We start from the raw sequence: 102,853 nt of genomic DNA, 5'->3' as shown, positions 1-102,853 counted from the left end.
GCGTTTCTGTGTTTTTCTTTTGTATGCCAGGACAACCCTATGGCTTTATTTGATTTCCATCCAGTGACCTATTTTTGTAGGCCATTAATTGAATTTCAATATAGAAGGCACTGGGAAATGTGAAACGTGTTGACATCTCCATGAATTCATTTCATGAGTAAACAGCCACACCCGGAAAGATTTATTTCAGTGTGTTCATAATAGTTCTAGTAGTAATAATAATTATAATAGAGAGGTAAAAGATTAAAAACATGAAAAATACAATCTCTCTTCTACAGTTGTGGAAATAATTTTAGACCACCCTTGTTTTCTTCAATTTCTTTTTCATTGTATTTCTTGATACCACTATGAGTATATTACCTGAAGAATACAACAAAAAATGCAGCTGATTACATAATACTTTGTCCTATTTGACATGTTTAAGCTTAATTGTATTCCCAGGGTATATAAAATCCATTTCATGTCATAAGCAGCACTGCACATGCAAAGGCCTAGAGTGATTTCCTGCTTACATTCAGACCGTAGCACAACTCAAAAATTGTTAGTTCCCACATAATGCCTAAAACAAAAGAATTATGTGAAGCCACAAAGGCAGCCATCTTGGCACGGCTGGCAATTGGCATGAGTGAGCGACTGTTAGCCAAAAAACTGAAGATCTCCGACTGAGCTGTTCATTACACCAAGAAAAAACAAGCCCAACATGGTACTACCAAATTGCTTGCTGGTCGCAGCAGGAGCGTCTTTCTACCCCACAAGATGACCGTGCACTCATCTGTTCCAGTGTCAGAAATCGTTGTGAGACCTCCAGGGACCTTAAAAATGAGTGAGCACTGTCTAGAAACGTGACCTGTTTGGCAAGGACTGTTTGAAACTGACTTGTTGAAGCTGGTCTGAAGTCACACAGGGCACGGAAGAAGATCTTCATCAACGAAAGGCAGAGGAAAGCCGGTTACTCTTTGCTGGGATCACAAGGATTGGGCTGTTAGTGATTGGACTAAGGTTCTCTTCAGTGATTAATCCAATTTTCCGTTGATGTCCACTCCAGCCAACTTACTGGTTAGGAGGAAGCCTGGAGAAGCTACAAATCAGATTGTTGGCCTCCATAGTAAAACATGGGGGTGGATCAGTGACGATCTGAGGTTGTTTCAGTATGGGTGGAACAGGGCAAATGGAATTGTGTGAAGGGTGAATGAACCAGGTCATGTACAGGGCTACTCTTGAAAACAGTCTTCTTCTATCAGCTGGAAAACTCTGGATTTTCCAACAAGACAATGCACTTTGCAACATGGTAAGGTCAGTTAAAGCCTGGATGGAGAACCAGAACATTGGAACCATGCCAGATCTAAATCCATTTGAAATCCTGTGGAAAATCATCAAATGCAAAATGTGGAGCCACAAGCCAAAAAAAAAAAGCAAAATAGTTTGAATTTGTGCAACAGGAATGGGCTGCTATGACAGTAGAACAATGTCAGAAGCTGGTGGAGAGCAAGCCAAGACGCATGACTGCAGTCATCAAAAACAATGGTTATGAATCAAGTACTAGCGCCTGTGTGGATCATGTGACTAAACCAGACAAAAAAGAGAAAACATTCAATGCTTAAAAGCACTTTTTTTGGCAGTGCAATGCCAAAGCTATTGATGTAAGAACTGAAGTGATTTTGGCTATTATCAAGACAACCATGGAAAATGGCTTGATATCAGCTCTTAAACTCATATGAGCTATTTTTGTTGATATCATTATATTTGTCCAAACAAATGTACCTTTAGTGGTGCCAGGCATAAAAATGAACAAGACATTAAAGAAAACAAGGGTGGTTTAATCATTTTTCCATGACTGTATATAAGTAACAGCCTAATGTTTGTTCTTTGTATTTTCAGGTCAGAAATAGGAGATAACGGCGTAAACATAAGTTTAAAATTTAGACTTACAAAAAGCACCATTTTTTTTAGCTCAAAGAGTTATTTGTATGGATATACTGTACAGTAGTTCACATATACCCCGGTGTTAGCATTGTGTCCCTTTTATACATCACATATGGTAGGTCTGTTATCTGTTCATAACATTTTTGTGTCATTTGTACTTCCTCTACCTGACCATATTTTACAGGTCTCATATTGTGCTCCTTTTTCAGCCAAGTAACGAAAGTCTTCAGAATGTGTCTTTCCATTTTCTAAGCTGAAAATACCACAGAAATCCTTCCTTTTTACAATGAGAGTACAAGCCCTGTTCTAAATTGGCTGTTTTGGTATTTGTAGCTTTAAATACAGCTGATCTGCGGCTGTCCTGGCTCCTTTCCAGAAGAACACTCTGCGTCTGTTACTGACAGCGCAAAGGAATAGCAGAACAAATTGTCTTCATAGTCTTATAGCTTTTATTTTACATGTTCGAGTTTCTTCGAAGACATATGAAACACACTACACATGAATTTTCCCCATATGGGGCCTTTAAAGGAATCCTTGCTGTTAAGTCGGTGGTTCGAAACACAGTTGGAGCTTCAGTATCAACGAATGAATTTAATTATTGATTCTCAATACTTGATAGGATTTCACAAACCAAAAGCTTTTGAGTAATATATTCCTACTGTAATTATGCAGAGATGACACTGAACAAGTCTTTACATAGGACTAACCAATGCCTGTTTACAACCTAAATTGATTCAACATAGAACATGTAAAAAGTTACCAATCCGGAACCAGTGGTCTTTTTAAGAAACATATATTTAACATTTCATGAAAATCATAATGTATTTCATATATTATACACATTATGTATTGCCATCGTACACATGGATCAAAATATTACCAGACATTATTTTAATTAATCCTTTTCATAAATAAATTCCTAAACAGTTTTCCCATTTTAAAGTATTTCACTAACATATGCACCAAAAAATAGCAAAACTATCAACGTAACATGAACTATAAATCTGTACTTTAGGTTTCTTTTCGCATCCTTACGACACACCCGGATGTTGATATAGAAACAACAGACCATCTTTTCTTTCACTGTGGGACAGTACAAAAGTTTTGGGAAGATTTACAGAAATGGATAAAAGAAATATTTCCTTCATCACCATCCTGTTTTTCAAGAGATGATATAACATTTGGTATTCTGTTAAATAACAAAAAAGAAGAACTCTGTATTAATGTGATTTTATGTATAGCTAAATTCTGTATTCACAAAAGTAAATGTCAGAAATGCTCACCCAGCTGTTCCTTTTTCAAAAATGAACTTAAATTGTATTTAAAATCATTGAAATGTATGAAAGGTCCTAAAGCCATGAAACTATTTTCTTATATAGGTGATATCCCACTGGACTCAAGTCAACAACAAAATGACTCCCTTTGAACTACAAACTGTATTTATTGTTCTGGACTCATACCCTTGCACAATTTGTTGCACTATTGTTTTTTTTTGTCTAATTATTGTTTACCTACTTTATTTTATTACCTCTTGACTTTGTTCCCATTTTAAGAGCTTTTCATATTTTTCTTTCCAAAGCCATGTTTGTTAAATTGTACAATGTTGTGTATTGTTAATAAAAAACAAAACAAAAACGAAGGCACACCCGGATGCTACGACTCTTCCGGGGTGCGTTCGTTTTATCAACACACGTCGCGCTGCCATTAGTTTGTCTCTGGATTCTTGAGAACTCCGCACGATTGGTTTAGCCCAGGTCCTAAAACGAGCGCACTCTCGTATCCATTGCTCTCATAACATTTGTAAAGGACATGTAAGAAGTCCATGCTTGCGCTTGTTCTCGAAAGGTTACCTCAAGAGTTTGCAGACAGTTTGTCGAGCCACAGCTTGTACATCCCTGCTCGTCAGCATGTTCAATAGAAGTAAAACCGTAAGAGATTTGTTGAATTTTGTCCCCGGGAAACGTCGTCTCGGGGCATACAGGTTCCTGCCTATCTTTTTCTGCATTGGTGGAGTCATGGAGTGGATCATGATCAACGTGAGGATAGGACATGAGACTTTCTGTAAGTGTGAACCGATAATTAAGCGCCTCTTCCGTAGAAAATGAAACGTGACGACATTTGCTTAAGCTAGCATGATGTGGGCACCGTTAGCCTGTCGCTACCTGAAATGGCCGTTGAGAGCACTTAGCTAACAAAAAACAAACTTTTAAATGTTATTCTGGCTCACTAAAATTGAATACAGAACTAACTATCCGTCTGAAAATCTCCCTCACTTAATGTCAAACGTTTCTACTAAGCAGAATGCTTATTTTTTAGTATAACGTGTCTACCACGAGTTTACAGCGAGGGCACCCTCGAAGGCAGAGCTTGAGTATAAATCTGGGAGTCACAACGCCTCCTCTGACCTTCCAGCAGTCTTTTCTTTTTTTCCCCTCTTTCTCACTGCTGCCACCAGAAAATATGGGAAATCAGACAACTTTTTATAGCATTTAAACCGTAAGGATCAGACTTCATGTTATTTACACACGTGGACAAAATTGTTGGTACCCCTCAGTTAAAGAAGGAAAAACCCACAATTCTCACTGAAATCACTTGAAACTCACAAAAGTAACAATAAATAAAAATTTATTGAAAATTAAATGATCAAAATCAGCCATCACTTTTGAATTGTTGATTAACATAATTATTTAAAAAAAACAAACTAATGAAATAGGGCTGGACAAAAATGATGGTACCCATAACTTAATATTTTGTTGCACAACCTTTTGAGGCAATCACTGCAATTAAACGATTTCTGTATTTGTCAATGAGCGTTCTGCAGCTGTCAACAGGTATTTTGGCCCACTCCTCATGAGCAAACAGCTCCAGTTGTCTCAGGTTTGATGGGTGTCTTCTCCAAATGGCATGTTTCAGCTCCTTCCACATATGTTCAATGGGATTCAGATCTGGGCTCATAGAAGGCCACTTTAGAATAGTCCAACGCTTTTCTCTCAGCCATTCTTGGGTGTTTTTGGCTGTGTGTTTTGGATCGTTGTCCTGTTGGAAGACCCATGACCTGCGACTGAGACCAAGCTTTCTGACACTAGGCAGCACATTTCTCTCCAGAATGCCTTGATAGTCTTCAGATTTCATCTTACCTTGCACACTTTCAAGACACCCTGTGCCAGATGCAGCAAAGCAGCCCCAAAACATTACTGAGCCTCCTCCATGTTTCACCGTAGAGACAGTGTTCTTTTCTTCGTATGCTTGGTTTTTGAGTCTATGAACATAGAGTTGATGTGCCTTACCAAAAAGCTCCAGTTTGGTCTCATCTGTCCAAAGGACATTCTCCCAGAAGCTTTGTGGCTTGTCAACATGCATTTTTGCAAATTCCAGTCTCGCTTTTTTATGAGTTTTTTTCAGCAGTGGTGTCCTCCTTGGTCGTCTCCCATGAAGTCCACTTTGGCTCAAACAACGACGAATGGTGCGATCTGACACTGATGTACCTTGGCCTTGGAGTTCACCTTTAATTTCTTTGGAGGTTGCTCTGGGCTCTTTGGATACAATTCCAACGATCCGTCTCTTCAATTTGTCATCAATTTTCCTCTTGCGGCCACGTCCAGGGAGGTTGGCTACTGTCCCGTGGGTCTTGAACTTCTGAATAATATGAGCCACTGTTGTCACAGGAACTTCAAGCTGTTTAGAGATGGTCTTATAGCCTTTACCTTTAAGATGTTTGTCTATAATTTTTTTTCGGATGTCCTGGGACAATTCTCTCCTTCGCTTTCTGTTGTCCATGTTCAGTGTGGTACACACCTTTTCACCAAACAGCAGGGTGACTACTTGTCTCCCTTTAAATAGGCAGACTGACTGATTATGAGTTTGGAAACACCTGTGATGTCAATTAAATGACACACCTGAGTTAATCATGTCACTCTGGTCGAATAGTTTTCAATCTTTTATAGAGGTACCATCATTTTTGTCCAGGCCTGTTTCATTACGGTAGTTTGTTTTTTTATATAATTATGTTAATCAACAATTCAAAAGTAATGGCTGTTTTTGATTATTTAATTTTCAATAAATTTTTATTTATTGTTACTTTTGTGAGTTTCAAGTGATTTCAGTGAGAATTGTGGGTTTTTCCTTCTTTAACTGAGGGGTACCAACAATTTTGTCCACGTGTGTACATCTGCAACCATACAGTACACCTTTCAATAATTGTAATATTGCTCTGTTGACAAGTAGTGTTTCCATTTCAGAGAAATCAAAATTCAGTACTTTTGAAAGGCCATATTAAAAAATATCGAGAATGCAAATACACCTGTGATGCACAAGTTAGAAAACCTGTGATTGCTGAAATGAAATTCAGTTTTGCAATTGAATTGCCAGAAGAAATGTAAAATCTGCCTATGAGACGTCACAAAGATGCAAGATACCAACTAAGCCAATGAAAATAAGTTGAAATACAGCTGCAGCAGTGATCAGGAGGATGATAGTGCCACTCATCCTAGCTACCACCCTCCTAAAATGACTCCACAGAAAGTGCGCTGCTTTCACAGTGTACCTCTGAAAAACAGATGGGCAAGTACTTTAGACTTGGCAGAGAGGTTATCAGTGGGAATTGGAGTCTTTTTCTCTGCTCAGAGTGTTTAAAAAAATGCACCAACCTAAATGGATTGCGTTTGAGAAAAGAGCAGATGAATAAATTTGTCTCTGAAGAATGGCAGAACATCTCTCCAAATATTTAAGCAACACTGGTCTCAGACCTGCCCAGGAGAATTGAGTCTGTCATTAAAAATTCAAAAAATACAGATTTGAGTCTCCGTAATGAAAGGACTATTCACTTTGGTTGCATTGAGTTCCTGTAAATATATTTATTCTAATTTTAAGTACACAACTATATTCTTAAAATATTGCAGACAGAAGCCCTTATTATGTAGAATATTCTCTTTTAACTGTTTAATAATTCTGTATATTGTGAGATATATTAATATGTTTGAGAGCAGCAATTTTGGTTATCAATATTTAGAACTTTTTGGAATAGCTAATTATATGTCCCGAACAACTTAAAATCCAATCATTTTAAGTGTAATTTTGAGATATACTGAAGAAGGTCAGCGATCTTCACATTTCAGAGACTTGAGTCACGCTTAATAAATACCTTTTTTAAAAAGAATACTTCTGTCAACAGAATGTTTGCTATTTGGTTAAGAAATATTTAACTCACTAATTGTTGGAGCTATAGCTATTATCGTATATCACTGGATTTTATTTTCAGATGGATTCCTGGAGCTAATTTTAACCCCTTTATGTATTACTGTTGAATAATATAAGCAATATATCACACCTTAGAAACTCATTTACATGTAAATTCTGAATCTTTAAAGTAACTGTAAAAATTCCCTCTGAAAAAGCAGAAGTATCATAGTTACATAAAAAGAAACTACTCAAGTACTTGAATAAATGTACTTTAAGGCAGTGTCTCTCACAATATAGTTTCTGCATTGATATGTCTGTAGCTGTACCTGGAAAGAGTAGACTGTTTAAAAGACTGGGGATAAAAGGACCCTTGAGTGTTTCTCGTCTCACTGAACCCATTCCCGTTATTCCAGATGGGAAAGAGTTCAAAATCCTCTTGTGTTAAAAAAAGAAAAAAAAAAACAACCCACCCTGCACATTTTGTCCCATAAAATTCTGAGGCCATTTAGGGATACAGAGAGATGTTTTTCTCTACAGAGAACAGAAACGTTCCTTTTTCCAACATTACCCAACTTGAAAGCACTCTCCTGTTACTTTACATTTGTTGTGGCATTTTACACACTTACAAAAAATAATTAATAGATGGGGTTTTTTTTCCAAGGCAGACATTTTGACTCACCAGAAAAGAAAAAAAAACACTGGTGAAACTAGTTTTGTTAATGATGGCTCCGTTCTGTTTAATTTCTCAATGAGCCACCAGCACATTGGAGCTGGCTCACCTGACTGGTATGCAGCCAATATCACATTTCATGTGTTTTTCTACTGTAGGGAGCCAAAATGTCTGCTGAGGAAAAGGTCTGTTTTGCGTACTCGGTCACTTTCACTCTGACGGCTTGCGGTGACACTTGAACAGAGCCATTGTTATATTAAGTAGTAACACCTGTGGGTTTTTCTACTATGAAATATGAAACTGAATGCTGTGAGAAAGGGCTGTCATAAATAAAAGATAAGTGCCAAGCTTTAACCACCCAGAATATATTTTCAGTAGTCCGCCATATGTACCACTGCAGCTCTAACTGGAACCACGTTTCGGTCTTTTGAAACTATTTTTTCTTTCTAGATGATGTCTACCGAAGAAAAAGATCAGAGCGGGAGCACCAGCAGAAGATAGCAGATGGTTTGATAGTCCTTAAAGAGCCTGCAGCCAAGTGAAAGAAGGTGGGCTTCAATGTGGACTGCACATGTGTCATCTAAGGACACATTGTTGGACTCTCACCATCCCTTACTGGGTTACAGCGACTGTGTCACAACTATGGACATTATTAAGGAATCAGAAGTGAAAAGCTGATGGAGAAATCACATCCAGCATGCAGGTTTTATTGTTTATATGGTCTTCAGTTAAGGAAACAATAGCAAAACTGCAACGATAATACAACTGTCACAGCAGTATCACAACAATGGTCTCATCTCTTCGTGATAATCGACGTCTCACTAGTGATTTGACAGTGAGTTTGTGCATTGCATAGTACCTGCTAAGACAAAGCCAGATCAGTCACGTCGTGTCTAAAAGACAAAAATGCATTTGTGTTGAGGGACAGTTTGAAAGATTTTGCATAGATGTGTTAAATACAGGCAGATATTGCTGTTAAGATACAAAAAACAAACACCATTTCTTCCTTTTGCTGAAATATTTATATGATTTCATTTTAATTATGAGAAGTATTTAATTGATTTATTGAGTATATAAAATGTGTCTTAAGAACTTAATTGTGCATTATTTATTATTATTATTTTGTTTATTTAAGCTATCTGCATCTTTGCCCTGCACTTACTCAGTTTGCACAGAACTTCCCCGCGAGGTCTACCCCAGTTGAAAGCGTGCTGTTTTGCATTTCAGTTGTACCAGCCGATAGGCAGGGACTGCAGGCAGATGAAGCTGTTGGGATGCTGCGACAGCTTCAGGGGGTTCCCATCCAGTCTCACCTCGTCCATGTTGGTGCGGATGTAGTGGCTGGAGTTACCTTTGCAGAATGTCTCATCTGTTATTGTTGAGATCTTGTTGTTCTGCAGGAGACAGAAAGAACACATTATTGGCCTGTCGTGTAACTACTGCTGGAAGACGGAAAACATCTGATTGTTTCTTCAGGGCTTCTCTGTGAGTGAATTACAGGTGGACTTACATGCAGGTGCACAACATGAAGAGACTCCGGAAGGTGGGGCACTGCTGTCAGTTCATTGTTTCCAAGGTAAAGATACGCCAGTCTTGTGAGTTTCTGCAACAATACAGTATCCCTACTTGACATATAAGATGTGCGCAACAGCATGCAGCAAGATCATTTCAAGATCAGGTAACAGGAGAGCAGTGGACTAGCAGGCCAACTTACTTTAAAAGCAGTTGCCTTTACACCCTGGGTTTTCAGCTTGTTGAAATTGGCATTGAAAGACATTAACTTGTTGGGCAGCACAGGCAGTTTGGTCAGTCTGTTTTCTGCAAGAGTGAGCTCCTCCAGGTTGGGCAGTTTTGAAAAAGCTCCATCGTCTATCTCAGCGATGAGATTCCCCGTTAGGTCGATTCTCCGTAATGTAGCTACATGATAAAAACAAACAGAGCTTAAAGGTGAATTCATTGCAGAGCAGAATGATTGGAATATTATAGTGGATTTTCTTTACCCATGTCTGCAAAGTCTTTATTTTTTATTTTGGTGATTTTGTTGAAACGTGCATAGAGGTACGCTGTTTCTTTTGGCAGCGATGGGACGACTGACAAGTCTGGGGAAACCTCCTCACAGTAAACAGATCCACTCAGGCAGACGCACAGTAGACATGTCGGCAGCTCTGAAAAGACCGCATTGTCTGTTCATCAGACTGTTTTGACAGAAACAGGTTTTCCTCATTTATCTTTGGAATAAGTCAACTAAACGGTCTCGGCAGTGTGACTGTGCAGCACAAAATGCGCCACACTTCGTTTAGATGAGGACACTTGATCGGCCCCATTATTACATAATGTGGGCTTTAGCTACATTCACAAAAATGTGGAAGAATGCTTCAGCAAGTGTTGCATAATCAGCTTTTAACCAGTTGTCGAAAACTATTTATCTGTTTAAAAAAAACAACAACTTACCCTCGGCTTTCGGAGATACTTCTGGGTCCGTGCCTGAGTCTTCAGATAAACCATAGTCAGGAATGTTTACAACCTCCTTCTAGAAAAAGAAGAAAATGTCACCTTAGCTGCTCTTTTCCTCTCAACTTAGACTACTATGCATCATTTTCACCCATTTAGCAAGAAAGTGTTTCAACCCCAAAAAGATGTCCTTACTTTAGGTTTTCTTGCCGGAGAAGACAGTATCCATGGGATCATAACAGAGGTGAAAATTAAAATCCTTAATTGCATCATGGTTTCTCGGTTGCTGGTGAGAGAAGAGAGGTCTGTCTGCGAGGCTGCGATTGGAGGTGCATGTGAGCAGGAAAATTTTCCATCCAGTTTTTATTAAGCTGCCAGTGTATTGCTGAGTAAGAAAAGGAACTTTAACTCAATATGTGCTGAGTATGTGTTGCACTAAGTGGTCCTACTGACTCTTTATGATGCAGCATTTACTATTTGTTAAACAGAACATGTTAATGGTGAGTAGAACATATCAGAGGGGAAACTTGATGATTTAAATATTAGTTGTCAGTAAATCACAAAGTAAACCTATTAGATGCTGCTTTTAAATTTCACCCTCACTGACAGAAGAATGTTGTTGCTGGAATAAAAAGGTAGTGCTCACTTCCTGTTATTATTGGAAAAAATGAAATGATTTATAATGTAGCACAGAATGGAAAAGAGAAAACTATTTGAAATATGTTCTTTTTTCAGTCAAAATACTGAAGTCACTACCAACTGAACAGCGGTTTATGGACTTTTGGAGAGGAGTCTTTCTGAAGAAACATGTTTTTGAAGGTAGCAGGGTTATTTTGCTTGTTTGTAGAAGTCCCCTTCTGCTAAAAATGTGCTTTGATCAGTGTTACTTCTATTGAACATGTTTGACTTTAATGTAGTTAGATTTTAGGAAAAGATTTTCAGTTCCCCTGGTGAAAATCAAGTTGTTTTTTGTTCTTTTTTACTTTTTAAAAGCTCCATATGGTGTTTTTTGTATGCTGGAAGACGTGTGAAATGAACAATCAAAGCCACAGCTGAGCATTTCTAGCTTAAAGCTGAGACACTTGTTCAGACAGGCAGGGTTTCATATGTAATAAACTTCACATCAGCTTGCCTGGTGGGATTCCTGTATCATGAGTCTTCTTCAGAATCAGTTTGTGAGCAGAGTAGCTTCATAATGTTTAAGCAGGACTGTAGGTGAGCTGGTGTGACTGAGTTGGGACTTATGGGTAAAGAGTAAGACAGGAACATCATGCAGGCAGAGGTGTAGAGGAACATTCAAGCCATTTCATGCAGGAAGGAATTATAAAAAAAAAAAAACATTCATATAAAGAAGTGAGATTTTTAGGGTTTAATTGATGACTGGACACCTGCAAGCAGGACTGATAGGAGTTCTGTTCTAAATAGGCAGCTTACATAACTGTGATGTGGAAACTTGAAGCCTGCTTTCCATGTAGACTGATAAGAAACTTTTAATGAAGTCTTATTGTATCTGGATGTCAAACTTTTAAAATGAAAAATACTTGCACATCAATGGATTTTTCAGTGAAGCAGGAGGCGTAATTATCACTTCAAGATTTTCTATCTAGGTAGTCGAACTTATATCATTATGCAATAAGCCGTCACAAGCCACTGACAGCTGAGGTGAATATCATTAATTGTTATGTTACAAAATGATGTTTTCTAGGGTCCTGGCATTTATGTGGATCTTACTTTGACACATACCACTGACCTAAGCACTGTTACAGAGCAAGTACACCCCACCATGATAAGGTACTAATGGAAGCGACCACCATGTGCCATTTGTGGGAAAAAGCTGACTGAAGAACCCGCTTCAAACCTCACCTGCGTCCAGTCATGGATGCTTGGCCTGGAGCTTCAGACCTGCACTTCAGACTTGTTCTTCTCCCCACCTATTGACCTGCATGATTTGACCACCACCGAGTTTCCTCCTCCAACCATACAATAGCAGTCGCCACATCGGGGACCTAAATTTGCAGACAACCTCACAGTCAGAGCATCTGTGATTTAATGTGAGCAGCTCGTCTTAGGGTCTCCTGTGTCTTTGTTTTTTGTGTATATATGGGTCTTCTGTTACCGGCTGTATAACTAAGGTAGAAGTTACTTCTGTGATGTGTGCTCCGAGACGTTTGTTTAGTTTTGCACTCATTTATCACTTGTTTTTGTTAGTCACATGGGTGTTGCTATTGTGTCTTGAAGTTCGACTGGGGAGTTTAATTTTGTTTTATCACCGTTTCTTTTGTTAATTTTGTCACCAAGCCATAAATTGCATAACTAAAGCAGGAACATTCTGTTTTTGTTATTGTGCCAGTTGACCCTAGACAGCTGGGTCATAACACTTGACAGTTCACTGAAAAAAGGATACAAATGCCATCTCTGCATTGATTTATTACAGATGAGACACTTAAATCACTTTTCTCAAGACATCATGTTGTGATCATGTCTTGCAGAGGAGGTATATTTGTATAACTTTTTTCCCCATATGCTTCATGTCAGGGGAATTTGAGACTAAATAAGGGCTGTGTGTGTTGTCTTTTACCTGTTTGGCCTCTCAGCTCCCTAGAACCCAATCTGATGAAGCACCGACTGATCCATGGAGGCTCCAAAAACACAGGATCCAAAGTCTCTGCTGCCAGCGTTCCAGTGCCAGACACCACAGAAACATCCCAGAAGTCTGTGTCCTGTTGGGTAGCCCTAAGTTAGACCTACACAATGTTAGGCAGTATATGTCTTTAACATACCTGGATCTTAAAGAAGTTTGTCATTGATGAGTCCTTGTGCTTTACTCTGAGAACATATTTCCATTTTTCTGAGTTATAATGAACATTTCCACAGCCAAGCGGCAGGACAGAGAGCATATTTGTGTGCACTAACACACGTTTTCTATCAAATTAATTTTGTTTCTCAAATCTTAATTGAATACAAGGGCTTCTTTTAACAGACATAGATTATCATGTCATATATTTGGTGTACCTAAGTTGCACTTGGATAACATACATGCTTCTTCTCTGCAGAGGAATAATAGTGCTATTACTATTATCACTACACTGCATACCGTAAAATGGAAATTTGAAAAACTGTCAGAAATGGATAAAAGATTGGTTGATGAACAGAAATTGACTTGCATTTTATGCTTGATTGCAAATTAAATATGAGTTTTGGATTGTTGTTCAAACAAATCCAACATTTTAATGATTGTTAGTTGCAGCCCTAATGTATGTGATCAGGCAAATGTCAAACATGAACACAGCAGGATGATGTCAGCAGATTTTTGGTCTACTGTTCTTTTTCAGTTTCTTGTGCTGCAGGCAGATTTACTGCTTACAGAAATGTGTAACAATGTGTTGCACAATGAACTGCTGAAGTGCCCTTGAACAAAACACTAACCTTGACCCTTGACCTTGATGTGCAGGATGAAAAGCGAAAGTAGCAGTAATACACATAAGCTGTCCCAACCTAAAAACCGTATTCTTCTGTAATATATTTAATTGATGAAGTCATCTCTGAAGTGAAATCAGATTTGCCAGAAGGTGCTGTTGAACTCAGTGTTTAAGAGATGTTTGGATAATGTTCACATTGTCTGATGCAGCCACAGACTGGAGTGATAAGGAAAGAGCGAGTGGCCACGTAAATATGCAGTGTTTGATTTAATTAAGATTTGATTAAATTAAAGTAAAAATCAATCTAAATGAATTGCCTGAACCATAAGATAAAACGCTATATTGTGGCAGTAGCGATACGGCCCGTTTAAATGCGCCCGATTTATGAAAGGGCGTTTTAAGCAAATACTGAAAGTATTTTTGAAAAACTCTATTTTAAGTTTGTCTACATAAATGTTCTTTCGAGCAGCGGCTGCATTACGTAAGGCAGATGTGTGGAGGGAAAAGAGGAAACAGAAGTGCCAGTGTAGCGGAAGTGGTACTGCCCTGAACGATACGCTGAACGAGACGGAGGACGGAGGCTGAATCGTCCAGAGAGAAAAAAAAGGAGGATTAAAAGTCACCAATATTGTAAGTGTAATAACCTCGCGCGTATGAATATCGCACGATAATACTAGATTTTCATTCGTAGCTCAGTGTTAGACGGGCTGTGTTATCGTGTCCGGTTGAATCCTGTTGCGAAGCCATCGTAACGGACCAACCTAACGGGTTTGTGAAAGGCTAGCGGAGCTCGCACGCTAGCACAAGCTGCTAGCATTAGCCGCTAGCCTGCGAGCTAAGCGACGGTCGGATTCCATGACACTTTGTTCTAACGGGCTCTGCAGCCTGGGCGGGCCGTGGTACAGCTGTTGAAAATGAATTAAACCCAGAAATAATCCACTGCAATACAAGATTACGTGTGCTGATAATTACATAAAACGACGTATGTTATTTGCCAACGCCATAACCGTGTTATTTTAATGAAAGTCGGCTGTCGCTTTTGCTGGCCTGGCAGTTCCCGTTGTGTAGCGGTAATGGTACATTAGACGTACATTAGCCTCTCACACTCGCTTTGCGCTATCACGAATACGACAGATTAGCACATTCAACGCAACCTTAATCCAGTTAGATCACATACTGAAATTGAATAGAAGCAAATTTTGAATATGTTCAGTCGCATTTATGAAGGCAATCGGAACATCAATTAGCAAAAGCCCGCTAGCGCTGCTAGCAACGTTAGGGGAGGGCATTAAAGCCTGACCCGGGAAGGCTTTGGCTGATGTAGCTAGTGTCGGTTGTAACAACGTTAAACGAGCCAATGAAACGGCCGTGCGTGCTAAATTGTAAATTGTAGTCGCTGCTAAGACTGTTGACAAATTAAATTCACCCCATTTAGGCCATAGTAGGTTGATACGGTAAGGACGAAGCAGGGTTGGAAAACACTATCGGCTAGCTGGCAGCTAACCTTAGCAAGTGATGTCTATGGTTGACCCACTTGCCAAGGGGCCCAGTTCACAGAGCTTATCCTCACTTTCCATTGAATCCAGTGGCTTCCTTGCTTAAAAGACTTGGTCTACCAAAGCAATATAAAGCAAGTTCATGTGAATTCAATGTATACTGAAATATCTGGTGAATGGATAGTGTACTAACTACTGTGAAACAGTATTCTTTGTTTGCTATTGACTATAAATTATTACTTCTCATGCTGTATCTTCTCCCCCAGTCTAGAAAATGGATAAGAACGACCTGGTACAGAAGGCCAAGCTTGCTGAGCAGGCTGAGCGCTATGATGACATGGCTGCAGCCATGAAGTCGGTGACAGAGCAAGGCACTGAGCTGTCAAATGAGGAGCGCAACCTTCTCTCTGTTGCCTACAAGAATGTGGTAGGAGCACGCCGTTCATCCTGGCGAGTCATCTCCAGCATTGAGCAGAAGACTGAGGGCAATGACAAAAAACAGCAGATGGCACGTGAATACCGGGAGAAGATAGAATGTGAGCTGCAGGAAATCTGCAATGATGTGCTCGTAAGGCTTTCCTCTTTCTTTGGTGCTTAAAAACAGTCTTAAACCATACACCTGTACAGACAGTGAATGTGTGTTGTTTATCAAGGTTATCAGAAAACTGAAAAAGAAATTACTTATTATTTTCAGAAACTACTGGACGAGTATCTCATTGCCAATGCAAGTGCTCCTGAAAGCAAGGTGTTCTATCTGAAAATGAAAGGAGACTATTTTAGATACCTGTCCGAAGTTGCATCTGGGGACAGTAAGAAAGGTAAGTGAGAACATGAGATGCATCATAACTGTGCTATTTGACAGTGTTTTATTTAATATTTATACAGCATTTCATCAAGTAATAAAATATAACCTGAATTCCTTGGATGCGATTAGCTTACAAAGTATTATTACCAAGCAAATTTTTTTTGTAGCGGGAAAATAGCTATTAAGTGCCATTGTGTTTCTTGCAAAGCAGCTGTGTTTTAATATGTAAAACAAACACATCCACTGATTCTTCAGACTGCAGGCCATTTGCACAACACCAAATTAGCTGCAAACAAACTTTGCACTTAGCTAAGAGAGTATGTAAACCCTGAAGAATTAATTGCTTCCCTCAGGACTTAGTGAAGTAAAAAAAAATAACGAAAAGGATAACGAATACTGGACCTTTTCTTGGCAGGCCACACAAACATGATTCAAAACTAATACAGATTTTGCTCCATGTCTGATTGATTTGTAATGAGCAACTGTTTTCAAAACACTTCCAACATTTTGATTGAGGTGAAAATACAATATTTTTATGTTTGTTTTGCTGCCCCCAAGTGCCCAGAATCACTTAATACTGTTTTAAAATGCTAAGTGATGTTTTTTTCCCTTCTCTTGTGCCTACACAGGTACAGTGGACAACTCCCAGCAAGCGTACCAGGAAGCTTTTGACATTAGCAAGGGGGAGATGCAGCCAACACACCCTATCAGGCTTGGCCTGGCTCTCAACTTCTCAGTCTTCTATTATGAAATCCTCAACAACCCGGACAAGGCCTGCAGCCTGGCTAAGACGGTATGAACTAAAGCCTAAAGGCATAACTGTTAAGCATTCTACAAGTGATTTTTAGAGATTTAAAGACATCATGTAATAGTTTTGAGCATTTATTTAATCTTAATTGCTATCTAACTGTGTTTAGGTAGCGCTGATGAAGTGTTTATCAACTTGAGTATTTGTTCTTCAGGCATTTGATGAAGCCATCGCTGAACTTGACACTTTGAACGAGGATTCTTACAAAGACAGCACCCTGATCATGCAACTACTAAGGGACAACCTGACTGTGAGTGCCGAGCTGCACATTGTTTGACCTCTGACTGATCCCGATGTGTTAATTCACAGGAGGTTCTAACATCTTTTTTTCTTTCTCTTTTCCCAGCTGTGGACATCAGAAAACCAGGCAGATGAGGGAGAGGGTGGAGACGGGGAAAACTAATGGAATTGCACTGTTAATCCACCTACACTCTTATCTTAAACACAGACAGCTTATATACATCCCCCTCCACTCCATCAGCCCCTCCCACTTCTGTATGACAAGCAGCCTGAATTGCTCCTGACCAACTAGTTTACCCCTCTCAGTTCACTGTGAGGTGACAGGGTAATTTTGAGTTGTTAGCAGATTCAGTCACTTTGTGGAAACATGTTGTATTGATTAGTGAGTCCATGTTGCTGTTGTTTTTGTCGGCTTTGTGTGTAGGTCTGTATGTAGTGAGCGAGCAAGTGTGAATGGATGTGAAAGATTGTGCGTATGGTCTGGGGGGGGAGGGGGGTGTTGTGAAATCTAATCGTCCTTCCAAATTCCCTTGTCCCAGCTAGTTTGTTGTGCATTTTTCATCCCTTTTTTTGTTACTTTTCTTATTTGTGATTCCTCATGATATTTACAGGTTTTATTGTATGGTAATTAAACTGGCAGTTGATTTCCACCAAACACTGTGATGGTAGGCGTTCCATTTGCTTCACAACCCCGAAACAGTTTTTTTTTTTTTTTTTTTTGTGTGTGTGTGTGTTTGAATTTCCAGACACGTACAATCCTGTATTCAACTAACTGCAATTCTGCTGTGGGCTCATACAGAAAGGAGGCAGGCTGTATTGTGACACTGACATCTTGGTGTAATGCTCCTCAACCATGTTCACAAATTCACAGTTTTAAAGTTCGAAGGGACCCCTTAAATTGTCATGTTAGATTTGTTCAGACATAAGACATTCCACATTATTAGGCTTCTGGAAAGGCAGTGCTCCTTTTTGCTTTTTTTTTTTTTTTTTTTTTAACTAAGTATGGATTGTCATTGTAGTTTTACTCACTGTTCTGGTGCTGCTTGATCTCCGTACAATGAAAATTGTATGTGCGTAAATGTGGTTCCATGTATTTTGCAAGATTGACTATCATCTGTATGTAAAACCTAAAGTAACCTTTTATTGATGTTAATTGAAAATGTCTTACCACACTGTATCAACCCTGCTTGCAAAATATTCCTCTTAAAAGCGGTTGTTTTCTCCAAGAAGTTTTTCGTGCCTGGCTTTCTCTCGCAGCCTCCATTTCATTTAGTTGGCAGCATCTGCTTGTTGTTTAAAATCTTAAAGAGAACGAGTTAATACCACAAAAAAAAAAATCTTGACCTCAGTTTTTTGTGTGTTTTTTTTTTTTTTTTTTTTTTTTTGTCTAGGTGCATCTCTCTGCTGTTAAAGATAGTTGGTGTGGCTTATCACCTTAAAAAATCAAATCAGGTCTACTTTGATGGTGCAATTTGGAGAAGCCCATTTCATCACTTTGGAAAGAAGCTCAGTGTCACAATACCATGTATCACCACTACATTCCACATTATTGTAGTTGAAGACACCATTCCACATTATAGCTGACGGTCTGTTTACTCTGACAATGCTCCAATGAATTGAAATCTTATGTTTTGAAAAAAAAATCATGTCAGTTTATTATTATGCTTGATGAAAATGCAGTTAGTGAATGTGGAACGAAGCCTGTCTGTATATCAGGTATCTACTTGCTTTGTTTTTACTGACAAGTCTTATGGCTAAAATTTGCTTCTGTAACAGTCTATTACCCAGTGCACACACGTGGTTGTGAAAATTTAGAATAGCTATAAAAAGCAGTGACGAAATGGAGATAAACAATGGTTGGTGTAATTCTAGCTTTGTGTTTATGTATCTTAAAACCATTCTAGTTTCACTATACATGTAAGAAATAGGAAAGTGTCAAAGACCATTCAGTGAAATAAAGTTTCGTTTAAGATAACAAATTACGTCTCTATTTCTGTTCACAACGAGAATTTTAACCTGAAATGTGGCAAGAAATTTAATTCGCAAAGAGAATAAAATCAAGATTTGGCGACAAGGTGTGGGTGGGCTGTGATTTCACTCTGTATAGATGTCTTTACCTGCTTGTTTAACAGCAGTGGTCACATTAACTAGCCGTTAGCATTTGATATGCTAATGTGGACTATTTTTCATCACGGAGTGTGGCGTTCTTGCATCCTCCGCGCCCTCATTGCTTAATTGAAACAATGCTGCGCGGAGGAGACGTGCAGGTGTTCCACGGCGATAATTAAACCAAAACAACGTCCCGCTGCGTGGAAAGTTGCTAGCAAACTGCTGAAGTGCAAATATCAAGTCCAACGGCGTCACTATAAAAGTAAGTTTGTTTAATTAAAACGACGCCTGTAGCATAAATGTAGTTGTTTCATGCGTAGCAGTCAGTGGCGATGTGTAGTGCATAAGTAAGAGATGCAAGTTTAGCTAATTAGCCAACTAGCTAATGTGTTTGGTAAGAGTCAATATTTCTTGAAAACTCAATTTTGAACCGTTATTCCAACTTTATGGGTTCATCAAAAACTATTCAATAGTTGGCTAATTGATGAAACTTTAATAACTGAAATGTTGTCAAATTTAGGTTGGGGATTTTTTTTTAACTTTGCACGTTTGGTATCTTTTGGCTGTGTGTATTTCAGGTGTTTTGATTTATCTGCCGGATGAACAGGCCCCTGCAATGGCTCTATATTAAGATCCACTTTAACCACACTGACATCCAGTTGCCAATTTGTTACGAATACTATAAAAAATAAATAAAATTATATGTATTGTATTATATGTATTGTATTATATGTGTGTGTGTATATATATATATATATATATATATATATTTTTTTTTTAAGGATTAAATACTGTATATAATCCAGCGCCTTCTATAATTATTGGCACCTCTGGTTAAGATGTGTTCTTTAGCTACTAATGAATTCATTTTTCCTAAATGATCTAGGACCACATTGAAAAAAAGAGGGAAATCCAGCCTTTAATTCAAGTGCATTTATTCAGTGGGGGAAAAAAATCACACATTAAGAAATAATTCTTTTGCATCAAAGCATGTGTGCCACAATTATTAGCACCCCTGATGTTAATGCTTTGTACAACCCCCTTTTGCCAAAAAAAACCAAAAAAAAAAACAGCACCTAATCTTCTCCTATAACACATTTGTCAACAATTTTCAGTGTGATAGTATGCTTCTGCAATTAATATGGAATTTATTTTAAGGCTTTCAGCACATCTTAACCAGGGGTGCCAATAATTATGGAGAGTAGGTTCAAATATAGTGATGGATTAAATTTAATAAGTGTAACTTGACAGTCACACATACAGTGTGTAAAAAATAACAAATTGAAAAACATTAAATTGCTGTTTATAAAAAATGTGTGTATATATATATATATATATATGTATATATATATACTTATTGTACACTTTAGGTCTGTGTTTTGTTTGTTTGCTTTTTTTAACAAGTCAACATGCACATTAATATTCAGTGGACTGCCACTACTTTTGAATTCTCCAGCAACGACACACAAAATATTTTATTACCTATAGTCCATTTAGCAAAATAGGGGAAATCTTTAAAAACAAACACAAAACAAGCAATAAAATGTTCAAAATATAATAAAGTAAATGAATAATAAATAGATATATATTGAAATACCGCTTATGCATTATTTGAGTGAAACAGTCCTTCACAAATGGCATACGTGAGGTCCACTTGCTATACAAATGCATGTATATAGAGTCAGAAGGATGCACATGCATTTTAGAGATACCAAATTTTTTGCTTGTAGTTTTATTAACTCAGGAGAACGTTCAATACAACTGTCATGCAATACAGGTGGCAGTTGCTCCAGTTCTGTAGCATTATATTTACAGATGTTTTTTTTACTGCTCTTTTCTCTCATCCAACACACTGTCTTTTTATTCATTGATTTATTTTTTTTGAGTAAAATGCCAAACTTCTCAAATATGATTAATCTATTCATGTAGAAAATCATTGGCAGATTATGAAAATAAGTATTGGAGAATTATTTATTTTACTTTAGAGAGGGCTTCAGAAATTACTTCAGAAACAGAGCCAAATTAACAGCTACAGAAACGCAAAGCGATACTTACGGCTGCTTTTCTTGAACCAGCTTTTACCCAGGATGAACAGCGGTGGACCGACCTATCCTCTGGCTTCTTTGTATGTCGGGGACTTGCACCCTGATGTTACAGAAGCCATGCTTTATCAAAAGTTTTCTCCTGCTGGACCCATTATTTCAATCCGTGTGTGCCGTGACATCATCACCCGCAGATCTCTGGGATACGCCTACATAAACTTCCAGCAACCAGCTGATGGTACAGTACACACTGTGACCAAAGCCCCTTCAGTTGTAACTTAAATTGAAGACTTTACTATGGCACTTTAACAAGTCACTGTACTAGTTCGTGTCCTCAAGTTTTCTTGGTGTGCAGTTATGATTCTACTACTTGGCCAATTCTCTAGAATATATTCTAATTCACTGGAATAGCCACTCTTGGTCTATGACTGTTTCCGACAATTACAGAAATACAATTTTTGATGAGCGTAAGTGCTAAGCTGTAATTTTTTTTAATGTGATGCAGACGAGGATACTCTCTTTAGAATTTGCAAATTGGAAAATAGACACCAGACTGTGATTTGTAGAGTCCTTAAAAGTGTTGTGCTGCTTTGTGACAGAGAAAATAAAAACTTTTTTATTTTAAAAGATTTTTTTTTCTTAAATAAGGATTTCTGAATTTTGTTTTAGCGGAGTGCGCCCTGGATACGATGAACTATGACCTCATCAAAGGTCGGCCAATTCGAATAATGTGGTCTCAGCGTGACCCAGGACTCAGGAAATCTGGCGTGGGTAACATCTTTATCAAGAACATGGATGAGTCCATTGACAACAAGGCGCTTTATGATACCTTCTCAACCTTTGGCAATATTTTGTCCTGCAAGGTAAGTGACCATCTTTTGATTATTGCATGCTTAGTGTAGCTCCCTGATCTTAAACAGCAGTTTGCACACAAGCTGTTGATTCAATGAATATACATTTTGCATGATTTAAATCCTTTGTAGGTTGTTTGTGATGAAAAAGGATCCAAAGGCTACGGGTTTGTTCACTTTGAGACTCAGGAGGCTGCAAACCGGGCCATTGAAACCATGAATGGGATGCTGCTTAATGATAAGAAAGTGTGAGTGAACTAAATATTTTGATTTGATCAATTTAGTTTTCAAATGGTGACAAAAATGCAATCTAAACAATAAGCTCAGACAAAGAGTAGAGCAGAATATGTGTGTTAAGTGTGTAAACTGTTCACAAATGCTGAAGGCTGTATTCAAGACATCACAGACTTGATGACTATTCCGTGTGTTTTGTTGTTGTTTTTTTGCTCAGTGAAGTGTCAGGTAAATGGTTGAAACCTGGCATTGTCAACTCAGAGGCCACTTTCCTGGGGGAAACATGTCAGGGCCAGCCTAGGTCAGTGAATAAGTAGGATGTGTGTCTAGGTTTGTTGTCTTTGTGTGTACTTTGAGTATCAGGTGACAGTGTTGCATAAAGTAAGACATTTAAAAATATCAAATCTGTACTGTGTAGATTTTTTTTCTTTTATTCCTAATGAATGCAGAAATCAAGATTTGCTTCCTGTCAGATGTTGTTTTCTGGTCCAATCAATGTTTTGTGAAGTATTTAGTGGTTTTAAAAATGCAATAAATTTGTTATACATTTAAAAAATGCATGTTATGTCTTAACATTTTGTTTAACCCTGTGTTTTAGACTTCTGTCCGCATTGATTGCTGCATTTTCAAAGCTGTGTGCTGAAACCAAACATATATATTCTAATATTATGGACACGAAGCATTGTCGCTAAATTCCTTTAATCCCTTAAGTTGTTCTTCCCCTGCTTCACGGGTTCGATTCTGTCTGCAGTTTTGTTGGCCACTTCAAATCGCGCAAGGAGAGAGAGATGGAGTCTGGCTCCAAAGCTGCCAAGTTCACCAACGTCTACATCAAAAACTTTGGTGAGGACTGCACTGATGAGACACTCAAGGACATCTTTTCAGCATTTGGTAAGAACACTTCACTATGCATTCTTTTTGTCTTGTTTTTAAATTTATCTCTACGATTGGTGGCAGAACAGTCAGTTATGGGATAATCACTTTGCATATCACGGTCTGGTTTGTGCTGCCAGGGAGGACGCTGAGTGTGCGCGTGATGAAGGATGAGAAGGGTCGTTCTCGAGGATTCGGCTTTGTAAACTATGGCAACCATGAAGACGCTCAGAAGGTAATTTGTGCATCAGGTTCAGTTTGATTACACTGATGTTCAGGTCGAACTGCAGCTTTGTTAGTGCTTTACCATTGCATGGCCTTAGAACATTGTCTCAATAGTACCATCTTGATTTTAGTTTCAAGATTGTTCAGAAATGTTTGAATTACCTTTTAATTGTCAGAGTAATGCGTTTTTTTTCCTGCGAAGATGACACGCTGATTAGAGCTGCAAGGATTAATCATAGTTGTCAATGATGAAATTAATCTACAACTCTCTGAAGGTTGATTAGCAGGGCTCTAAGCTAACTTTTCTGCCTGGCGGCACAGAGAGACTTTGCTGCACCAGTGCATGATTTGGTCGCATGTCCCCACCCCTTTTTTAGTACATGTCTTCATCAACTTTTTATGCCTTATTTGCATACCTTACTTACTAGCAAGATTGACAAAACTGCTCTGTGTGTTATCAGACAAGCAGCAACAAACCTGTAAAAAGCAAGACAGGATAAAGAATTGCAAGATTGATTTGTAAAATAACATAAATATAAAGTACTAAATCCATTAAGAGCAACCAAAAGCCGTGAAAACATGAAGGTATTTTTCTGAAAAATTTCAAATCAGTCTAATGAATATCATGCATGAATGCGATTACAGTAAGCTTTAACTTGAGCACTCAAAAGTGACCAAATAGTCATATTTTTCTTTACTTCTCTGTGGCAATATAGCGAATATCTTTGGTTCGTGGACAAACAAAGACATTTGAGGATGACATCTCAGGCTTTGTAAATCTCAGATTACCATAATTCAGCTGTTTGACATTTTATAGACCAAACAATTAATTGATCAACTGTAAAAATATTCTGCACTGGAATCAACAATGAAAGAATCATTAATTGCTGCCCCCATGTTGGTGCTTCTAACCCTTGGTCTTTCAGGCAGTCGATCAAATGAACGGAAAGGAGGTCGATGGGAAAATCCTCTACGTAGGTCGAGCTCAGAAGCGTCAGGAGCGTCAGGATGAGCTGAAACGCAAATTTGACCAGATCAAACAGGACCGCAACCAGCGCTACCAGGTGCTGCTGCGTTGTATTGACACGGGCATCGCAATCTAGAAACTTTTTAATCACTTCTTGTTAATCATCTTGCATTTGCCTTTTTTTGGAGTTAAGAGATATATGTTTGGGATTAGACTTAAAGTTTTGCAGTGTTCTCAAAGGGAGGCCCTTAGATGTTTTATTAGACATAAATGTTTATTATAGAAGATGGGCTTTGCATAACAGTAATGTCAAGTGGCTATGTCTGTTGGAAAACCCTGACCTCATCTTATTCAATATTGTCATTATCTGTAATATGAACTGATAAATACAATCTTTCTGGGAGCCGCTGGGGGGATTATTGGTGACTGAGAAAGGCTGATAGCCAATATTTGGAACCAATATACATTTGGTGTAATGCTTAAACAGCATGTGATAGCAGAAAACCTGTCATTCATGACTAGACTTCTTGATTAATAAGGGTGACTACAACTGAATTTGTAAAACAAGAATAGGAGTGATTAAATTAGGACGCTCTCCTCTGTTTATGTGGAATCGACTGAGATTGATCAGTTTGTCTCCTGCAGTTACGACTGCTGGTCTTCTGTTTCCCTAATTTTTCCATTGTTCTATCATCTTTATTGTCCTCTGAGGTCCAGATCTTAAAGCATTACTAATTATTATTTTACAGACTGTGGCTGCTGTCCAACTCAGCTGTTAGCATAGCCTTAGCCAGTGTGAGAATTGCTAATTTCCTGGTTTATAGCAACGGCTTGTTTTTTGTTCAGTTTTTGCAGTCTGTGCTTGACAGACATTTCTGAGCCTACAGTGTCTTGAGACGTGTGTTTAATTTATCAATAATCGGCCAGTAAAAATACCAATTATCAGAAAAACACTAAACATCAGCCACAGTAATCCTCCAGGCGGATAATCAGTGCATCTCTAGCAGTTACAGTTCCATGTCTATAAAAGTAATTTCAGAATAAAACAAAAGTGGCGTATTGACATGTTCATATGTTGAATATTCGCTGAGAATCTCTGTGAACCACCCAGTGGATAATATGAGCAGAAAGGTACCTATGTGAACACTGATTGCAAAAGACAACATTATCAATCGGGTATGATCGCTGGTGAAGGTGTGGTCAGTGGCTGTTTCAGATCATGATCCTGCCTGTATTTTATAGTTGTTGTTTTTTTGACTGTGCAGGATCCAATTTTGAGCTAGACAGTAGATCTGTAAGTTGAAGCCTTCAGTAACTAATGTAATCAGTAGTATTTTCCAGCATTGTTCTTTAGAATTGAGTTGTTGACTTTTGTTGTTCCTTCTAACTTGGCAGTTTGCTGTGCAACCTTATTAATAGTATCAGTATGGCTAAACAGGAGGATATTCTATGCAGAGGAGGCTATAATTTATATTGACATGTCTGTGTAAGTCTAGTACAGGAAGAGCCCATAATGGATCCAGGTGGCTTGTGCTTGTAACTGTAACAGGAATTTCTGGGACGTTCCAACCATAAAATGATACGTCTCAATGCAGCAACACGTCCCCTGTGAGGCCAACAGGGGATGATCATCTTGTATCTTTGTTTTGACAAAAACAAGTACAGAAATCCATTGACACTCTGAGAAAGCCATATTTGATACATTAAATAGACATAGCTGAGCATAGTGTATATCCGTCTGTATGATTACAGCAATAAATTGAACAATTTCCCAAAAACATCAGTCAGATTGACTCTGTTGTGTTCGGCTGATTGGCTGGCAAGTCCAGGATTTTCAACAGATGACAAAATCAGGGACATAACCTGGGAACACAAAGCACCGCACCTCGAGAGTGGACACTATCTGGTCCTTGATGTTATTTCACTGTTTTGTGCTTTGATCAAATGTGGAGAATTTTCCACGTCTCGATCCTGAAACAGTTGCAACCCTCAACTCACACTATTGTTACTTTTTTATTTCTAATTTTTTTCGTATTCATTTTTGACTATCTTCAGCAGTTTCCGTATTCCGTTCTGTATTGTATTAGATGCTGTAGGTTTTAAATGATCAGCCAGGTTTTTTTTTTTTTTTTTGTTTATGCTGAAAAGCTTGACAAACATTCAGTGTTTGGGAGGCATGAACTTAGCATTTCTTGCTCTTTCTGATTTCAGGGTGTGAATCTGTATGTGAAGAACCTGGACGACACCATAGATAATGAGACACTCCGGAAGGAGTTTTCCCCTTATGGCACCATCACCAGTGCCAAGGTAACGCCATGGTCCATTTTCTTTAAAAAGCCCATATTATGCTTTTTGTGTTTTTTTTTTTTTATTGTGTGTTTAGTTTTTGTGTTCTTACAAAGCTCAAAGGCTGTTATTCTCTCCCACAGAAAATACTGCTACTCAATTGTTTGAAACGCCTCATTTAAGGTCCAGGTTTTTCTTTTGTTATTTATTAACTCCACGTAACACTTTTGCGTAATGCTCCCTCGCAGCTTTTTTGGTCCTCAAAGAATGAGCAGCTTCAACACAGTCAGGGTTCTCACCAGGATTTTTTTACAGCGTAACGACAGGTCCTCCCGCATGCGCAAAAGCCTTCATTAAATCTCGCGAGCGGCCGGACCAGATGTCAGCCAATAAGTGTCACGCAGATGCTCCAAATGCTCGTGATTTAGGTCACTATTCACCATACATGGCATCACGGAAACAACCGAGACATGCTAATTGTAACCCCGAGATTGGAAGCGACTCTTAATTTTAGACGGGAACGGGTCAATCGACAGGAAAGTACGGCTGAGGTGGGGAGACATAAATTACCCTAGATAGGCACCCAGTCGATAAAAACAAACGCACATGGTGTTATCTGTCAAAATAACAGCATAGCAGCCCTAATCACAGCGTAATCTTTTAAACTGACAGCGTAACGGGCCGTTACGCTGAAATGCGCTGGCGAGAACCCTGACAGTTCACGTTTATTTGCTTGCTAAAACACTTCTGCCACATGCCTGTCTTTCTCTATACGGATAGACCTGGTTTATGGTAGATAGCTGATGTTACCATGCTTTTGTTGAGCCAGCTGACCAACTACAGGAGACTGTAGTTTTCCGGTATGGGATCTTTAAACATACGGGGACTAAATGGAGCCTTTCAAAAAGCTAATGTGTTTTTTAACACTAATCAGAGTTGATATATTCTGGTAGACTCCAAAAATAAAATTGTGAACATATTATGGGCAGTGACAAACTTTATGAAGTCCATTTCTTTTGTGTATGTGTTTAAATAAATGCATATATCTACCTATGAATTTTTGACACAACTGGGAAGTATCACTATGTCAGAGTGTAGCTCCGCTGAGAGCTCCCACATATCAAATGAAGATATTCACCGAACCAGAAAGACACGGAGACTGTAACTTTTTACTTGCAAGGGTAACAGCACAGTGTAACAAGACACATTAGTGCGAGCTACAAAGACTGCTCCCATACGAAGTTTATTTTATACACAAGCAGAAACGAAAACATAGCATAAGATAAGAAATAGCTCGAGTTACACAAGGGGGTGTGCTAAGCTGTAAGAGTGGAAATATACTGACTAGAGGAGCAAGATGTGTGTGTGTGGGTATGTAATGAAGATTATTCTATAAAGACACTATATACAATCAGTTAATGCCCTAGGGCTTGATTATGATAAATATATTCTCAAATTCAACTCTAACACACTACATGAAAGCCTGACCAATATGATGTAAAGCAAATTTTGCACACTAAACAGCAACTTTCAAGTATGAAAGTCTCTGAACCTCAATATGATTTAAAAGTGGTTGTTAAATGCTGATAGTTGTCATAGTAAATTATTGTTGCACTACTCAAATAACTCAATCATGTATTTTCATAAACACTGCTGAATAATCACTGTGGAAACGGCAATATTAGAATAAGATTGTGCTGAAATCAGACAACCACTAGAAAAAAATGACAGCTGGTCTTTTAAACAGCTTTCTTGTGCAATCTTCTGATTCTTTTCCTGATTGAAGTCAGCTCAGGACTCACCACTGGCACTCATGAACGTGAGCTTCTTTCCTTCCTGTAGGTGATGACAGATGGCACCCAAAGCAAAGGCTTTGGCTTTGTCTGTTTCTCTTCTGCCGAAGAAGCAACAAAAGCAGTAACTGAAATGAACGGGAGAATTGTAGCAAGCAAGCCGCTGTATGTGGCTTTGGCTCAGCGGAGAGAGGAGCGCAAAGCAATTCTTACTAACAAGTACCTGCAGAGGCTTGCTACGATGAGATCTATGCCCAGTCCCATTATCGACTCATTCCATCAGTCTGCATACTACATCACTGTCCCACAGGTATGGATGCTAGAACAGTGACAGTAGAGAGGGGATGTGATTAATCTTTTTCTTGATTTTCAGCTCGATTGACACGTAAAGTGTGATATCATTCCTAACTAGTGTGTGAAAAGTATAAAAATATATTCAGTCTGCTACATCCTGACGTACTTCAATGTGCTGCACAATGAACGTATTATATTGCAATGATGCACGCAGACTACATTTCTATTTTGGTGTAGTTCCCAAACAGAACTTGATTTCAGCAAACCAAGCAATGTGGCGTTCAGCTTCCATTATAAGGCATCGAAATGTGTCGGCTATGATGTTTGAATAAGCACCGTGGTTGTGTTTCCATAAAAGTTACTTTTAACACAACATAAGTCTAAACTGCAGACTGTCACATTAACAAGCAGGCACAGACAGGCGAGGTACTTGGATTTGTGTGTTGAAGGCTTTTTCCACATTGCAGCACAAATACTAATCTAAAAACATCGCAGGCAGACAGTTTTTGAGTCAACATCAAAAACTTCTTTCTCATTCACCTTCCTCGACAATTTCACATTTTTTGCAAACTGTCCAGAAAATCTTACTTCACTGAGATAAAAACAGTCTGCAACATGTAAGAATAATGAAACACACCATTAATAATTAATGTGATCCAGAATTTGATACTTTGAAGCGAATTTCTTGCTTCCATCTGTTACTATGAATTTTTCCTCTGAGTTTATTTACCACGTGCAGCATCAGACAGGATATGCAAAATGTGCAGTTCAATGTAATGCAGATTAAAATTCTACTTTTCTTGCAGCCTCCTGCTCGCTCCTTCTACAACCACAGCGCTGTCAGCAACTTGAGACCAGCCCCTCGCTGGACAGGACAACCACCGAGACCGCAGGGTGAGCAGATAAATTCTGTAATTCTATAGAGTGTCCCAAAAAAATTGACGTCATTAAAGATGTCCATATTGGAGTGACTACATGGTCAGGAGAAATGATACTTAATAGGATTTATTCTACAAATTTCAAATGAAAAATTCTGGGGGATGGTAATTTTAAAATGTTCCAAAGTTATTACAGATGCTCAGTGTGTGCGCCGCTTGTGACGCGGCACACATCAGGTCGGTAGTGGAGTTCCTGCCACACTCGCTGCAGCATGTCGTGTGTAACATTCTCCAGAGCCTCAGTGATTCTGTTCTTGAGTTCCTCTACACATAGTGGTGGGATATAGACCAGTCCCTTCACGTAGCCCCACAGCAAGAAATCGCACAGTGTTAGGTCAGGGGACGTTTCAATAGCACGTTGTCTCCATCATCACCACGTCCAATCCATGTCACTTCTGTAAGCAAAAGGAGCAAACAAATTTTCAACAAATTATTAGATGATGAAATGATGTCAGTTTTTTTTTTTTTTTTTTTGGGACACCCTGTATATGTATATTTTTTTACTACATAATTCTATATATGTTTATTCATAGTTTTGATGCCTTCAGTAAGAATCTACAATGAAAATAGTCATGAAAATAAAGAAAAACATTAAATGAGAATGTGTGTCCAAGCTTTTGACTGGTAGTGTTTATACCCAGAATGTAACAGACACACGTGTCATATTCTCAGTTGAATATACTCTTAAGTACTCTAAGTATGTAAGCATGTACTGTCAGTAAATACATCTGGGACATACGCGTGTATATCTATAATATAAATGTTTTTGTGTTTTTAGGCCCTTACTCACCCCAGTTTTCAGGTGGTTCTGTTCTACGACGTGGATCAGCCACCATCACTACAGTCAGACAGGCTTCCACTCAGGCACCACGTGTCATAACCTCCACACAAAAGACAAGTAACTACCTGAACTATAACAACCATCTAAAATGTGCTATATACACCTGATAGCACCTGACAGAAATGACATCTGTCTTTAGACAACATAGGCACTCAGACCGTAGGAGGGCGAACTGACATGCCTGCTGAGCACAGGAGCGGCCAGTACAAGTATTACTCTGCAGTGAGAAACCCTCAGCAGGTTGTTCCTGTACCCCCACCGATGACGAGACTACAGGTACTACTGTCTGTGTTGTATCATTTCATATTTATAATGCACACCCAGAACCAAAAAAAGGTGTACAAATGGCCAAGTGTAAGCATATAAACCTTGATAACATTGACTAGACCCTACATGAACACAAACAAGACAGTTCATCCCAAAACACTCTGAGGGCGTCTGTGGGGTGCAGTTGACCAAATATTGAATGTCACTCCTGTGGTGCATTTACTCATTTAAAGAAGCAGCTCTTTAATGATGGTATGAATTTTAAGACAAATTTGACCTCCTAGTGTAGATAAGAAATCTACCTAAGAAGCTGACTTGTAACCATCACACTGGAAGGAACTATGAATATGAGGCCCACATTAGAAAGCAGAATAACCGACAAAATGACTGTTTTTGTACGATAGTTGTGATACTTTTCTTCAAGCTGACTTGGATCTAAGCAGCATGTTTTATGTTTTCTGTGTATCAGTGGTTATCTCAAAGCAAATTTATTGTTTAAGATAACATTTTCAGACAATTGGTGTCATTGCTCGATGTCCTCAGGTTGGTCCTGCGCCCGTCGTGGAGCCACCAGCTCATGTTCAAGGACCAGAGCCGCTCACTGCCTTGATGCTCGCTGCAGCTCCACTCTCAGATCAGAAACAGCTTCTTGGTGTGGAATGCCTAACGTTTCCTAATGGTTTTTTTCCCCCCTTTTATGCACGTTGAAGGCGCTCTTGTGCGTTTGTCGTCACTTCTGTGTCTCTGTTGTGGCACACAGGGGAGCGTTTGTACCCGCTGATTCATTCCCTCCACCCAAACCTGGCTGGAAAAATCACTGGGATGCTGTTGGAGATCGACAACTCCGAACTGCTGCACTTGCTGGAGTCGCCTGAGTCCCTGAGCTCAAAGGTATAGTTCTGACCATTTTTCTTGTGGCTGATTAAATATCTAAACTGTGGACTGTGCATACAGAGTGCACCTAAATCAGTCCAGATGTGAAGGCAAATTATGGCAGACATAGATGCTGTTATCTTCAACCTCATTTTCAAACAGAGTCCTTGCTGTAGTGACCATTAGCAGAACACGCTGAGCTGTTATTCCATCCGTCTTTGTGGTTACAGTCTGTGGTCTGAACCTAAAGTCCAGAAGAATTGGTGCTGTCTCATGTGTTTTCATTATGTCCTGAAATGTTGTAAATGTCAAACCTTCTCTTTAACAAACATTAAGCTGTTTAGTTCACTAGTTCATTACCACTGCTTGTCTCGCAAACACCTGCTTGAGTCAGCTTATAATTTCTGGATTATGGAAAGATTTTACTGATCACCTCTGCTGATGTTTCTGACTCTTATATGAGGAGGTTCTATGTACAACTTCAGGTGTTGATAATGTCCAGAGAGTTTTTTGATCATATTCTGCACTATTGCACAGTTTTTATTTGGTCCTGCTATTTCATGTGTGCTTTTAGTTTGTCCCATTTCATGCACACAATGATACAATGGATAAAGCTGAAAATTGTAATCTGAACTTTTTAATCATGGATAAATATGACATTTTGTTTTAACCTTTTGAACCCCAAATCCCACCAGCAGACATCTTTAGAAAATTTCCAAAATGACACCATTTATCAGAGCCAGAAACTGTAGCAACAGAAAGAATCATGTCATTTTCGATTTTGTGGCAGAGAATTAACCAAATACAAGTTTAATGTCACGATTTTAAAATTTTTAATCACTATTTACACTAACTGGATTCTGCAAAAATTCATGTAGATTTAGAAAAAAAAGGATTACCTTGTACTGTCTTATTGTGTTTTTCCATTAGCACCTACTTGGCTTGACTCTACTCGGTTTGTGAGGTTTTCCATTAGAACGTAGTACCTGGTATCAGGTACTATTTTAGTACCTACTCGGCCAGGGTTCCAAGTAAGGTGAGTCAAGCAGATAATGTGACGTCTAAAGAGTGCAGGCCACTGATTGGACAGGGAGTGACGACACAAAAGAGCAACTCCTTCACGAAAACTGAACTCGCCATTTTAAAAACAACAACAAAAAACTGGCAACAGCGACGGTGCGTATTGCTCTTCACGGAACAGGGATCTGACAAACAGCCATAGACCGAGCAGAAGGTTTGCCATCGGCCCGATGTCCTCCATTGTTGTATGTCGCACACAAATGACATTAAGAGACTTCCGGGCCGCCGTGCTATGACTCCACCCACGATGAGGTGAAAAACGTATTGTAATGGAAAACGACCTAAACCGAGTCGAGCCGAGTAGGTGCCAGTGGAAAAGCGCCTTTATTGTTCTGGTAAATAGATTTCGTTTACCTTTTGGGGGTGGACTGTTTCCCTGTTTTAAGCCGTTTACTGGCTGTTGCCTCACATTTATTAATAATGAGACTGCTGATAGGAAGTCATTCCATTCTCTCTTCTCACTTTTGGTCAGGTGGACGAGGCAATCGCTGTCCTACAAGCTCACCAGGTGAAGCAATGTTCTACTAAGAAGTGAGGAGAACCTTCAGGTCAGCAACAGCTTCTCTGCTGAAACACTTTTCTTTATCAGTGAATGGCTTCTTAGTGCACTGTTACATTTGCAACATGCAGTTTTAAGGTTTACAATTACTGTTTGCTTGAAGTGTGTCTGTTCCATTACTGGCATTATTGCTCATTTTGACTTAAGTGGCAGGTTTGAAACTTTACCTGTAGGGCTTTTTTGCCCTCTGATGGCAACTGAGCACACACTTAACCCTGTCATTTTTTTTTCCAGATGTTATGGACTTTCTGGAGGAGGGAAAACGTTACAAAGTGTAAAATTTTGGAAGAAAAAAAGATGGAGAAAGGAAAGGTTCTGTGTGGATTATATGGATAAGAGATTTATGAAGAAAGCTGTTATGTTGTTGCAATACCTTTTGTTAGATAAAGTTTCCAGTACATGCATTAAAACGGTCTTGTGTCATTTGTTAGTATCAAACACAGAAGTGCTATGATCTAGTCTGGGTTTAAGGTTGTCCTTCACACCTTTCTGTCTCATCCCCTCCTCCTCAGTATGCATGTTAGGAACTGAGACATCCTTTTGTTATGATGTACTAAGATCAATTTGTGTTTCACGGGCCAGAGGAGGCTGAAATTAGTGAAATGAGCTGAACCTATTGTGTCACCTGGCAAAGAACGTGTCCTACAGTGAATCATGAATCTGTAATGAACTCATTACTGCCTCATGACATAGAAAGAAGGCACCCTCTAGTCCCTAAAAGTTGGTTGTGGTTGGTGTTTCTTCAGTGAGCTCATTCCACACTCCGAAGCCAGCTTATTTTAGCTGAAGAAGTTATCTCTTTTTTTCTGTTTTACATGACTAACTGATTGGTTTGGCGAATACGTTAACTGCTTGTCATGATGACAATACAACCAATTCTGGATTACGGCGACACAATTTACAAAATGACCCCAAGTACCATGCTAAAAAAATTGGAGACTCTTTATCTATCTGCCATCCACTTTGCCTCAAACACACCCTTCCACACTCTCCACTGCAGTCTCTATAAATAGGTGAGTTTAAGTCGATTCTTGGCAAGACACCTCCCTGCCTGTCTTCTCTTCTTCACCTCAGCCATAATTCATATCTCACTAAGTCTAGTGAATACATCTAGCTCATCATCTCCAATGCTTCTGTTTTTGGGAGCAACTCCTTTCGCTTTGCAAAACACTCTCAAACTTTCAGCTTTGACTCCACTCGCCACCTTCAAGCTTAAACGCCAATAGACTGTAGTTGACTGTTGGTCCTGTGGATCACTTCAGACCTTACTTACAGTGGAGGACAATAATTTTCAAACACCCCATACATTTGCATGTATATTGCATTAAGAATCACTCTTAGGTCTTCAAGTGTAATTTCTTTTAGTAAAATCACAGCCAAAACACTAAACAAATCTGGAAAAACCCTTTAAAAACTTAAAATTGAGTATTGAGTCATTTTTAAGTAGAATTTGTATTTGTTTTTTCTTGTATACAATAAACAAAAAATATATATGTAATTTGTGTGTCTAATGCAGCCACACCTTTTGAAACAGATTTTTCCACAAATATCTCATATTTGAAATTGTGTAAAATTTTAAGGTGGAACCCTCAGCTCCAAGACTTTCCAAAGCCTCAAGACTTTGATTCTTTTCACTGAATAGTAAAGTTTGATCGATGCCTTCAACTACTAGTAGACTTTATCTGGAAAGCAGTTTTCTAAAATGAGTTCTTAGTAAATCTGTCCACAGTCAAACCAAGAACACAGAAATAGGAGATGTTTGAAGAAACAACTTGAGGTTTTCATTATATCATATTTTGGTTGAAAAAATGTTTCATTTCATATTTTGTCCATTCAATATAATTTAATTGTATTTAGATGTTTTTTCTTTTGAAAATTGCTTCAATTGCCTTTTTAATGTAATTTTTCTTTAATCTTTTTTCTGTCAAGATTTTAACCCCAACCTTAGAAATGAAACAAACCCTTAAATCACAATCATGAGTTAGTCAGTTAATTAATTCAACTTTATTTAGCACCTTTCACACAGATGACAAAACTATGATTAAAACTCAAAAATATATTAAAAAATGATTTAACATTGTAATAAAATATGTTGGGGATGGAGGGAGTTTATTCAAGTCTTCTTGGGCTCACACAGTAAATCATTTAAAATAGAAACTTGATATTCAGTCTAAAGAAACTGCAGAGCAACAGAAGAACCAACAATATCTCCCGTTTTCTCCTTTAATGAGTCAACTCTTCTTATGCTTTCAGACCAAAGAACTACAGACTCTTCACAATCTGCTCAGACTCTTCTTACAGGACCTCAACACACGGGTCAAGGTTTCCTTCTCATTTCTACTCCGAAGCTCACCTTCTCAAACTGCTGACAAATGTTTCTGCTGCTCTAAAGTGTGGTCTCCAGAACTTCCTAAAAACTCTAAGTCTCTTCTGCTGCAGGTTGCTTTGTAGAACTGTTCCAGAAAACCTCACTAAACCACATGGAGGGGCCTCAAGATAGTCGTCCAAATGAAACCGTTCAAAAGCCAAACTAGCACAACCCAAACACTAAAGTCTCCTGCAGCCTACCAGAGAATCTCTTTAAACAGAGAATCAGGACAGGAACTCTTACCTTCTGGACAACCAACATTGGTTCACAAACAAGAATACAGAATGTGTCTGACCAAAAACCTCTAAAGACTCACTACAGCCAAGATAAAGACACAACTCAGCTGCACCAAATCCACTAATCACTGCACACATTAGCACCATGTGCTAACTGTGGCTAAAGAACCACATTTACCAAGACAACTATCCAGTACAAAGCCCTAAAACACACCAAGAAACACATTAAAGAGGATTTTATTGCTGAAAGCTGCAAACCAACGCCTAAAGAACAAATTAAAGCAACAGAGCCAAACCCGGTTCAGTGAAGAGAAGCAGAGGAAATGTTTGACTGCAGACATAAAGCAGGAAGACATTGAGCTGCTCAGGTGTTCCTGATAACACCAAGCAGCCACCTGGACAGCCAATAGGAACACAGCTTATTGGAAGTCCCGAGGGCTGGCTTAGTGAAGTAAATTTAGTTTAAAGTTGAAGCAGAAAGTTAACAAAGAAAGTTGAAAACCATCTTCTGATAGCTTAAATCTCTGAGTTTTCACACAAAGAATGCCTAAACATGTCAAACTGGTTTCATAGTAGAACGTTCACTGTAAAAACGTCATAGTATGGTGTGTTGCTCAAAAAACATTCGAACCCAGCTGTCTAGGGTCGCTGAGGAGCAACACACAAACAGGACAAACACTGGTTTCCAGGGGGTTAGGCAGCTATTTATTTTAAAGAGTAAGTTTACAACATGTGAGCAGAAAAATCACAAAGTCTGTCTTTACTTTAGCTGAAAATATTAGTTTTTGTCTTCACTAAACTTTTCAGGATCCCAGGCCCAGGCTGGGATTTGAACCGGGGATCTTCTTGCTGCAAGGCAATAGTGCTAACCACCACTCCACTCTGGAACCCTGTGCTAAACCATCCATTCTCTATACACCGCTTTATCGTCACTAGGGTGCCAGAGCCTATCCCAGCTGACTCAGGAGAAGGCAGGGGACACCCTGGACAAGTCACCAGTCTGTCGCAGGGCTACATATACAGACAAAGAATCACACTCACATTCATACCTACGGGCAATTTAGAGTTATCAATCAACCTCAGCATATTTTTGGACTGTGGGAGGAAGCCGGAGTGCCTGGAGAAAACCCACGCATGCACAGGGAGAACATGCAAACTCCATGCAGAAAGATCCCGGGCTCAGGCTGGGACTCTAACCAGGGATCTTCTCGCTGCTAGGTGAATGTGCTAACCACTTACTCCACTGTGCTAAACCGTTACTTTATTTCCATCCCATATGACCTGCAACACAAGAACATCTGCTCACTGTGAAAGATTATTGAGACCAGCTTTTTGTGATTTCTATGCAGAACACTGATGTTTGCTGAGCTGTGCACTATTAAATGACTTGAGAATATGGAATATTGCTGCTGTTTATTATTGTTCTCCAGTTTATTGTTAAATATATAGTGTTGCTTATTGCATTTTATTGTTTGATTTAAGAATATAGAGTATTGTTGCTGTTTATTATTGCTCACAGGTTTACTATTAAATGTATACAGTGGTGCTTACTGTATATTGTTGTATTTTAAAATTTACATTACTGCAAAGAACATTTCAGATTTTACCACAGATCAAGGGTACAGATTGTTGTTCACTGTGTATTGGGTAGTACTCATTTTGATTTAGACTGATTAGCATACAGAACCCTATGATGTTTATAGTATACAGCTGAGAACTAGTTGCTAAAAGTACAGAATATTATTTATTTTAGGTGTGATATTTGTCAGTATTGTAAACATTCCAAGAAGTGGGAATTGACAGGGTTGTATATAGTGCTGTTCTTGCACAATATTTGTCACTTAATTGCCCTCAGGATACAGTCGTTGAGCTTACCAGTTTTACATAACAGGCAGATGTTGCAGCTCATGATGTTGAAATTCATATAAACAATGAAACAAGTCCATCATAATTTGAATGTTAACAGTCCAAAATGAAAAGATCATAGACAGCTTTCCTACTGGGTTAGAGTCAAAATAAAAACATGAAAATACTTTGTAAAAGCGAGAGGTCGGTTGCAGCTTTCATTTTTTCTTACAACTTTTCGATACCCCCCTGTGCCCCCCCACTAAAATGAATCTGGATTCGCCCCTGGAGCACAGGCGTGTGTGATGTGTTTATACCAGATTGCGTGTAAATTACTCTTTTAAAGGTCAGTTCATCAATTTTAGCAAGCCTTTGTTTTGCTCATCTTAAATAAGTTTCCTCCAGGCTTTTATTTTGAAGGCGTATTTTGAATGCTGTGGGCTTTTATTTTGTAACAATATCAGCGGCACTGGAAATGTTTCTCTAAGAGGTTTCTCGACGTGACGAGACGAAGATGCCATGCCAGCAGCCATATCTGACAATGGGAACTCCCAAACAAAGCCGTGGATCCACATTATAAACTGCATCACTGCCAAAATGTAATCACTCGGTCGTTGTGTCATTTCTGACTTTCCCTGAAAGTTTCATCCAAATCCGTTCGTTTGATTTTGATTGTTTCACACAGAGATTCACAGACAAATGTATGCCGATCATCACAAAACTGCCGTTCCTTGGCGGAATAATAAGTGGCAATACAGAAACATGGGGTCGAATGCTGTAATTAAGACTTTAATCACAGATTCATTTTAAATTAAACTTTGGATTGACCAACTACTTGAATGGTAACAAAAACCAAATCATTTGTCAAATTTTCCAAGTTTATTGAGAGCCTTCATACAAAAATGAAATTATGGCTGTATAAAGTTACAAAGGATTATTGTTGACATTGATATACTTTTGGCATTTAAGGCCTATTAACTCAACACACTTTGTAACTCTTTGCAATTTGTTTTAAATCTAAAACTGTTGATTTAAACAAGCAGATAAAGACAGAAATATTTAAAAACATACAGACCAATAGATACCTGCAGATTACTCCTTGGTGGTAGTTTACAACACAAACCCACAAAATTTGAAAAGCAACTAAAAAAAACAACCCTAACTTTCAATGGTGAATGCAAACTTGAGGCCACTTTTATTACACACAGCCAACTAATTTCAATGCGACTGTTTCAATGACATTTTCATGAATGCAAACAAATGTATTTACACTGACTTTCATAAGCATGTCGCAGACTATCGACGTGCCGGCATTAGAAGCTGCTTTGCTGTTACTGAATCAGGGAAAAGATTGTGGTAGGTTGGTAAAGGAACGTAGGCAGCTGTTATCATTTTTCCTGAAAGGGAAAGAAGGAAAAAGGTCAAAGCACAGTCAAGAAATTATCAGTTCAAAACAATGACAGCAAAAAGATAAATCCTCACATTTGAAAAAGAGCTAAATTTCTGGCAAAATTTTAATTTCATCCACGAATCAGCACAGCTTCACATTACATACCTGCAAACCAGCGTCCATGAAGTGCATTTACTGTGGCCATCGCTGCTGGTATTGAGGGACACTTCACGTACACATTTCCCTGTCAGGAGCAGAGGATAGGTTTCAACTTTTACTGTTATATTTGAAAAATCCTGTAACGCACAATCTAGTTATCTTCCAAACAAATTCAGTGGGCGCCTGTTTGTCTTTTTATGTATTCTGAGTAAACAGACTCGTGAATATGAAGACTAAACTTACTTGAGCAGAGTTCTTATCAACATAGATGTGAACGATTCCTCCGTGTTTGTTGCACTCTTCAATCACGTCATCTTGGATTTCAGAGGCCCAGCTTGGATCGTTTTCTCTGTAAACACATTCAGCCAGATTAAAATTCCATTATTCCTTCAATAAAATGTTTTAACAGGACAGGTTCACAATTACAAGCATGCCTGAATGTACGCTGGAAGGTTTCTTTGTTGCTGTCATCGCTGATTCCATTCATTCTGGCTTGCCTTCTTAAAACAATGTCATTAAAGCAGAGGACAAAGTCCAACGTCCTCCACTGAACTCTGGGACACAATTTCTCAATAATCCAATTTAATTTTGTCCCCCATCACTTACACTGAAAGGGATTTCTACACAGCCATCAACTGACATTTTTACTTCAGCCTAATCAAAACTGTAAATCAGAGTGTAAATAAAGGCCTCATAACAATGAGTCGGTAACACTAATGATACAAAATGTGTTTTAAAAACTGCCAACACAGCTCTCAATTTTAATGCTACTATCACTTTAATCATAGTGCTACTTGGCAGCTTCTTCAGTAAATGTGCCATGTTTGGCATCCTTTGAAAAATAGCAGCAGTTGTGTCTCTGCAATGCATACGGTCTGGTTCCAGTACGAGGGCGAAAAGGGTTAAGACAAAATTGGAATAAATGTGAACCTATCCACATGATAATATCCTTACGCTTGTGGGTTGAACAGGTTGGACAGCTGGAGGCAGTGCGTGGCCAGCGGCTGCGATGGCAGGTTCAAAGCTTGGCTTGGAGCGGGAGCTGGAACTGGAGAAACAAACACAATGGTCACTTGAATTTTCTAAAAGAAAACCACACAAAATGCTTTTCTATCATCTTGGTTCCAACCTGCAGGAGCAGCAATGTTCCCGAAAGGTATGGACCCAGTCATCTGTAGAGCCTGCTGAGCAGCAGGAGGAATCTTCAGACCAGTTCCTGCAGAGGGATAAAAAACAAACAAAAAAACAGATAATGATCATTTTGCCCAAAGTTAATATAAGATACTAAATATAACTGACAGAGACTAACATTCAACAATACAGTGTGGAAGTTTTTCCTATTTGTGCCCCAGCAGTTTGAAAAATGGGAAAACGTTAAGAGTTGCCAGGTTTGCATAACAAGACTGTCTTCGATAGGTAAATGGTGGGCTCTGCCTTTTCTCTGCTTTGTGTTTGTGTTGGGCAACACTTTCTTGGTCTCTGTGTTGATGCAAAGATTCAATTGAGTGACAACTCTTTCTCAAAACAGCATCTTTAAAAATACGACACACCAGAGTGTTTAGACACTTTGATGCAGCAGTTAAATACATTTGGCAAACCAGCAACAGTCATTTTTCTGGTTTCAGTCAAATATGTGTGCCAGTGATTTTGCTCAAAATACTTGGCAGGAGAGATGTTTGGAATGAGCCCTCCGTGACAAAATTACAGCTGCTTTTTTAAATGTTTCTTTTTCCAGGGAGTTTTTGTGTCGCTGCCGATACAAAAATGTTTTAACAAACCTTCTGCTAGTCGAGCCATAAGCTGCAGACGTCCTGTGGTGCCGAGGTCGATACCGGTTCTCTCAAGCTCGTCATTATCCAGGAACGAGCTGGCTGTCGATGAGTCTGAGCGTTCTGTAACATGCCCCACCTTCATTGGACGGCCAGCGAGCTCAAAGCCATTCAGTTGCTCCAGTGCCTTTTTTGCACACTCTGCATCTGCAAACTTCAGAAAAACAAACTGTTAGAGAGTGAACCTAGTGCTAAACAAACTGTCAAAGAAATACGAAAGCTGCTTTTACCGATATGAAGCCATATCCTTTGGATCGTCCAGTTTCACTGTCCATCATGAGCTGGATTCCTTCAATCTTTGGAAACAAAACAAACCAGATAAGGAACTGCCTCCTTACAAATATAAAATGGAATTATTTGTACATTTTTGTCCTGACCTTCCCAAACGGCTCAAAGATCCCTCGAAGCATTTCTTCAGTGATGTTGAAGTGCAGCGACCCCACATACAGCCGCATCGGACCTGAACTGCCCTTCTGTAGGTTGTTGGCAGCAGCGGCTGCTCTGTTTTTCTCTGCCTATAATTATTAAATGTGGATTATTAGCAACTATAATGCAGACATATCATTTCTCCCAACCCACCGTGACAAACGTTACATGAGTAATGTTACTATTTTTTACTCAACTGCACTTTGAACTGTATTTTTATAGACAGAAACATTTCACTACAGACTGAACACTGACTGGCAGTCTGTTAAATGGTCGCTGTGAAGCATGGCTGCTGTCTATTAATACGTTCAGTCACACTGAGCGGAACTAATCCTCGTGCACTATATTTAGCTAAAGTTACAACCAAGTCCGGACACTGACCTGAGAGGCCTGGACGATGATGGGCACTCCTAAAAGCCTCTGGCCGGTCAATCCAATTGCCAGTGGTACAGAAGAGGCCTCCACAAACTCGATGTAAGCAATGCCCTTTGATCTGCGGGAGTTTCTGTCCGAGATCATTCTCACATCTCTGACCTACAGAGAAACAGTCACAATTTTAGATATTGTTTCTACATGAAGATTAGCTTGATAATATATAAATTGGTAATCAACTTACTTTTCCAACAGCTGAGAAGAAATCTTCCAAGTCTCGTGCTCTGATTCTTGCAGCAAGCTGCATACAGAAAACTGTGCGGGCATCTCTTTCCTCTGGTGTTAGATTGTCAATCGGTTGCCTTAAAAAAGCAAAAATAGCATCAAACATATGCCTAGTGTTGCTGAAAACTCTTTACAAAAAATTTAGGCAAGTAAGATTCTATGGTAAAATCCTACTAACTCTACTTGATCTTGTTTAAGAGCCCAAAATACCCTCATAAAACTTCTAAAATAAAAATCTGCAGTTAACAATGTCGAAAAAAATCGGGGAATGTGACTGTTTATCTCACCTGATGGGACTCTTTTCCTTTTTGAAGGGGCTTCGACTTTTGGAACGTTTCCGGCTAAAAAGTGAGAGAGAAAAAAAACATTTTCTATTTAAAATAAAGCCAAAAAAACAAAAACAAATTGTTGCACATGAGAAAGAGAATAGGCTCTTGTATTGTCTGTTAAGTAAACAGGGAGGATAAACTCATTAGAAACACCTTACTGTGATGTAGTTCAGTACATCAACATTTTTAACCACATTATTAAATTTTACATCAACACTATGGCATTATACTGCTTTGACAAGCTGTATACTACTTTTAAAAGCCACATACATGGGACTCCTGCGTGCTCTGTACCGTCCAGCTCGATCCTTGCTTCGAGAGCGGCTGCGATGTCGTTCTCTGCTGCGGCTTCGCTTCCTTTCTCGACTCTTGCTCCTCTTCTTACCCTTCTTTTTGTCTTTGCTTCTGCTTCTCCTCTTCCTAGAGCCAGGGCTCCGGCTTTTGCTTCGGCTCCTCCTTTTCCTGAAACGTGGTACAACAAATGCCATCATCAAAGTACAGAAACCAAAGAATACTATTTTTCAGTAGCATACTAAGACATGGGTGAATTAGATAAAAATGTAAGACTTACTTCTTGCTCTGATCATCGTGTCCGTTTGCATGAGAAGATTTGTTCTCATCCTAAGCAAGGTTGATAGAAGAACATCATGAGGACGTAGATGAAACATTTCAAGTCGTCAAGGTAAAGGGGATGGGGTGGGACAAGAGAAAATGCAGAATATATTCAATTAATAATAATACAAACTTCCTACTGTCATGTCTGGACAGTGTCCTTCCACCACCCCAATAGCTTCCCATCCCCACTCCTGTTTTTTTCCTTTACAAAGCTGCTCAGTACTTAATGCAACACAGCAAAGACAAGGGAGAGTGTCCAACATATTAGCTCAGTTCAGGAAGCTTTGACAATAGTCAGGTCATCTCCACCATTCCCCTTCTAATAGGTCGTACCAATGCCACTATTTGTGCCTAATCATGTGACCACGTATGGCCCACAGCCACTAAAAGAGATCCTGTGTGGTTGGTGTCAGTCCAGTGATCTTCACCCATTTTCGTTCTTGGACTGTAAGAGCTCGATGCCACCTCTGTCACACATCTTGCCCTGAAGCAAACAGGGATTCACACTTCTTAGTAATATTGACGCCCAAGAAAATAAAAAAGATTAATTCATCCACGTGTTACACTACCAGAATCTTTAGTTTGCAGTATTAAACACTACTTATAACCTTTTGACTTAAGAAGGAATTATTATAACTACTGAAAATGAATCATTTTATAATACAATGATGCTAGATAGAAATATCTATTTTACAGTCATTCTAGTAATATATCAATATCTGTGGTGTTGTGTAGCATGCAATAATCAAGATGCTGATTCACATTACAGTTGACTCAGGCAAAGAGGCAGTATTCATATTTACAATTAAGAGAAGACTATTCACCTGCATTTCGAAGCTAAACCATGACATAGCTAAAATGTTTGAAGTATGATGTTCTGTAATTGCCATCTCCGCATTTTCATGAATTTAAGACAGTTATGCATCCAAAATCAAATACATATTATTAATTTGAGACCGCTGTACTTCCGAGAGCACAACTTTCATGCATGCTAAGAGTACATTTATTAAACTACCTAAGTGCCAAAAATTAATTCCTGTTGAAACCACACACTGTAGGACCCTTTGATAACATTGGAAAACAAACAATTTGATTACAAAAAAACACTGCATATTCAAGAACAGCAACAACATGCAGTTTGTAAATCTGAATACTGCCTCCTTTGCTGGACAGGTAAAGATGGGCTTATCAACCATTGGCATTCACCTTGATGCAACCGAATAGGGATTGGATGTTCTATGTTGAGTCTCTTTTAGTCCTAAAGTGAACCACAGTACATCAGTATATGCGCAATAACTACCTTCCTTTTTTCACAGTTCACAGTGGAATCAAAGATGAATTCATGGGAGTAGAGGTGAGATATCATTAGGGAAGTCTATAAAGAGAGATAGATGTGGATTTATTTATAATTCTGTATTGCGTTTGAAATACTCAATCACACCACACAACATTCAAGTAAACTTTGTCACAGTAGCAAATATAAAGGACTAAATGAAGGAGTAAATCATAACAGTCATACAGGCCTCACTTCTGTAACTTTCAACCCACCTTTCGATATGGAGCCTCCAGCATGGCCTCAACGTCAAAATCGTCAGCCATATTGTGCCTATAAAAAATAACAACAGTTAACCTCACATACACACACGAGAAATTGTAATATCGTGAGTAAAACATGGTTGTGGTATGATAAACATAGACTGGATGTCAACGATACGTCACAATGTGTGCTTACTTTCTTTAATTTCTCTAAATACGATCAATTTCACGTTTAATACTATATGTTTAATTAGGGAAGTAATTACATTGATCCTAAAGAGATTCAACAGAGCCCAAATAAGGACAGCGGTTACCACAAGCATGAGGTTAAACACGCGTTAAACTCGACAAGAAGCTAATGCTAACTAGCCACCTGGAAAAGCTACATCTACGTCGTTTCACCGTTAGCTAATTTCATAGGCCCGCATTACAGAACTCATGTTGACTTGATTCAAAACATTGATATGAATAAGCGAATACACTATTGAGTAAATGTTCAATTCAAAGCCGCACTTCGACATGTTCACTCAAGTGCAGATAATATTTTAGTTGGAAAAACAGGCGGTAAGTTCACAGCAGAGTGCCAATATGGCCAGCTAACAGCGTTTCCGCGGCAGCGGGCTAGATTAAATAGCAAACATTGCCATTACCGTCTAAAATGGATGAAATGTTGTGCCAAAGTCAAAATATCGCGGAAAATATGCCGCCGAAGAGCTTCGTCTCGACGCCTCTTTCTTTGAAGATCACAGAACGCTGAGATGAAATCACTATTTTCGAAGTTATGTAACCTTTTTTCCCCAACTATTTGCAGCTATACGTAGCAGGTCGTGGCCTGTTATCAAAACGCTCTCCTTCCTTCTTCTTCCTCTTCTTCCTCTTCTTAGGGGTTTCACAGCAGCAGCGACACTCGACGCTGAATTACTGCCACCTACAGGAACCGAGCGGCATTTCACCGCCTCTCTGTGGATTCTCCTGAAGTTACAGCAGTTTGTAAACACAGACCTCCCATCATGGCCGCCGATCAGAAATAAACACGCTCCGCTTCAAACATCCCCCGCCTTATATATAGTGCCTCTAAGTGCAAGAAATAATAATATATACTGGACGATACACCTACAAAATTATACAGCTTCACTACAATAAAAACAATCAGGTCAAGGTCATACACCAAAAAAGGCAGATCTACATTATGCACAGGTGGTGTTGGTGCAATATGCATGAAATCCTTCAGGTAGTTTCTGACATATGCTCCAGAAAAAGAATCAAAAAATATTTGAAGTGCCTCACAATGACCTTGAAAATAAGGTCAAGGTCATGCACCCGAAAAAGCACATCTACATTACTAACAGGCTTAGTGTGTGCAATATGAAGGAAAACCTTCAACTGGTTTCTCAGATATGCTCCAGAAACAAAAAAATATTTGAAGTGCCTCACAATGACCTTGAAAATCAGGTCAAGGTCATGCACCCCAAAAGGCACATCTATACTATATAGAGATGGCCTGGTTGCAATATGAATGAAATCCCTCAAGTAGTTTCTGAGATATGCTCCGGAAACGAAATGTGGACGTACGGACGGACGGACATACGGACGGACGTGCCCACACCAATATACCCCTCCGTGCCTACGGCCGGCTGGGAATAATAAAAAGGTAAAATGTACGATTTACATTATGAGGTGACCATCTGTGCTTATTAACGGGACTTTCTCTAGTGTGAAGTCTTTCCAAACAAAAATCTCATTCCCTATATATTTGGATATAACAACTAGACAATTATTTCTATATATTGAGGGAATTTTATAACTGCATCCCAAAATATACAGGGAGTAAATATCTAAGGCTTTGTCGCTGTCAAAAAGAGATTCAGGTTCTGCTCATTATGTCTATAGCCTATGGAGAGTCCAGAAAATCTCAGATCCTTTAAATCAGCCAGTAGCATTTATGAAATTAATCGATTTTTATATTCTTTTCATAGTTACATTTGAACTTCAGTTTTTCAAAAACTGTCCTTGCCATGCCTTAAGTAGTAAATATTCCTAAGTATTTGATATGTTAAATATTAAACATCCGCTGTTTTTAAAGGCAATCAAAGCTTCTTTTTTTTTTTTAAATGTAAGGACTTTTGTGTTTAGTATTCCTAGTTATTTAGGGAGCTAAAAACTAAACACCACCTGATATTTAAAGTTATTTAGGGAGTTGAGTGTTAACCCCACACACACACACACACACACACATACACACACACACACACGCACACACACACACACACACACACACACTTAGTTAGTTAGTCTTATCTCGTTAATGGAGTTAATGGAGTCTAAATAAATCCCCGAGAATAAATTATTTTCTTTTAATTAATTTGTAAGATTCGTTTGATTAGATTATGGATTATTATTATATTGATTTTTTTCCCGTTTCCGGATACACTTTGGTTTATTTATGTGTTCCATTTTACTTAATTCTTTTTAAAAGTGTCCTTTCCATTTTTGTATTGTAAATTGCAAATACCAAATATCCTTACAAACTATCATTTTCTTCCTTGTTATTTAAATTTTGGGCATTTTTTAAAAAATAGAATACCTCTTGTCAAAAAACTACAGTTCATCTCTGCTCAGCCTGTAAAACAGAACTGAGGGCACAAACACAATATAGCCTCAAATCTCGCTTTTCCACGCGAGAACACACTCCTGTCAGTTTACGAGGTCTGTGTCGCCATCTAGTGAAAAATAGAGAGAGGACAACCTCTTTGACACCAAAGTGATGAATGTTTCCTGTTATTGTCAAATGTGATGGTATAATGGTTGTTAATTTGATTCCTCATCACACACACATTTGCTATCAGCCCTTTTCATAAGTGTTTGTTTTATGTTACTGATTTTTGTTTTTGTTAGTGTCTTTTAAGTTTTTTTCAAGGACTGTTTTAATATTTATGTTTTTGTGTCTGTGGAAACCTTTGAAAGCAAGAGGATGCATGTCAAGGGACTTTGTGCTTATCTGAATATTTAAACCCTGATTTTGTGGCGGATTTATATATATTTATATATTTATATAAGTATAGGCACAATCACTGCAAAAAAAAAGCGAACAGAGTTTTACATTACAACCTTGTGAGGAAAAAAGAGCAGTGCCAGCCATGCAAAGATGCCGTTACATTTGGTTTCCTTTAATGTTTGCATGAAGAGCAATAAATAACATCATTACTGTTTGTATTAGACAATATTGGACAACACAGTTACACTCACATTATTATCTGCGATCACTAGTGTAACGTATTTACAATTTAATGAACATAAACATTTAATTATTAGTTACTGTAAAAGACACTGTCAACATGATAACAAATTCCATTACTCACAAAGACAAATATAGGTTATTTTTCTTTTTTCCCTCCTTGCCATATATCCAGTTAAATGCGTTGACAGAACTTCACATCAGGCAGCAGAGTCCTCGATTGCAACTGTGTCACTGAGTTTGAGTGGTGAGTCATAGTCTGGTGGAACTTCAAAAAATGGTTCATCATCAAAACAGCAATCATCACACGGTGATGCGAAGTATGGCAGCCTCAAGGCAAAACCCGTGAGGACACCTCCCAGTGCTGACAGACCGATGGTGGAAAATACAGCTGCGACCTGGAAGAGAGCCTGCTCCCGGGCAGTCCGTCCCAAACCTGGTTGTAAATCGGGGATCAGCATTTGTAGCTCATGCAGCTTAGGGTCTCCTTCCACTGGTGCTCTGTGGGTAAAGATCTCGTATAAAGAGGGGCCATAAACCTCCTCGTCGGCCATCAGTATGGCACATATCCCTGCAGTGCAGGATATAAGTCCTGTTAGACCGTGCAAATTGTGTATCCCACACTGATCCTGGATCCTGAATCTCTGTGCCAAGAAGGGGCTCAAGTACTTGTAGCCCAGCATGCATGCGGTGCCACCCATCATACCCAGAACGTACGCAGCCGCAGGTGATATCATCATATCCACAGATGCCCCTACCGTCACACCTCCAGCCAGAGTCACGTTCTGAACATCTGCCATCGTGAGTTTCCCATTTTTGTTCAGCATGGCAGAGAGGGCGAAAGCTGTGAGGGTGGAGGCACTCAGGCCGATGAAGGTGTGGAGGATGGCCCTGTGCTGGTCATCTCCTTTCAGGGTTAATGCTGAGTTGAAGGAGGGCCAGAACACCCACAGGAACAGGGTCCCCATCACAGACAGGATGTCTGACTGGTAGCTGGTGTTCTCCTTTGCATGGCCTTCGTTTAGGCGAGGCCTGTACAACACAAAAGTGACACCCAAGCCAAAGTAGCAGGCAAAGAGATGAATGAGAATAGAGCCTCCTGCATCATTGATCTTCAGATACTTCAGTACAACCCATTCTGTGACTGCAAACACTGGCACCTCCAGCAGGGCCATGATCAGCAGCTGCAACGGACTGGTTTTCCCCAGCACTGCCCCAAAAGATATCAGCACCACAGCGCAGGCAAACTCTGCATTTATGAGGTTGATCACTCCAAGATGGATCTTACCGTCATGATTGAACTGGAAATAGCCCTGCACCAGAATGGCCCACTGGATGGCAAAAGTAGCTGTGAGGAAGTTAAAAACCATCCCCCCAAAGCCATAGAGTCGGAAGAATGCCAGCAGGCATCCAAAGCCGAGGAATATCATGACCTGTATGTCTGCAAAGAACGGGTAATCCTTGTAGACTGCATTCTGCATGGGATTCGTCTGGTTGGTCTGAAATCGGGCATCAGTATGTTCATCGTACGTGACAAAAGCAGCATAAAGGGCAACAAAAGTCACCTCTGTGACAAATAAAAATGCAGGTAACCTCACTCGAAGACTGGTCGGCTGTGTCTTCATCCTTACTGCTCTTCGGAGCAAATGACAGTCATTTCTTTTGCAGCTTTGATTATCTTTGTTTAGATAAGACCGTCAAAGACAATGGTTAAACCTCCTCTCTCAGACAAACGGATATGTTGCCCTCTCAGAGAAATGCTCCTGTGTGGACTTTACCCATTGCAATAAGACATGCAGCAGTTCTGAAATATCAGCCTTTTGTTGTTTCTTTATGGCACAATATAACTTTACAACCTATGTAGATTCAGCTTGCCACACAGAGCTGATTTGCACCTGACATTGGAATAAATTTTTTCCTGAACTGCCAAAATAATTTATTCATATGTCAAAATGTGTGTCCTTCAACAAAGTTTAATATTCCTAGAACTGTGTGATATGATTGTTAAACATGCAGTGCATGAAGTGACACACAGTGCTAACTGACATTATTTGTGACCATGCCTCCCCTCTGGTGTACACTGTAGACTCTACAGTGGAGAGGATGACAAATGAAAGTTCTTGCAGGCAACAGGGAATTAGACTACAAATTAGTCTATGTACTCCTGTCTTTTTTGTATTAAATATTTTGTGTTTTCTCATACCTAAAATGTTATTGCTAAGTGGGAAACATATGTTAAGGGTCTAGGGCTGGAACAGCGCATGATATTCAAAGTTTGGTATGTATCTCAGTTTTTGCAGTCATGGTTTACTAAGTATTTGGTACAGCAGAGAAAACAGAGTAAATGCATAAGCAGCTTGAAAGTTCCCATATAATGAAAATGACATTTTATTTTGATTTGTGGTGTTATAAAACTTGAAGGTGTAAAGTAGAAACATTTAAGATATGAAGACATATGAAATTCCTCAAGCTGCTATGTTCTGACAAAGGAACCAGTCCTCACATAGTTCAAATTTTGCACAACCCTGCCCACTCCCTTCTTCTGTGGTGAGCTGTTCAGAATGAGTGCAGACTTGTTCACTTTGTAAAATATCTGCTGATTCTAAAATGTATCTGTAATGAGCAAAGTTCACTGAATGTTCTGGTGTTGACTACAAGAGTGAACACAAGACTCTTCATGCATTCCAAGCATCTGACGAGCCGAAGATCAAGAGTATTACTCTTTTTGTTGGCAGTGTCACCAGAACAGTCTTTATTGTTAGCACATTATGCGTGCTCTGCTTCAGTGCTACCAAAACTCAGCTGGTGTTTACACCCTTTGTGCTCACATATACTACATTGCAATTGAGCCAAATTCCCAATGAAACTGTTCTTGTTTACATAATTTGTGTGTACAATATCACACAATGGAACTAGTATTAAATAGTGACAGCTCACAGTTAACTAGCAGTCCTGTAATAGCCATTTCAAAGCTGCAGCTTTGCACCCCTAAACTATTGATTTTCTAATCACAATGCTGTTTGACAAACTCACCAGAGACATGAGTTAAAAACATTGGCTGTTCAGCATTTTTTTTCATGTAAAACAATTGCTCAGGGACAAAGTTAGAAGTGCTAGTAAGTCCAGGTCTTACACACTATTCCATGTCTGTGTTACCTGTAGTGGGGTCACATTTTTAAAAAAAATTGTCAATCATAGATGCAGACAGTCTTCTTCCGGAAGGGTTGTTTATAACAGAACTGAAACCACAGGCTGAATAAGAAAGATGGATGTATTTCTTCTACAGTCTATAGCTGAAACCAGAGGTTTTACGGTCATGGTAACTTCATGCTAATTTACTTAACAACTACAGAACAACATGTACTCACTTTAAGTGACTATGGTATGTTTGGTCTTATAAAACACTGAAACAAAGTTAGCTTTATCTGTTGCTCAGATGCAGGAGTTGCTCTGCACAGTACAGGAAGTGAGTTGTGTCCAAATGATGCTGTTTTAGTCCAGGTTTAACCAAATCTGTCTGACACCTGAGATCAGTGTCACTGAGATATATCCAGCATGTGCTGTTGACATTTGATGACTCAGAAACCACAAAAACCACAAGTAATGCAAATATGAGCAAACACTGTAGAAAATCTGACAAATACTTCAACCGTCATATTAAAAGGATTTTAATTTATTGCATTTTGTGTTGACATATAAAATGGTTTCTTCAAACCATTTCTTGTACATAATTTCATAAGACGTGGTAGAACATAAAATAAAGTTTGTTTAACAATTTTAAAGACAATACAAACTGCCTATTTCATATCTATAAAACCTGTAGTGTCACATTACACGTGTTATCTCTAAGCCTAAAATCACAGGTCAATTTACAAATGTCCCGTCTTCACTCTGTCTCGCTCTTCAGCACACACTATCCTCACTCAAACAAGTAGTAGGTTCACATAAAGCATACAGACATGTGGTCACAACACACACGCACGCACACACACACACGCGCGCTCGCACACACACACACACACACACTTTGCTGAGGGAGTTTATAAACTGTGACTCTAAATTTCTGCATGCTAGTGACCATCATAAATATTCACCTCCCTGACACCGTCATCTTATGACTCAAAAGTAAATACAGTTCTTGTCGTTCTGCACCCAGACTTTTCTGAATTATAAGGGAAACACCGAGGGCTGTACAGATATTTACTAATATAGCATCGTGTCTGTAATGAGGTGAGGCTGTGTATTAAACTACTGTATTAAAAAACGTGTAAAATAAATCAGAAGGAAATCTGAATACTTACAAATGTTAAGATTTTATGGAAAAGATAATATTGGCTACAAATTTTCTTTTAGCTAGAAACTGATGCAGAAAAAGGCCAGGGGAGCAAAAAAAAAAAATCAAGTCAAGCTACTCTATGCATACATGATTGGACAAAAACTTTCATCATAAATTATTAGAACTAAACGCTTTGTTTCCATACTGCTATTATAAACTATGTACATTTCTGGGGCACTGATCTTACCTAACAAAAGTTTACAGAATTGGTTGAGTTTGTGAGGATTCTATGACAAATATATGTCCATGACATCCAAGTTGAAAAATCAATAAACCATATACAAATAGAAGTGAAAAATCTACTGTATGAGCATTTATGCACACATAAATTAGAGGTCTGAGAGACAGGATCATCGGACTGAATGCATAAATCATGCTAAGAAATTGATGTGATTCTTCGGAGATTCTTTCATTTGTGGGGTTTACATTGTTCACACATTGGTGTTCGCAATATTGCAGCAAATTTCACAATAATAGTTGCTTGACTGTTTTCTTACAGAGAATGACATGAGAAAGTTGGACACATCTGGGACACAGCTGTGTCCAACTGTAGGAAAATTTCCCAACCACTAAGTTGTAACACATTGTACGTTGTTTGTTTCACCATTATACTGAATTACGTTTAAGATTATTACTCTGTGAACAAAAATAATCAGTAAAGAATCTGGTATGTAAGCCCCGTAAAATGATTAACTGCTGTTCTATTATGGATTAACACATATTTGGGGTTCAGAGGTATCACTGTGGGGGCCTGCTGGGGCCTGCTGCTGCCCCGGGTGCAGGCGGCTCTCAGTGATGGGGTTTCCTCTTTCTGGTGCTTCTGCTCTCAGTCAACCAACGCTATTATTTCTGATGTAGAAGTGTGTGTGTGTGTGTGTGTGTGTGTGTGTGTGTGTGTGTGTGTGTGCGTGCGCGCGCGTGACTGTCTGCGTGTGTATGTGTGTGTGTTGATAGGGAGTATGATGGGGGCAGGAGTTGGGAGGGATGTGGGACATTGTCTTTTTAATGTTTGTTTTTAACTTGTTAAGCACTTTGTGCTACTTTATGTATGAAAAGTGCTATAGAAATAAACTTTGATTGAAACTTTAATTGATTGAATGTTCTTACATTAATCTCATCAAGAAGTTCATTTCCCTAAACGCCCAGCTTTTCCTTTCTGTGCACTCACCACGCATAAAACATATTATATTTATGATTATTAAAATAAATGATCTATCTATATTTTCTGAACCACACCATTTAAAAATAAAATATCTGATGTGCTGTAAAATATTTTTAGTGCCTCTGACAACACCAGTAAATATAATGGATATTTAATATTTTCACAGAAGAATAAAACATTAAAAAAAATGCTCCCTTTTAATAAATTTCTTTTAAATACTTTAAAGTAGAATTAGTAATACTATAAGAACTAAATTTATGTGTTTTAAAAATTCTTTTCTTGTTTGAGGACACAAACATTTTAATATTATGTAATGGCACTTTTTTTTTCAAACTCAGAAGAGAAACACTCATGATGTGTACAGTGTCTGTACAGAGATAAAAAGCTGCTTTCATGTGCCATTTGTGATGAAGTACCAAAATCTGCTTTATCTTTTCAGTTTTCAAAAATACCTTTAATTATCCCATTATGAAAAAAACAAAGTAGCTCAAGATCCCAGTACATCCTGATCAACTAGCACCGCAGCTATCTGGAAAACATGGCTACGGAAGGAGTAATATCTATTAAATGATAAATGAATGTGGAGTATTTAAAGTGTCTGTCACTGAGCTCAAAGGCTTTGTGTTGCAGCGTGTAACTCCATTCATATTCCAACAGCATATAATAAAATCAAACAATCAGGTTTATGATCACAAAAATCTGTTAAATAATTTTCTCTATATTTTAATTTCTGCCAGTCTCTCTGTGAGTGATGCTGATGAATAAATAACAGATAAATCATTGTCATAATAAGGACCAGCCAGTGATCTCACATATTACCCATGGGGTCATTTAAACTGAAATTGTTGCACCCGTATGGATTTTTGTCTAAATTTCTGTACATAATAACCAGCAGCTCCCACCTCGGCTCTTTTATTACTCCAGTTAATAACTGTAAGTGCATCACATTAATGTCCTTATCCAAGATTTTCCCACAATAAATTGTTATAACAGTACTCTAGTTTTGTGTAATTTCAACCATACTATTGAAGACAAAAACAAAGACAGACATGATAAGATGAATAAATACATAAATAACAACTACGCTAAGTGATAGAAAACAGATAAAAATGACAAAGAAAGAACATTCCTCTTTTACGGTTGATCAGGGACAAAAACAAGCGGAGAAAAAAAGTTAACAGAAAGTGGATTTAACAAATCAGAAAAAGAAATATTTAAAACCTTCCATTTTCGGAGAATAGGTTTTTGAGGTCTTTTGTTTTGTAATTAAACTGTCAACCAACACGTCAAAAGCAGAGACTGCATGGATTTTGTATTCTAGTGGTTAAGAGTCACAGCTGGTTCTACGTGTCACCTGAAAACCCTGCCGCCAGGACGGTGTGGGAGGATATTCCTGCAATAACAGGGAGGGATGAGAGGGGAGAGTTCGTGTAGACGCTGCTAAAACCGAAGAAGCCCCTCAAGAGTAGATGGTGATGACTTCACGTCCACCTCCACGCACCAGCAGGACCCGATTGAGACCTTCAGTGAGCACCTCGAGGAACTCCATGTCTGAGAGGCAATCACAGTGAAGGATTGTAGCTTTTTGAATTTGCAAACAACTGTAAAACCAAGAAGTAGGTGTCCGCGCAGTCTACTTCTCTGTCACTGAAGTTGTATCGCTTCACCTTTCTTCTGTCTCATTTTTCATTGTCAGTTGCTGCCGCTGCTAATCAGTTGGGTTTGACTGTGAAAACACACAAGTGTTGACATTTCCAAGGAAACAGCAACAGCCTCCACTAATGTTGTGACTCCAGAAACCATTCTTCACTGCTGATGCTACAGCAGATTCAAGTCACAGGGTATTTTTCACATTGTGCAGAAAGAAAAGCATTTAATAATCCTCTCACTCTGTCAAAAGATACATACTCATTATGATGAACTATTTTTAAGCTTTTTCATTTTTATGCTTCCTGAGCCACTACATTAATTTTACAGCTGTGTGTTTTTACATTCCATATTAAGATTTTACATAAAACAATAGAAAATAAGCATATGGAGGAATTGCTAAACTCCCAACTTGTTTTGTGATTTGGTTTGAGTCATTTAGTGTTGCCATTTGTCACGTTTCAATTGAGTAAATGGTGTTAAAGAACTAATTCAAGCTTAAAGAGGCAAAGCAGTTTTTTATCCCCACGAAAAGACAAAGTTTAGAGAAATGTTTATCCCTTTGGAGCGGTGTAAGTTACGACCCGCTGACTTAAACTGTATATAAAGTAGAGAACCAAAGTGTTGGTGGTTGAGATTCATCGTTATTTTTACCAAAAATAAAGCAATAAGTTGAAAATTGTTTTCGATTGTGCTGCATTAATTTCAGTAAAACTGTCAAGTTAGGAACAAAACATTTAAGTGTCCGTGCATCACTTGTACCATAACTGAAGTCAGTTTTAAAGTATATTAGCTTAATCCTTATAACGTTGCAGTTTTACTTCACCTTCATCACCTGAATCTTTCATTGTATTCTGTGTTGCATGCGTAGTACTACATCATCTGGTACTTTAAATGTCTTGTGTTTTTATTCAGACGCCTGAATCTGAATGATGGCATTAGCATCTTTTGCAATGTTGCTTTTCTCAATAGTTGCAGTATCAGTTTAGTATCATGTGTTTTCATTTTCATGTGCAATATTTCATGATCTGTGAGATATTTACTACCTTTGACTTTTTGCCAGTATTATTATTTTTTCTATTCTAATGTTTTTTTTAAAAAAAAAAATCTGTAACAGTAATGTATCATACTGATATCTTATTTTTCTACTAGGCACTGCATTTGCCGTGTTAAATAATTTTGTTTTGTGAGCAATATCTGGCAAAAGAATTTCCTTTGGATTTAATATAATTTCATCTTATCTTCTTATTATATTTATGCTGCCTTGTTGGAAAAGAATTTCCTCTTGTGGGGAAAAAATGATTTCAACTAATTTACAAAGAGACATGAAGAAAATCATGACCAGATGAAGGATACAGTTTTCGTTGCCCACACGGTTCTTTGGTGGTCCAGGCATGTTGAGCAGGATTAGTTTGGCCTCCTTGGACTTCTTTGTGATGACCTCATTGAGCCGCATCGCTGTGTGCATGCGCCTCACATCAGTCTGGTTCCTGATGTGAGAAACACGAAGTCACATCAGGACGGTTTGGTTCATAAATCAATCTATCAGCGGCTCAACTAACTCAGCATGTCTCACAACAAAACGTTGATACTTACAAGTTCTCCCATTCCCTGCAGCATGTTTGGAAGGAAGCAGGAATATGTGAGTTACATACAGGAGTTATGCTCATACGGGAAGCTGTATTCATTGGTGATTTATTGGTTTCTTTATTGTCAGTAATGTGGCTGATCTGTATTTGATATATATTCATCCGCGATAAAGAAAATATCTGGTAAAGGTTTAAGTGTGAGAGGTATAACCCTAAACAAAGCCCAGCAGTGGGTTTAAAAGGTGCACCACCATTCAAAAGTTTGGGGTCACCCAGGAAACTTCCTGTTTTCCACGGAAACTTACACTTTTATTCATGTGCAAACATAAATGCACAAGGATTTTCTAATCATCAATTATCCTTTCAACACCATTTCAAAACTGGTGTTGATCAGCTTCAAAAACCTCCTGTTGTGAAGTTTGGGGGCCAAACACACGGTCTAAACTGAAGTTATAATTCTTCTGAGTTTCTGCAGTTTTACCTGTGTGAGACTCCTCCGTTTTGGCCAGTGTTATCCATAGATTTTCAATTTTGTTATGCACATTAATACAAATTTTTACCTGAGGTGCCCAAACTTTGGATCCCCACTGTATATGATGGATGAGGGTAGCTAGTAACTGTAAATCGAGTATTTGTTTAAAATGAGTCATCATTACTGTTTTTATGTTTATTTAGAAAAACAAAAGGAAAGAAATTTTCAATAAGAATATTAAAAATAATTTTGGATGCATGTAAACAATGTGTAAAGAGACAAATATGAAATTAAAATGAGGACAAATCACTCGGGCTTGGATAATGTTTTGTTTTATTTTGATGCTTTTAGTTCTAAGTTTTTTTTGTCACATAGAACAACTTGTCTCTGTTTAAACCCAAGAATCTGGGTTGATATACACAGAGATTTACGAGTGACCCACATCCTTGTATGTTCGCTGTGTGTGATGTCTGCTTCCTGTGCAACATGCTGAGCTGACTGATGGGTAACTCACGGTTTCATGTTGAAGAGGTCTTTGGCCCGCTCTGGGGTCGCTGCTGACAGGTTCTTCCCCTTGTCCGCCCCCTTGCTGTCGGTCCAGGTGGAAGCTCCTCCTGCAGGCGCTGCAGGAGACGTGGGGCTCGTGGGGCTGGTTGGCGTGGAGGCATTCTTGCTCTGGATCAGCTGCACCTGTTTTGGGTTGGAGACAGCCACAGACTAAGAGAGGGACACCGCGACATGACAGTGCGACGGGGTGAAAGAGAGAAAAGAGACACCTGTCAGTAAAGGTGAACCTCTGAAAGTCAGTGGCCAGTGGGGAAAAAACAAAACAAAACACTGAGCTCCCACTGGAAAGACTGAAACACAGCTGTGATTGCTGCTCTTGTGACGGAGCAGATCTGCCACTTAATAGACTAATAATCAGAAGCTGGAGAAAAGACGAGTGGAAGAAGTGAGGATAAGAATTGCAAGTTAACACATTTTTCTCCGACAGGGACCTCTGCAGTTTTACCTCCTCCTCTGGTTTTTCTGCCACGCTGGCTCCCTCCTCAGCGCTGTGCTGGGGCCGCAAGGCAGCCGGGTTTTTACGCCGGATGGATCCTCGGGATGAGTCTGTAATACTCTGAATCTATAGTGAGAACAAGGAAACACATCGTTAGAGTAGTCGTGAGTGTCATAACTAAAATGTCACTTTTTTCCAGTTACACATAATGTAATCTGGTTTACCTCTCTCTCCATCTCATTCTTGGTCAGATGCATCTGTTTTAGGATCTGTGAACGTTGCTCCATTATCAGAGTCTTCTCATAGGTGTAGGCTGAGATGTCGCTGTCATGCTTTAAAGGAAAAACATTTCCCTTCAATCATATGGATGTCTAATGCGAACACAGACTCACATAGTAACACTGAGTAATGTTTGGGTCTGGTTTGGTCTTTACTCCATTTTTAAAACATCCTCTCCTTGTAGAGTGTTTGTAATTATCTGCCAGACAAATCTCTCACCATCTCCACCACTTCCACCTCAGCATCGATGCGCAGGTGATAGAGGAAAGTGATGAGGTCTTTCTTCATCTGGATGCTGTTGTCGTCCATCTGAGCGACAGTGAAAATGCGCATCTTGCACTTTCTCCACACCTGCAGCACAAAACATGAACATAAAGTCCTGCAAGAGTGCCAACACAGTCATATTAAACTCTGTTAATACACTTTGTCCTGTTTCCCACCTTATGCTGGCGCAGCAGGAAGGGCAGAAGCATCAGCATGCCTCCATCGTGGACGATCCACCAGACATCTATGTGGCCTTCGGTGAAGCGTTCGCCATTGGATGGATAACTGGAGATATTCTTAGGAACCAACAAGGCCAGGCTGGCTATAGTTGTCTCTCTAACTACCTCTGCAGAGGAACAGAAGAAATGTATGACAAGGAACAGAATGGAAAAGGACTACCTCAGTGGTTATCAGTTTATTCAGTGTATCCCATTAGATAGTCATAAGGAAAATGTAGTAAAATAAACATTTTTTGCATGAATTCATCCAGGATTATTGTGGCTAATACTGATATAAGAGAGACTGCGTATGAACCAGCATTCAATTTCAATAATAACACATATTTTTGATAAAGATACATCAAAGTTTCTTATGAAGAATTATGACCAAGGTATGTGCGCTTTTACAGTTAAAAAGACCGCAAAACAAATAACTTGCCAGTCCTCAGCATGTAATGACATTGCTTCTAAATGACCTTATATATATTTTAATGTTTCTGCAAGTTTTATGTTAAATATGCAGTAACGTATATGTGGTAAGAGACCATCAATTAGGCTCTTGTTACAGTAGGCTAAATCAATTTCATTTAGTTCACTGACCGTAGGACACCCTTAGATTGTGCAATCACAACAATTGTGTCACTTTCAATATATGTGTCTAGAGTTTCTGGAGGGAAGCGTGGCATAACGTACTGTAAAACTAATTTCCCCAGGGGTAAATAAAGATATATATCAGTCTATATTCATTTTATGTCACACTGTGCAAATGCTTGTAAAATCTTGTTAGTCTGTGTCACCCTTTATGATTTGAAGAGAATGAGAGTGAGAGACGTGCCTTTGCATCTTTGTTGCAGGGAACTTTATTCAGAAATATTTTTTCTTTTTAATGCAGTCTGTGTATTTTAATTTTGAACTGTATTAATATTGGCTGGTTAGTGGAAGTGGGTCATAGAATTGCCAAATTGCCAGGCTGGCTATTGGTGAACATGTGTTTCACTCACCACTGACTAAAAAAGCACAGATTTTACAACATTTATCTCAGACAGCGCACAATCGTACTGCTCTAAGGCTTCTTTACTTAACGCTACTCTCCTGAGGGCCTTTAGACATTTAAAGTTACCTCAAATTACCAACAGAGGACTCACACACTGAGATGTTTTCTGGAAAATTACAGTAAGAGGTTCATACAAAAAGCTGTCTCCAAAAACTTTTGATTCTATAACCTCAAGCTTAAGCTTAAAAGACAATTCTTCCCAAAGTTGTTCGGTGAATTTAGCATTCACCGCCACAAAAGCTCCATAATTGCTCATTATTTTCATTTGCTATCCTACAAAAAAATCAAAAGCCATCAGAGATAAAATGAAGGATGACAACATACAGGCACAAGCTATCTTTTATTTCTCCAGGAGACGTACCAATGAAGTTCCTAAACTGCTGGTGGCACTCAGGCTGTTTCCAGTTACGGGGCCAGCAGACCATCACCGTGTTGTGCTTCAGACCTCCAAGTCCTCCAACCTGGATCAGATGAGACGTCCCATCTCTCAGGTTGGAGGAGATGACCACCTGAGAGAAGCCCTTCACCTTTTCTGCCTCCATCAGCTTACGCAAAGACTGCAGAGACACAAAGAGGGGAAGGCAGTAGTTTATAATGTGAGTTGTACTTACAGCAAAGTTTGTACAACATGTATCACAAGTTCAAGTGTATGTTACAGACCTGATCCGCTCTCTGGGCTTCAACATAGTTGTCAAGGAAAGTCCCTTGAACCGATGTCCCAACAATGGTCAGACCTTTTCCTGCTTTCAGCTGATTGGTCAGAGAGAGCAGACGAGGCTGCTCCACATTCTGCTCAGCATCAACACTGACCAGAACCAGGATCTGAGGCCTGATAGTGAACAAAATAATGAAAGTTTGTGACAAAAGGACAGGCAAAAAAACAACATTTAAAAAACAATCCTATAACTAAAAACAAGCTGGACTAAACTGACCTCCAGTTCTTGGTGTGTGGCGGTCCTTCCTCCAGCCTCATCAGAGCAAAGCGAGCAGCGCTGAGCGAGATCCCACGTATCCCATCACCCCACTCCTTCTCAGCCCTGTCCACAGCAGATTAATGGCTTACCACATGCAGTATCATGATCAATGAATATATGACTCTTCACAAAGAAGATTAATAAAAGTCCTGCGCTGCCATGATTACTCACCCACAGAACTCAATGTATTTGTAGATACAGGTGGCGATGCCCATGGCCACTATTGCGTAATACCAAGAGCAGATGAACATGAGCGACAGGCACAGACTCATTCCCAGGAAAGACAGAGCCCTGTGGGGGGGGCAGGAAGTGACATGTTTGGTCTAGCTGGAAATTTCTGCCAGCTTCACACCACTGGTTAAAACACAGCAATAACAAAACCTTGCAAACAGGAAGTTTGTACACAGTCTGAGGTACCTAAGCTCATCCTGCAAGCTTCAGCAAATGTGTAAAAACTCACTGATGAAGCGTCAAACAAACTTTTGCTCCTGCCAGCACTCAATATTTGTTACATAATGTGGACAACAAAAGAGGACAAGCCCTCAGTTTGTTGTAAGCTGGCAAATAGGATATAACAATAATGGGAAAAGAGACGCCAGATGTTTAATCAGGCAACACATTTATATGTCACCAATTTCTCAAAGAACTATGTCCCTCAGGAAAGTCTGCAGATGCGTGGAAAGGTGTTCGGGAAGTTGGAATCAGAGTCGGCCTGCACTTGAGCCCGTGAGTGTGGAGATTGGACAAATTTAAAAGAATCCAGGACTGACAATATCTTAAAGAAATCTGATTTGCAAATATACGTTACTGTGAAAGAAATACATGTTTGTTGGACCTCAAGAATGGACACGGTGCATTTTATTGAGTGACACCTAATTTAAATTTAGATTTTGCTCTTTTATTACACAGGGCATTTTAACTGGAATACAGCACATGTTTGGAAAGTTTTCACCTCTGACTCACAAACTCACCAGTGATAGAATTTAAAGCGTGGCCTCCAGTTGGGTGTCCTCAGCAGAGTCTGCAGAGCGCAGGCAAGATTGACAAACATGTAGCACATCAGGAAGAACCTGAAGAAACAAGGACAGATGAAAGAGAGATCGAGAAAGATCTTAACTACTGTGTGTAGTGGTGGACGTTTCAACTACTGTCCTTACATGGAGAGGATGGGAGCGACTGCATCGAGGGAGGCGATGATGATTCCAATCTCACAGATGCTGGCCGTGAGTAGAAGCGCCCAGGTAGGCTCCCCGTTGGCTTTACCGTGACCGAACACCTGCAACAACACAAAAGGACTAAACAAGTGCAACGGCAATTAAGTTTAAACTACATTTTCTGCATTAAAATCAATCAATCAGATTTTAAACACAAATAAAATGCAACACAAAGTGCTTAAAAATACAAAAGAACAGTACAAACAACCCCCCACCCGAAAAGGCAAGTTATCCATAAAGGACTCTAAAACACAGGGATTGAGAAAATGAGGAAACACTATCCTACATAACAAGGAAACACCAGGTGAGATCAAATGCAAAAAAAAAAGGTAAAACAAACTAGATAAATACATAATCAAGCGATGGATAGAGTTAGAAATCAAAAATTCTAAAAACAGAACAAGAAATACAAAGAATGAGGTAAAAAAAAACTCCAAATACTCTACAATTACCGCTCCTGAACACTCACTCTAAGAAAAGGGATGATGCCGTCCCTTGAGATGGCCTGTAGGAGACGTGGAGCTCCTGTCAGACTCTGAAGTCCAGCTCCACAGGTGGAGAAGAAGGAGCCGAACACAATGACCCACGGAGACGGCCACGCCAGCGTACCGATCACCAGGTTGCCGCTGACCCCCTCACCAAACCTGTAGAGAAAGGTGGTGATGCTAATGTTCTGGAGGGGTTCAGTGCACATATGAAAGCACCTAAATCTATATACAGTACACTAATATCTCACAGATGAATGGTTACGGAGATATTACTGTTTTTGCTTGTTAAGGCAGGCTTTGCTATGAGTACAGCCTTTACTTACTGTTGTATACTGAAGTAGATTTGAATGGTGGCTTGTTTAAAGGAACGTGTCAACAAACTTTTACACAAATTATGCGTGACTTTTCCTTGGCGTGCTAAGCTTTCTGTTTTCACACATTTATGATAATATTACCATTTTAACATATTTTAACTCAACAGTCTTGGTTACTTTTAGACAGAGGTAGAAAAAGCCTCTTGTTTCAAGGTACAGTGGACTTTTATACATACAAGATGACGGCAAACATATCAAACCAATAAACTAAAGGCTAAATTTCGAAAAACTCTTGATACAAAATATTGGAGTCCAAAATGTTCATAAATGTGTTGAAATATTTACAATGGAAGAGATAACTTGTTCTTATTAAAGCTACCCTAGAAACAGAAAGATTTAAAGGCTGGTTAGAAAGTTTAATTACTAGATGACAGCTATGATCAAAATCCTAAATGGTTGATTTAAATGAAGACAAAGTATTCCTGAATACTTGAGACCTACAATAATTAACAGAATTAGACTTACTTATCTCTCAGGACCACTCCTTCTATACAAGCACCAAACAGCACCACGCAGGACATGTCTGGGAAACAACTGTTAAGAAACACATGACTGGGAATATTTGACACAGTTTTCATCAATCTGCACTTTTGGATGAGCGTCAGCCTTGACTTGGTGAAGGATACACACAGTGGATGTGGTGGTGATGGCTGCGATGGTGCCGATGGGGATGGACTTCTGAGCATCACGCAGGTCTCCAGAGCGGTTGGAACCGGCCATGATACCTGTGAGAGGAACAAGGTGAAATAACGAGTAGATTTTTACAATATTTCCCCTCTCATAGTCTGTTTTCTGTGGATTGAATTGGTATCACGATGATCAGGTTTTTCAGTGCAAACATACTGCATCTGCTGAGGTGAAATTATACAACTGTGGAATTACAAGTGACCTAACATTAAATCAGTACAGCTTGATTCAAACTGGAACTACATTTACTGCTCTGCTTAAGCAGGGATGAAGGCTGACACTTGTTTTAAATCTATAGAGATGTAATATTAGTAGACATAAGATGAATGTGATTTGAAATGCAGATTATTATGGGAATATAAAATATGTACAGCTTTGGGGCGGATATTCTGGACCTCATCACTTTCTGAAGAAACACTACAGCAGTGAGTGGGAATAATCAACTCAGGGGAGAAATGAGGAGAAATGGGTCCTACAAAACACTAGATGAAAAACGGTAAAAGGAAGCGACAGCACAGCTTTTAGGTGAGATGTGTGACGGCAGACACGGTGGCAGAAGAGTGACACAAGCATTTAGTCACTGTAAAATGAAGTCAGTGTTATTTAAATAGTGAAAGTACTTTCTAGTAAAATAAATAAATAAAAAATTTGGATTAACAAGTTTAAATATTGGAATTAAAACACATCTAATAAATATCAAGCTAAGATAGTACAGCATTATAAATGATCAAGATTAGCCTGATTCATTTAGAGCTGACGCTGTGACCAAACAAAATTAGACACAAAACCCTAACAAATCTAAAGCGTGGATCAGTGATTCTAACATCATCAAGTATGGCCATTTATCACTGATTAGCAATTATAATATAATACTTTCATTAATTATATTATTTCACATAAAGTATATTACACTCTAAGAAACAAATCCATCAATTATAGGTAAAAACACACCTCATTACCGGGACTTTGCTTGAAAAAAAATTAAACAAAAGCCTAAAATTTTCTGTTAATCAACAGTGCATCCACAAAAAACTACTGTAGTATAGTAGTGATGTAGAGTTAAAAAAAAAGACAAAACAAAATGAAACTTTTAGAGCTGCAGTTATAGTAAAAAACAAAACAAAGCAAAGAACATTATCTGTAAACTTATGACAAAACACCAATAAAACAGAACACTTTCCTGATATCTAATTGTATATCTGTGATTTAAAAAAATCACTACTATTGAAAGGTAGATTTAGAGAATAAAAACTGTGACTGCTAAATACATAATTAAAATAACAAAAAATGCACTTGCATGGAATTTTCTGTTAATTTATGGTACAACTATTGTACACAAAAAATACAAATTTTGCTGCCACTATATCTACAGCAAAACAAAAGTCAATTACAGTTAATGATGAACCTACAGTGATTCTAATTCTTATTTTATTAAATGCATATATTAAGTTATGTAAGTATGATTAAAACTCTTTTGTAAAAAAAAAAAACAGTTCCTCATTGCCTTTAAAATACTGGGCTAAAATAAGAGGGACTTTTCTTCAAAGCATAAGATATTTCCCATTTTAAAGGCTGCTTACTTAACGAAGAGCACCACTTTTGTCCAATGTTACTGTTTTGGATTCAATACACGCGAATTTCCAGATGAATTACAACTATATTCAACTGATAACACTTCAGTTCACAAATGAAAATGAATAGAAACGCCCCTGTGAATCATGTACTAAGGATAATTTATCATGCAGCTGTTAATACCCAGCATTTCTTAGAGAGCAGAGAGAAGAGTACGCAAAGTGAGTGCAGTGGTGAGCTTGAGACAGTCAGTCAGCATGTTACTAAAATTACATCAAAAACTCAGGTTACACATCAATGCTAAGAAGACGGAAATATTTTGCCCATTTGAGGGCAGAAAAAACAAGCTGTCAACGCAACATCGCTAAGACAAGCAAAGTGTTGTCAAACATGTTTACACAGCTAATGAGCATAAATTACCATTAACATTTATTAGTTGTTTTTCTCACCAGAATTCAAGACCAATTGTCTCTACAAACTCCTAAAAATATACGAGGCTGTAGAGACGCTAAATGTTCCAACGTGTTTACCAGTTTAGTTTGTCAACCTGGTGTCTGGGGCAGTGCTGGTAGGAACAGTTTTTAGAGCTCTTTTACTGAAGAAAGCTGTTCGCTGTGCATGAAAATATCCCAGTCTCACGCAGTCAGATTGAACACCGCGCACAGTCTGTCAGTGTTTCAGTACAACCAACACATTACATGGAGTGATTTGACCCCATTGCCTCTATAGAACTATAAATAAGAGCAACTTTCAGGGACAAGCTCTCAGCCAGATGTGCAGCCCCCTCGTCTCCTCAGTGAACTTATCTGCTGCTGACCTGTGACAGACGGGAAATAGATCCCCACCAGCAGGGTGAAGAAGCTGGTGATGTCTGCCAGGACGAAGCGGTTGGAGTTTGTAGTGGGACTGTCAGGATCCGAATCAGACACAAGTCCACGCTTCTCCAGGATCATCCCTTTTTCCAGATAGTTCCCAAAGAGGTTTTCTGGGTGAAAGACCATCATAAACACAATAAGAAGAGTTAACAGACTTCTGTGTCCACTGTGGTACTGACGGGTGACAGAAGGTGAGTCTTGTTGAAAATGTACCTGCCAGGATGCCGCTGGTGACCCCTGGGATTCCCTGTATCTCCGTCACATTGTTGTTGGTGAAGTATTCGTCACACGTGGCATTGAGGTACTCTGAATCACAGAAGGACCTCCACAGCTTGGTGGTGATGGTGTCGTTGTCTATTTCAATCACCTTTGCGCACACGTCGTATCCTTTAGACATGAGAGTTCGATTCCCCAGGAGGCAGACGCTGCAGAGGAAGTCAGAGAAAGGCATCACCGTCACGTAGCAAAACCTGACATCTCTGGACACATAAATGAAAGAATCTCTTACGGGAAGACAGGGGGGTCGATGGCGGTCTTGATGACGCCAGCGTAAACAGCCAGAATAGAGAGGATGACGCAGGCCAGGAAGACCAGCGCCAGCTTGTTGACATATTTGACCCCCACAAACACCACCAGGGCCATGAAGCTCAGCACGATGGTGCCGTAAACCCGCATGTTGTTGAGCAGAGCAGCTTCTGCTTCCGACCCCTCCAGACCCTCAATCTTAAAGATGGCTGCTTGAGGAACAATATAAATCTGAGGGAGTCGGGAGAAAGAGGAGAAGGAAGTATGGCAGAGAAGAAATGATGCATGAGGGGAAAAAAAGAGGTAATTTAAACAATATAACTTAGGTAAGAATATTTCTTCATAAATAAATGCTTAGTGTTATGTAACCCTGTGTTTATTAATAAAGAGCAGAAATATTGTATTTTAAACCATAAAGGAAGAAGGACTTTCATGCTATGTGTTCATTTCAATGCTCTACTTCTGCAGAATAGCAATGGTAACACTCAACGACATTATGGCAAGAATTTGTCATTGTAAAAAGCTATAAATATTATCTTGTAATGAGATTTTTATTCAATGTAATCAAAAGATTTCTTGGTATAATGGAATGCTTTATTGTGATCCTGATAAAAGTATGATTTTGATGCTTCTTGATGTTGATTCTAATGATGCTAATTGTGAAATATAATGCGAGGATGTTCACTGACTCTAGGTTCCCATTAAAATTTTTTCCTTTAACTATCCTCAGTTTTGCCTACAAATACAGGACTTTTCCAGATTATTTTGTAAAAATAAGTTTTGTTTTCTGACCATTGGTTTCAATATTTTAGGCTCTGTTTTTAAGAAGTCACATTTTGTTGTAACTCAGTTTTAGATTAAATTAATGAACACATTTAATAAAATGAAAACATATGAATAAATGAATGCATTGAATAAAGAAAAACAAGTTAAACCAATTTTCTGGACATATTAATCATATTTAATCATTCATACACCCTTTGTTTTTTGTCAAATTCAGAAAGTTTAATAAATTTGTAAAATCATACACAAACATATGTAAATATGTGTATTTATTTTGTGAAATTCTTTTGTTGTGACAGTTTCACTTGCAAAGAGTGTCTCTCCTCTCGCCTTGGCTGTTATTTACCTCATTGCCTCATTGTACTCACCAAAGCTAAACTCCAAGAAAAGTCAATAAAAGTTAATGAGACCTTGGCCCAGACGTTGTAGTGCAGATATTTCTGACGGTTACTTCCTTTGAAGTGTGTCTTAAACGAGCAGGATGACATTACTTTTCATAATCTCTTGTAAATGTGAGCTAATGAGGTTGTTTTTACTGCAGACATATTGATATGTTTAGCAGGAACATCACAGGTGCAGCCAGTTAACTGAATAAAGTGTCTTCTCCATACAATGATCAGTAACAGACCCAGACACTGACACATCTAAATGGAATGCAGCTTCAAATATTTAGTTATTGGTTACATCTGTGCTTCTCCTGTCATGATGCTGTAAATCACGTGGAGCAAAAAGGGCTCATGAGGTCAAATGCAAAGCAACATAAATGAATTATTCAGTAAATCAAACCGACTTACCAGCAAAATTTCAATGCAACCAAGAATGTACATGGCGCCTGCGAATGTGGTGCCCAGGTAGAAGCAGATCCCAACGGCGCCGCCAAACTCGGGCCCCAGAGAGCGAGAGATCATGTAGTACGACCCTCCAGCTGTGAGTCACAAACACAAACTAAGACTCGGGGCGCTGCTCCGCTACACACAAACACACTTACACATGCTGTCAGGTATCAGCTCACCTGGTACAACTCCATTTGTTGCAATGGCACTCATGGAGATGGCTGTGAGCATGGTCTGAAATACAGCAGCAGACAGCACAGGAGGATTACAGGGTGTGAAAAGGCCGGCATGACTAACTGTGAGGCCTTGAGGAAGTCTGACTCATGCTGTCTTGTTAGTGGCTAGTTATAATGTGGTGCTGTTGGGATGTTAGTCGCCGACTTCCTTCTGCCACGATTTACTGTCACTTTTTACCTCTGCATGATGGGAATCACATGTATACAGCCTGTTAGAATGACACCCGATGCACCGAGGTGTCAGATTTGTCTTATGCACGGATGTTTAACAGCACTTCTGGTGTGTTTTGAGCTTTAACAGGCATGCGTTATTTAAACATCTGCTTCTGATTCATGAGCAGCCATTATGGGTAGAAAAACTACCAAATCCGCAACAGCAAGAACATCTGCAGCTTTTACTCACCGTGGAACAACACATGAAGACAATAATGAATGAGCCGAAGACGCCGCCAATCCCCACCATCCACGTCATCCGCAGGAAGAGGATCACGCCGAAAATATTCTGGATGCACGGCAAGTACACTCCCATCAGAGTGCCCAACTGGGGAGCCTGGAAAACAGGAAATGTAAAAATGGAAGAGATTTTTCTCAATGCATTCTCTCCTGTCTTTTAAATTCAGTCGTCAGAAAGCGGTCTATTCTTTCAGATACAAAGAAACAGTAGATTTATTCTATCATCTATGAGGAGAAGTAGGGAGATAAGTGTTTATTCTCCTTTATTGTCAGTTTGTAGCTTTAAAACTGAGTGTGATTTTGAAGTAGTGTAGCAGAAAATCAAACCAAATGTGACTGATAGCAACACAGTTTCCTATCTTTTTGTGTGTGCACAAAAATATAAATAAATTGGTAACAGAAAGCTACTGATTACAAGAAGAGCAGCTTCTGTCACGCTATATGTCACTCAAACTAAAACACATTGTTACATTTAACTACTGATTCTGTTTGCAGCCAATTCAATAATGTATTCTTAACAATATCACAAAGTGCCAAAACAAGTCGTCCTTGTCCTCACCCTGAAGTCTGAAGGGTTCATTTAAACCCTGCAGAGCGCTGTATGTGGAGATGAGAGTGATGAGAAGGAAGTGAAAGATGAACGGCAGATGAAAGTTACTGCTCATGTTTTGTCCACAGGGGAAAAATCTGACTGCAAGAACCGCACGATCTTTGACGGGACTCAGTTTAAATAAAGTCCAAATATTGCTCTGACTGTTTCTTTTGCAGGATTTATTTCATAAAGGAGTGCAAATGTGTTGTTGCTTTGCCTGATTGTGTCTGCTTTGTCGCCTTGTACATACGTCCTCATCAGTCCAAATAAAACTGATGTGTAACTCTCATCCTGTTTAGACTAAGGTTTTGCATTTACTGGTTAAAATGAATTGTTAAAGAGAACATTAAGTGTAACTTTTTTTATTTTAGCTCTGGTCTTCCCTCCCTCAAAGCCTCTACAACCTCTATAATCTTGCAAGGAAATTTAAATTTTGTCGTGTTTCCTGCAATATGCGGGTGATCTTGAGTAACTTTTATGGGAAAGTCCTTTAAAAATCAAAGTCTGTGCCACACTGAGGGCAGCAGTGTGTCTCTGAGCTTCAGCTAATGAGTGCACTGGCTGCAGATGAATGACCACAGGACCACAGAATGGCTTGTCTCACAATGCAGCTTGCACGTTGTGAAATTGCAAAACTGCAAAATCTTCGTTCGTACTCTTCGCTTCACTGATCTCCACAAACAGCTCAGCTACAGTATAACCCTTGCTGTATCCTGCTGCATGCTTCAGATCTGGTCACAGTTAGAGCACGCCTTGGTCTGACTTCCATTGAAGCTTTCAGTTCTGTACATACTGGTAAGCATTATTTTTTGCCCCAGTGGTGGAAAAATTGCCCTTTCAAGTATTCCACTGAAGTAAGACTCCTGTTGGGAAGGATGGTGCTTGTCATCATTTTTTTTGTTGTTCTTGAATTATTTGAAGTCAGCAAAAAAACACAATTTCTATGTTCTAACTTGAATGTCTTTAAACAAGTGGATCACTATTATTGCTCAGTATAGTTGTCATATTTGAATTCCTGCGATAGTGTAGGACACTGGCTTTTTTTCCTGTATGCTTGGCTGTTTTTGTGTAACTTAATTCTATGAAGAAAGCAAGCATATGTTTGGGCTTGTGTTGGTTCATTATAGATCCTTTAGAGGTCTCTGGTTTCATTTTAGGGCTGAGCAGGGCAACTCAACAGAAGAAAACCACTGCAGAGAAACTTGAGGAAAGCCAAGATAGGATGCACGTCATTGTGTGGCTAGCATTATGCTCGGCTGAATAAATACCGGACTAGACAGAGCAAACAAAATAAAAGAAAGCCACAGCATGTGTGAAAGGGATTAGATAAACCTGCAGTAACAAACAACAAACAACTCAATTACTTTCCCCCTTGGCCCCTTGGAAAACGAAGACATTTAATGAACGTCTAAATTACATGGGATTTCCATCCAGGATAATAAAAAAGTGAAATTTGGACAGCTCAGTTGGCTTAAAATTGTGTCATGTAATGTTGGATTTACTTAATCCCAAAACTTTGGACCTCTTTTAGTGTTTGAAGGCTTGCCTTTATTCTCTCTTTTATAACATTCCACAAAATAACCAAAAACAGACAATAACTTTTCACAATGCCACCGCTATATTGGAGTCTGGTTTTCATTTCAGCTGCAGCAGCGTTTTTTCCTTTGTCTTGTAAAATTTTGTGGTGTTTGGATCTGAAGCTGCACTAGCCACATCCATGCTGCAAGAAGAGGGTTCTGTGTATGTCTGAAATGAAAATGCCCTGATGCACACTAAAAATAACAGACTTTTTAACAAGGTGTCGGTGTATGGCTACACCACCGGCAAACAAGAACAAGATGCAAAAGAAGCAATGGAAATTACAATGCTAAAACTGCAACTGAAGAGAGTAGAGAAAATGCACCACTGACAGTTTACAAAATAGTTTCAAAAATTAGAATCATAAATAGGCTGAAAGAAAATAGATTGTTTTTGAGAAGAAGTTAAACTATCAGAAGTCCAAGTGCTGCAGAAATACATGAAACTGTGCTCACAAAATGCACATAAATGTTTCACCTCGTACTGCCTGTTTGAGGCCTGTTTCTTTGTTGTACAAACTCCCTTTAAATGGCAAAATCTAACAGATTGCATTTAAGAAAATGACACTTTTCTTATGTCTGAAGACACTGAACATATGCACCTGAAAGGTTTTAACTATTCTTCCCAAAACATACATCTGTGCATAGAGGTAGTTAAACGAAAATAAAACCATTTTATCAGCATATATTCGGGATGAAAACCGCATATTATGTTCTTGCCAGAATCAAAATTCATTTTTAGCTGGCGCAATATACACTTGATAGTTGGATTTATGAACTTCTTGTGTCACATATTTATAACATTTAACCTTTTGACACTTGAATTTATTTACAATTTAATAAAAAAATTGTGTGTTTTTGCTTTCCAGCTGATGCTAAAATAAGTACAGATTGTTAATTTGTCTACTACAGACAGATAATAATAACAAATATATAATAATTAGGTGCCACTCCAACTGGTCCTAGGAGAAACCAGTGCTTGCAAAAGATTCCTAGGTATGTTTTGAATTTACACAAACCAGCATTGGTGGAAGGTATACAGTACATCGGCTGCAGTCTGAATGAAAGTGGTATGTTGCGAATTCGTGACAATAGACGTCAAGGGGTTAAGAGTATAAAAATAATGTTACATCAGCATTGGTATGAATAGTCTTTAGTTGTGGTAATAAGCAGCTTGAAAACATGGAACATGGAAACAATTCATAGACACCAGCTTCCACACAGCAGAAAGCACATCAGCAGTAACCTTGTATAATCTATGCTGCTTACTGGATAGTTTTACTTTGACATATATTGATGGCCTCTAATTTCTAACTAAGGCCAAACCTTGGAGACACGATTATTAAAAAAATGAACATAGCCTTCCCTCTCCGATGCCAATGTCGGTTTCATGTTTTTTCCTTCTTATACCGAATAATAAATGAAGTTGCTTGTTTACTTCTGCAGGGTGAAGATGACTGAATCACACTCAGGACTCTACCTTGACAGGTTTTTTAGATGGGCGTGCTCCCTCCTCGTTGTTCTCGGCCTCTTCGTGCTCTTTGCTGCCAGTTGGCAGGTTGGAGTAGTTGGCCAGAGTGCTGAGCAGAGAGGAGACCATGGGGCTGGTGTCCATCTCCTCCTGCAGCAAAAACACACACGCAGGTTGCATTAGACCTGCAGATCTACTGGCAGCACACAACTATGACTGGCAATCGAGGACTGTCCCCACCTCAAACAGAGCCATGTTCTTGCCATCGTACTGCTGGCTCTTCTCCGCATCGGTGGCTGCGCTGCTGTTGATGAAAGGACTGCTTTCTTTGGGATTCCCATCACCTGAAACACAGAAACACCAGCGTGAGAAATTGGGAATCACCAGACCAGTGGAGCATTTGGTTTAGTTTTGTGTTGGCCTTGAATAAATCTGGTTTTAATGAGTTTTCACCATAAATAAAAACGCAAAAATGCATGAATAGGTTAGCCAAACCTAATGCGGTATTAGAACAAAATTTAGAGGATTTGCTTTTTACTACAAGACATTATTTAACTAAATAATTGAATGCAGCTGAACATGTTTAGAAGGAAAAGTTGACAGTTGAATTAAAACAACGGATAAGCAGTACTAATAGTCAACCAAAGGAAATACGAGAATGATTAAAATAGATGAATAATGGCGAAAAATGAATTGAGTCTTAAAATATATGCTGATAAAAGCACAACTAACAGTAAAAATTGCTATCTAATAGTATAAATGTACACTGTTAAAAGCCTAGATAAACACTGGGAATTACTGACTGAAGGTGTAATAATTGAAAACATTGATATCGGACTGGCTTAATATAGAGGTCAAACTAATAAATAAAAAGATTTGATTCACCTGAGTTTAAGAGACATGATCAGACTTGGTGGAAAATATGTTCCTCATCATCCACTTATGTATAAATAAGTGTGAAATTAGGTTCAAACGAGCTCAAAAGAACACGTTTGGATGTGAGAAGTGGTGTTCATAAAAGGATACTTGAGCTCATTTGACAGGCCAGTAAATGAAAAAGGTTGTGATCTAACTCGAATACCTGAAATATCATAGCAGCCGCAGATGAACTTTGAATTATATTTTTGCATTAAACGAGAACTGTGGATTTTGTCCTCCATCACTTCAATCAGAGGCACGAAAGGAGGATTAGATCAAGTAAAACCTGACAATTCCTTTAAAACAAACTTGAAAAATTGTGAATCTACCTTTTAAAGAGTCCATCACGTAGGCTTTATCAGCAGATTAGGCCAACTGAAAACTCAATTTGTTGATGAAGATCAAATGATTGGATGAAAAATGTGCTTTATATAAGAATAGAAGGGCACAGAAGGAGATGTAAGAGGAGAAAACAATTGGTATGAATACGGAAAATGAGCATATAATAAGAATAAAAGCTGAGTTGTTGCTTTTTCTAGATGCTCAGGATTTAAATGACTGTTGTGAGATTGCTACAGCCACATAAGCTCAAGGTTGATTTATAATGAGTCACTTTGCAGTAGCGGCGACGGGTTTGGTCTGCTGAGTCCCAGGAGAGACTTTCTTTAAGCAACAGCAGAGGAATAATAAAGAGCCATTTGAATACACAGACCAGAGTGAGTTTAAGAGTTTTATTGTGTTATCAGGTTTTTCTGAACTTCCTTAAATGATAATGTAACGACACAATGAAGCCAGAAAAATACAACTGCTTCACATCAATCAAGTTTGCAGAGAGATTTTTTTTATAGGAGAGAAGAAAATGATTGTCAAAACCTCTCAGAGTTACTATAAGGCTACATTCCTTCAAAATAACATCATATATATTTATACTTTTGTTTAACCTGCTTTGTGGTTTTTGGCTCAGAAGTGTAGAGAATCGAGAAGTGTGTTCAGTTAAGCGTCAGAATTTCCAAAATCAGCATCCAGAGAATTAAAAAAAAAATCAGCAATGCAGTTTGAAACATATTAACTGTGTTGTGCTGCTAATTTTTTTTTTTACTGTGATTAAAGAAAAAAAGACACAGATGAGGCTTGTGCTGAAAAAGCTTGATCTTTTTACTTGATGCATGCGTGGCAAATTAATTTGACTGTTTGAATAAACACAGCTTCCACCAATATTCATTCAGTTGGAAACTGTACAACAAAATTTAATCACATACTAACAACCACATTCATTACCACAGTGAGTATGCTTGAAAGCAGCTGCCATCAGGGCCGGTTGTCTCCAACAACTCTTGAAGAAAATGTGGGGTTCTTAAGCAGTTGTCTGTTCTGCATGTTCTGCATTGTGGTTTATGTAGTCTTCTCATGGAAAACAATTCTTTTTGTCTGGAAATACCCAGTTGGTGAGCAATCTTGGTATACATTTTGGTGACAAATCACCAGCTGGAAGAAGAGTTCAGTTTTAGCTTCTGATTGTAAATCTCTGAATGTCAATTTTATTGCAACCCTTCTTTCATATGACTGAATTTTGTTACGCTGATAATTTGTTTTTCTGGCACAAACAAGCAACTCACTCATTAACAAAAGTCTCCCAACCTCACAACACCAGCAGCAGAACTTGAGGAACCCCGTTCCTCTTGTAGAAGAGAGAACAAGTTCAAGTTTCTGTATAATTGCATCTGAAAAGTCAGTTTTAGTCATGAGAAGAGCTGAGATGCAACACAACGCAACACAATGAAGTCACTCCTTCCAATTCACCAATCCCCAGCAGTGCTATACACTAATCTTTAAAGCAAAGTGGAGAGTCAGATGTCAGCCAAGCTGCTCTCCCACGGCATGTAATCTTTTGAACGATGGACTGCTCTCCTAAAGATGCGCTGCCTGTCAAACTGGATTAGAAAGCTTTTCACTGTATGGCCCTTTTTGAGACTTCATCAGCCTCCTGTCACAACACAATCATAATACCTGAACATGATTTGCTACGACCCTCAAATCTGTTGAAATTAGAAAATTTAAAAAAACACTTTTCTCACAGAAGTTTAGTTTTTGCTCTGAATGATAAAATAATTTTAGACTAATGACGCCCTCTTCGTTACCTGTCATTATGACGCCAGCCAAAACGCTTTTTGTAACATTGAAGTCATTATTTCCACTCTTCATCATAGTTCAGATTATGCTGAAGCCAACCACATGAGTATTTTGTAATCCAGCATGATTTTTAAATCTGCATTTAAAGCTCATTTCTGCTTTTGGCTTAGAATGAAATCAGCTTTTAAAAAATTGCAATTTAACCATATTTGACTAAATGCTTTTGTGTGTGTGTGTGTGTGTGTGTGTGTGTGTGTGTGTGTGTGTGTGTGTGTGTGTGTGTGTGTGTGTGTGTGTGTGATCTTTGGTATATGTTGCTCATATTCCTCCTCGTTCTCTCCAATGCTTTGTTTTCCTCTTTATTCTCAGCTGGTAAATTTTCAGCCTTCAGATGAGATTACTGTACAGCTGAAAATGTCTCCTATCCAACTGTGTAGCAGCAAGAAGCAGAGAAACATTTCACAGTGTGGTCTTGACCCTCAGCAAATAGCTCCAATACATGTTCATGTCACTCATGCAGCAAAGTCAGTGAATGAGCAGTGATGGATCACTGCTGACCACCCTGAGTTGGTACCCATGGGACCGGGAGTGTTGTGCGATTAATATCCTTCAAACACTCCAACAAATACAAGCTTCACTGCATTTATGAGCAGCCGAATCTGCATTTCACCCCATAAAAGTCAACAATAATCCACTTGCAAGCTGAACAAAAACAAACCTCACTTGCGTGCTTTTTTCTCTCTCATATTTGTGGCCACACGAAGCTCCTCATCCTTCACTGCTAAACAGCAAGTGTCCTTTGAATGGAACCCGCCACCCGGTCAGAGTTCTCGCCTAAATCGACATCCTGATGTCCTGATCCATCACTGTGATGGATAAGGATACGAAACCACATCAATCTACAGTATTTCTGCCTGTCACTGTGCTTCTTTCCAGATGCACATACATTTCCATATCATTTGTCATGCAGCACCACGTACACTTTGCCATCTGATCACTCGGTAATAAAAAACAGCTTCACATTTCTATGGGACCAGGTGCCGCTCTGCTTTCATATCCTCCTCCTCCTTTTGGACGTGAGCTATTTGTGTGCAAGCTGATCATTAACTGATGGTTCTTAATCATTAACTAATCACATAAACTCCCTCAGACTTTGTCATCCATTAGTGAACAGTGTGAAATTCCTGAGTTATGTTGCATTAATCCCTGCATTAATCAGTTGCGCGTGACTTAGCATGAGTGTGTACGAGATCAGTGTTATAAAATGTGGTATTCTAACATTTGCACCTCCGTGTAGGTGGTTCTGATTATGCATCCAATGCTGTTGGCAAGACTTAGATTAATAGCTTTAACTTTACTTTTGGAAAACCAGAGATGAAGACCTCCCAAATCGAAAACTTGTTAAAGAGAAGGGTTTCCGAAGCTAGTCAAACATCTGTAGCATTATGGGTCACTTTGGTGGTCCCAACACTTTGGTTACTTTAAACAGCTCGAAAACCAAATAGATTTCTCCTCTGAAAAGAAGCCCCTGCTGTGCTTTGTGTTTTGTGCTCATGAGCAAAGGCCTAGATGGTAAAGATTATTCCCATTGAACATGAGCAAATTATCGTCACTGTGAGCGTTTTAACTGTGTGGTGTGAGGATTTAAAGTGCAATCTCACGGAGTCACTAGCATGACTGTACTCGTGTTTTTGTCTTGTTTTTTCTATGAAAAATGAGCGGCATAAATCTGCCTAATACTTCAAGACATAATGCTCCTCTTGTGCCTGAGGATGTGCAAACCTGTCCACAGAGATTTACAGTCATAAAAGATGACAAAACAATATATGAGGATTAAAGTTATTTTTCTGTCTGTCTTCTAAGTAATCCTGCACAGGGAGGATACTGTGACTGCTGCTCTTTACCCCTCTCTTCAGAAATCATCCTGTCCTGCCCCAGAGGGGAATGATCTGCTTTCCCTGTGAGGACTAAGCTGAGCAAAACCTTCTACTGCTCCCTGTGAAGTGAAATACACCACCAAGGCCATTTCGTCTGCACTTTTGTCTCTTGGAAGCATAAAAACCAGGATTCAGAATTTATTTGGCTGCAGACAAGCAGTGTAAATTCCTCAGGATTTACAGAAACCGTCTATATCCTTTTGCAGAGGGTTTAGATGTGGATCAGATGTCATGACACATTTATGACCTCCTGATGGTGTGAGTTCTGTTTAAAAGAAGCCGACCCTGACATGTGAGAATTTACACCAAGAAAATATTGGCAGTTTCACTGAATAAATGCCAAAAAATGCAAAAATGATTAGGTATTTAGCAGAACTATCACTAAGTAATGTTTTCCCTAATTGGAGTTGACAAGAAGCTTTACTGTCGGAAATTATTCAAAATTTCTTTGAATAGCTTACGACTTGATTTATTACTTACTACTTGACTTATTACTTGAAATAACTGACTGCTGCAGCACACATAATATCTGCTGATTTAAAAACTGAACTCAAATGTCAGTGCAAGAAAACCACAGATTTATTGCTTCTTTTTCTTTCAATGTATCTATTTAATGAATGGATTTTTATAGTTATTTCAGTGTCTTTAGTGTTGTTTTGCTCTGGTGCACTGCAGAACAGCAGATCACAGTTCACACAGACTTCACTGAGTTTCTTCTGGTACCTGAGGGCTGCGTGAACTCATTTTGGTCTACATCTATCTGAAGAGTTTACTTTGAGCTCATCATTGACTAAAAGATGAGGCTTGGCGGTAACCAAACAAAAAGGCGAAAAAGCAACATTCTTGTCTGTCTGTGGCACTTTGAACGACTTGCACTCTGATCCAACTGTCTATTTGCAATAACACAGGCGTGATGAAACAAAAGCACACACCATCTCACTTTGATTACACAACATGGAAGGATCATTGGCCAAGAGATTAAAGAGTGTCCAAAGTGACCCACATAGATTAATTCCTGCAACTGAGGAGATATAAGAGGTTTACAGGGCTGTGAACAGCATTTAAAATGTATCTGTATTTACTCATAAAACGTTCCTATACTTGCAAATGTGCAGAAAAACCGTGGCAATACACAGTGACGACTAACAAACACTGTCATAGCAGTGAAAGGAGTTAAATGTAGAATCAGAAGTGAAGCCCAGCAGGTCAGGATGCGAGACGTCATGTGTTGCTGTGAAAATGTGAAGCAATAATACAAAGCCCTCTGAGGACAGTGTGGGTCGCATCAGGATGAGCTGCCCCATCTGACCCACATTCATCATATCATGGCTTAGTACTGCCTCCGTCTCACTAATGTGCGTCTAAATCATTAGCTAATATTCCTATTAACAGCTTTGTTTAGATTTCAGTAATGCATGATGCCTTCCGCTGGTTCATCTAGAACCACTGGTGACAGCTTCCCTGCCAGATGTTTAAACATGTCAAATATAATGTGTATGGTAGTCTGAGCAGCTCAGCGAGGTGCAGAGTTTGAAATAATCAGTGAAAGTATTCATTTGCACCACCATGGCAAATCGAAGCACTTGAAAGGTTAATGATACCACTTTTACTTTTATTGGAGTTGGTCTCAGTTCAGTTCAGAGAAACCACTTTATTGTGCTGCAAAAGGAGTTTACTGTGTACTTGAAGGTACGCGGTTGAACAAGCAATGCCAGAGTACACCAAGTACCGACAGAAGTTGTTTTTCTATCTACAAAAAGGAAAAGTTTATTTAATGATGGAACGTATCGTAAAAGGTTCAATGTCGAGATATTGAATTAGCTACCTTCCAGAATATCTGATCTGGCAGTGCAATAACCTGCTTATAATGACAGTAGCATTATTAAAGTTGTGTTTAGGCATTTAGAAAACCGCAGTTTTCCCCTAATCTTAACCAAAGTATTTTGCTGCCTTTAAGTAACCACAGTCAGGAGTCCGACTGTCGTTCACTGTGAATTCATCACTGTGAGCAGGAACAGTTTTGGCACATGAAAACAGTTTGTAAAAATGAGACAGGGTTAAGCATAGATGACTCAACAATATGCAAAATTACATGTACAAATTAAACTACTGCAATACTCCATCTGATGCAGTCTTGCTTTTGTGGCATGCAGATCAATAGGAGTCTGTACAGAAGTTTGGTGCACTGTGAAGTCTCTTAAAGCTGCATTTGCACTGTGGAAAAGGAACAGGAGAGTTGGCAGACTCTTCTAGTCTAACAGGTGAATCTTGCTGTGGAGAGCGAGGCAGTGAAAGGGAGCTTAATTATCCAGGGAGAAGGAACAAGCCTTCACTTCGGAGTCGCTGACGTGCCCTCAGCCTTATGATTTAGTGCAGTCTTTGCTTCGAGTGAAGCGGTATGGAAGTTATTAAAATGTTAACCCTGCAAGGCTGTGGGAATGAATCTTACAGAGTTCATGTATCAGAGCCTGAGTCTGTTTCTGCATTAAGCTACGGCATTTTTTGATTTGAGGGATACAGATTTTGTTTGGAAATGATTCCAAGCAGAATTCTGTGTCGAATTACTAATCTGTCCAAAACCCATGAGAAAGTAAATAAATTACAGAGAAAATAATGAAAAATATGACTCAAATGCTACGTCTTCTTTTATTTGGCCCTGACATGAAGAAATTTTGCAAGTAGGCTTTAAAAGAGAATAAATAATGCTTCTGTCTGCGTCCATGTTTGAGCCTTCGGACAGACAATCATGATAAATTGATAAGTGATCAGTTCAGAAACAGGACTTCAGTGGAGAAGGAGATGGCTGTATTGATCCTGCAGCGTGCTGAGCTGTGACTGTGACTTGTCGGCTGCATGCAGATGAAAGGCAGTGTGTGGTGCAGATTTGTACCCTTGATGTGACATGGCTATTAAAAAATGAACAGTTTATACCGGCTTTTAAAAGCTTAATAGGACACAGGCTCAGGGGGATTATCCAGCAGCTGCTGGAGGCCACAGGGGAAAGTAAAAATTAACTTCTGCATGTGAGGGAACTGCACCAATCAGCTGCACAGCAGCCACACAGTTATGTACCTCCATTATTTTCACCTCCCCTGCTGTAACCGAGGAATTAAAGCTAATTCCATGTTTCTAATTCCATGAAGTCATTTGTTTAATTTAAATCTATCTCCACGCTGACAGTCACGTTTACGGTCTGTTGTCTGCCTGACTGTGTCTCACTGAAAGTGGTCAGTAAGAAAAAAATTAAATGCGACGCTTTTTGCCAAAAATGGAGCAAATTTAAGGGTCACATTTTCCAGCAAAGCATGATAGATTGTTCACTGAAGGAATTATGTAGCATCAATTCACCCCTTAAGTACAGACTAAAGCCTCAACTGTACTTTGTGTTTAGTGCTCATCAACCAAGCTCCAAGCAGTTTCTCTGCATTTTTACAATTACAGTTTCTTTTTGATTCACTGTGGTCTTATCTCATTTTCAATGCAATGTAAAGTCCTGCACCTCTAATAAACAGCACAACCATGGCTAAAAGTCGAAAGAACTCAAAAATGTATTTTATGCTGTATGACATAAGGTATTGCCATAAATCACAAAATAAAATACAGGTTCAATTGCTGATTATTTATGAAAAAAAGAAAAGAAAAGACCTGGAATCAGTATCTACATGTTTAACAAAATATCAGATTTTTAAGCTTGAATTTCGTTTTCCGATGGAAAAGTAGCTGAAGGCCCAATAGGACAAAGAAATTCTCCATGTTTGTAGTGCTTGTTGCTCTCAAAGATGGTGTCAGTTTGGTGTTCCTTCTCAAAAGCTAGCATGCCTTTCAAAGCTGCTAAAAAGGTTTTGGGCTTCAGAGGGTTATGAAATGTTCAGACAATACAACGAACACTGCAAACGCCGCACCTGTCCAATGTCAGCATGTTAGTTACACAGTAGGACACACGGGCTTAGACTTGATGATGGTACTGGATGAAAAGTCTCCACAACCATCACAATTAATTCTTAGTAAAACACAAACATACATGCAAGATTGTAGTTATTTCACTTAAAATCACAAATAAAAATGGAGGTTCAACTTGAAAAAAGTTCAATGAATCAATTCTGAATAGTTCATCTTGTGTTATCATGACATTTAAGGCTCAACAGAGGTGTTTACTGACCAACACTGACATCCACAGAGGCATAAAATAGTTCACTCTTTTCTACACGTCCTTTCCTAAATTGTAGAATGCTACTCCACCCATCTTACCACCCACATGCCCCAGAAGATAAATACACGAGACAGCCTGGGTGTCCACAATAGCAGCTGCAGCTAAGCTTTAAAATAAAAATGTACCATTATCCTCCTAATCAGGTTAAACTGCGTTTACGGCAAGTTAATCTGTCACTAAAGTGAGAAAACTCAGAGACTCGAGGGATGATTTGGGGTATCAGTGATAAGATAAGAAGATAAGAGGGAGGGTGAGGCAGGAGGAAATGATAACTGCCCTCAGTGAAATTGTCTCTTTCATCAGTATGTCAAGACGCTTTAGACAGACTAATTGCAGCTGTTGACCAGTTCTCAGGAACGAATGATTCCCAGGCTGCTGATGCATTTATGTGGCTAACTGAAAGGAGGTCATTCATAGTCTTATCCTACTGTTTTTAATTGGAGCAATGTTGCTCCTGGCACATGCATTTTATAACTTTGTCCTTCACTTGTTGTCCTGTCTTGCTCTGAAAGCAAAACATGATTGAACACCGCTCCCACTTTACTTCAACAAACTCTAGAGGTCATTTATGTCGAATGAATTCAAAACAATCTGGAGGGTGTTCAGTGTGTGATTTAAACATGGGACTTTATCGCAAAAGCAGCCAGACAGAAGCCAGATCATTTATCAAACCTGATAAATCAGGTTTTAGTGTGGTTTGTAAGGCTGTAATTTGCCAGTCCACCACTTCGGTCTTAAACAACTATTTGATGGATTGCAATGAAATTTTGGAAAGATATTAATGGTGCGCAGAGGATGAACCCCAGAAACTTTGATCTATTGACTTCTTCTCCAGCACCACTATAAGGTCCAAAATTTTTGAATGACTAAAGAAGCTTGGCACAATGATTCTGATTTTTTAGTTTGCCTTGTATCTGCCTTGTATCACCGTGTTCAATCCATGATCTTTATGTTAAGCAGAGAACAGCAACAATAACTAACTAGTCTGACAAACTGCCTTCATCCTGCAGCACGAATGCACGCTAAGTCTCTTCAACCAACACTTCAAATTCACCAAAAATGCAACTCATGGTCAAGGAAGGTGGTAGGCAGGCAGACTCAGCAGACTTCTTGCGTGCAAAAGAGGTGAAGATTTTTATTTTACTGTGCTTCTCCATTTACATGAGACTTAAAGTGACACATAAAAAATTCTAAAATAATTTACAAGGAAAAATGATTCCAATTTTAACTAATAGCTACTTAAAAAAAAACTGCGACTTTGTGACTGCACAACCTCACCTCTCTCTCAAGGGAGCAAAATTCCTTATATATGGTGCTCAATTCACACCCTCATCACTTGAGCTCCACCATCACACAGCATGGTGGCCGACTCTATAACCTTGATGCAAACAAATCTGCAAAAGGCATCACTGTACACACTACAAACTTGTTGGCATTTCTGAATGACTCCTTTAGAGATAAACACATCAAGTCAATACTAACTGATGCCTTTTAATACAAAAGAAACATTCATGAAAAAAAGGAAAAACCCTCCATTTGGTCAGACCCACTGATGTCACTCTGACATCACCAACACTATAAGTTCAGGATGTGCTTGGCCGGCCTCCTCCCAACCTCTAGTCCTGCATGGTTAGTCAGACCAAAGGAGCAAATAATGAATGACTGTGTGTTTTTCTTTTCTCCCATATGACTGTAACATAATATGAACACAAACAAGCCCAGTATAGTATGTGCTGCAATGTTGCACTAGCATGGTTAAATTAAAACAAAATACACATAAAGAAAACAATATTGAGCAATGTGAAAGTGAAAATGAGAGTTCTCACCCACAGTGGGGGTGGCATGGCTCAGTGGGTAGAGTGGCTGTCTTGCGACCGGAAGGTTGCCGGTTCAATTCTTGGCCCGTTGTGCTCATGTCGAGGTGTCCCTGAGCAAGACACCTAACCCCTAATTGCTCCTGATGGGTTGTGGTTAGCACCTTGCATGGCAGCTTCCGCCATCAGTGTGTGAATGTGATGTATCTTGTAAAGCGCTTTGGGTGCCTTGCAGGTATAGTAAAAGCGCTATATAAATATGGACCATTTACCATTTACAGTGTCACAGCCTCGCACTAAGTCTTATTCAGTTAAACTTAAAGCCGGTATAGGCAGTGTTTTTTTTTTAATTTTGATTTCCCTGGGCAGAAATTCCACAACTGTCTGTCAGCATGTTGAAATTTAAATGGTCTGAGAGCAAACTGAACTTCTTGGTTTTGCTTTCAGGATTTAAAAAATCTAGTCTGTAGTAATAGACTTTGGCCAATCACAGGCCTGTTCTCTGAGAGGAAGTCGTTCCTATTGGCTGTTCTACAAATCCAGAAGGTACAACGCCTGCTTCCCTGATGGAAAATCCTGCAGAAGTTGTTGTTCTAGCATTGACAACAACCATCTTCACTGCAAAACGACCAAAAAAAAGGAAGATGCACTCATCACAAAGACAGCGCAAAGAAGCGCCAGACAACAAACGCAATGGAATACATGCCAATATCAAAGCTGCTCTCAGAGATGTAGAGAATTTTGGTCAGTTTGTCCGTGTTACTGTGTGACTTTGGTTTTGTAGCATGTTTGTTTGAAGCACCAAACTCCCAAACAAACTAACCAATCAAAGCAGCAGTAGACAAACAAAGCTTGTATTCTGTTAGGTAAAATTAGTCTTTTTGCCCAAGGAGTCAGATTTCTTTCAAGAGAGTTATCGTGGCTTGAATGTCCTGTCAAAATAAATCAAGATTATAGCGTGTAATTAAACAGATAATTACTCCCAATGGCGGCCTATTTTAGATGCTTAAAATACACGGTGCTCCTCGAGTCCAGCACATTGCTTAGCTTCCGTTCCATTGTGATGGTTTGTCAGCTTTGGTAGGTGGTCTAGATTTAACATGAAAGCACGCATTTAAAACTCATGATGCTTCAGGGGAGGGATGCATTTTGAAATCCTCCATTTAGTTTTGCCTTTTCCAGATTTCAGCCTACTGCAGTGTTAACTTAATTGAAGTGAAATTCTGATAATTTGCATCTTTCATCTCACTAAATAGCTCACTAAGACTGCAGTAAAGACAAACAAGAGGAATCCACAAATTGTGTCCACAGAATCACATGTGACACTTCCCCCTACTCAGCGATTTTTATATGGCAGGTGTCTGGAGCACAAACTACACTTGCACATGTAAATTAACACCAATAGTAATTGTAAATTGATTTAATGCTAAAACGGTTAATGCGAATATGTTATTGACTGTTTACGTGAGCTATGTAAGTTATAGATTAGACTCACAGGCCGCTGACATTAACAGCTAAAAACATACGAAAGGTGGATGGTGTGAAGTTTGCATTTTTTATCCGTTAGTCAATGTACAATATCAGCACTGATGTAATCTTTTGTTTGGAAAATGCAACAATCCTGAAGCTTTTCAGGCCTCAGGATATTTGTAACAGTCTTCCTCGCAGTCATTTATGAAACCATGAAATAGCTGGGTGCTTCATCACAGAGAAGCTCCAAGCAGAAAAACAATCACACCTCAAAAACTTTAACCAGTGGGGCAAGCCCTAATGCTAATTTTCCAAAAAAGTAATATCTATTTAACTTATTTAGTGAAGAAAATAAAAGCAAAGGTTGAACTAGAAAATACTGAATGACTTACGTACAGTTCAAAGGAACATCTAATGATTCATCCACAGCTAGCAGCACTCCAGAGAATATGAAAATCGTTGAGGGTGATTTTTTTTTTCATCCATTTGTAACCAACAAATTGCATTATTTCTTTTTTGAGCTTCGTTTACGTTTGCTCTTATGTCACTGACACAGTGGACAGTGCTGATTTCTGCTTGTTTCACAATAACAATTACAGCTAAATATTCCAATAAAGAAACATGTGAATAAATACATATGCAAGAGAATAAGTTAGAACACTTAAATATAACTGTAGTATTAAGTAATACACAAAATATTCAGTAGTTACCTAAAAGTAAAGTTCTCTTTTATTCAATTCAACTATTTATGTAGTTCAACTTGTATTTTCCGTCATTGCAAATTAACAGTAATAGTCCCCATCTTGATCTTCTTGTCTTCACTGTCAAGTAACTATTTTTAATTTGAAACTGTAAAATTATGACTTGAACTTATGACTTGTTGTGAGATAAAACAGCGATGCTTCTCATTTTTCCCTGCAGACTGGGTGATGACTGGAGCGCTGTGAGCGAGCTGTGGGAGGGAAAGGATTAGATCTCACTGTATTTCATAATCTCCGATCTAAGATGACTTGGTGGGAGAAATGTCATAGCTCAGTGGGAGGATTAGAGGAGAGCTGTATCACTATTCCTTCGTCCTCCTTTAGTTCAGCTGGATCTCAGCGTCGACCTCTGCAGAGTGATCACGGTCTGAGAACCATCAAAGACTCGCTTCAAACTGCTGCACTGGAGAAAGTTGGTGTCATAGAACAGAATGTCTTAATGTGGGGCTTTCTCACTAGAAAAATTATACTATTTGCTGTAAATATGTCCAAGGTGACCTTTTCACATTATCCTGAGAACCACTCGCAGTTACTGTTAGAAAAAAAATGGTTCTTAAATGGTTCTTCAGAAAGCTCTCCAGTTCTTCAAAGCATCATCACCAATTGGTACGATTTTATTTATATTTTTATATATTTCATGCTACCTTGAAAGTACTGAAGGTCCCTCATTTTGACATTTGTGACACATAATAGCATAAATCTGCAGGATACATCCTTAATTAATCAGCTAATCAATCGATCCTTAAAACATCAGAAAACAGTGGCAGAGGCCCATCAGGATTACTAAAAACCAAAGCTGGCATCTTGTAATGTGTTGTTCTGTCTGCTTAACAGTCCAGAATGCAAAATATTAAATGTATTCTAATGAAGAGGACCGAAACATGCTGAAGATATTGACTGTTTAAAAATGAAACGATTGTCAAGTCATGTCATTAAGAATAACATTTTTTTTCCTTTAGTGCTTTGGAGAGCTATTTATGGTGCCAAAGTTGGAACTGTTGCAAGAAATGGTTCTCTGACTTTTTATTGTTGGTTTTAGGTAGAGCTAGCTGTAACTACTTCAGATATTTTCTCCTATCTTCAAGTTTAGTACTTTAATATTGTTTCATTTGACCTCATTGGGTCTCGAGTAACTAAATTCAGATTAACTAACTACAATAATATAGATTTATCATGTCATCTCATTTGCATTTTCATGCATGTTTGGTATCTACTATTATTTCTTTAACTGCGCCAAACCATAAACATATCAGTGTGAATGCAGCTTAAAGCCACTTAATGCTTGAAACGGTACACATCAGAGGATTATAGTCACTGACAGGACTTCACTTCCTGTTGCTCACTGGATCCTGCAGACAAACAGTCCGTTCGTTTTTCTGTTCTGCAGCAGTTAAAGCTGCAAATCAGCTGAGGATGCATCAGTGAAATTACAATAATAATAATAATAATAATGATAAGTTTAATTTATAATACACTTTACATTTGAAAACCAAATCTCAAAGTGCTACAGATAAAAACATCAACAATGAAATACAGCAGATTAAGAAAATGCTTTTAAAAACATAAAAGTCTTCAACTGTTTTTTTAAAAACTTCAAGCCACTGTGGCGCCCGCAGGTGGTTGGGGAGGGCATTCCACAGTCGTGGTGCAGCCACCTGAAAGGCCCTATCTCCCATGGAGTGGAGTTTGGACCTTGGAACCTGGAGTTGGTTGCTGTTGGAGGAGCGGAGGTGCCTGGTCGGATTGTGTTGACTGATCAGATCTTTAAGGTACACTAGCGCGCTGCCATGGACACAGTGATAGGTCAGGAGACAAATCTTAAATTCGATCCTGAACCTAACTCGAAGCCAGTGGAGGTTATGGAGGATGGGGGTGATGTGATGGGATTTGCACACCCTCATCAGGATCCTGGCAGTGCAGTTCTGGATGTACTGCAGTCGCTGGAGGCTCCTGCCAGGAATCCTGATGAGGAGTGCATTACAGTAGTCTAGCCTGGAGGAAAACGAAGGTGTGGACCAGCTTCTCAGCATCAGGGAGGGAGAGGAAGGGGCGGAGTTTGGAAATATTTCTGAGATGAAAAAAAGCAGTTTTACAGATGTGTTGAATATGGGTGTCAAATGATAGGTGGGGGTCAAAACGTACCCCTAAGTTTGTTACAGAGGATGTAAGGGGAATATCATGGCCGGCAAAATAGAAAACGGGGGGTCGGCATGGCTCAGTGGGTAGAGTGGCCGTCTTGTAACTGGAAGGTTGCCAGTTCGATCCTCAGCCCATTGAGCTCATGTCGAGGTGTCCCTGAGCAAGACGCCGAACCCCTAATTACTCCTGGTGGGTCGTGGTTAGCGCCTTGCATGGCAGCTTCCACCATCAGTGTGTGAATGTGACATATCATGTAAAGCGCTTTGGATAAAAGTGCTATATAAATACAACCATTTACCATTTAAAACAGTTGATGTGGGGTTCCAAAAAGAACACCTTCCGTTTTAGAGCTGTTCACCTGGAGAAAGTTGTCATTCATCCACGCCTTCGTTTCCCCCAGGCAGTCGGTGGACAATGATGTTGGGGATGTGGGGTCCAACCTGATATAGAGCTGAGTATCATCAGCATAGCAACGGAAGGCAACTCCATGCCTGCTGATGATGTGGCCCAGGGGGAGCATGTAAATTGAAAATAGGGTAGGGCCGAGAACTGACCCTTGAGGCACTCCACAGTTGACAATGTGGGGCCTAGATCTGGCTTTCACAAGGGTCACATACTCTGCTCTATCAGTCAGGTAGGAAAACCACGAAACCACTGAAGTGCTGTGTCTGAAATGCCAATGAAATATTGCAGACGGTGGAGGAGGATGGTGTAGTCAACAGCGTCAAAGGCGGCTGAGAGGTCCAAGAGCAGAAGGAGGGAAGGACAGCCCTGGTCAGATGCCACCAGCAGGTCATTGGTGACCCTGACCAGGGCCGTCTCTGTGCTATGGGCAGTGTGGAAACCAGACTGAAATTTTTCATAAATACTGTGTGAGTGTAGGTGATTATGGATTTGGGAGGCGACAGCTTTTTCTATTACTTTGGAAAGGAAAGGGAGGTTGGAAATGGGCCGGTAGTTGGATAAGATGTCAGGGTCGAGGGAGGGTTTTTTTAGCCGGGGGTTGATTAGTGCGCTTTTCAGAGTGGCTGGAAGGTAACCGGATTGCAGGAAAGAGTTTATGATGGTGGTAATGAGAGGGCTTAATGAATAGATATTTGATTTGATGAGGGGAGTGGGAAAAGGGTCCAGAGGACAGGTTGAGGATCTCATGCTGTGGATGAGAACCTCAACCTGTCCGTGTGAGAGAAGTGCAAAATGGGAGAAGATAGGTGCAGAGGTGAAAGAAGTGGATGGCATGATAGCAGAAGGTGTTAAATTTGAGCGTATTGTATTGATTTTTGAGGTGAAAAAGTTGAGAAAGAGATTACATTGGTCATCTGTACTGGTGTCTTGCATGTGGCCTGGTGGGCTAAGAAGATGGTTAACTGTTTTAAAAAGTTGTTTGGAATTTCCTGGGCTGTTATTAATGATATTGGAGTAGTGTTGTGACCGTGCATGGCTGAGTGACTTGGCGTAGGCTCTTACAGTGAAGACACAACATTAAAATCCTTTGCAGGGCATTAAGAGGGCAGCTTTACATAATGCACTGCTCCTCTACAATGAGATAATATCTGACGTGCAATTGCATGACTGTTGTCAAGTAAACAAAGAATTAAACAAAATGGATAGCAAGTCTGTGAGTGTGTACGATCCTGGGGCCTTCTCATTTCATGTTACAAACACAATGCATGTCATTGTTAGAAATTTTTATTAAATAGTTTAAATTTTTATGTAGAAATGATGCATCATGATGCTTTAAATAACTGCTCCTGGATTTCCTTATATTTCACAGTAGCAATGATGACATTACAATATATTTGACCACTTATGATGTTAAAATATAGCAAATAATACAGCAAAGCAAATGCATCTCTGAGTGTCTTTTGACCTTCAGCAGTTTGCAGCTTCGACTCTGTCACAGACAATGAAGTGTCACCTGCATTTGCTGTGCATCTATAAAACTGTCACGTGAACCTTCTCTCTCAGGGAAATTACAAAGGTGGGCACTCTGCATTAACGTATGGGCAATCAGACAAATTGACTCAGAGTCAAACACCAGTGGATGAGCTAACAACATCTGGCAAGCAGATTAAGTCCATCTCAGTGGTCTGTGGTTATGTTAGCGAGAGCAGAGGGTGCATGGGATTTAGACTAACTTGAATGGAAACTGTCAATATTTGGGAGAAATTTGCTTATTTGTTCATCCTAAGGTTAAAAAAAAACGCAAAAATGTGCCAATTTAGCACATAACTGTTATAAAACTACATTAGTGTGATGTGCGTTAGTTAGAACTGAATGGTTTTGTTACCTTTGAAGGAACCAGAATTATTTGCTCTGTTCCCAGTGTTTGTGCAAAGCTAAGCTAACATAGCCTTTCCTGCATACTCATACCCTATTATAGAAATTAGATTTGTATCGATCCTCTCATCTAAATTTCTGAAAGAACATTCCTAAAACCTTTAAAGGAACACTGACCATTTGATAATGTGCTTATGTAAAGTTGTTGGCATGTATTCAGCTTTGCAGCCCTGCTGAGCTTAAATGTAAATGCCATCAGTGCCAACAGCTGCCAAGTGGGAGCCAATCATACCTGGGAATCACTGCTGGTGCTCATACAGATCTGAAAACAAAGTTGGGAGCTTATTGTGTTGTTGAGTAAATAGGCTGAATGGCATTAAATAAAGAACCAGTTAGCCTTGTTCGAATACAAAAGCAGTGACATCTTTATCATATTTCTCATCCTCTTCTTTGACAGAAAGAAGAGTATTTCTTTAAGTAGAATGAAGTGATTTTATTATGCTATACAATAATCATTCACCTGACAGAAGGACAGCAAGAGTAACTTTGCTGATTGAGAAGCAATTAAATAAAACTATTCAGTTGAATTGATTAATTTCAAGAAAGTGCTGTGACTGATAAGAGCGACCAGCATGCTGTGAGGCCGTTGTTTCAAGATTTCAGAAGATCAATCTGAAGATTCATGAGAAAATCAACATGAAAGACAAGACAAAACGTTTTTCTGTTTTCAGACTTTCCACTGATTTTGGCCTTTTTTCCTGGATTCAGACTTTGCTTTTACCTCTTCACTGAAATATCTCAGCAACAATTTGACAGATGACAATTAAATTTTGTGCAGAAATTCACATTTCCACGATTAACGATCCCATGGACTATGGTGAGATCCTGACTTTTCTGCAGATAACTGACTGTTGAAGCTTGAAATGCTCATTTGAGAATCCAGCCTTGTTTACTTAAAACATGTTGCTAAGCTGCTCTGCAAAAAATGAATCAAGTTACCGACTTAACGTTGGCTGACTGGATGAGCGCAGCCAAAAGCGCATTCTCTTCATAAAACGTTCGAGTTTATGCTGTAACTGTATAATGTGTGTGTGTGCGTGTATGTACCTCCAACCAAGGTTTAATCTCTTAGTCTAAACAGCCCCCAAGAGGGTAATTCCTGACCATCTGCCCCCATAGCTCATATCGACCGACCAAAGTGACAAGGACATAGACGACCAGCAGCCTCTGCAGTCCTGCCGTCGCCTGTGTCAGCAAACCTTTAAATTACATAATAAGGTTTTTTAGTTCCCTCTCACTGTCGCCAAGTGTTTGCTGAATGGGAATCCACGGGAAATTTTGGATTTGTTGGGTTGTCTGTATAAAATCTGTGAGGATTTTGCTATGTGAAGTGCTACCAGTTTACATATATTATGAATTGGTGTTATGTGAATAAAATTTAATTGATAAACTTCACACTCCAAAAAGCAACAAATGTTTTGAGTTTGAACATTTAAATGACAGATTATTCCTGTTTGTCTTTGTACTTGCTGTTAAATGTGGTGTATTTATTTGGCTTTGCTTCGTCTCATTCTTTAAACAGTAAAACAGAGCAGCTGTCTAATAAAATCCTCCCCTCTATCCTTGCATTACCCACACATGGTGTCATTGAATGCTGTTACAAAAATGCTGCCAAAATTTGGACAAAGACATGACCTTTGTTTATCTCCTCCTCCAGCTGCTCCTGATGATACAGTTATTTTGGTGGCTGCAGCTTTTATTGTAAACCTTCTGCGAGCAGCCATCTCTGATTTTCTGAATTTAACTGTAGGTTTTATTAGTTGGACTTAACTGATGCAAAACTGTATGCTGCTATTAGATGCCTAATCTGTCATTCAACTTTATGTTTAATTTTTTACTTGAAATTTAATTTATTCACTACATTGATTGCCTTTATATATTTATACAGGTGAAGACTGAACTTGTAATGGAGTATATTAATATTAGTTACCAACAAATCTAAAAAGAGGGGTAGAAACACTGACAGGAAATAGAATCGAAACGTCACTTACAAGCAATTTCAATTGAAATTTGCTGTTTTTTTCATATGATCCTAAAAAATGATCCTAAAGGTTTTTGTGTGGAAACTTGCACCAGGATTAAATTAAACCTCCTTTTTACCACTCTGTCACCCCTGTTGAGGTTATTGATTAGCAGTCATCTATTCTGATTGCCAGTGGTGAGCGTGCATCCTCCAGGGATATCACCAACTTGTCATCTTGCCCTCTCTGTTGATACAGGCAGGATGATGATAAGATGGAATTTCTGTCCAGAGCAAGTGATTATACACTCGTCCTGTGCGCTCCGTCAACCCAGTCTACCAAAAAATATGTTCCTGTATATACAGCTAAAGTGCATTCCCATTTGTATACTGACAGTCAATGGAAACTTTGAGGCAGAAATGTACGCAGAATTCTACTTGTAGGGGGGTTGTAATTATTCATTGTGGATTTACTGATGATCTAGTGCCCTGGTAGTTGAGATAATGATGAGTTGTCATTTTGTCATGATTCATTGCTCATGGGTTGGTCACTTTGCAAAAGTGAACCAAATACACACCAAGCAATACTCAGTGAGTATCTGCACAATTTGAGAATGGGTTTTGAAGGCCTATATAAAGGCCCAGAAAAGGCCACCATTGTTAGTCTGGTGAACAGCATCATGCCACGTCTATCACATGAACGTCTCCGGGCACTGGGTATGGTGGAGGCCGGTTTGAGCTACAGTGATGTAGCCAGGCGTACGGGCTGTTCCCAACCCACAATCAGAAGCCTGGTCCAAAGCATGCGCCGACGGATTGCTGCCTGCATTGAAGCAAATGGAGGCCATACTCGGTATTGACTGTTGTGACTTTGTGTTTGGCAGGTGCCGTTTTCTTTTGTGAAATTCTTTATTTTGAAATCATTCTTGAAACTTTAGATTTTTGTTTCTGTATGCCAATATGCTAAACAAATGATTCATATGAAGAAAATCCAGTTTCGGGCTTCAAAATAAAAATTATGTTGAAAAATATGGTCTCAAAGTTTTTAATGACTGTCAGTATTTTGAAAGAGGCAGAAATTTAATTGGGGCTGCTCAGTGGCGTAGTGGTTAGCACTTTCGCCTTGCAGCAAGAAGATCCCTGGTTCGAATCCCGGGGTGGGCCTGGGATCTTTCTGCATGGAGTTTGCATGTTCTCCCTGAGCATGCGTGGGTTTTCTCCGGGTACTCCGGCTTCCTCCCACAGTCCAAAAATATGCTGAGGTTAATTGAGTACTCTAAATTGCCCGTAGGTGTGAATGTGAGTGTGAGTGTTCGTCTGTGTATGTAGCCCTGCGACAGACTGGCGACCTGTCCTGGGTGTCCCCTGCCTTCGCCCGAGTTAGCTGGGATAGGCTCCGGCTCCCCCCGCGACCCTAATGAGGATAAAGCGGTGTATAGAGGAGAGAGGAGAAATTTAATTGAGAAACAGGTGCATTTTCTCACTGAAAAGTAAGACTGTGAGAAGCTTCCAGTTTGAAAGAGCCACAACATTCCCATAAAGGCCAATTAATGGTTTCCACATCCACATAACCACGAGGGTATGTATGATGTAAATGTCATCATACACTGAAGACCATGAAGAATCCTTTAGTGGAAAACCCAAATTCGTGACAACGTGGAGCAAGCACTTTGACTGCATGTATACCATAATAAAAAAAAAAACTGGCGCTGTGCTTCAAATGCTTGTTATGAGAATACACTCTCCAATGAGATTTTCAGTCATTCACACCTTTTAAATTCATCATTAGAAGGGTTCCAGCATTTGTTGCTGGGCTTTGGAGGAGTCTTGATTTGCTTTCCACTGTTAATGTGCAAACACAGTAGAAGGTTCTAAATTTTCTAGAAATTCATTGTGCTTGATACACGTCAGCGGCAATAACTGATCGGTGCTACAGCCCAGTCTGGAAGTAGCTGCTGTATCTTGTAAAAACTGCAAACCTACAGCACAAATGCAAATTTAACGAAGTATGATTAGAACTGTATTCATGTTTACTGTTCGCTTTCAACTTCTGCCACAGTGAACACCATGATTTGGCCTGCACGCCTCATTTCCACAGTTTTTTGTTTTTAAATGATATGTAATATATGAACTACTTTCCCTTGTGTTCAATGCAAAGAAGATCATTTTGCTAAGAATGGGTGGAAGCTATGCTAATTTCATCACTTTTTCACCATCCACTTTCATTAAATTTATGCAAGCTAGCATGCTAATTCCACGTGTGAAATCCACCAGACAACCATAACCTGAACAGAGGAAAAACGACCAGCAGAGTTTCACAAACGCATCGGAGATCATGGAGGCTCCAGAGGTTCAATTTAGGCCAGGCCGCACAACACGAACTTAAAAATGATACATGTAGAAAGAAACTTCAAAGATACTCCTCTCTTGGGCATGCACACACTGCAAGACTGGACAATGACGGCACATCACACATTATAGAATGTTATTAGATTATTGCACCAGAGGCAGCAGTCAGGGAACATTGCACCACCTCACAAAAACAAAAGCAGGAGACCAAAAAGTCTGGATGAGAATATGGTTTGAGACACAATGAACACCGTTTGTCTATTCTCAGTTTTATTATCTGTAGCTAATGTTACATTTAACGGCAACAGCATCCACTGCATGTATGTTGCTTTGGATAAAGGCGTCTGCTAAATGAAATTGTAGGAACAGATTTTCACTTGTAAATATGAAGCATGGTTGAGATTATTGTGGTCGTCCCGATGAGTCTGTGAGCAGTTATAGAGTTTAAGACTGAACCTGTAAACTCCTTGCACTATCAAATACGTCCCTGGCCATTTGTCACGCAGCTGTTGAAAAGGTTGAAACTGGTGTAAATCAGTCTGAAACTCCTGTAGCAAGAGCTCACTCTGAGGCACCCAAACTACATGATTGGGTTCAGGGAAATAGCATGTTTTTGAAGTAAAATTAAAACTTAACCTTTGTTTGAATGTTTAAAGATTCTCCTCCATTTTTTTAGGTTACCAGGCTGGCAACTCCTGCCCAATTTAATGCATTGCATGACTAGTGTCAAATATATATTGATCTGAAATGCATTTGTGATACATAATAAACATATGTAATTTGGCAGAAAATGTTTCCCTTGCAACAGGGTTGGATCGTTACATAGCGTGATCACACTCCAGGGAATTCCACCTCGTTATTCACCCCCGTGGTGTGACGGTGTAGCTCACATCATGAGCTTTTAAAAGCAAAGCTCATTGTCCTGCAGCCACGTGGTCTGATAGGAGTTAAAATTCTTCCATGTTCAGTATTGTCCTAAACAGCATGTGAGATTAGTTACCAGTGTTAAGCATTCAATCAGCAACTCTAAAAGCCAGCCACAAAAAAGAAGAATAATTCTATTCTAGTTACACTAAAATCATTAGAGTTAAATGTTATTGCCAAGTTCATCTGAGGTTTAAAAAAAAAACAACCTCAAACTTTTACTATTAATAATGTACAACACTAAAAAATCCACAAGAAAACAATTGATCCTCTTTGAAACTGTGCCTGCAGATAAACCTGATACGCTTTGTCAAATTACACATTAAATTGGAAATTTGTAGTACTTGTCATAATAGAAATGAATTAAAACTTCTGGTCAGTCACATGGAAAAGTGTTTACACTCTGACATTTATCACTAATCCAAAATTAAGATGAGGAGTTCCAGATTAGTTGCCAATTATTAGAACCTCCTGAGGGAGTGACAGGCTACTGTGCTCTGCTTAAGTTTGTGGTGTCATTGTGCCAAGCTCTATAGGTTACTGATGCTTCTGAGTCTGGCAATGCATTTCAAAAGATCTCCAATAATTTATAAATAGAGGCAGAGACTGCAAACAACACTGGCCACTAAAACAAGAGTGTTTGATCCAAAATAAGTCTTCAATTTTTGTCACAGATCTGCAGCTAATGCGCCTGTTGGTGTCAAAATACATCGTCAACCAGAAAACACAAAGAAAGAAACCTTTGCTGTTCAAAGGATATATAAAGGCTAAGAGCAGGCCTTTTGTTATCATGTGCACTGAACAGACAAATGAAGAATGGAATCGTTTGTTCACAGTAACAGCAGACACGTCTGATGCAGACAAAAAACAGGTGGTGAAATGTTATGGTTTGGAGTCACATCGCTGCCTTACGGGCTGGACAGCTAGCTGTCTTTGATTCAACCATGAATTAGCATCATATCAAAGAGCGTTGGAAAATGTCAGTCTGAAAGTTCCAGTTGACATGGAAGAGGAGCTTTCAGCAGGATAATGATCCTAGGAACATTGAAAATGCACCAAGAAAAGCACCAAAAATGTGTCAAAAATGAGAAGTGGAGAGTTATGGCCGAATCAAGAAAACAAAGCCACTTTTTAATTTTATCGAATTGTTTTGGGGAAATCTGAAATGGGCAGTATATGCAAAAAAAAACAAAAAAAAACTTTTTTATCATCTTTCAGCTAAAGAGATGTGCAAGGAACAGCAGCAAACTATTGTCAGTGACTGGTGGAAAATGCATATATTGAGTTATTTTGACTTAATGGGGTAATGCTAGCTTCTGATGCTACCTGCTTTTTCCACAAAAGAATGTTACATCCATTTATATTTTGTGAAATTATTTTAAAAAAACAATTTTCCTTGTGGTGTTGTTCAAGTAGTATCTATAGGAACTCTTTCAAGGAGGATCAAAGATTTGCTTGTCTGAATGTGTCAAAAATCAACAACAATTCCATAATTTGCTTATTTTACTTAACTATATTTAGTCTATAATTATACCTACATGTGAATGTGGCAGAATGTAGTGCTCCACCGATATTGATTTTTGAACATTATTCATGGAAACACAAAGACTTCTACTTACATATTTATAGACACACAATAGTATCTGTATGCAGGATAGTTCTCCTCAAGATGTGCATGACTGGAAGCAGTTACTTAAACTCTTAGAGAATGGAGTCAGCAAGTCGAACAAATTCAAACTCAATATAAAGTAACTGTCCGCATAATCCAGTTTACTGCTGTAATCCTTTCAAACAACAGGCCTTGAGGGGAATTCCCAGTCAACCACTTTCTACAATTTCATTTAGCAGATGCTTTTGTCCAAAGCGAACGTACAACACAAGCAAGAATTCAGACATAAGGAAAACCTGTAGTAAGTTCAAATGTGCATCAAGTGCGATTGGTCAAAGGTGTTGCCATCAAGCTGCAGAAGAATTGCCAACCCCCCCCCTTTTTTGTTTGTTTTTTCAACTTTGTCAGTGCTAAATAAGTGCTGGGTTTTGGACCACCTGACTTATTCTACTCCTAAGGTGGAGTCGGATTAAGTGCCTAGGTGTTCTCTGAACAATTGAGTCTTCAGCTGTCTACCACCTGATGCAATAAAACAGAGCATAATCGTCAAGAGGCAGAAAATTCTTTCTCTTCTAAATACACATTCAATTTTTCTGCACTTGTTGATTTTCAGACCGACTCAAACACTCTCCATGATGTGTGAGGGAACAAGTCCACTTCAGACGAAGCCCTGAAAGCAGCCAAAATCATTGACTCAAGTGGTCACGGTTATGGTGATGTATGAAATGTCTGCTGTCTCTTCAAGCACACACTCACACGCAAAAAAAGCTGTCCATAAGACCAGCTTAACTGTTTCCAATATGATAGATAAATATGCGAGGAGAGTAAAATGATGTAACAGGTGCATAAACGAACCTAAAAGGGTGTCAAAATATAAGGGGAATATTCAACAAATGCTAACATGTTGCAGGTCCAAATCATTGCAACCCGTGATGCAAATACAGGTACAGCAAAATTCTTAAGATTGAAAAATTCCTTTTTCTTAATGGAGCATCATTGGTTTTGCCTTACAGCACTGACAGATTTGATCCCTTTGTTGATGTCATGCACACTAACACAATACATGTAACCACCAGGGCTGCAACCAACAACCACTTTCATGATCAATGAAAGTTAAAAAAACCTTAAAAAGCGGAATAAATGCCAATATTGATGTGTTCTGTCTCTGTGTTGTTGTTTTTTGCCGAAAGCAGAAAAAAGTCAAAAAGGAAAGCAATTACATCTGAAGTTTAAATCAGACAATATTGGCCACATTTGCTTGAGAAATTAAGCAATAAATTATCAAAAACTGTTAATTTTTCAAAGGCTTACTGATTAATTGTTGTGCTTCTAGTAATAACAAATGAAAGCAAATGTAGATTAAACAAATGTGGGTAAAAAAGCAGCCCTGCATCTTAAACACGTCATACTATATATATATATACAGAAAGATGTCATTTACGACATACTCACAAGCACATATGACCCCAGCCTTGTTTCCAAAACAAAAAAAATTGACATTCTTGTACAACTAAACTGCAGTCTCAGTTCATTTTGATATTGTGTCCCAGATTATGTTAATTTGTGATGTATTATATGGTTCTAATCAACATATATTTGCCCTTTTATCTTATTATTTTACTGCTTTTTGGACAATCAGTCAGACAGGACTCGCTATCATCGAAAAAAAGGGGAAGGTTCCATTTGGTTAATAACCCTAACTAGTGACAGAAAATGAAAGCACACAGTAAGAATGAAGGTCCCACGCAGGATGTGAACGCCAGCCTGCTGGGTCAAAGTCCTGTTACAGACTTTAAACCTCCACCTAATGCAGCTCCTTCAGACTGGAAGCGTTTCCTATCACGTCAAAACCTTTCAAAACATAACTAAGAATGCCGTTTAGTTGTACGGAAATGCACTTTTTGTGAGGCAGGGTTTTTGGGACTTTATATACACACTCAAACAAACACTCGCAGTTGTACACTTGCACCACCATGAAAGGCAGACTTTGACCTTGGGCGAGATGTTTTTGATGGAGAGGGACATGAATGAAGGAATTTGGGATAGAAAGGCTGATTTCCCCAGACGCTGTGCAGGAGGCTGCGCTCAGTCTGCTGGAAACCTTTACTGCAAAACTTTTTCTATAAATCTGCAGGCAACTGATGAATCCCTCTGGTTGACCTCATCTGGGTCACATGTATGGCACCAAAAGGCCAAATGAGCTGAGAAATTTATTCGGAAAAAACTACTGTGAATCAGGAGAGAAGAGGAGAATTTCCAAACTGCATCCACTTGCAGTTTCATTTTCTAATTGTCTCAAACCTTTAAGCAAAAATCAAACTGTTCGCTGTCCCTCTGTTTCTGTCACTTTATCTCAGTTCTTCACACACAAAACTATGCAATCTCTCATCTCCCTATCCCTGAATTCACATAATCTTGTTTCCCTAATTGACACGTGTTCGCTGCCTGTCAGCACAGACACTCACGCACACGCTGACGCACTCTCATCAGTCTGAGGCAGGTTTTCGTCACTCACCCTGACTGTTGGGTCCCCCCTCTCCCTCCTCGCCGTCCATCATGTTGTTCAGCATCCCCTCTCCTCCTCAGGCTGCAAGCAATGAGAGCTGATCCTGGAAAAAAAAAAAAAAAAAAAGCTCTGGGGTGGACTGATGCCAGAGACAAGATGCCCTTTACTTCTTCAGCATCTCACTCAATCTTTCCTCTTACCACTGGTTGCACAGTTAAAAGAAAAGCAAAACAGAGAATGACAGCTATGTTTCTACTCCCCTTTACTTGTCTTGTCTTTTCCCTGATTCCCTCTGTCTGTCTGTCTGTCTGTCTACTCAGACGCTGCGACTGCGAGTGGCTGCAGGGGAGAGTTGATGATGCTCGGTGTCACTCACATGCACAGTCTCGGTCTCCGCGCTCCACTCGCCCCCCAGTCAGTTTAAGCCTGATGACTACATTCATCATGTATTCAGAAGGTATTATCCCTCTCTTCCTCCCTCCCTCTTTCTCTCCCTCACGCACGGTCATCATCATCCATCTCATCATAAGAGAGATGGACGGAGAGGGATTGAGAGACGGAGGGAATGTACGTCAGATGACAAAGTACTGCCTCCTGAGATTAGGCAACTCCTTTGATGTTCTTTTCAGACAGAAGATGAGATTCCATTTCATTACTGTGCATTCATCCCTCTTTTGTTATACCCCCCACCTTCCACTGCATCTCTCTTTATATTTTTCCTGTGCGCTCGTGGACCATTATCTGTGGGAGAGCTGCAGGCGGCACTTGCACAACTCTGTGAACTTAAAACCCCCACACACTGGCTGAACTGACTGGGTGCATGAGCAGACCTTTGCTCTCCTGGAGAAGTGCATGAGATCTGCGGTTACTGGGAGTTTTATGACATTTGTAACAATGAATAAAAAAAGAAAGAAAAGCACTCTGCTTCTTCTTTGAGTGAATTTACAGCCAGTAATGGGAAAGTTATCACACAAGTCTTTTGTGGTTTTAATATTTCATCTCTACTTTTTACAATCTTTGGGTAAAACATTCAAATTTGCATTCAGGAGTCGTCTCAAAATACCTACGCTTTGGCCTCTTTTGGAACATTTGTGCCTGTTTTTAAATGCCCCAGCATTTTAAGAATAAATCTTTCTGACTATAAATGAGATTTCAGTGTTTTGCGATTATTGTGCCCTGGAGGTCACTGAGAGGAGGGTGAGCTCCAGTGAGTTTCAGAGGAATGCAACATCCCAGAGCTGAGAAGAAAAACAATCGCCAAAAGAAATGTTAAGACAAAGAAAGAGAGAGAGACGGGATGGTGGCAGAGCGAGTTGATGGGACAAAGGTGACAAATATAGAGAAGACTGAAGAATAACATGAGATGGAAGAGGGAAAACAAGGGGGTATAGGAGTAAAAAGCGGCAGGATCTTGGGTTGTGCATCCTTGTTTGAGCTGTGTATCGTATCCCGTAACGAAGTTTAGAGAGCATCACTAATCCATAGCCCCTGCCTCGTGATAAAGACAGAATGGCCAAAATACAACTGGCATTTAATGGATGAAAGGAGGAGGGGAAGGCTTATTTTTTTAACGGTCGGTATTTGTCTGCTTGACATTATGTCACAGTGAACTGTGCGCTCATCTCTGGTTGGATGATCTCTGGGTTTTGGCAGATGTTCAGAGAGATTTTATCCCCACTGACAGGAGCCAGCTACAGCCTCCATCATGTTCACTCAGGGCCCTCCAATATTCAAACAGGTCTGCACTGTAATCACTACATAGGAAATAATATTGGAAATGAATACTCAGAGGTGGGTAGAGTAGCCAAAAATTGTACTCAAGTAAAAAGTAAAAAGTAGTCTTCCAAAAAAAATAAATCACTCAAGTAAGAGCAAAAAAGTATTTGGTGAAAAGACTACTCAAGTACTGAGTAACTGTTTGATTGTAATGTCCAATTTATTTTTTTTAGAAATTATGTGATCAGATGGACAAAAATAATGTGTAAATTCTGGTATTTATTTTTTTTTTTTCCAAAAAAAAAAATTCTGGTATTTAAATAGCAAAAATAAACAAGATCTTTACAAAATGACAAGTTAAGTCACAAGAAACACAAATTTCCAAATATTTGTTTCACATCATAAAGCTTTTCAAAGAAATACCTGAAATAAGGTAACATCTTTATATGTGAACAGTGCAAACTACTTCCAGTGACAAGATATACTGTACAATTGAAGACTCAGTTGTTTAGAGAACACCTAGGCACTTAATCCGACTCCACCTTAGGGGTAGAATAAGTCAGGTGGTCCAAAACCCAGCACTTATTTAGCACTGACAAAGTTGAAAAAACAAACAAAAAAGAAAAGGGTGTGTGTGTGTGTGTGTGGGGGGGGGGGGGGGGTGGTTGGCAATTCTTCTGCAGCTTGATGACAACACCTTTGATCAATCGCACTTGAAGCACTTTTTGCACTTACTACAGGTTTTTCCTTATGTCTGATTTCTTGCTTGTGTTGTACGTCGCTTTGGACAAAAGCGTCTGTTAAATGAAATTGTAGAATTGTAGAATTGTATTTCACTCACAGACTGTATATATATATATATATATATATATATATATATAAATCTTTATATACAGTCTATGATTTCACTCCCACCACCACCACTGTATCACGTGGATCTACCAAGTCTGATGTCACGCTTCACTTGGCCCCTGTTAGATAACAGACGACAAAAGATGGAGATATCCATGCTAATGCTACGCTAATGTTGTTGGACTCCGAAGCAAGATGAAACGTCTAAAAAATGACCCGTTTTTTTCATTCCACGTGTAGAGTTTGTGCCATTACACTGCCACGGTTCGTATATGGTCATGTGACCAAACGGAATCACGTGATTATTGTTGCTTCGTCTGATTGGTGAAACGCAGTCATGTGGTAGATCCACTGGGGGCGTCTCTCCGGGAAAATAAAGCATATCTAATATGGTAAATAAAAAAGTAAGGAGTCGAGTGTAGCCTAATGTAACGCAGTAAGAGTAGCATTTCTTCTTCACAAATCTACTCAAGTACAAGTAAAAAGTATGGCAGAGTAAAACTACTCTCAGAAGTACATTTTTTCAAAAAAGTTACTCAAGTAGCTAAATGTAACGGAGTAAATGTAACTCATTACTGCCCACTTCTGACACTAATGTAGGAAAAGATTCACAAGAGCAACAAAGGTAATTTTTGGGGTATTTTAGACTTAACATCGAAAACCCAAATTAGAAAATAATATTAAATATAAGAA

The 102,853-nt window shown here is 39.1% G+C and overlaps 7 protein-coding genes across 8 annotated transcripts; 3 read left to right on the top strand and 4 right to left on the bottom strand.

Annotated features, from left to right (window-relative positions):
• The first annotated feature begins 3,687 nt into the window (after positions 1-3,687).
• On the top strand, positions 3,688-8,868 carry LOC110956240 (small integral membrane protein 4). The gene is made up of 2 exons (XM_022201580.2): positions 3,688-3,984; positions 8,222-8,868. Exons 1-2 carry the CDS (start codon positions 3,831-3,833, stop codon positions 8,311-8,313), a joined length of 246 nt encoding a protein of 81 aa, XP_022057272.1. The 5' UTR covers positions 3,688-3,830; the 3' UTR covers positions 8,314-8,868.
• ognb (osteoglycin, paralog b) lies at positions 8,463-10,567 on the bottom strand. Its single transcript, XM_022201578.2, has 6 exons — positions 10,418-10,567; positions 10,223-10,301; positions 9,772-9,936; positions 9,486-9,688; positions 9,282-9,374; positions 8,463-9,165 (listed from the first exon to the last, which is right to left on the bottom strand). The coding sequence occupies exons 1-6, from the start codon at positions 10,493-10,495 to the stop codon at positions 8,995-8,997; spliced, it is 789 nt and encodes a 262-aa protein (XP_022057270.1). The 5' UTR covers positions 10,496-10,567; the 3' UTR covers positions 8,463-8,994.
• A 3,562-nt stretch (positions 10,568-14,129) lies between these two features.
• Positions 14,130-18,969, top strand: LOC110956239 (14-3-3 protein beta/alpha-1-like). Its single transcript, XM_022201579.2, has 6 exons — positions 14,130-14,271; positions 15,404-15,705; positions 15,832-15,955; positions 16,572-16,735; positions 16,905-17,000; positions 17,097-18,969. Exons 2-6 carry the CDS (start codon positions 15,412-15,414, stop codon positions 17,151-17,153), a joined length of 735 nt encoding a protein of 244 aa, XP_022057271.1. The 5' UTR covers positions 14,130-14,271; positions 15,404-15,411; the 3' UTR covers positions 17,154-18,969.
• A 2,217-nt stretch (positions 18,970-21,186) lies between these two features.
• LOC110956232 (embryonic polyadenylate-binding protein-like) lies at positions 21,187-33,726 on the top strand. Its single transcript, XM_022201573.2, has 15 exons — positions 21,187-21,379; positions 21,811-22,004; positions 22,125-22,240; positions 22,978-23,117; positions 23,240-23,334; positions 24,251-24,388; positions 26,503-26,598; positions 28,420-28,680; positions 29,471-29,558; positions 30,381-30,500; positions 30,583-30,719; positions 31,254-31,362; positions 31,471-31,601; positions 33,136-33,211; positions 33,457-33,726. Exons 1-14 carry the CDS (start codon positions 21,187-21,189, stop codon positions 33,196-33,198), a joined length of 1,881 nt encoding a protein of 626 aa, XP_022057265.2. The 3' UTR covers positions 33,199-33,211; positions 33,457-33,726.
• Positions 33,727-38,531: 4,805 nt separating this feature from the next.
• Positions 38,532-45,503, bottom strand: LOC110956236 (RNA-binding protein 39-like). The gene is made up of 15 exons (XM_051949790.1): positions 45,263-45,503; positions 44,625-44,682; positions 43,033-43,082; positions 42,732-42,923; positions 42,420-42,473; positions 42,092-42,209; positions 41,857-42,009; positions 41,427-41,564; positions 41,280-41,345; positions 40,999-41,203; positions 40,350-40,436; positions 40,175-40,268; positions 39,464-39,569; positions 39,227-39,305; positions 38,532-39,068 (listed from the first exon to the last, which is right to left on the bottom strand). The coding sequence occupies exons 2-15, from the start codon at positions 44,673-44,675 to the stop codon at positions 38,968-38,970; spliced, it is 1,494 nt and encodes a 497-aa protein (XP_051805750.1). The 5' UTR covers positions 44,676-44,682; positions 45,263-45,503; the 3' UTR covers positions 38,532-38,967.
• A 2,897-nt stretch (positions 45,504-48,400) lies between these two features.
• Positions 48,401-49,328, bottom strand: LOC127534494 (ammonium transporter Rh type B-like). The gene is given in 3 exon segments (XM_051949751.1): positions 48,401-48,418; positions 48,565-48,624; positions 48,627-49,328. Coding segments are annotated over 3 exon segments (780 nt in total).
• Positions 49,329-51,499: 2,171 nt separating this feature from the next.
• Positions 51,500-100,191, bottom strand: slc12a5b (solute carrier family 12 member 5b). 2 transcript variants are annotated; one of them, XM_051950078.1, is made up of 27 exons: positions 99,969-100,191; positions 99,602-99,695; positions 72,766-72,869; positions 72,535-72,675; positions 68,836-68,982; positions 68,376-68,430; positions 68,158-68,288; positions 66,564-66,811; positions 66,269-66,480; positions 65,998-66,165; positions 63,548-63,646; positions 63,387-63,444; positions 62,529-62,703; positions 62,003-62,121; positions 61,817-61,915; positions 61,017-61,136; positions 60,804-60,908; positions 60,532-60,700; positions 60,233-60,428; positions 58,776-58,945; positions 58,555-58,686; positions 58,281-58,388; positions 58,066-58,182; positions 57,568-57,770; positions 56,589-56,603; positions 56,349-56,482; positions 51,500-54,896 (listed from the first exon to the last, which is right to left on the bottom strand). In XM_051950078.1, exons 2-27 carry the CDS (start codon positions 99,654-99,656, stop codon positions 54,805-54,807), a joined length of 3,372 nt encoding a protein of 1,123 aa, XP_051806038.1. In that variant the 5' UTR covers positions 99,657-99,695; positions 99,969-100,191; the 3' UTR covers positions 51,500-54,804. The 2 variants fall into 2 exon arrangements, with proteins under 2 accessions (XP_051806038.1, XP_051806039.1); XM_051950079.1 differs by having other exon boundaries at positions 57,568-57,743; positions 99,969-100,190.
• Positions 100,192-102,853: the final 2,662 nt, after the last annotated feature.

This window comes from Acanthochromis polyacanthus, chromosome 6 (genome assembly GCF_021347895.1).
Source record: "Acanthochromis polyacanthus isolate Apoly-LR-REF ecotype Palm Island chromosome 6, KAUST_Apoly_ChrSc, whole genome shotgun sequence".
In the NCBI taxonomy this organism is placed as follows: domain Eukaryota; kingdom Metazoa; phylum Chordata; class Actinopteri; family Pomacentridae; genus Acanthochromis; species Acanthochromis polyacanthus.
The sequence above is the reverse complement of the archived record's forward strand: the minus strand, read 5'-3'. Positions and strand labels throughout refer to the sequence as shown.

Bases quoted from the DNA above. Each gene is read 5' to 3' on its own strand.
- LOC110956240 (XM_022201580.2), top strand. From the start codon at position 3,831: ATGTTCAATAGAAGTAAAACCGTAAGAGATTTGTTGAATTTTGTCCCC. The intron at 3,985-8,221 runs GTAAGTGTGAAC...TTTTCTTTCTAG, and splicing joins GATAGGACATGAGACTTTCT to ATGATGTCTACCGAAGAAAA.
- ognb (XM_022201578.2), bottom strand. From the start codon at position 10,495: ATGATGCAATTAAGGATTTTAATTTTCACCTCTGTTATGATCCCATGG. The intron at 9,689-9,771 runs GTAAAGAAAATC...TTTATCATGTAG, and splicing joins TAAAGACTTTGCAGACATGG to CTACATTACGGAGAATCGAC. The intron at 9,166-9,281 runs GTAAGTCCACCT...TGTCTCCTGCAG, and splicing joins TTCATGTTGTGCACCTGCAT to AACAACAAGATCTCAACAAT.
- LOC110956239 (XM_022201579.2), top strand. From the start codon at position 15,412: ATGGATAAGAACGACCTGGTACAGAAGGCCAAGCTTGCTGAGCAGGCT. The intron at 15,706-15,831 runs GTAAGGCTTTCC...TATTATTTTCAG, and splicing joins AAATCTGCAATGATGTGCTC to AAACTACTGGACGAGTATCT. The intron at 15,956-16,571 runs GTAAGTGAGAAC...GTGCCTACACAG, and splicing joins ATCTGGGGACAGTAAGAAAG to GTACAGTGGACAACTCCCAG.
- LOC110956232 (XM_022201573.2), top strand. From the start codon at position 21,187: ATGAACAGCGGTGGACCGACCTATCCTCTGGCTTCTTTGTATGTCGGG. The intron at 31,363-31,470 runs GTGTGGAATGCC...TGTGGCACACAG, and splicing joins AGATCAGAAACAGCTTCTTG to GGGAGCGTTTGTACCCGCTG. The intron at 31,602-33,135 runs GTATAGTTCTGA...ACTTTTGGTCAG, and splicing joins CTGAGTCCCTGAGCTCAAAG to GTGGACGAGGCAATCGCTGT.
- LOC110956236 (XM_051949790.1), bottom strand. From the start codon at position 44,675: ATGGCTGACGATTTTGACGTTGAGGCCATGCTGGAGGCTCCATATCGA. The intron at 41,346-41,426 runs GTCAGGACAAAA...TTGTTTCCAAAG, and splicing joins TCTTTGAGCCGTTTGGGAAG to ATTGAAGGAATCCAGCTCAT. The intron at 39,069-39,226 runs GTATGTAATGTG...TTTCCCTTTCAG, and splicing joins TCATGGACGCTGGTTTGCAG to GAAAAATGATAACAGCTGCC.
- slc12a5b (XM_051950078.1), bottom strand. From the start codon at position 99,656: ATGCTGAACAACATGATGGACGGCGAGGAGGGAGAGGGGGGACCCAAC. The intron at 63,445-63,547 runs GTATCCTTCACC...GTTGTTTCCCAG, and splicing joins CACCACCACATCCACTGTGT to ACATGTCCTGCGTGGTGCTG. The intron at 54,897-56,348 runs GTATCCTTCATC...ATTGCCTCTCAG, and splicing joins CCGTGTGGGCAACGAAAACT to ACATGGAGTTCCTCGAGGTG.